General features: G+C 40.8%; 11 protein-coding genes across 13 annotated transcripts; 6 read left to right on the plus strand and 5 right to left on the minus strand.

Moving 5' to 3' along the window:
• Positions 1-9,744: 9,744 nt before the first annotated feature.
• camk2n1 (calcium/calmodulin dependent protein kinase II inhibitor 1) lies at positions 9,745-12,893 on the minus strand. Its single transcript, XM_041034177.1, has 2 exons — positions 12,235-12,893; positions 9,745-11,400 (listed from the first exon to the last, which is right to left on the minus strand). The coding sequence occupies exons 1-2, from the start codon at positions 12,401-12,403 to the stop codon at positions 11,327-11,329; spliced, it is 243 nt and encodes an 80-aa protein (XP_040890111.1). The 5' UTR covers positions 12,404-12,893; the 3' UTR covers positions 9,745-11,326.
• Positions 12,894-15,668: 2,775 nt separating this feature from the next.
• On the minus strand, positions 15,669-21,043 carry LOC121179585 (trypsin-like). Its single transcript, XM_041034499.1, has 5 exons — positions 20,986-21,043; positions 19,312-19,471; positions 18,121-18,262; positions 17,219-17,485; positions 15,669-15,839 (listed from the first exon to the last, which is right to left on the minus strand). The coding sequence occupies exons 1-5, from the start codon at positions 21,041-21,043 to the stop codon at positions 15,669-15,671; spliced, it is 798 nt and encodes a 265-aa protein (XP_040890433.1).
• A 3,083-nt stretch (positions 21,044-24,126) lies between these two features.
• LOC121179387 (anionic trypsin-1-like) lies at positions 24,127-27,653 on the plus strand. Its single transcript, XM_041034208.1, has 5 exons — positions 24,127-24,187; positions 24,314-24,464; positions 24,700-24,841; positions 26,342-26,599; positions 27,504-27,653. The coding sequence occupies exons 1-5, from the start codon at positions 24,127-24,129 to the stop codon at positions 27,651-27,653; spliced, it is 762 nt and encodes a 253-aa protein (XP_040890142.1).
• Positions 27,654-28,361: 708 nt separating this feature from the next.
• Positions 28,362-31,440, plus strand: cdab (cytidine deaminase b). Its single transcript, XM_041034254.1, has 4 exons — positions 28,362-28,611; positions 29,154-29,265; positions 29,774-29,831; positions 30,103-31,440. Exons 1-4 carry the CDS (start codon positions 28,425-28,427, stop codon positions 30,241-30,243), a joined length of 498 nt encoding a protein of 165 aa, XP_040890188.1. The 5' UTR covers positions 28,362-28,424; the 3' UTR covers positions 30,244-31,440.
• Positions 31,441-31,598: 158 nt separating this feature from the next.
• On the minus strand, positions 31,599-40,153 carry LOC121179414 (dnaJ homolog subfamily C member 16-like). The gene is made up of 15 exons (XM_041034253.1): positions 39,742-40,153; positions 39,539-39,605; positions 39,232-39,377; positions 38,453-38,628; positions 37,028-37,212; positions 36,604-36,708; positions 35,926-36,084; positions 35,537-35,667; positions 35,237-35,414; positions 34,823-35,005; positions 34,604-34,680; positions 34,196-34,276; positions 33,882-33,971; positions 32,711-32,881; positions 31,599-32,588 (listed from the first exon to the last, which is right to left on the minus strand). Exons 1-15 carry the CDS (start codon positions 39,927-39,929, stop codon positions 32,102-32,104), a joined length of 2,424 nt encoding a protein of 807 aa, XP_040890187.1. The 5' UTR covers positions 39,930-40,153; the 3' UTR covers positions 31,599-32,101.
• A 1,303-nt stretch (positions 40,154-41,456) lies between these two features.
• b3galt6 (UDP-Gal:betaGal beta 1,3-galactosyltransferase polypeptide 6) lies at positions 41,457-45,502 on the plus strand. Its single transcript, XM_041034040.1, has 2 exons — positions 41,457-41,776; positions 42,385-45,502. The coding sequence occupies exon 2, from the start codon at positions 42,395-42,397 to the stop codon at positions 43,412-43,414; it is 1,020 nt and encodes a 339-aa protein (XP_040889974.1). The 5' UTR covers positions 41,457-41,776; positions 42,385-42,394; the 3' UTR covers positions 43,415-45,502.
• Positions 45,503-45,903: 401 nt separating this feature from the next.
• LOC121178944 (protein FAM107B) lies at positions 45,904-48,590 on the minus strand. The gene is made up of 5 exons (XM_041033453.1): positions 48,513-48,590; positions 47,590-47,623; positions 47,269-47,425; positions 46,155-46,299; positions 45,904-46,005 (listed from the first exon to the last, which is right to left on the minus strand). Exons 1-5 carry the CDS (start codon positions 48,534-48,536, stop codon positions 45,904-45,906), a joined length of 462 nt encoding a protein of 153 aa, XP_040889387.1. The 5' UTR covers positions 48,537-48,590.
• Positions 48,591-50,635: 2,045 nt separating this feature from the next.
• Positions 50,636-54,288, plus strand: tmem167b (transmembrane protein 167B). The gene is made up of 3 exons (XM_041034041.1): positions 50,636-50,778; positions 51,745-51,876; positions 53,181-54,288. Exons 1-3 carry the CDS (start codon positions 50,769-50,771, stop codon positions 53,261-53,263), a joined length of 225 nt encoding a protein of 74 aa, XP_040889975.1. The 5' UTR covers positions 50,636-50,768; the 3' UTR covers positions 53,264-54,288.
• A 1,836-nt stretch (positions 54,289-56,124) lies between these two features.
• mapk14b (mitogen-activated protein kinase 14b) lies at positions 56,125-77,292 on the plus strand. 2 transcript variants are annotated; one of them, XM_041034038.1, is made up of 12 exons: positions 56,125-56,541; positions 63,746-63,875; positions 67,460-67,518; positions 68,662-68,773; positions 69,330-69,359; positions 69,569-69,616; positions 69,710-69,824; positions 70,779-70,850; positions 72,909-72,988; positions 74,089-74,167; positions 74,835-75,008; positions 75,140-77,292. In XM_041034038.1, the coding sequence occupies exons 1-12, from the start codon at positions 56,423-56,425 to the stop codon at positions 75,205-75,207; spliced, it is 1,086 nt and encodes a 361-aa protein (XP_040889972.1). In that variant the 5' UTR covers positions 56,125-56,422; the 3' UTR covers positions 75,208-77,292. The 2 variants fall into 2 exon arrangements, with proteins under 2 accessions (XP_040889972.1, XP_040889973.1); XM_041034039.1 differs by lacking the exon at positions 72,909-72,988 and adding an exon at positions 73,482-73,561.
• A 1,113-nt stretch (positions 77,293-78,405) lies between these two features.
• srpk1b (SRSF protein kinase 1b) lies at positions 78,406-98,729 on the plus strand. Of its 2 annotated transcripts, none has more exons than XM_041034658.1 (16): positions 78,406-78,447; positions 79,107-79,161; positions 90,289-90,416; positions 90,578-90,686; positions 91,008-91,095; positions 91,195-91,282; positions 92,563-92,669; positions 92,871-93,036; positions 93,682-93,707; positions 93,816-94,044; positions 94,205-94,642; positions 95,388-95,482; positions 95,709-95,816; positions 96,396-96,465; positions 96,763-96,855; positions 97,172-98,729. In XM_041034658.1, exons 1-16 carry the CDS (start codon positions 78,435-78,437, stop codon positions 97,354-97,356), a joined length of 1,998 nt encoding a protein of 665 aa, XP_040890592.1. In that variant the 5' UTR covers positions 78,406-78,434; the 3' UTR covers positions 97,357-98,729. The 2 variants fall into 2 exon arrangements, with proteins under 2 accessions (XP_040890592.1, XP_040890593.1); XM_041034659.1 differs by having other exon boundaries at positions 78,409-78,447; positions 79,107-79,165.
• Positions 98,730-99,057: 328 nt separating this feature from the next.
• lhfpl5a (LHFPL tetraspan subfamily member 5a) lies at positions 99,058-102,949 on the minus strand. Its single transcript, XM_041034304.1, has 3 exons — positions 102,544-102,949; positions 99,947-100,183; positions 99,058-99,416 (listed from the first exon to the last, which is right to left on the minus strand). Exons 1-3 carry the CDS (start codon positions 102,944-102,946, stop codon positions 99,406-99,408), a joined length of 651 nt encoding a protein of 216 aa, XP_040890238.1. The 5' UTR covers positions 102,947-102,949; the 3' UTR covers positions 99,058-99,405.
• Between the last annotated feature and the right edge of the window lie 2,134 nt (positions 102,950-105,083).

A 105,083-nucleotide genomic window follows, 5' to 3' on the forward strand; every position in this document is an offset into this window, starting at 1 on the left:
GAAGGCAAAACATGTACAGACAGGCAGAAATGAACAAAAGGTGGGAGGCTTAGACAACACAGAAACAGACAAACTGCAAGAATATGAGCCTCAGCTGTCCTCTGTGCATACTGGTACTGAGGAGCAGTTGTGCAGATGAGTGACTGGAACAAGTGAGTTGGGGATTCTGTGGTGACTAGTGGGCAGGGCCTTTCACGTTACACATGGTCATTTGACCCACTGTTCATATAAAAATATTGATTAGTGCAGCTTTAATACGGTTCAGGTATTAATCTGATTAACTACACTTGATAGAGGACAGGAGGATGAAGGAATAGTTGCCATGACAATATAAATATGTTGGTTTAGATATTGTGTGATGGATAACTTAAGACGTAGATTTATTGTAGTCATAGTTTGGGTAAACTAAGGGTTGACAATATACAACAACTGAGTGGACACCCAAACAAAACATTTAGACACCTGAACATTACACCCATATGTGACTGTTGTGATAATAGACTAATCATTTCAGTCTTTTTAAGACACCCATTTCCTGGTTCCAGCTTCTTGAATGTGAGGATTTGATGGTTTTTTGTGATACATGACAGTAAACTGAAAAGACATGTGAAGATGTCACCTGGAGTTGTGGGGAATTAAAACCAGCATGTTTCACTGTTTTCTGACATTTTATAGGCAAAATGACTCATCAAAGAAATCATCTGCAGATTAATCTATAATGAAAACAATTATATTCCAAAACCACGGGCATAAATACGTTACTATCACAGCCTCCACTCCTCTGACAAGGCTTCCTACAAGATTTTGGAACCTGGCTGCAGGAATTTGTTGCCATTCAGCCTCAAGAACATTTGTAAGGTCCACTGATATTGGGTGATGAGGCCTGGCTCCCAGCTGGCACAGGCCAGTTAAGTTCTGCTACACCATACTAGGAAAACTACTGTTTTACCTGGCTCTATGGATTGAGGTATTGACATTTTGAAACAGGAAAGGACCTTCATCACAATGATGCCAGGTTGGACGCTGACGAGTATCTAAATTATCATTGCTTGGTCTGATTCCCATTAATCTGAGCTGTCTGAATAATGAAATTCAATGGTCTAATTGTCAGACAAGGTAATCAGTACATATATCTTTCTCAAAGTGGCTACCAATATGGTTCCATCATCATCTGGCTTGGGTGCTACTACTATGTAAGGTTGGCAAACCCGCGTGTAACACTGTGCAGTAATAGGAGTCTGTCTCCTCTGTCTTGTTCTCTCTGTCTTGAACATGGCAGCATTCAGGTCCTTGGTTGTCCATCGTCAGCTAATTAATCAGAATCAAAGGGAGACAAATCCTGTAAACACAGACAAGCTGTGTGCATGGGTCCAAGGGAGAGAGAGAGACAAGAAGACGGGGAAAGAGGGAGATTAAGGGCAGATTCTCCCCAGACCTCCCTACTTTCTTCTGGTAGAAGTCATTAAGATTCATACCCCTGATCCTTTGCTCTGTGTCAACTCCTCACTGCTTGCTGCATCTCTAGCAAGACAAAAAAAAAAACCCAAAAAAACAGAACCTGCACACCCACGCCAGAATTAAAATGGTGATGCAGCACTTGTTTTCTGTCAACAAGAGAGTGCATACAGAGGGAGAGAGAGAAAGTGAGATAGTAAGAGAGAGAGCAAGAAGGAGAGAGAGAGAGAGAGAGAGAGAGAGAGAGAGAGAGAGAGAGAGAGAGAGTAAGGGGCTGATAACTGGTTGGTATTCCTGAGGCTTAGCCAGAGAGGCTGATGGTGCAGAGTGGACATCACCAAGGAATTTCAATGTGGATAGCGCGGCTTGGTGTTGTCAGAGTCAGAACTCTAACCTTTATATTACAGGCCTGACTGTTTTACAAACTACTGTGTGTTTAATAAAGAAAAAGCTTTTCACATCAGTAATATTAATCAGCACGTGGACATTTATACGTTCATGCATGGGTTCAGATTTTACAGACGTTTTTACAGAAATTACTTTTATTACTTTTATTTGCTTTAGCACATCATTGCATCTTACACATCTACACATTACACTTACACATTAACTTTTTGTAAACAGTGTTTTTCTGTTTATTATATGTTTTATAAGACATTAAGACTACTTACTTACAATATTGGAAATTTAGAACCATTGGTTTTACTATGTCTATTTATGTTTCTTATTTATTTTAATTCCAGTGGAGAATCCAAAGTAGGCTGAATTTTGGGGAAATGTGTCTAAAATTATGCACACAAGACTTGCAAAACTTTTCCATTTGTTGAAACCCAGCAGTCATGAAAAACCATGTAGTGTGAATATATCACCTTGTTAACTACATATAGCTTCAGTGATGAGCTGGAAAAACATGATATACAACACATGATACTGTCTGACAGAGTGGAATTTGATGTCTTAATAAACCTTAAAGCTAAGAGGAAAATAAAAGGGGAAAATTGGAAGTTAAGGGATTAATGGAAGGATAGGTTCAGGAATTCAAGAAATCTATCCAGTACATTCCATTCAACTTCACCTGTTCTACCCTCAGTATTTTAAAAGTAGAAAAAGAGTATAAACAAAGATTTTAACATGAATTTCTGGAAGAAAATGTTCCCTGGTTATAGTTTTAACATGTCACTACTAGGACATGAAAACTTTAAAGACTCAAACCAACATCTGCTTATACCTTCAGTCCTGAAGAAGTAAGGTTAGATACAGATCACAGAGATACTGTTCGTTCACAATGTCCTACTGAGAAGATAAAAGAATCCTTTTCAACTAGCGAGTTCTTCATTTTACCATAGTTAGTGAATAAGTTGATCGCTATTTCTTTGATGGGTTATAACTGCTCTGCACCCATTGGTGTTAACTCGGCCTATGAGTGTCAAATGTGAGGGTTACACATTGCAACGTGAATCATTAGACCATTGCAATAAATATTTACTCAGTAGAAATTTACCAATAATCCATCAGATATCCAATATTTCACCAGTAAGAACCTCATAATGTTTCAAGTGACTGATACCAAAGATTTGTTCATTTGGTTGGATTCCTCGCTGAAGTGTGGGAAAGGTAAGATGGAAGAATCAGTATGTCGGGCTGAGCCTCCAGGATCCAACATGGTGTCAGTCCCCAGGCTGGCCAAGCAACCACAAGCATCTGGATCCAGCCTCTCTCCCTTCTCCAAGGAAAGACCCAGCTCTCACTAAACCCATCCGATCCACTCAGTAAACAGCTGGATCATTACATAATACATGGTGGGAACTAAATAGCCTGGAGTCCTTTGAAAAACCCGAAAAAAAGATTAAGCAGACTTTTTCGTTCACTTGCGCAGTTTGGAGTTCAACAGTCATTGACAATCATTCGCCCGCATTCATTCATCTACCAGGGCCAAAGAGCTTCAAGGCTGTCAAGCCCCGGCTCAACAATTTTCAATTCCTTAATAATTTATTAATGGCGGGCAGTCAAATTGCATATCAATAATGTAGAAGGGCTCAGTACAGTGTTGATACAAAACACCCTTTCAGTCAGGCTCATTCATGCTCACAAACCTGCAGACATATGTACTATGTTTAGTCCCACGTGGTCCGGAGCTGGCACATTGCATGAATCCAGTCTGCATCAGTGAACTGTGTAATGTTAGTTGATGATGGAGCAACTAAAAATCCTTCTCATGTTTTCTTTTATGATTCTGTCTTTGAAGATATATGCAGGATAAAGCCCCAGAGGTGAAAAAAACTGGGCTTTTTATAGGGTGGCTGGGAGAGAAAAACATATACACTACAAAGACACTGATATGAAGAGCAAGGACAAACTGCTTCCCTGGTAAATTGATGCAAGTGTGATACATTAACAAAATATAAATGTATTTTCAAACACCTCAAAAATGTTCATTTAAAATGCATTATTTTAATCTTTTTCAGCTTCTATCTACTTCTATGCAAACCCGTGAATAAAAGCTATTTATTTCATTATTAGCATCATTTTCCTCACATACATGACTACCTCCGCTCTCTGTCGATTGGACAGCTATAATGTATGTTTGGGCATGAGCCAATCACACATGTAGGACAAATTAAGTGACCAATGGCGGATTTCCATCTAGGTCAGCATCTTTTATTCAGGAGGCACGCGTACACAGTTACATGCCATCCCGCCCCGGGGGCCCTACGGAGACCCACTCTGCCACCGAGACATGGCCCACCATTTTGTTCTGTTTTGAAAATTAGCTCCATGCATGAGATTAGCTGGGGGGCCCACGAGTTCTTCCCTTTGTGGTGTATCCCAGTTTGGATATTTCCCGGCTGGTGTCTGTGTGTGTGAGTGTGTGCTGGGTGTGCATGCATGATGCCAGGCAGCATTTGCGAGCGTGCATATGCTTGTGTGTGTGTTTTAATGGGGGTTTTGTTCGTTGCAGGGGCGAAAATGATCTCGATGGAGACATCTGATGCCCCTTCTGTGTATGAAACGGTGCTGCGCTGCTGTTGAGCTTAAGGAGAACGTTTGTAGCATCTCAATCTGTCTGCGGTGTTTAGAGCACTGCACACTTCACTCTACACACCCTATACATTTGTACATATAGTAGATGCTTGAATGTTGGTGAGCAAGACAGAGTCAAAGGTAAAAAAAAAAATAAGCTATTTATTGTGGTCACAAGAGACTCTTCCTTGAACTGCTCATGACCCCGCACTTGTGCACTGCGCTGTAACGCATGGCTAATCATTCCCTACACTGAAACATACATAAGCTTTCGTAGGGAACTGTTTCATGGGAGCAAATAGAAAACTGCATCAGCTGTCAAATACACAGACAGCAAGCAATGAATAACATCAAACTGAATGTACACAAGTAGGAATACGAGTATGTAAAGTTGGTTATGAGGCTTTACGAAGCCACTGCACCAAAATGTAAAAAGCTGTCTCTCTCAGCCGTTGGTTTCCCTCCACAGACTTAAAGCAGCAACAAAGCAACTAGGTAGAGAGCGAGAGACAGAGAGTGAGAGAGAGAGAGAGAGAGAGAGAGAGAGAGAGAGAGAGAGAGAGAGAGAGAGAGAGGGAAAGAGAGAGAGAGAGAGAGAGAGAGAGAGAGAGGGAAAGAGAGAGAGAGAGACTGGGGATGTGGTTGCTATAGTAACCATCTGGTGGGTCTGAACTGTTTCTCCCTGGCATTCATTTCATCATATTGAGCCTCTGTCTCTCTTCCTCTCTCTTCCTCTACTCTCACTTTTGTTTATCCCTCTCTTTCCCTCCTTCTCTCCTGGCTCTCCATGTCTCTTATCTCCTCATCTACCTCTCGTGCCTCTCTCCTACTCTCTTCCGATCTGCCTGCCTGCCCGCCACCCTTCCTCTTCCCCCCTCCCTTCTCCAGCTCTCCTCACTTTCCTTGAAAAACAGTGAGAGAGAGTGCGTTTAATGTCAATGCAGAATGGTCTTTCCATCACTCTGTCTTTTTTGGCTGTTTGTCCATTTTTATCACTCTGTCCTGACACTCCCATCTGTCGAACCTGGACTCCTAGTCCTTTTTCAGACAAGAGCAACACGAGGACGCAGAGCCAGAATCTGGGTGGGATTCAGGGTTTTTGGAGATGAGTAAAAAGCTGGATTGATATCTGAGAGGGAACTCACTTGAAAGATTGACGTCATCTCGTGATTTAGCTGCAACCAAAGTGGGTTTTACCATCATATCATAGGCAGGGTTGTTTTTTGGTCAAATGCTCTGATTCAGCTCTGCCCAAAAAAACTTGACATAAAACCCCACTGAGGAGCATACAGAATGTTCTGGTGTGGTATCTAAAGAGATATTTATTTATTTTTTCCAACCAGGACTGCGTTTTCCTTTTCCCCTCTTATCAGCAGTCGTCCTTATGAATTCCCAGCAGGATCTCAATCAGCAAGAGAATACCTGATCCCAATGCCAATTGAGCTTTGCCACCACACACATACACACACACACACACACACACACACACACACACACACACACACACACACACACACACACACACACACACACACACACACTTGCGGACACCAAAATAGCAAAGATCTGAACAAATGCACCAACATATGCACATGTGCACACAAGCAGTGGAATGAAATGCAAATGTTGCTTCATCCATTTGCATGCCACACATATTCTATGACTGCGTCATATAGAGCCCATTGATTCACGGCAAGAAAAAGAGGAGGTGATTTTCCCAGAGAGTGGATCAGCATGTGAGGTCACAGCGGGTATTTCCCAGCGACGACACAAAGGTCAGATTCAGTGGAGTCCAGTGGAGAGAGAAGCACTGGGTTTTCTTGGGGACAACTGCGAAAATCAGTCAGGCCAGTGTGTGTGCGCGTGTGTGTGTACACTGTGTGTTATTTTGTGTGTGTGTGTGTTAATGTGTGTGTGTGTGTGTGTGTGTGTGTGTGTGTGTGTGTGTGTGTGTGTGTGTGTGTGTGTGTGTGTGTGTGCAGCTTACAAGGAGCTTGGAGGGTGCGGTTTTCCTCCTGGTGTCTGTGACCTATGAATGCTCTCTTCCCTCTCTTTCTCACATGAATGTTTTTTTCTCCTTTATACCTCCATCCTGCTCCTCTTGTTTTTCTTTCCTCCTCTTCTTCTACACCTGTCAAAGCTTATGTAACCTAACAGCTGTCCAGATCTTGACTTCTTTCAGCCCCCTTTCACAGCACTAGTGATTAGCATCTCATCAGGTCTCACCACAAAACCCATTTGCCACAATATCATCCAAATAGGGCCCGAGTTAGTTGATAAAAAGCTTCCCATCACATTAATGACAATAATGGAGGCTCCATTCATTGTAAAGTGTACAACTTTGAGCCTCTTCCAGGCAGCGATGGCCATCCAGCCCAAGTGTGTGCTTGAATTTGAACTTATCTGGTCAGCCTGAGGTGAGCAGCATCTGCTGCATCTCAGTGATAACAGCATTAGGACTACAATCTGAGGATGTAGCTTTGAGGGTGTGTGTGATAAACTAATAACCTGCATTTGAAACAAATAAATGTGTTATGTAAGCTGGATATAATAAGCTATATTATCTTAATTAGCTGATAAATACCCGGATATGTATTGTGATAACAGGCACAGTGCTGCTGTCAGTTGCGAGGGAGATAAGTAAGAACGTAGATCTTCATTATGTCTACTTATTCATTTTTGACATAGCCGTATGTCAAATGCATCTGTGAGGGACCAACGTTTGAGAGAAATTTAAATAGATGAAAATCAAGCAGAATGTGTCAGAGGAAACTTTTTGACTCACAGATTGTGGCTGAGTGAAGCTTCCTTTGTTGCATTGTTGTGGGATTTTAAAGGATTTTTAGTTTTAGTCCATCAGAAATAAAGAAGCATACAGTGACCATACACAATATCATGTTAAACTTAGAGTCAGGTTTGAGCTCCTCCCCAAGAGATCTGGTAAACAATGTCAAGAATGTCCCAGCACTGTTGATCAGGAAATTGCATGGAAGTCACTAACTCCTGTGTATGTTTTTGATAATGTGCATCATTTAAGGAGTGACTTTACTGCTTATTCTTATTTCTAAAACCTTCCATCAAATACTCAAATACTGGTGGTCACAATCACAGCTGCTGCATGTTTTACCGTTTCATTTCCCTCTACATCTGATATTTCTACATCTATTGTAACTTCCCAATGAGGTTTTGAAGAAGAAACCACAAACAGAACTACTGTTTGTCACTGTAAGAAAATGTTTCACAGGCTGTCACTAATACAGAACCTTTTCTTTTCAGCTTAAAGCTGTAAAGTGACAGGATTTTGTTTTGATATTAAAGATTTTTTCTACAGCATTTTCACAACCTTTCCACAGAAGCCAATTACCAACTCCACCACCACCATTATCATCATCACTGTAGTGGATACTTATTTGTTATCTAAATGTTGCAGTTCAATAAATATTTAAAGATCTTCCTATATGTCTTTACAGTGATATATTGTTCAGTATATCAGTTCTTCAGTAATTAAAATGCATAATTTCTATTTATCTGTTTTTGTTGAAACAAAACAAAAACTGAATGGGAGATTACTACGAACAAACTGATAAATCAGTAAAATCATTCAGACTGTCCGATGAAAAGCTTGATGTTTTCACATCAAGTCTGCACTTTGGTGAAACTCATAACCTTTGACATTTGTCAGAGTCAGAGGTGTTGATTTAACATAGTGGCCATTTTTTAGGTTGCTTGTGAAGAAATTATCCCAATTAGTGTCTGTCAGTGTCAACGTGACACCTGTTCCTCTTTGCTAATGCACTTTTTCTGCGCTCGGCACTTGTCATGATTATTAGTATGCAGAGTAATTTTGCAGTGTTTGCAACTGATGCACCTGCAGTTCAGCAATTCAGATGGTGACTCTTTGGCCTCTTTGTCATGCCGTCGGTCGCCTTATGCTACCAAGAAAATCCACACTTCATTTCAAACCTCTGCTAAAGCAAACACATGCTGGCAGTCACTATTTTACTTACTATGAGTCACATGTGTAGCAGCATTTAGAGTTGTGATTTATAGCTACTCACCGCCTGGATTGCTGCTGTGTCTGTTGCAATCACTGCAAAATTATGTAATGTGGGAAGGAGAAAAGTTTCAGAAATCATGAGGATGTAATGTCAAATACCGGAAAACAGGCACAGCAAAGAACGTGGCACCTTCGAAAGACACTTAATGAGCAGTGTTCGAAGGCAGGAAACAGCCTAAAAAAAGGATGCCTGACAGTCTCAGTAAAACCTGGACATTAAGAGCTTCACCAAATTGATATTTGTAATGTGGTTCTGTTTTTACTCTTCAACTCGTGTGATTTTCAGCTGCATGTTGCTGGTAAAGTCCTACAGGTTTGACTGTATATAGTACGTACGACCTTGTGTTAAAACTGATCATAGCCAAGCTTGGTTCAATGGTATCAGAGCTTTCACTGCAACTTTTTGGATGAAAGGATCCACCACACAGACAATCATAAAGCATTAGTCCCTAAATGTAACATCCTCTCATCCTGTGCGAGGGGATAGGCTGTTACTGCAGTAGGCGCCATCGTCATGGTTGACTGCCGTCTTGGAAGAGGGGACTATTTTGGCAGGATAATGCGGTCATGCCACTGAGTGAATAGGGGGTCTTGAGAGAAGAGGGCAGAGATAAGAGAATGGAGAACATTCCATTAAAGATAGCGATGGTATCAAGCCGAGGCTCGGGGAAGACTATTCTGCACCGAAAACCCACCGCAGCACCCATCGAGTGCAAGGTGCATCTGTTACCATGGTACCCGGCCCAGGCAGCCCCTTTCATGTCTGTCAAGACTGGGGAGGGAGAGACTAGCAATATGTTAGTCTCGCCTGCAGTTGGAGCTGAAACAGACACGTGTGTGCCTATGTGTTTGTGCACATATGTGCTCCCAGTGCACATCCTGATGGTGTGGGGTTTAAAATGCTGTACACTGACAGAGGCTCGTCACATAACATGAATCATTTAGTCACCACAGCAGAGTTGGAAATGTCACGTCTCATCAGTGTTCCTCATGCCTCGGTGCCCCTGCACCATTTACATCTCTGGCAATGGAGTTAAAGGGAGGACTTGATTAAAGAGAGGAGCTGAGATTTTAGAAGCAAACAAACATTTATTGCATTGGGAAGCAGTGGTGTACATTTTCCCCACAGAATCATTTTCAATACTGTAGCACTTCATGAGATCGTGTGGTGTGTTGCGCAGTAGTCTGAGCCGAGCGCCTCAACTCTTCTTTAAACAAATCACGACAAAGTTACTGATTTTAAATTCTTGACGAGATTATTTGCTCATCTTTCTTTCCATTTCCGTGTCCTTACATGTCAGAGCTTTCCAAGGAATGGGATGCTACTTTCTCACAGTGGAAAATGCTGACTTGACCTTCAGTGGCAGCCAGATAGGCAATCCAATAACAACAGGGGAAACTGTACAAGGAACATATCCAAAAGTCAGCCAAGCTATTTGCTATTGTCTTTTATCTTTCTGATACAAAACTATATTTTTGTGTTTTTGCTACAGTTTTAAAACAGTTCAAAAAACAAAAAGCAACACTGAGTACATCTTTCCTTATTGTAAATCACAATCAACACTAAACAGTAAATAGTACTTCGTCATAATCTTTATTACAAGATATTAGGCCACTGTACAAATCAGTGAGAATCGTACAGTACAACGCAGAATTAAGACTGTTTCTCGAGGTTTGTCATTCAAAGCTGTATACGAGGTGCTTCAAGAATACACAAGAGTTTCAGAACTTCTGCCGTGCATGCATGATTTCATATTTGCCATGCATGAGTTGGTACTTCAGTGTTTTAAGAAAGAGCCCTAAAAAATGGCAACCCAACAAAACAACTGAACTGTATGAGTAAATGTATAAAGCACAAAAAAGAACAAGTTATCCAGTACAGTATATCCCTCATGAGAGTTGGCACACACGATAATGCACAATGCAATATAAATAGTTTATCAATAGGGTGTGTACAGTCAAGTTACAGTATCAACCAATCCAGGTGAAAGCCTGGGAAGCTTACAAACAGGTGGGAGGTACACTGTATATAAATGACTCATTAGCTGCAAAATATGGTAACAAAAAACACTCAGGCAACATCGAGAATTTGTTAAGTGAAAAAAAACATCACTCTCATTCGCTCAAAGTTCTCTTGACATACAAAAAACACTCCCTCGGGCCTTAAGTCACTGCAAAAGACATATTCCAAAGGATCAATAAATAAAGTCTTCAACACAGAGAACAAACCAGTTTACCGATTCCCACTTTGTGCAAGAAAATATGGGCTACCCTTTCCATATTTACAAACTCTGTTATTCATTTGCCCTTGATCAAAATGAAGAAATAATGGTATCATAGGTTTGATTAATAAGATATAGGAGAAGTGTGTGCTTTAGTTTTTATATTAGATTTATTTCTGTATCCAGTCCCTGATTTCTGCATTCCGACAGCGTCGCCTCCTTCCTCCACCTCGTTCCCCCCCTCTTGTTGTCTTCTCCGCTTTTAGATTTATGGCGAAACCCTGTAATCGAGGGCATTTGTTTGTGTTAGTGTGTGTTTGTGTGTGTGTGTGTGTGTGTTGGGGGGGGGGGGGGGGGGGTCCACCTGGGGGTCTCCTTCGCTGCCATCTCCCGCCCCTGCCAGTGTGTGTCACCCGGATGGCCATGACTGACAGGGAGAGGAGGGTGTGGAAGTGCTGCTTGCTGCCACATGAGAGAAAGTGCTTATATACAGTGTCTTTGGATTAAAACTAGTAAATATCGCCATAAAAAATTTCAAGAGTGTCTTTTGGGGGTTGCTGAGCCGAGCGCTCTAAGCCTCTGCTGGGGTCTTCTCTGTTCCATTTTTCAGTGCTTCGTCGTCGCCATTCTCATCCTCGATCACAACTGTGGATGACAGGGGAGAGAGTTAATGAGGGGGGCTCATCTTGGTGTGGCGTCTTGAAAATTCACCACTGACTGACAGGAGGGCACTGAAGCCCAGGACCATTAGGACTGCGCTTGCATGAGCAGAAGTGGTGTGTGCATGCATGAAAGAGTAAGAGCGTGCAAAAACAGAGAGATAACCATAGGAATGATTGTGTGTGTGTGTGTCTGTGTGTGATGCATATTTGTGAGCGTGCATGTCTGAATTTCTGAACATCTTCTTGCTGTGCACCAACAGATGCATTTCTTACAAGTCTGCATCTTTGCCATGTCTATCCATGTTGAGTCTTTGCACTACTGTACGTGCAACTGTGTGCCGTCTGTGCATGTATGTGCCAACACAAGACAGCCTCAGTATTCAAAGACCATCTCCATGGGTTTCATCAGGAATGCAGGAGACACAAAAGCAAAAACACACTAACAGCCAGAATTTATCATGCAAGCACAAAAATCACAATTACACAGCGTTTAAATCTCAATTATACCAAACATTCATTGGGGAGGGGGCATTCAACACAACTCTGAGCGGGATTCAGAAGGCATTGAACAGCACGCACTGCGCATCCAACTTGTGTTGCAATGCGAATAGAATATTTAAAAACCCATACATCCCACACGCATGCAAACAATACGCTATTCCTCTGATCTTACACTCTATTGAAGACCATGTCTCAAGCCTACAGTGTTGCCTATCTGGCTTCACACGGTGACATCCTTAATTATGGTCCACCAGTAACCTATGTGCGCATTCAACACATGACCATACAAACGAAAACGCCTTAATTATATAATTACCCCGTTTGCTCCTGCCTATTTGTCCGAGTTTCGGCGGACGTTTATTCTGTGAGCCACTGAAGAAGTTGTTGGTGTCTTGAAGACGACAGGTGAAGGAAAGGTGTCCCTCGTCGCCCTCATTTCCATAATGACTCATTTTTTCTTCGTTGAAAGGCAGCACTTCCGACATCTCCAAATGCGTCTTTATCACCAAGGCGCACAAACTGAAATGTATAGCTCGTCGCCAAGCTTGAACTCGGTCGTCTACAACAAACAAAAGGGGGGAGGAAAAAAACAATGCAATCTGCTGACACGATCTAGCCCTTTCTGTTTACCCCGAAGACACGTGTCTGTCTTCGTAGGTACGCAACAGAAATAACACTAAATCAAAAACGTCCTCAATTTCCTCGCTCGTGGAGCTTCGGCAACATTATTCAAAATTTCCAGAGGTTTTTTTTTTCTCTGTGCGTATTGCTTGGAAATGGAGGCGCACGTACAATAGAGCCGTGGAGCGCCCGCTGGTTTCGAGCGGCTGAACCCGTCGCACGGAAAATCTGAGGAAGAAATGCAAATTGAGGAGCGATGCAAAACACGGATCCCGGGGAGACCTGGCGAGGGAGCTGTACGGGGGTTTTCTGGCGCAGCCCAGAGAAGCTTCCAGTTGGAGTCGTGGTGTACAAATGCTCCACTCTCCGGGATCTAGATGCAATCAAACAAATGGCGATTGTGTATTCAAAGATGGCAACACAAATGTGAGCCAATTTCAGATCTTTGGGCAATGTCGTTTACGCGCCACCACTCGACGAGTTTGAGAAGTCAAATCCTCCTACCTGTGTATTTTTTTCCTCTACGAATTTTACAGACTCTACAAATTTTGTTTAATTTTATCATGAGGGATTTTGAACAGTTCACCAAGTCAGACCTCACCAGAGGATGGCAGTATTTTCATAGACTGGGATGTGACTTTTGGCCTCATGGCGCACTTCCAGTTTAATCCCGAAGGCCTGCGCTGTTTTCACCAGAAATTCTAGAGAAGTATAATAGAAGTATGGACGGGTTGGATGAGGGTTAAAGATGTCACACCAGTGGATCAAGGATCTGCACTAGGAAGCACTTGTATGAAATTTTCTTCTTCTTTTTACAACCAACCATGTTCCAACAAAACAAAACAAAACAAAACAAAACAAAACAAAACAAAACAAAACACAGTCTGATCCTTAATCAGATTCCCTAATATGATAGAATACAAATTAATTGAAAACAGATTATATAAATTCCGCTTTTCTTAAATGATCTTTGAACTCTCATGAATAAGATTATGATTCATGAAAAAGAGATCTAATAACATCCTCAAACCTAATAGGATCCAGTTTGAGAACAATTTGGTGTTTTGTTATCACATGATGTGCTACATTACAAGATCAGAGGTTGGTATGAAAACGAAGACCTGCATCATCTTTAGGCTGCAACAAATTCTCATTGGGTTTACCACCCACTGCTGTCTGTACTGTTTATATAAATCTGTCTTTTATAGGATTCAAGTCAGGAACAGCAACACAAAGGGGTGGTCTTACAAAACAGATGTAAAGAGTAAAGGACACGGAGCAGTGGACAGTTACTAAATCTTGACATCTTGACTGTCCTTTCTCCGAGGGACTTAATCAAATATCATTACACAGACAATGAAATGAAAAGTGATATCCAAACCTGCAGCAGAACTAACTTTAATATGCCGTCAGCTATTCATAAAGAAGGTGCAGTCGGGACACACCTACTCCCTATGGACTAACAGAAGCTGTGATTTTATCAGAGGCTCCCCTTTCACATCAGAATGCCTCAATAACAGCTCTCTCAGTTTCCCAAATATTGTTTCAACTACATGTTCTTTATTTCAATCAGAAGTAATTTCTGTCTTGTTTTTTTCCTCTTTTTTTAAATGATCATGCTTTTTTAAAGGCAGGACTATGCAACTTTTACATACTGGCCACTGCAGCTACAAGTGACAGTTACTGGACAATGCTAAAACCTAAAAAGGACGTGCTTGCATCTTGCTGTGTTTTGGTTTAGTCCCTGATTTAAAAAGACAAGATCACTGGTGACCAGCCCATTTTAGAACTGAGTGTAAGATTTTACTCATCAAAGCATTTTATGGCCTGACTCCCTGCTATGTATTGTTGCTCTCTTATGAACCAGTGTGCAGCCTCAGATCAACAAGGAGAGCTCTTCTGGGTGTTTTTAAGGTTGTGCTCACACCAAAACAGCCCTGGTTTTAAAGAGCACAGGGAAGAGTGTTTGTAGGTGTGTGTGGTTGCATGTGCCGGTGACAATGAAAAACAATCCTGGAAGCCCACTTGAAGCAACTGTGGGCGTATTATTGGAACTGCACACTGGACTCAAAGATGGCATCCAATTATATGAGTACAAATTGCTCACCTGGTGCATGAGTTAAAAAAGTTTTATAGCATCCAGGTTTACTTCCAAGTCGTGCGGCCTGTTACACATACTCATGAGTGTTTGCAGAGTGACTTCTGGGTCTGCACCCATCTACTTGATCTGCCATCTAGCGCTGCCATCCCTGCACACTACAGTACAGATTTCAGATGTCAGATGTCCTGTCAACATTTTTATTGACATCTCTTTTACAGTGGTGTTCTATGGAGAAAATACTTTTGGGTCTGCAGCAAGGGAATTTTTTCATTGCAATTTTGCAAGTAGCCACTGGGACAAATAGGCAGCAAGGCTGTGTGGCGGTGCCACATCCAGTTCTTTTAACAAAGACAAACACATGGGTGGAATGCATTCATATGTTTAACAGCTTTTTAGATTCCAAAACACGGCACAGTGGTTTGGAATACACAGACAGGGTTTTACAGTTCTAGATGTATGACCCCCACTGCTCAAAGTAGTAAGCTGATGGGGGAAAATAGATTGTTGGGGCCTTTGTAATGCACAATTACACAAATTCAAAATATGTGTGGAAAAAATAATTTCTCTGACTTTTTTTCAGCTGAAGAAATGTACGCAAGCTCAGAAATCAATTTGAGATATTCACCATTTAATCTTGACACAACTCATTTCACACATTCTTTTAATTTGAATGTTTATTGGCATAAAGGGTATTCTTTACAACTTGACATCACAGGCATTACATGTACTTTAGGTTTATAAAGTGCCCTGTGTGGTGGATCCCACAGTTAAGGCAGAGACCAATGTTCACAGCTAGATAATCTGAGAATATGAGATGGATCCCCATTATTCAAAACATTATCAGAATAATCAGAGCAGTACTGACTGTGAAAACAAATCTGCCTCTGGGACAACAAAGACTATCTGTCTATGTCAGCTGATGAGAGGAAGCTCAGCGTATTTTCCACAAAACCCCCTTTGTTCTGTGCCAGCTCAAACGTTTTTAGACATAAATGGTTACTTTCATCATCTCAATTTCATCATTTTCTTCAGTATTTGGTGCAACGCAAGTACGACCCATAGATGGTTTGGTCTATCCACCGGCGGAATTTGGACACTGCCGTGTAGACTCCTGGAAACTTAGCATCTCCGCAGCCGTTGCCCCAGGACACCACACCATAGACACGCCCCCCACACACCAGCGGCCCGCCTGAGTCACCCTGCAAGGACAAGACCACACCCTCCATCAGTTACCATGTCACAATGTGCCACATGGAAAACCTTTTCAGATTCACACGAGTGGTGCTGTAAAGCTGCTTTAATGGCCTTGATTGGTGTTACAGGATACACTAAATTATACAAAGAATCTGAGCAGTGGGACCTTGAAAGCAACCATTTTAAGAAACATTCACTTCTCCAGTGGCTCAGATGTCTCAGCCATGTCAGGTTACTTTGTGGTGGATCAGGTAGGTCAACACTGAAGAATACTACAGTCAGTTTTAACATAAAGCAGAATAATATTCAGTCCCCAAATTTCAAAATAAAATCATAGTGTTTGCCCAAAATTAATGTATTGGTAGAGAAAACTTCCTTACAACAAATAATATTTTACACATAAAATATGCCCATTATATGTTGAAATGCCACATTCACATATAAAACAAATTGTGCCTTTATCATGAGAATTCAGCATGTGAGAAATGTGTTTTATATGTATTAAATTCAAGTGTGATTTTTTTTTTTTCATAAGGGATAAGGGCAGATCTTTATGGCACATCTGAAGAGACTACGAGATTTGAAGCTGACAAAATGTGGCTACAATACATTCCCGTCAGAGAAGCCCCAATTTACTGATGTCAACAGTATTTTCAGGATCGCTGTAGAAAGAAGTACTTTAAATCTTCATGATTTCATACGGGAATTTCTTGCTGCTACTTGGAAATGCCAGCACACAAAGTTTCCTACTGTAGCGTTAAATATAGCACTTTTTAATTAGTCATTCAGCTCCTTACCTAAGGCAAAATATAGTCTACCGGTATATCACACGTTGAATTTCATGTAATTTTCCGCTCACACCAAAGGCTGGGACAGAAATTCTTATATGACACAAATAACTAAACACAGCATGTCGTTGTCTGTGACTTCAAATGATTGTACCTCAAAATTGCAGCAAGGTTTTTTTATCCTGATGCTATTTCAGGATATGCTATTGTTTTTCTACTTCTTCTGCAACTATCATAACTAATACAATTCCAGAGGGTGGACTGCCACGTCTGCTTAATAAAAACATCTAGCTGAACCAACACCTACACGATGAACTGTATCTTCATACTGTCATGGGGATGAACTTCCCAAAAGTGTTATTGTTTCCCTCTAATGCGAACTGATGAAAAGCGGATGCCCTTGTGCTATTTGATATACACTGGGAACCAAGGCCAGTGCCTTGGAGAATTTATTATTTCAAAAACAGATTTGATAGCTTTTCAAAGATCAGATGATTATGTTTGTCACCATGGGCCAGATTGGACAGCCATTAACACGCAACACCCACTTTCCTCGAAACTGTTTAAAATAATTGCTTGACATTAATGAATTGTACCTTGCATGCATCTTTTCCTCCAGTCCTGTAGCCAGCACAGATCATGTTTGTTGTGATGTTTCCATTAAAGGACTCACTGCTGTTACATCTTGCAGTTGAAACAATGGGCACTGTGACCGTCCTCAAGGTGAAACGGGCTTGGCCCCCACCCAGACTGTTGTAGCCCCACCCAGACACTCGACACACCCGGCCCTCGACTACACCTGTCCCTTGCCTGGGAAGAGGAGCCAGCGACACGTATTTGTTCAGCACCATGGGGGCCCGCAACTGGACAGAAAATCAGAGGAGAGTTTTCATTTGAGCATGTGGCAGTATGAAAACCGTAGTATGATTATTTTGTTCAGCATTATCAAAATGATCCTGACAGTTATTAAAACTGCATCAGTAATATCTCTGTATTGACAATGGGTCAAATGACCATGTGCAATGTGGCCCATTCATTGTTTGTCACAAGTTGGTAGAGACCAACACAGATCTAAAAAAAAGGAGTGGACTTACATTGGACAGATCACCAGAAACACAATCACAAATGAGTGCTAATGTTTCTGCATGTCTGCTGGATGGGTAAATAGACAGGTGTTTACCATGTCAAAGCTTGTTCCGCTGCCATAAGAGGCCAGAAAAATCAGTTAATGCTACAGTCAAAATAAAGATGCCGTTCTCAATTGATTTAGAGAAACAAATTTAGGAAATGAAAAATGTCTTTTTAGACCATAAAATATATTTAACGTGGATTTTATTATGTTGCTTTGCCTACTGAGTAGCAGGGACTACTGGGAGACCACTTTTTGGTTGAATGTTAAGGACATCAAATAAAGCACAGAAAGATAAACACAAGGTAGACAGTGATAATGTTGGTAACATTGTTGTATGTTTAAGTGTTTGCTCTGTCTCTGCAGTACCTTAATGAGCATGATGTCAGCATTGTTGGTGCTCCCGTTGTAGAGGGGATGAGTGACCAGCCTGTGTGGTTTAGCATACTGCTCAGTACCCTCAAAGGTGTTTACTATGTAGTCTCCCGCCACAATCATCATGTGCTCTGCCCTAAAAGACAAAGCATTTCAATTTTACATCACATTCATATACAAATATAACACAAAATAGACCATGGTCTTGAGATTTGATCATTGTTCATTTTCAATGCCACAAATTGGAGCAATAATGATTATGATCATGATATTTTAGCTTCTCATTGTCTCATCTTTTTTGTAGTAATTTTATTGAATCAGAGAATCAGGTATCATTTGTCAGGGAAGCTGGGAATGATGCTAAATGACGTACATTAAAAATCATGACCAGTATACAAAGTCAGAGTGTGCATACAGGTTGACAGTGACCACTGTGAAGCCAGAAGTGTGTCTGCCAGGGAACAATGGCTTACTGTGTGCAGACAGAGCTGGGACAGAATAACAGAAATACAGCCAATTTCCTGGATCCAGACAAGATCACACTTCACTCTCTATGTCTCTCACTCTGTCACATACACGCACAAACACACACAGCGATGATGTGCCAAGGTCAGCTGACTCAACCGCATCTGTGTGCTGTTTGACTTCCCAGTGGCCTGTATACAGGTTTACTTTGCGTCATGATCAAGCGACATCGTTTTGACGTTACCTACCCGTAGCAGAATGGATGTTTGCTTTTAGGCATCTGTTGGGACCATCTGCTCACAATATAAAATCCTGCCAAATTAGCTACTGCACAGTTATTTCTACAGAGTCTATTGAAAGAATGCCAGAAGAATGTCATTCCCTGTGCAAGTGTCTCAGAAACAGTTTGATCTTTACCTTGGGGGGCAGCCTTGAATCTTGTCTGATGATAGTTCCTTTAACCACTAGTTTTGGGTTAATATAAGCAAAGATTGTAGAACAAGACTAAGGACTCTCCAGTCATGCTGGCAACTACAGCCGTACTTTTGCCTAAATGTTAAGGGAGGTCAAGGATAAGGTTTAGGTTAAGGGATCACACAAGTCATTATGACTTTAAAACACAGAGAAACATGTAACCTTCCCAACACTGTAATCGTGAAAATATATTTTAGTGAATTTTCTCACAACAGCTTATGTATGACAGCTATTGAACCTTCTTACCCGATGTTACAGTGCGCTGCAGTCAGCACCCAGTACCTGTGAACCAGTGATCCACCGCAGAAGTGTTGGCCCCTGGTGCTCTGCAGTGACACAATGTATTTGATGGAGTTTGGTGCAGCGGTGTAACCACCTACTATACGACCCTGCATGCGCACATGGCCTGTATGGAAACACAAACCTTGTCAAGAAAAGGAGGAAGAAGGAGCTGCAAATTCATTTACTATTGTTGAATAGGTCATCCACTTCTAGATATCCACAGGATATCTAGAAGTACTATATCCAAAGGTTGTATATCAAAGGCAACCCGACGTGCTATATATTCTTACCTCTCATCTGAAAAGCCTATTCAATTCTGCCTGACTGGTGGGGACTAACAGTTGCTGAAGTTGTTTTAAGTTAGTGCTCTCAAAGCTGATGGACAGTGGACATTAAAACCACTTTCCCATAAAACGTGCTTTCCCCTTTCTTTAGTAGAAACGTGATACAGATAGCATGTCATTTTTATATCAGAAACTGACACTGTTCCTTCATGTTGTCATCTAAACTGCTATATATCCAAAACATCCTTCATACTGTATAAAGAAACCGCTCCTCAGATATGGGTTTCAGTCACACTTAAAAAAGTTCATCTTATAAAACATGGAGAGGCTTCACTGAACAAAAGAGAAACATAAAGAGTGACTCCCTGCTAATCCCTCCCCTCCTTTAAGCCCATTGACCTGGCCTAACAATTAGTGGGTTTTTTTGTCACCTGGGAGGCCAATGCGTAATGAATGTAATCCAATATAACCTGACCTTCTAGAATCACCACCTCACTTTGGGCTCTGAAACATTAGAGTGGGGGATCTCCCTGCCTGCCTTACGTAACATCTCGACTACGGTACATAGGCTTTAGGCTATACAGTGGCAGGCATGATGGGAACAGTTGGGACTACTTACTACTTCCTGTGGCCATCAGTGGTTTTAATTTTTGATTGTTTCTTTTAATAATTTAAAATAATTGCAGTTAGAAGCTGGTTAGCTTAGCTTAGCACAAAGACTCAGAACCACAGGCAAACAGCTAGCCTGTGTGAAGGTAACAGTCTACCATCACTTCTAAAGTCAGCTAATTACAACATTATATCTCATTTGTTTAATCCTTACAAACAATCAAGTATTAAAACAAAAGTTTCGCTGTTTTATGGGGAGTTATTGACTATTTCTTGGCTGGAACCAGTTGCCAGGAAAGCAGAAGAGACTCAGGAGGTTCCTGCTCCCAGCCAAGAGACAGTCTGATAAATAACCCTCTGTAAAACAGTGATTTCTTTTTACTGTCACCATTTTGTTTTTGTACAAATTAAACAGAGATATAACGTTAATTAGTTTCCAGTTTTTATGCTAAGCTAAGCTAACCAGGTGCTTGACAATTTCCTTATCTAACTCTAAGTAAGAACATTTAAAAAAAAAACGTGGAACTATTCCCTTAAAAGATCCATTTTCCTTTCAAGTTAGGGAATATACAAGTTTAAATTAAAAGAGATGCATGAGAAAAAGTAACAAAAAATCCCACTGGTTGCCACGAGACTGGCCACCTTCTTAACATTGCTGGATGAAAAACTAGGACCTTTAAAATGCAACAGAATCCAACATTTAAAACTGATCAATGCATCACAAAACTGAAAAACATGTACTCACTGTGGACGGTCTTGAGGTCAAGCAGCACGACACATAAACACATGAGCAGGTTCATCATAGCTGTAGAGGTTTTGGGATGTTATGCTGTATCATACCAACCGTTAAACCACTGCAGCCAGACAACCAGTGTCCTCTGCTCCTGTCTGCCCAGCCCAGCCTGAGCATCCACTACTTTCTGAAAACAGTAGGAGTCAGTTTCTTCCAGAGAAAAAAAAAAGTTTTTAATTTCATCGTTCATCATGTAGCACCAGGACCTAACACTGCTGCATTGATTGAAAAGGAAAGAGACAAGAGAGAGCAACAAAGTTCACCTTCAAAAACTGTCCAGGCCCCCCCACCCATCCCAGCACTATCACAACTCTTTCCCCTGACCTTCCTGACTTGTCGAAAGGCTTTACATTGCTGCCATGGCAACACAGCGTACTGTGCCAGGCAGGTTCATCTATACTGTATCAGCACGCTCTGTCTGTGTCATCATCCGGGCTCATCCATGTTGAAATGTTTCAATGGCCTACTGTGTGCGTGTGTGTGTGCATGTGTGTGTGTGTGTGTGTATGTGTGTGTCTGTCTGTGTGTGTGTCTGTCTGTGTGTGTGTGTGTGTGTGTGTGTGAGAGAGAGAGAGAGAGAGAGAATGGCTTTATTTTGTAGTTGTGGGGAGATTCACGCCTGAGTCAAGACAGCACAGAGGTATTCTACGCAGCATTGACACTTAAGTATGAATCATCAGTCAACCTCGAATCCATGTCGGCAACGGTAATAACTCATTATCATCAGCCCGATCATCATCATCATTATCATTATCTTCATCCTCATCATCAGCCTTCTGGCAAGTCAGCATCCTCCACAGCATGGGAGGAGAATCTCGCCTGACCTCCTCTTGTCCCACATTTAGAGCGAGCTGAATAATTGATGCTTCACCCAGTAGAATGGGAGAGACGGCTTTGTGTGGCCTCCCACTGTCCGGTGTTTCCTGGACCAACACTAACCTGACTTCACAGACACTCACCTTCAAACATAAGGTTGTTTCTTTTATTTCGTGAGCAGACAAAGCAAAGATGACTCAAGCAAACATTTTGGAAAAAAAACTGCAAGCATTTAACCTGTTGGTCTTCACAATATAGAGACATTTTTAAAGCGTCAGATCAGTCAAGTTCCTAAAAAATATATTTTCATGCTTACTTTATTTATGCTGTGAGGTGGGGTTTTGTATGATATGACATATATGTAAAGTACACCATGAGACAATATCTATTCAACAAGAGTATATATATAAATTGTTATATAAAGGCATCTATATCTCTCAACTGATTTCCCACTAAATGTACTTCATTGTGATATTTATCAAGGTAATGATATAAATATTGCTCACTGCTACTTTGAGAGCCACAAATTATTTTCCATTCACCTCTTAAAAAACCAAGACGATCTGCACTGCTATACACAACTATAGGTACATGAGAGACTATACTACATAACCATGAAATAAAAAGTTTAAAAAAAGAGTAAACTGACACTTTAAATACACAGTTGGAACAAGACTGCCATCTGTTTTATTAACATGCAACAATAATTTCATGTGGTTTGGTCAATGAAAATTGTCAGTATAATTTGAGAAGATTAAATCAGTGGACAAATACAGATTTATTCAGTCTTTTTATATCAGCACAAAAGTCTGCATGGGGCAAAACAAGCCTTTGTGTTCTGACTACAGTTCAGTGACACGTGCTCCTCTCAGACTCACCACTGATATGTATATATTGCACATGCAGTTTTGTGCAAGCTGGTTTCTCCCACACATGCACGCACTCTCTCTCTCCCGCACACACACAAGCACATAAAGGATAACCTGTTCGCCGCCTCAGCTTTGCACCTCATGAGAGAGGAGCACGCTATTGCCTTTCACCCTCACAGTTGGAATGACACCTTAGGGAGTGTAGACTGTATGGAGGCTATGAGTTACAAACCAAACGCCCCCGTGTGTGGGGGAAAAAAACCTGCTGGGAACCTAAATGAGAGCGACACCTGGGGAGATGGAAAAGGCTGGGAGAGGAGAGGACGGACACTGAAGACATGAGTGACAACACAGTGGCTCTCTGCTGGATAAGACATATCAACATGAACACAAGGCATGCAGGCTGTAGCACTGATTTAACACTTCTTACCTTAAAAATGAATCTTTTATGTTGAAAGCAGTGGTGCAAAAGATGTAAAGACACATGAGTACATGACATGGTCAGTCACAATTCAATTAATGACAGTTTCTAAAAAAAACTTCCTTGTTTAAGTAAAGAATAAATGCTGTTATGTCTTGCTAGGTCTCATGTTGATATCATATTCAGATATAATACCATCTTTTGTCCTGCCCTCTGTAACATCACTAGATAACATGTCTGGCAAGTATATTCACTTCTCTGGCTTGTTGGGTTTCATCTCTGTTAAGCTTCACTTTGTCTCCACTACTGGACAATGGGCTGAATCTGTGAGAACAAAAGCCTTAGAGAGACGGGCGTAATGAAAGCGAGGGCTGCGGTTTTGTTTTTGTTGGGTTTTTTTCCTGTACTAGGTCAGACTCTCTGCTTTCTGTGTGTGTGAGAGAGAGACACTTAGATATTTGGTGGACAATGGCAGGGAACAATGAGAGTGACAGGCATGGTTACAGTATAAAAGAAGCCTGAGAGCTCTCAAGCTTTACTGTATGTCCCGGCATGAGAGGAGTGTGTGAGTGTGTGCGTGCCAGTGTGTGGATGCTGGACTTGGACTGTTTTCTTACTTGACTCTCGATAAGGTGAGGAAACTTTGTGTAGAATGGATTATTATTATTATTAGTGTTTTTGATCAGCTGCTGGACTGTGGATTAAGCGCTGTCAAGAGGAGAATACAGAGCAGGAATTTCAAAATAAAATAGCACTTGCCACTAAACAAATATGAGCTTAGTCATAGCAGCTTAAGTTTCACCAAACACCAAATTTCTTTAATACTGCATGAAATACGAGAGTTTTCTGGACTTTCTATATTCATTGCACAGACTTGCATAAAGCACACAATGGAATGAATGAATGTGAATGTGAGACAAGCAACGCTCTTTTCTAATTTGATCCAAGTTTTTCTTTCATCCATCTTTTTTTTTTGTAGCCATTAAGATGAACCTGGCTCCTTCCTGTCACTTCTCACTGCTCCTTCTGCTTGTTATAAACCTAACAGGTGAGAAACAGTGGCATCTGAGACTACAGTTATATGCTCTCTTTTAAACAACTGACTTCATATACTAGTAAAAACTAAAAGCTATTTTTGTGTTATTCAACGGAGACATGTTTCCTTGGTTTTTAGGTGTGTATGGGAACAGAATCATCGGGGGTGCAGAGGTCTACCCCTACTCCATCAAGTATCAAGCCTCCCTCCTGTTCATGAACTACCACTTTTGTGGAGGGACCCTCATCCACCCACAGTGGGTGGTGTCTGCTGCCCACTGCTGGAGGCCGTAAGTCACTGCAGTTTCACACCTGTGGTGCTCACACTGAGGGCCACATTTACTGAATTCTCATGGAACTGAGTGTAAACGCTGTGTTAGAAAGAATATTAGACCAGTCTGGAAAAACTTTTATGTGACTTTCCCAGAAGTGATGGACTGTCTGATCAATCAGTCAGTGAAACTGCACCTTAAACCTGAAGCACATTAAAAATCTTGACCTTTGCCTTCTATTGTTTGTTTATAGGAGCCACCTGATCCAAGTGGTCCTGAGTGAGCACAGCATCACCAGCGTGGAGGGCTTTGAGCAGATTTTCAATGTCTCCTTAGTCATCAGGCACTACCAGTACCAACACTGGACGTTTGACAACGACATCATGCTGCTTAAGGTAAGCGGTGGCTGAGGAATATGAGGTAGGGTTGTGTGTTGATGCAGGGTTGAAATCAGTTTCAGATATGGATTAAGGTACTGATTCCAGACACTGATGAGTCAGTGACCTGCAACAAAATTGTGTAGCAGGCTTTAGTGAATTAATATATACGTGTAGCGTTGTAATATTTGGTCTGTTGTGTTCCACATTTGCACTGCTCCTCAAGGGATGTTTCATACAGATGTGCCATGTTATGCTAAACATGGATGCAGTTCATAAAATTTGTGTGTAGGCAAATGATTATTATATTTATATTTTTCATTATATTTATCATTATATTTTTAATAATTAACAAAATTAAACTTCAACGGTTACTCCAACAATTTAGTATTGCATTTCCACATTTGAAATGCATGCTATCTGTTACAAACTTGTAGAACTCTGATCCTTTACTTCAGTAAAAGCATCAATTCAACCAGGTAATAATACTCAAGTAAAAGTATTATATGTAAAATATACTTAAAGTATACTTAAAGATTCAAATTAGTTTATACTGTAAACTGTTGGGCCGTTAAATCTGCAAAAACCTCAATCATATAAAGACATTTTGATCTATAACTGAGTTCTAAAAACCTTATTTTGCCGTGAGAGTCGTGAAAATATTTTAGCCATTAATTTAAATCAATTTATTATAAAATATTCTCGAACACAAGAAAGAATAAGGCAGGCCGCGGTACTTGGTTCATGAAAAAGTTTATTTGATCTAATTCTTTAAAGAGCTAAACTGTACTGAAAACAGCTTGAAGTAGAGGGACACTCAGAGAGAGCAGACCTCTGCCAAGGCCAAGGTCAAACAACATACTAATAATTACCATAATTCTAATTCATTTTTATTGATCTGGATCTGCCCCAAAATTGAATGGGTTCTTTCACGGGTCCATGCCCCTTCCCTCCACCAAGCTCAGTGCGAATCAATTAAGTACTGTTTGTGTAATCCTGCTGACAAATAAACAGATCAACAAACAAACCAACATAAATCCCTGGAGTGAAGTAAATGTATTAAAAAAATGTAAATACTGAGGGAACGTACAAGTACTTCAAGATTGCTCTTCAGTACAGTATTTGAGTAAATGTTCTTAATTTATTTCCACCTCTACTACTGCTTTTTATTGTGAATACAAGAGAGTGTGCACTGTCACAACTAAAACACTAGAAATTATTCTTCCTACCTACTGAATTAGAGTCCTATTTGAGACACAGTTACATTCAACAGCTTTATTGAGTACTATGCTTCACATTCAGTTCTTATGTATCCTTTCTGCCTCCATCAGAGTTTTTTTAATGAGTCATCAACCAGTTGCACCACCAGCAGAGCAGGTCATTTTGAGGAGGAAAAAAAACTTTACTCACTCTGTGGAAACTTCTTTTGTAATGTGAATAGAAAATGTACAATGCTACCTCCAGAATTAGCATACTGTGTTGACTGACTGAATGAGTGTTCTGTTCTCTGTGGGTCAGTTGGACCGGCCAGCTGTCATCAATGCCAGGGTTGAGCCGGCCACTCTGCCAGATCCGGATTCACCCCCGTTGGCTGACCTTACCCGGTGCACAGTGAGTGGCTGGGGTGTGACCTGGCTCAACAGCTACAGCCTGTCACCTGTACTGAGGTCTGTGGATGTGGATATCTTTGCTAACTGCTGGTACTACTACTACTTCAGGATCACAGACAATATGATCTGTGCTGGCTCAATCTTTGGTGGGAAAGATTCCTGTCAGGTGAGCCACAAAGTTGTGTTTGTGCGTGTGTGTGTGTGAGAGAGAGAGATTATAATATGATGTAATTAAGCAATGCTGAAAATTACGAAATAGCCTAATGTAACATTATTGGTCACTATGTTAATGTTAACACTGAAGGTAATTTTTATCATGTACTGTTATGATGAGATATCACATTGGGGAGGAAGTTGCCACAGTATTATTCTTATTTGTTTAGAGACCACCAGCTCCACCAGCAAAATTCAAAACACAGGACTCAAACTTGTTATTAATCTTAAACTGATTGACAGCAAAAACATTGCATTTCAGTTATTCTTTTTTTTTTTTTTTTGAAAGCTGCATTTGGGGGCAGTGGAACAAGCTGTGATCACAGTACTGACATATTATCACCTTACAAAGTTGGCAAACGTTGGAAAACTGTAGAAACGTGATATTTTTGGAGTCATGTTTCTGGCCACCTGACAAATTTAAATGAAATCTGGGCCCTTTAGCTGTCAAATGCTCCACTATGATCACCAGCTCCTCGCTAATTTTGTTTGTGAGCTGTTTTGTGCTTTACAGTAGGATTTTTTTGCTGAAAACAGCTGCCTGCTGTTGTTAGAAACACGGTTGATAAGAGCAAAGAAAACCAAAACAATGATCCAAAAGAAATAAAATGCTCAGTATGCCTGTGGGAAACTGCAGTCAGGGGACAATTCTCTCTTGCTTCTTCCCTTGATCCACTGCAAATATGAAAATATTGGTTAACGCAGCTTTGGGGATGTTTTTCACCAACTATTTAGCAAGAAAATAAGCACGTTTTCAGTTATGATCACACAAAATTCTGATTTTCCGTCTGTCAAGTTTTTGTTTTACATTAAAATGTGTCAGAAACTTTTCAACCGTTTACGTTTGTTTTCCTCAGGGTGACTCAGGAGGACCTCTTGTCTGTAATGGTAAATTTGAGGGTGTTGTATCTTGGGGCATTGGCTGCGCCTATGCTTACTACCCTGGCGTCTACACCAAGGTCAGAAACTACCTCGGATGGATCAACTGGGTCACCCAGAACAGCTGATGAGACTCTACTGTGAGGAAGATTTGAATGGATCCTCATGACCCCAAAGGCATTAATGAATATTTTTTTTGTTGTCTTTTATACACTACTTTTATATAAGCATGAATATATTTACTAAAATGAAATTAACTGTAACATACATGGCATTAGTGTGAACTTGTTAAAGCACACACAGATAAAAAATACACATTTTTTCCCACTTAGAGAAAATCACCTGAGAGAGACGATTCAGGTTATTATAAAAAAATATATATACGTATAATTCACATTTTCTACATATATAAAACTAAATGCACTTTGTATTTTATAGTTATTCTGTTGTGTTTTTAGTGTTTCCCTGAAGTGATTTTGGACCACAGTCATTTCAGGGATCATTCTGGTCTTTAAAGCCTCTATATCACCACTGACTTAGAGCTCAAAGAGAAACTGGACTGAACAATAAAGATTCATATTTTCACAAACTGTCTCCTGTGTTCTTGGTCAACTATCACACCCACATATCTGAATAAATCAATCAGAAAAATCTGAGACAGCAATGCAGCTTTCCCAGACCTCACCTTTGTTATTACAACAGCTCAAAAATGTACATGAGTAATGGCAGCAACACAACCACCTCCCATTGCCTCGTGACAGCATGTTGACATCCCAGCCAGTGATTGGCTGTGACTGCACCCTCTCCCCCTTCCCTCTGTCCCATTCACATTTAAAGCTGAGCAACAATGCACTCATCCACTGACTCAAAAAACAGCCATACAAACCCCAAGAGCGAGAATGGACAAAGTGAAGATCAGCAAGGAAATGATGCCCACGAAGGATCAGGGCTCCAGGCACCTGTCCCAAGAAACAGTCAATAAGCTGATCCTTCAGTCTCAGGAGGCAAAGAAGCAAGCCTACAGTCCTTACAGCAAATTCAGAGTGGGTGCTGCTATCCTCACCTTTGACAACAGAGTGTTTACAGGTAAAGTACACGTGAGCCCTCTGGATTGTTTGATCTGGTATAAGCTTTGTAATTTAGGTTTAGGATGAAAAGGAATCGAACACGTACATTTTATTAGATAGTCATTAAAAGTCATTAATACTGAATTGTTCAAATTCTTAGTAAATGTTTTACTAAAATGTATAAATCAGGTTCTTTCTTTGCTGTTCTCAGAACTACAGTATTATGCAACTTGTGTTTGATTGATGTCTGTTCTTGCTGCCCTGATGTTGTTTGAGATCATCTGACATGAGGGAGAAGTGGCAGACCCCCCCCCCCCAAATTTAAAGTACATGGAATCGATCATTTACTTGATAGGAGTTTCATTTTGCTACACAATGTTAATGATTACCAGTGCGTCAGTGCCATTGAGTAACTGTTTGACTAGTACAGAAGAAGTAAATAGACAGCCCCTTTGAAGGTGAAAGACCCCTCTTTTTTTTTTTGCAACTCCAGGTCTTAACTATTTTTCCTAATGTGACAGCCTTAAAAACAGCTGATGACTGCATTTGTGTTCCCGCTAGGCTGCAATGTGGAGAACGCGTGCTACAACCTGGGTCTGTGTGCTGAAAGGAACGCTATCTCAAAGGCAGTGTCGGAAGGCTACAGAACTTTCAAGGCTATTGCAATTGCCAGGTAACATCCACGTCTGCGTGACACAGACTGTTTCCTGGAACATTCTCTGCATTTCCTGTGAGACCAGCATACTTCTTCCTTTTGCATGATCATCGTTTCGATTCGGCCAAACAATGACTCACTCACTTTACTGTAGTAACCCTGCCAGTCTGAGTCATTTACGTCTCAGAAGCCTGTCTTGCATAATGTGAAAAACCAGTTGGCCAACTGGTGAAGCAACAGCGTGACGGATGAGTCTTTGTCAAGCAGCAGGCAAACGTGCTACATCTCAGGGAGCACAAGGAAATAAACAGCACAGGTGAACTAATCATTAAGAGGCAGCGGGGAATGTTTGAAAGAACTAGGAAACCTACAATGTGACGAGATTAATTATTAAATCAACACCGTCCTGCACAACATCAGACGCTACAGCAAATTAATACAGTTCAAATGCTGCTTGTTCGCCTGTTTGAAAATACTTTTTTTGTTTGTTTCTCAACTCCATTTTTTTCTATCAAATACTTTGCAGTGACCTGAATGACCAGTTCATCTCCCCATGTGGTGGCTGCAGGCAGTTCATGAGAGAGGTATTATCCCTGCTCGTCTTGGTTCAGTGCATTTTTCTAAGGAGCTTTTAGTTTCCAGTCAGCGATGTTGCACAGTATCAAGCTCTCCTTTCAGGACAGCGTAAATGTCTTTCTCTTTAGAGTTTTTGTTTCAGAGAGACGCGCAATGTCTACACTGCTTTGTAGTAGCAAGGGTAACACATAAGAGGTGCAGTGTTTTTGGACATCCCGTCTCGAGCTTTGTGCGTGGATTTAGCTACAAGCAATTCTTTCTTCTTTCCTTACTTTATAGTTTGGATCAAATTGGGATGTGTACCTGTCAAAGCCTGACGGCTCGTGCCTGAAGATGACTGTGGACGAGCTGCTGCCAGCCTCCTTCGGCCCTGAGGACCTGTCCATGAAGAAAGTATTTGACATTCCTAATGAGTACTGAACCTGTTTTAGTACAAAAAAAAAAAAAAAAGAAAAAAAAGCACACGTTGGTTCTTTGAACCACGACATGTACTGTGTTTCACGGACATTATATTTATGGTTAATATTTGTTCTTGTAATATCTGTTAATTGTAAACACATATGTCATATTTAAATTTACTCTACGTATACTGTAGTTAGACAATTGACTGGGCCTTAATTAGTCATTAATTTACCTACATTGACATACTGAGAGCTGTGTTGTTGTAGATAAAAAATATTTATTAGTTTAAAGAAGCATGAAGGAAAATATAAAAGCAGGTCAAACTCATTCACACATTTTAATAAATAAACTGTTTTAAAAGTTAATTTTAATAAGTTACACTTCATCTCTTACAGCTGGATATGGACATAAATGAAATTTAAAAAATATGATTTTGGGTTACAGTGTACTGCAAGTATTAGTTACAGTTACAGAGTAAAGGGAGGACACAGAGGAGGTGAAACATTTAAATTGCCAGTGCAAAGTCACTAAACATTTATTGGTGATTTTTAGGTCTATTTATTCCATGCATGAACATTTACAGTGGTTTGAGGACACAGACTTAAAAAGGGCAGGAATAATACAGTAGAATTTATCATTTCTCCCTGATTCAGACAACTGACAGGAACTTCAAAAAAATATGCGAAATCAGTCGCAAATTAACGGCAACTGTAAAGACAACAACGCTGATTTCATCATTCTGGGTACCGCTCAACAGAAACGACATTTAACATCATGAGAATTCAAACTTGGCTTTTTAGCATATTTAATGTTAAATCTCTAAACAAAACAGCAGCAAAACATGGCAACGTGGTCTAAGCAGAAACACATCAGGATGCATCCTGTTCAATCATCGGTCCTCCTTTAAAAAATATACTGAAATGTGAACAGTGTTACATGAATAAGTTGATTATTGCTGTTTACTATGCTGTAAAATGGTATTAGTTTTTATACCTGGGATCAAAAGTGTTGCGTCAGATCTAAAATAGCAAACAGGTCAGTTAAAAATAATAAAAGTTCACAAAAACAGTTTACTAATCTATAAATTCAGCGCAACAGGCTCAGTTTGCAAGCCCTTATTCTTATTAACCTACTTCAAAAAAAAAAGAAGCCCATGTGGAGATCTGATCACATGCAGAAATCTCCATCAGAAGGACGTAATGCCAAAGGTCAAACTCGTGACAGAGGGCCGTCAATAGAGATGTGTTCAGGCTTGAAGCACATTTTAGAGGCTCTAAGTGGTTCAAAGTACTTAAGCAAAAAAAAATTGCACTTATCCCCTGGTGTGAGTTCAACTTCTAAATGTATAGAGACAAAACTAAAGGAGAGGAAAATACCACAAAGACCTTTAGCTAAGTAACAACATACACCATCTGTGTGTGTGTGTGGAGCTTGACTGTGTATGTCTGTGCAACAACTCTGACTCATTTCAGATGTTTTCAGGACCACAACAGAGAAAATTCCATGTGTTTATGTTGTTGTTTTTTTCATATAGATTTTCTCCTTTTTTGACATGAAGTGGTGTCACACAGCTCAGACTTTGCCTCTGCTTCAATATGCGTTTGCCTCGTGCCTTAAAGATGCACACAGGTGCAGATTTGTTGTTGCACACTAATCTAAGCCACTGTTTCCAACAGCATTGTAACTATAACAGATGAAATAAGACATTCTGTAAACCGGTTGCAACTGTTCAGTGTAGCAACTTAACTCTGCAAAAGAGAACTTAAATAATAATTTGAAAACTGCGACACCCTGCAGCTTTCTTGCTAAAGAACTTAATCAGGAGGCAAGACCATAAAGTGAATCTGCTACCATTCGTACCAACCTTATTTTTACCTCAGCTGTCTGTGTGGGAAGCAGTTTCATCAAGAGAGGGCCATCCAGGGACATGTAATCTGGGCAGGGTGCCCTCCATTAGCCTTTCCATCCATAGTCCCAGTCTGTCAAGCTTATGGTGGACTTCTATGCTGGTGGCCCTACTGGAGCCTCTCTTGGGGACGGCCCCGTCCTCCCTAGAATGGGAGCGGGATCGAGAGTGGGAACTGGACCTGGACCTGGACCGGGACTTTCTCCTGCTGTCAGAAGAGAATGAGGTCTCAGATGAGGAGTCGTGGGGATCCTCCCCTGTGAAGACGGGCCTAAAGAGGCAAAAGTACTTCTTGTAGCCGTTGAGGGCCAGGACGTATCCGGCGTAGTCCGTAGGCTCCTCATCTTCATCTGAACGGCCCTTGCTCTCTGCAGCGTCAGAGGCAGAGAGAAGGAGTGACGGCATCCAGTTGGAGTGCTTGTCCGCGTTGAGGAATGAGAAGTGGAGGGTCTGAGTCCTTGAGTGGCAGAGTGGTTTGGGTTTAACAGGTGGAACAAGAAATGAAAAAAAAAAACATTACAATAACAAAAAGTAACTAAAGGAACTAAAACCTCAACAATAGTGAATGCTGAGACTTACCCAGAGAAAGAAAAAACCTCTTTGGCAAATTTCCGGAGCAAGGCATTCTTGGAGGCGTTAGTGAGCACCAGTACAACATTGATTTGGCCAGGCCTCAGCTTGACCAAGTTACTAGTGTACGTGATGTCTGTCAGCTCTGTCACTTCCACAAAGTCCTTCTTAGGAGGGCGGCTGAAAGGACCAATGACAAAAAATAGAGAGATGTTAAGTTAACAGGGAGGGGAAGAAAAGTGGGATTATGGATTTTGTCCCCTTTTTTTTAGAGTTGTTCTTAGGTTGAAGCCCTTCAAAGACTCTGTCAATGTACATGCAGCATTTGAGTATTGTGCTTAGACAGGCTAGATGAGAAAAAAGGAGAAACTGCAGGAGTTTAAGCTTAAGATATGGTGTTGCAAGTTCCTCCTCTTGATGGGTTTGGAACCATCGTGCCTCTTCAGCAGCTATCACACGTTAGCCTGTAAGCTTCACTTGGCTGGGGCAGCAAAGAACAAGTTAGCCTTCACCTGCAGCAGGATTCCAACTATGGGCTCTTGTCAACCACAACCCTCTCAAACTAGTTTGCTATGGTAATCTCCCCAGTGGACTATTTTAGCTATTTGGGTTGCAAAGCCATCTTCTGTAAGAAAGAGTGCACTGACATTGCTGGGGAACAGACTTCAGTGGGGAATAAGGCTGCATGCCCTCGGAGTATGCACATAGCTGCCAAATTTAAGCTTAATCGCCCCACTCATTCTGTAAAATCCTAGCTACATGGCCATGAACAACAATATGTAAAAGGGACAGTGATTTTATTGATTTGTTGGCTCCAAATTGACCCTGGAAGAGGGTCCAGGTGAAAGAGTGAAATTCTGGTAGTGTGTGCCATGTAGTGTGTGGCACATGGGGAGTAAAACGCTAAGTCCGGCAGAGCAGCAGCTGGACCGAGCATCAGCTAGTTGTAGATTAACGAGGACAGTTTACTACTAAACAGTTTCTGTTAAAATTTCACGTTTCTTTATGACAGGTGGATACACAGTTTTCAAATACTAAGTCAATTTCAAAAGCATCTCTCAGAGTCTATGAGCGCAGTATGTGGTTGATGTGAAACAGGCATTTGGTTGTGGATCTGCTGTGAGCTTTGCTCAAAAGGATTCTGTGTCCATCTTGTGTTTGCTTAATGTCACTACATTACCTTGAGGTACTTGCTCTACTTGATGCATTGTCCTCAGCTTGTGGTTGCTCCCTTGGCATTGGTTTCCGGGGTTTGTTCTCACCTGGCTCACTGCAAATAGACCACAGAAAGGAAGTCATCAATATGCAGACCAAAACCTCTGACTGCTGCCCCTGAACAAAACCCTGAACCCTGAATAAAACCAGGAATAACAATGTAGAATTAAAAGAAAAGATTTCTACAGCAGAGCTAATGAGTATCATTGAGTTTAAGGAATTCTCTATTCAAGCCATTTCAGGTCCTAAAAAAGTCTCAGATGGAAACATGTCTCTCACCTGAAGGCCTGGATGATGACGGTGCCAAAAAGAATGAAGAGAGCTGAGAAGATCAAGGACAGGATGGGCATCATCTCTCGCCTTGAGGAGAGACACATTATGACTAAAACATGTAGGAGAAAATACAAAGCAGCCCATTTCAACCAGTGACAGCCCTCCTTGTCTTCATTTGGTCTGTTTAGCTTCTACATATGGTTACATTTGTGAGGAGGTGCATCACAGATATGATGGGACACAATAAATTCCTACCTACAGAGCCCCCATCAGGTAGTATCACTACATCTCAATGCAGAACTGTGATTCAGCTTCTGATACATTTCAAAAATATCAGCAAAAGTGCAACACGCTGTGTGTCCTTCTCTTTTTAGCACTAAATGCTGCAGACTTCCTGGGTGAGTGTCGTCTTACCAGTTTGAGTAGAGAAGGTCATCATATACTTGAAGGATGTAATCATAGGCAGCGTTCATCCACTGAACAATAAAAATCTAAAAAGGGATCAAAAATAAAAGAGGAAACAGTGACAGCTATCAAAAATTAACATATCATGTCAGATTTGATTTGTACATGTCTGCAAAGAACCAGTCTGGTGGTCTCACAACTGCAGTGTGTGTGTCTGCTGCGACTTACGGGGGCCATCTCGTTGTTGAGCTCTGGCAGGGTGGCGTCTGAGCTCAGATAGGTGGGGTCCTTCTGAAGGAGCTCCAGCTGCTCTTGGAGGCGGGACTTGTCTTCTTCGCTGCCGTTCCAGCCACCACTCACAGAGCGGTACAGGACTTTACCAGCCTGGCTCCGCCTCTCGAGAATCACCACCTGTCAGCGGTGTTAAAGAGCAACACATCCGTAACCTGACACATATCAAATTCTGAGCATTTAGTATTCATCTGATACAACCTGCATTTTCATGCGTTCATGAGTGCACATTGTCCTCGATGTTTGTAGACGCAAAGAAAATTGCCATTTAAAAAATGAGGTTTGCTTTGCTATACAAATGTAGAGAATGACTGATTGCAAATGTGCTGTGTGTGTGTTTCTGCCACTGACCTGAGGTGAGAGTGAGACCTGATTGTGGAGCAGTGCCTGACAGAGTGGCTGCTGCTGACGCTGGTAGACGTATGCGAAGCGCAGCACCTCTTTTTTGTTAGCTGAGGCAAAGTCCAGGAAAGCCTTATTGCCAGGAAGAAAGGCTTGGTCCTCCCCTGTGATCAGCAGCACACAGTACCTGCAAAACATTCACTTAAATCAATCCTGTTGAATTATATTGTAGAAGTCAAATTTCACTCCCGGTCATTTTAAGTCAGGGATTGAATGCAGGAACATCATCAGACTAATAAAATATCTTACTTCCTCCGTCGGTGGAACTGCTTGACAGGACACAGCTCATCAAAAAGTTGCTGATTGACGAGCCGTGGCACCTGCAGGAACTTGTTGTTGGAGACAAACTCATCCATGATCTGTCGCTTCATCCCTCTGGCCTGTGAGAGAGAAAGATCAAGGGGTCTGAACGATGTAAAGCCAGAAAAAGAGCAGAATGGCTGTGCAACATATTTGCAGAATGACTAAAATTTGCAAAAACAAGCAAATTCATTCATTCAACTAAGCTTCAAGCTTCACCTTGCAAGTTACAAAACCCCAAACTTATATCTAGCCAGAATGTTCAGATGTAGCAGGGGAGAATGTTTTAGTAAGGTTAAACTAAGGGAGCAGGGTTGGGTCTTGGGTGCAGGGTTTACCTGGATAATGTCAACAGGCTTCTCTGTGTCCTCCTTAAACAGCAGCATGGTGGGGGCGTATGTGTTTATGTTGAACTGGCGTAGGAGCCGATTGCAGTGTGTGTCGCCCTGGTCCACATAGCCGAACCGCACATAGTCTCTGAAGGTGAATGCTGTTAACTGGAGAACGAGCGGAACAGATTAGAGGGCCGTAAATAATCACATTAAAAAGGAGAGAACAGGATGTGAACGAGGAGAATTCAAGGCAGTTATAACTGATAAATGTTATTAGTTGAAACTGTGCCCCCCCCCCCCAACGGTCCCGAGCTGACACATTTATTAGCATTAAGTTATGAAAACATATATATTACCAATGCTTTAGATGATAATTTAAAAGGGTATAACAACGGAGGAACAATTAAATCATTAGTGAAAAGAAAAATTATCTCAAGAAGAAACAGCTGCTTAGGCAGATGCCTCTATAGCTGCTGTCGGGGTCTAATTTATTTGCTCTCTTGTGCATTTGAGCAAACAACTCCTCAGCACCAGATCCCCGAAAATTAACCAGCTTGAAGAAGCAGACTGAACAGTTTTACACAATAATATTTCATCTAATTACTGTTCCAGTAGAAGTACAAGTTTGTGTGTTTGTGTGTGTGTGAGAGAGAGAGAGCACATGTGTGTAAATACATTGCTTACTTTGTAGAGCAGGGGAACAACTGGGACTTGGTCAAACAAGAGAACACTGGGTTTATTTTCCACATGCCAGTTGTCCAGGAAAGACAGGTAGTTGTTATCTGTGATCTGGAGAAACAATGGAAATGAGTTCAAAAATGTGTCCCTGCTAAATTAACAGTCTACTGTAGTTTCACTGAAAACCAGTATTATTTAAACCAGTATTGCTTACCACCACAACCCCCTTTGTGAACTTGATAAGTTGTACTTACAAATACATGTGAACTTAATCAGGCCCATGTTTTCAATTATAAAAGACTGAGAAACAAATTTCCTATTATTCATCTATGTAAAAAAAAAATCATATGCTCTATTAGCAATTACTGACTGGGTCGACAAATTCCACAGAAAGTAGCAGTAGCGGCATATTCATCTTAGTTGCAGTTACCTTTTCTACCAGTTTGTTGGGCAGCAGGTCTTCAATGAACTGTCGCAGGTGTTCCCGTACTACAGCTTGATGGAAGAAGGTCACCCTGCCATTCACCAGCCCGATGATGGAGGGAGCACGGTGAGCTCCCAGCTGGCTGGCCAGGCGACGCTCATAACCCAGGTCCACAATGCCGATGCCCACACCTGGTGTAAAAGCAAAAACAGACTGTGGTTGAACCTCATATAGTAGAGCAAAACACAAACTCTCTGTTAATGAAGGAAAAATAAGATAAGATAAATCTTTATTGTCATTGCACAATCATACTTTGTACAAATAACACTTTTAAAAAAATTATATTATATCAGCAATTTTTTTGTACAATAAAACCAGCCCATGCAAAGACACAGAGCTGCCTTCCTACTGACACTCGCTGATATTGAATTGCTGACGTAACTGTGGGAACTGAGGGAATTCTCTTTCAGCAAACAACCACTGTGCAGCTCAAAGAGACTCTAAGAAGAACCAAGTTTTTGAAATTAGTGAAGGGACTGCCTAATAATCACAGTTCATTAAAGATGCAAGCATCTGTTTTTAATGTCTCACTTTAAGGGGGTGGTTTTAGTAGGCAACGCTGCATCTGAGAAAGGCAAGATATTACACTTAAGGCTGTACAATGTTTTTATTTGAACAGTGGGTCCAATTACAACAGTATACCTAACGTGAAGGTGACGTTCAGAGTGATGAACCCACAGAGAATTACAGTATCACCCTAATCTGTGGTTCCCTTTCGGTTTAGCTTTTTAGCATCTTTTAGCTTACTGTTCTGGTTTTATGGCCCACGACTTTATTGTTTTGGTTCATTTTCAGCAACCACTTTTTCAGCCACTGCAGGCCACTGCTGTCAGCATAAAAGCTCTAAACGTGGCTACACCCAGTTAAAATCTTGCAACATACATGTTTATCCATACTGAATGCAGATTCCACGGTTTGTAACTGCTGTCTTTAGCACAGGAAATTGAAACAGGTTACATTAACATGCAAGATATAGTGTATTTCCAGGACAGGCTACTGTATAACACTTACAGACTAAGCATCAGACTTAGTCTACAGGGCAGTGGGAACGCTGCACTTCTAATTGGCAGAATTAACACGGCAACTTTTAAACTCATCTCCAGTGCCAGACAATTGTAACATAGAGTTGAATTTCTCCCTCGGCTTTACACTCTGTACCAGGAAACCAAGAAGAACAAATAAACCCTAATGAATAATTTAAGAAATGGCCAGCTCTCTGTAAAGCATCATAACACACAAATTACATTTGTCCTAATGGTCTGCAACTGAGCGAACATCAGCCTTATGTTACAATGCTTTTAGGAAAACCAAACCCAATCCTGAGGGCGTGCTGGGGGCAGGCTGATGGGAGTCTAGTGACAGCAGACTTACCCAATGGCTCCAGTTCCTGCACCGTCTCCTTCCACACAGGCTCAATGTGGATGCAAGCAAAGCACCACTCAGAGGTCACTTTGATTAGGTAGGGCCTCTTTTGGCTATCTGGAAGGACTTCACTGTTAAACTGCGCATGGTGAAGCAGGTACTTGCTGTCTGCAAAGTCCCTGGACCTGGAGGAGGGTTGGAAGCAAGACAGTCAGGTCTTTTTTCAGACTTAGCCTTCAGGGTGCCATCAATTTTCCACTGATTTACTAACTTGACAGTTAACTTAATGGGTCTGCACAACAGGACTTGATCATACAAGTTTGCAAAACATGACCAAAACCTAGGAACAGGACAATAACTACTGGCTTCCGGATTAGAACAGCTCTGGTTATTTATTATTACCGTAATAAATAACCAGAGACAAACGGGAAGAGGGAAGAGCCCAACCAACACCACTCGCTATACTGGCTACAGCTGCTTGGTGGAAGATAAATATTTATGAACTCATTTATTGGAATGTGGAGAAAGAAATGTTTTGTCAGAGGAGGCAGAAGAAGAGACATGTTCCCATATCAAACAAGATTTGATCCAAATGCTGGTACTCTGATTGTGAAAAAAAATAAAGGTACTGACAGTATCCTAAGAAAACCTTTGACATTAAACACTGGACACATTTAAACTAGAGAATCTGAATAAAATATTTCTATCAGTGTTTTCTGATTCCCAGAGTTGCCTACTTTGACAAGTAAATAAGTGATAGGCAACATAAAAACCGAACACTGGAGTACCTGGGGAAATGGAAAAAAGACTCATCAAAGTAGAAGCTGTTGTGGAAGCTTCGGAAACCGTGATGTTGTGACTGGCCAAAGGGCTGGTTTTCATCCATCTGCCCATAACGGTCAAAGTTGGACCTTCGCTCTTCATTAGACAAAATCTGCGTGCATGAGAGGTGTTATTATAAATGGGAGAAAACCCCTAATACAGAAAGTGAAACAGACTGAGTGATGTGGAAAACATAAGGCCTGACAGAGGTGTCATCTGTAGCTTATATGAAATATTGCACAGGACAGGTTGTCGTGAAGAATTTTCACCCACCTCATACGACTTAGAAATCTTTATGAACATGTCCTCAGCATTTGGGTCCTTATTCTTGTCTGGATGCCTACAAAAAAAAAGGCCAGACATGACACCATAAATTACTGACAGGTTTATACAGCGTTAGAAGAAGGGTTCACTGAATACACTGTATAGGGCTGATCTACTACAGCCACAGTGTGATGGTGGTGTCAGCCGCTCACCATTCTCTGGCCAGGTTCTTGTACGCCCTTTTGATTTCTGCTTGACTGGCACTCCTGCTGACACCCAGGATTTTGTAAGGGTCATAATCAGAGGCCGCTTTCACCGACTGTACACTCAAAATTAGCAGAAAGATGGCGAGTAAGACCGGATATGTCCCGGGATTTCGGCTGGTTCCCCTGACCGTCATCGCTTGTCACTGTCCTCGTCCAACGCTAACGTCAGTTGACTAGCTACCGAGCTGTGAACCCAGTGAAGTAATGTTTCAAAGCTACTCTGCAACGGACAAATATATCAAGCTAAGCGCTTACATGGTCGGGTCTGCTGACCTCCTGGACGTTAAGTTTATGTACAGACGACATACTAATACCTTGCTACCATGAGGATTTTTTTTCCTAGCTAAAGATGGACATTTGCAAATCGTCAGTGTCATTCCCGTAATGAAAATTTTAGCTTCTGGTTACAAATTTCAAAATAAAATCCCTCCGAACCCGTGATAAATCCTGAACAGTGAAAATGGTGTTTTTAAGAAAAATGTGCGAATAATCAAAACGAACTTGCCATAACATATCGGAATATGTAAGAAAACATGCACACTTCTGAAAGACCTACAATATGGAGCTATGGTTTGTCACACATGGTAGATTTGCATACAATTTCTGATGTGCCCCACCATTTGAATTATTTTAGTCTATGTTGAGCTCATTTGTTGTAAAGTGTTTTAATCAAATTGCTTCCATTTTTTATGTGCTGAGTAATAACACTCAGAAAACCTCAGGCACTGTAGTATTATGTAATCATAGAAGTACATAGTTCAGAAACTCAGTATGAAGATTCTGGGTTCAAATCTGGCCAGGGCTTTTCTGTGTGGAGTTAGGCAGAAGTGTGTGAAGTTTGCCTGTTCCCTCTGACTACCTTCCAAAGACATGCATATTAAGTTAATTGGAAACTCTAAATTGGTGTCTATAGGTGTGAAGAGTTGTATAGTGACCTGTTCAGGTCGTACCCTGTCTCAGTGTACATATGACGCCTTATAGAAAATGGATGGATGGACATCTGATAAATATCAGCTTTGTTCAATATATAAATATCAGAAGTCACAAAAAAATTCCTTCATTATTTTCTGAAGCCCAGGTATAGTTAAGGAGCTGCTGGGTCCCCTAGGAAATTCTCCCTTTTGCCAACTGTACAAAAAACCATAACCACAACCCCACTTATGAAACACAACAGGGTTCTGATTTTCCGCTGGAAGTCTTTTTTTAATCCATTACAGCCTAAGAATTGCAAACGTCCAAGCATACGCTATTATTTTGAAGCAAATAGATACAACATCCGGTCTTGAAATCTCTAAACTTGATCCTTCAACGCTTGACGCTGGAGATTGACTAATGCGCATGCGCCTGTCAGCAGCTGTCCTAAAACTGCTTCCCTTTAATTTTACTGTCCTTTTTCAAATGCGTTTTCTGGTCACATATGCGATATTTAACAACAAAAAAAAGTTTTTACAGCTGTTATTTTTTATAAAACTGTAATTATGGCGTCGTATCAGTTCTTGACAAACTTGAATTGGAGTTAGACCATCACCTCTTGTTTAGGTTATATGTACTTTTCTAATAATAATAATAATAATAACAGCTATACTAAGAAAACAAAATGTTTGTCAACACGAGTGTTTATTTGGTGTTATTTTATCCTCCCGTTTCAGGGGCTTCACTTCCGTTTCCTTTTCGTCACGGCCACACAGAACCGATTGGGTTTACACAACGAGACAAGAAATGAGTACAGCGATACCTGGCTCAGCTCAGCTCACCCAGCCTGCCATTTAACCAACTTACAGTAACCTGTCCGACCGAGTCCGCTAAACTTAGTGGTTTGGATCAATATGAGCAGCCTGCGTGTGTTCACAGTCAGTGGAGTGAGCTCTCAAAGTGCGCAGAGGGTCTTATCTTGGTAGCTAACGTTAGCTCCGCAGAGCTGCTATCTGTGGCCCGCTCTGGCTGTGTTATCCACGGGACAGGTACTTTTCACTCAGCTAAGGTAACTAACAAATCCTCTTTAATTTATCACTACTTACAGCATTGATGCGACACGTACAGGCAGCGTACAGTTCAACTACTAAGCTTAGCAAGAAGGAGGTGCTACAAAATCATGGGTGCGCATCTGAGGCGAGGTTCTTTGCTAAGTTGCTCGGCAGCTGCTGTTATCAAAGGAAAAATAACTATGATCCACATGCAGAAATGATAACTTTAATGTCAAAATTTATAACAGAAGTGCTGACGATGTTGCTACCAATTTCATTCCATGTGATGCTAGTCTGACATAGTTTCTACTGATGCTCATAAGTGTTTGTTTACATCTGTACTGCCTGTAAAGCAGCAGTAAAATAAGCTGCAGCAAATATGCAGTGCTGTGCGATTCCTAACCACACCTTCCTTCAGGCATGTATTCCATTTTTTACGAGATGAGAAACAAAAATATTGTCTTTTATAACTGGAACTCTTTGCTCATTTTCTTTCAGCCACCTAATGCAAGTTTTCCTATAATGTCTACATAACTGTTTGGGTGCAAAGTCTAATTTAGGTGTTTTTGATTAATTGATACTTTTTTGCATTAATACTAATAATCTTTTGTATTTTTTGCCTCAGACTCAGCACCATGAATCTGTTACGTCTGGTGTGCCGCCACAAGACGGCCTTGGTCATTGGCACTGTTTGCAGCTTTGCTGTCGTTCTTGTCTTCTTGGCCAAATGTACCTCAGAAACCCTGAAACAGGGTCACCCGGATCCTCCAGGCCTAGCCCCCCATGCCAGTGCTTTGCAATCCCGTCCAGAGCAGCATAATCCTCCCTCAGCATCCAAAGACTTGTCAGCATTCCTCGTGGTCCTCATCACAACTGGACCTAAGTACACAGAGAGGAGGAGTATCATCCGCAGTACCTGGCTTGCCAAGCGGGACACCGATGTTCTGGCCATGTTTGTGGTAGGAACTCAGGGGCTTTCCAACGATGACCTTCAGAACCTTAACACAGAGCAAGGGCGGCACAAAGACCTGCTCTTACTGCCTGACTTACGAGATTCTTATGAGAACTTGACAGTCAAGCTGCTCCACATGTACTCGTGGCTTGACCAGAATGTGAAGTTCAAGTTTGTCCTCAAGGCAGACGATGATACATTTGCTCGCTTGGACCTCCTTAAAGAGGAGCTGAAGGGGAAAGAACCCAACCGTTTGTACTGGGGCTTCTTCTCAGGGAGAGGCCGAGTGAAAACGGCGGGAAAGTGGCGGGAAAGCTCTTGGGAGCTCTGCGACTACTACCTGCCCTATGCACTGGGTGGGGGCTACATCCTCTCCGCTGATCTGGTACATTACGTGCATATGAATGCAGGTTATTTCAAGACGTGGCAGAGTGAGGATGTGTCTCTGGGTGCCTGGCTGGCGCCAGTGGATGTTCGGCGGACGCATGACCCACGCTTTGACACGGAGTATAAGTCGCGTGGTTGCAACAACAAATATTTGGTCACACACAAGCAGAGCTTGGAGGACATGTTGGAAAAACACCAGACTCTGCAGCGTGACGGCAGGCTGTGCAAGGAGGAAGTTAAGCTGAGGTTGTCCTATGTGTATGACTGGAGTGTGCCACCTTCACAGTGCTGCCAAAGAAAGGATGGCATTCCTTAGTTTTTGTCCATTTTACACGGTTGAAGTTGGTTTTTGATTCATATCGGGATGATGTTTTTTGACCAATTCTCTGTTGTGACATGATTTAAAGTTTCGTAACAGGTGCTAGACATCGCAGTGAAAGCCTTATGCTGTTAGAAACCCCATTTCAGGTTTATAAAACCTGTCAAAAACAAAAAAGGGCACTCTCTCAGAATTTTTATTACAAACTTGAAACTGGGTTTAAAAGGATAGCAGACTGGTTTTGAGCTAGATTTGCTCATTGTTGTTTGGATTTAGAAAAAGCCATTAAATAACCTTCTTTATCTGTTTTCATAAAAAGAAAAGGGTTTCATAAATCTTAAACAGTGTTTAGAGTTAATCTAATTCCAGTTTGACAAGTCCAAATATAATAATAGTGTAAATTTGTATTTTTATCTACACCTGCTTTAATGTGGTCTAATGAAGTAATCGGTTCACTATTTTTTTTCTGTTTTCACCAATAGAATATGGTTTTAAACAGTGCCACAGCTTATATTCTGAAGTCAAGTACAAATTTTACAACTTAAAATGGTTCCATTACCAACAGAGAACTGGCCGAGAAATATTATCCTTTAACCCTCGAATCGGAAGCCAACTTTCGCCTTATGTCCTTTTTGACCCACAAACTCCTTTGGCCTTGTTCTTTGGACCCATGATAATGTCAGTGCTCTCCTTACCGCCAGTTTACCACGTTGGTGGCCTACTTCTCTCCTCTGTCTGTGCTTCTTCTGCTGTACCTCTTGCTAAATATTTACAAACACTACAAGATGTTTTAAGTGTAGTAGATAGCACAAGGAAACACAGACCGGAGATTCTTACCCTGCCATGATGTCTACATTTTCTTGTATTTGCAATTTTTTTGTGTTTTATTTATTGATAATTTATTTTGCAGCAAACAGAACACTGAGTTACGACAGAAGCACAGTAAATGTGGTTGCTGCTTGTGAGTAGAGTTTGTATTTATAATAACGTTGGGAAGTCACATGGAATTCACAGAATTAATAGACAAGAAATGTTCATTTTAAATGTAAAACTTTTGTTTACAGTCAATGGTACACAAGGTTTAAGGTGTTGCAGGAGTTGCACAGAATGCGTAAGAGAAAATGGTTGAATGTGTTTTATTCAGCAGGCCTTCTTAATCATTATACTGGAGCCTATGTGAGGAGTCTCTGATGATATTTACATTTCCGAGGCAACAGTCACACTTTAAAGTTAGGTCAGTGCGTTTATCCTGCAGAAATATCAAATTCTGTGTGAATGTTTGTTTGCAGCGCACCACAGATTCAGACTGAGAAACTTGATAATAGACTACCAGCGGGCACTTGGTCACTTTTTTTTAAAAAACAAGAAACCTGAATCCAGAAATCATTATTCAATGATTGCTTTTTTCTTTCTGATGTTAGGCTCTCCAACCTTAACTCGCCCTGTAATGTCAATAGCTGAGTCCCAGCACTTGTGAAATGTGTACAGCAGCTATGATTAAAGTGCAAACGGTTGAGGAATCCTGCAAAAAGAGCTGAATCCATTTAAGTTTATTCCTATGACTGCTGTTACATTTATGTGAATAATGACATGACTTTGTGAAGATTCTCAGTAATTCAGGTCATGGTTATGTACAAGAATGGTTGGATAGAAGGGGCAGCTGGACTTGGTCATATATACTTTATACTTCTCATCCAAGAGGCTTCTTCAGTTCAGGGGGAGTATTTAACCTCTGTGAGGTTGTTATCAAGGCCGTTGATGTCACTTTGTTTGTTAGGGCCCCTGGCTGTTGTACTAACACTGGCACGAAAACAAGTGACATTAATGGCCTTGATAACAACCCCATAGAGGTTAAATACCCGGACAGCCCACCGGTTCGTCAGAACTGGAGAAGCCTCTCGGATGAGGCTTCAAGTATCTACAGTCAAGTGCCATTGCCCTCGATTCAACCTCTCCTGAATGACATGACATATTTTCTCACTGCTGTAACAAGCGGATTCTGATTCAATCCAACTTACGTTTCAGTGTTTATTTTTACGTACATTGTCAACCTCCCTGGATGTTTTATTAAAATTTTTAAATGTATTCCTGTCTCATTCTATATGTTTATAGTCTGAAATATTTTTAAAGGAGACTCTAAACATTGCACTGTATATACATAGTCAAATACATAAATATAAAATGCATGTCCGTTGAAAAAGTTAAGTCTCTCTTAACAGTACGTTAAAAAGAGCATTTTAAGATTTCAAACCCACTCCTATTTGAATTTACACGATCCATCATTCTTGCTTGGTGGTGTTGTAAATTACACTCAAAATAGGGCTGAGAATTTCAGATTTTTCCCATCTGCAATATAATTTTTTTTTTTTTTTACATAGATTTGGTAATATGTCAGTACGTGTCAACTGTCATGTAGCAGCTGTCAACTGAAGACGATCCTCCTGATAACTAACAACAGCATAAGAACCTGTGTTCAGTAACTTTTGTCACAACGAAAAAATTTGGACATGCTTCAAGGTTCCTCTGACACGGATGAACTCTGGTACGTTCTGTAGGCTCTCGTTCCTTTTCTTCTCCTCCAGCTCACACTGCAAGACAGGAAATATCTGTCCGTTTGATTTTTTTATCCACAAATACCTGCAGGCATGCTCACACATTCCCAAAAAGTAAATAATTACAAATATTTTCCCACTGTTTGCGTGGCTTTCTATCTTTGCTCTTTTAGCAACATACTTACAACTTGTAGTCTCTGCTGCCTTGTGCGTAGCTTCGCCTCCAAATCGGAGGGAAGATGGAGGGCCAGCTCCCTCTTCTTGAGCTCTTCTCTCTGTTTGTGTTCCAGCACACGCTGCAGCTCCGGCTTTCTTCTCGGCAGGAGACCTCTGAGGACACATGAAGAAAAATAATAATAGAAGGGTGGATCTCTAAATTAAGGAAAGCAAAGAAAAATACCATAAAAACTTCTATTCTATTGATCTTTCAATGCAGGTAATCGAAAATGATGCTGTTGCTCATTATAATTCCCAAACTTTCATGTAAACAGTTTCCATCTGTACAAAGATACACAGTAGTAGGGTGTATATCAATAGAAAGTAGTCAGTGAAACTTAATAATGTAGTCTGGGGATCATCTTGAGAAACCAAATCTCCACATTTGGACATTTTGTTTAGGGGTTGTTTACTGCCTGGAGCAACACAAACCAAATTCTGTTGATTTAATTGTAGTTGCATGCATTGTTTTTGCTGTCTCGGATAGAAGCGTGAGAACACTTGACCCCTGTTGAGAGATTAGCAGTGATCTCTGGCGAGGTGTTTTACACTGTACTTGATCAGTGTTAAACACCACCTAAGCATGTTGCTTATCCCCAGCTACAGCCCTGGCCACAGCTCTGGCCACAGCTCTGGCCACAATCCTGGCCACAGCCCCGGTCACCACCCTGGTCACAACCTCGATCAGCTGGACCAGGGAATCCAAAGAGGATTCTCTGATTGAGGCAGGAGACAAATAAAATCCTGATCTGGAGAACTGTCTTTGCTTTTTGATGCCAGTTCCAGCTTGTCTTTACTACACATCAGTCCTAAATATATCACATGGAAAAACCAAAAACTTGGAAATCCCAGATTACTAAAACTGGGCCTCTTAGGGCTGACATGGGGATGCAGAAAAAAAAAAAGTCTACTTGAAAACAAAAACACTGGAAAACAAAATCCTCTGCACAGAGTCAAAGGTATTAAACCTGTTTTACAGTAGATGCTCCTCGACTGATATTTACATTTTTGTGTACCAGCCTGTAGCTGCTTCCTGTGTGACCCAATCACACGCAGCAGGTACAGAGCCCAGTGTTTTCTCACCGTCTGTGGCAGAAAAGCAGCTCCTGGTGAAGGGCTCTGTGCTGGTGAGAAGCCAGGATGGGATTTGGCAGCTTCCTGGGCTTGATGAGGTCACCATCCTCCTGTTGTTGACTCTCAGTCACCTGGTGGGGTTTAACCATCCAGCAGTGATGTCTCTCTGACACACATAAACAAAGGCCAGCACACACAGTCACATATCATAGTCATCATTGGCTTTTAAAGTGACAAACTAAAGACTTCTGATCAAAATGTGAACATCATTTGTATCTTTAGATTCACTAAAACAATCTAAACTCGGCTGTTATTTGATTTTTATCTTACCTCTTTTATTTCGAAGACCAATTTTTTGTGATGCCTGAATGAACAGAAGGGAATTAAGTCAAATCTATTTGCAAAATGCACAAAACTGAAATGGTGTAAAGACCTTTTATATGCTTTTAGAGCTTAAAACACACAATTCCACAAGGACCATTCTGCCTGCCCACCTACAATCAAATTAAACTCTTTGTCAGAAAAAAATCTCAGCCGGGAATCTTGATAAATTCACACCCACACAAAAAAAGAACAACAAAAAATCATTGCTGTCTTTAAAATAACTCAGCATTCTTTATTTTGTAGCTGATATTATACTGATAAATCTTTTTTTCTAAAACCTACAGAGTCAGAACTTTCCATGGATAAAATTTGTTGATTGTATTTCTTTTAGCCTCATCCATGCAATGAAATTGCAAAATAAAACTCACCATGTGGCGTTTTCTTCAATCCCACAAATAAAAGCTTACTACACTTCCTGTTTTTGAAAATAAAAATCTAAATTTACCATGGTTTTTGAAACCTTCAATGATGTGTCATTGGTCTGTCTTTTGGCCCAGTGAGAAACTGCTTCAGTTTAGTTAGTTTCTCTGAAATAATCCGTGAGGTTGTCCCAAGCACTTATGGTAACAGGAATTACTCAGAAAGTCTGAGTCAAAAAGATTGTTTGAACTTTGTGTGAGATTTCCAGCTCACTAGCAGGAACCAATATCATTATTAAAAGCAACTTTTAATGAATGGAACATGAGGTGTTTTTAAATGAGGTCCACAGTGGATCTCCTGAGCCCAGAACAAACTCTATGCACTGTCCAAACAGAGGCAGAGACAATACGAACATGGTTATTAATAAAAAGGTCTTTGCCTCTTTATTTATAATTAAACAAATATTACATTTATCAATTCACACATAAAAGTGATAAAGCCAATCTTACCTGCGTGCAATGGTAGAGACGCATTGTTGACAGGAGAGATGCGCTGAGGTCTGTTTTTGCAGATACAAGTGCAGTAGAGGAAGAAGAAGAAGCTCACTGCTGTTGTCAGGATGCACAGCAAGCTGCAGTTACAGTGAGGCTGATCCGAACAGGTGCACCACACTGTCCTGTGATCCAATCTTGTTAACTGTCTTACGACCCTTTGTTCCACCCTTGTTCCCTTCAGGAGAGAAACTTCTGTTGTCATAGAGGCAGGAACAACATATGGACGGATTAGGATAAGGTAATGTAAAGATTAGGATGATGCATTGTGGGAAGAAATAACAAATGTGAGTTTTGTGTCTCTGCTTTGTGAATCCATTTATTATCACAGACACAGAGGGGAGAAAAGTGTAGCCCAACATCACATCCAAGTCTGCTTTTATGTGAAATCTATCAACACTTGAGTTTCACTGTGCAGATTAAATGAATCCTGTATTTGAATGTATTTTCATCAGTGTAGTTACACACATCTGTCTTGTTGTCTTCAAATTATATTTGAAAACAGCAAGTAGGTGCATTCAACAATTCAGTGATTGTATGTACCAGAATTTTCTTCAATTAAACAAAGATAAAATTGAACTATTGTTTTTGGAGACAATGAAGAACGACTAAAGGTGAAGTTAAAAACTAAAAATGGCAATGACAATGCTAAGAGGATGCTTTAAATATCAGCAGTCAATTGTGATCGCAAACGTGTGCAGCACTGAAAATGATCATTTGGGAGTCATTAATACATAAGTGATATGAAGTGTAACAGATATAGACAGGTTAAAAAAAAAAGTAAATGTTCTTATGAGCAGAATGTGTTGGTTTAGACAGTGTGTGCATGCAGGAAACATCTTGTCATAGAAACCTGACAAGGTGTGAGTCAAAGTCTAACCAGTGGGTTTGAAGCACTTTAGAAGAGGTGCTACCTTTTTTCATCCCACAAAAGAGCACAGATACTGTAACCTAAAGTTCAAACATGTTGAAAGAGTTTTCTCTCCTTTAATAACTACAGCACATACAGGCAGTTTAGCATATTTACTGAAACCTACTGAAACATAGTATACACCGTATAAGCTCATCTTTTAGGGGTTAGTCTGGAGCAAATTGTACAGAAGCAAAATGTGGTTTGCATGGGTCTTATATGCAGTGCAGATACCCTGACTCAGCATCCACTTGACTGGCTGAGACTGGGGTTGTTTGGACAGACAGCACTCTGGAATGGAGGGCGACTGTCCACACAAATTGCTCCATGATGCACCTCAGGGAATGGGGTGGAGGTGGCTGTTTAGTGGTGTCAGCTCATGGTAGTGTGGGTGGAAGCTCAGTTTAATCCTCTTCCCTCCCTCTGCTGTACTGCCTTAGGTGTGTCCAGGTTCAGAGCTGCAGCAGAGCCAGCATTTTTCACCAGATTGTTAATCCTGCCTTTGTCTTCCTTCAACTGTAGATGCTGTCTCTACCATACTGCAGAGAAAAGTGTGTCAGCCATATCCTGTAAAAGTTGTTGTGAGCAATGACAGATTTGACAGCTATAGATATTATTTCTGCCTTGTTGTGTGAACTACATCTATATTTCCAGACCTATCTGTTTGTTATTGACACATTATCCCAAAAATACAACTGCATTTTTTTATTTCCTCACTACAGATGGTGAGCATTGTCATGGATTACCTAGAGAAATATAACACACAAGCATTCTACAGGGTGCAGAGCATACTGTGTAGGCATGTATGGATTACTGAACAGGCCCCTGGGCCAGAGCTTCTTCTGTATGAAGTGACTATAAACATGAATTGAAGTCATAGAGCTCAGTAAAAAAGACACACAATGACAACACAGAGATGCAAAACAAACGCCTAGAGAGGCAAAACAACTACAAAGGGATGCAGAACAACTACACAGACATGGAAAATGACCACGAAGAGACAAAAATCAACCAGGAAGACACAAAATGACCAACAAAGTCACAAAGTAATTATATGAATAAAATAAAAATTTGAGTGTGAGGTGGAAGGAGCTGTAAACAGACATTCCAGTAGGTGGCAGTAACACTGTCTGAACAACAACAGTTTGCAAAATGTAAAAGAAGACTGTGAGCCAGAGAAACCGGAAACGTCAACCGAGTGACTGCGAAGTAGACTACGTTATATCTTCACTTTATAACATGATGGATTGCTGATTTAAAGGAGGAAGCAGTCTTATAACGTCGTCAAAGAGCAAACTGCGAATATGACAAATGGTAGGTCTGCTGTGTCGTGAAACTAGCAAAGAAGAGTCAGCAGCGGAACAGGTCATGTAAGTTAGGCTACTTCTGGGGAAGAAGGCTAAAGCTAGGTTAGCTGTAGACGTGGCCCTGGGCAGTACTGACAGTCTGTTAGCACCAAAACTGACACCTCTTTACTTATTTTAGCTGTTTTGCATCGTGTCTTTGTTACAGTTGCAGACTCATGGCACAGTTAGTCATCCTTAGCGAAAAGCTCTGGTCTTCAAACCACCCAGTGCAGGAAACATAGTATTTTTGTCTAGCTACAAAGCAGCTTGCTAACTAGCATTGATTCAGGTATCTGGCTAATGCTTAAAAACCCACATCGTTAGCTGGACCACAGTAATAGTCGAACAAGACCAGAAACAAAACGGTAAACATTTAACTCATCTTAGTTCTTGACTTGGGGACACGAACGACTCTGCAACTACAACTTAGCAGAGTCAACAACACAGCTTGTGCATGTAGGGTAAAGGGAAAATCCAGATCAAGACAAAGTGTATGTGTTACTGTTTGAATGGTTTTAAGTAGAAGATCTTACGATGATCTGTAACCACATCCTTGTACATTCACCACGTGTTGTTATAGTTTCTTGTAGTAGTTGCTCTATTTTCACAGGTTATACAGCAGTGTTTGTTTCTACATGATAAAATTGACAAATTAAAACTAGCATGTGTCGTACCACTTAAAGAGTGACTGAATGCTGTATTTTTCACCGCTGACATTTGGCAGGATGGTTTTAGACTCACAGATCCTTGGATTGTGTGGACCAGTGCATGCAAACTCTTCCATATTTACATAATCAAGAGAAATCTGTTTTTGTGAATATAACTCAGCGAATATGTTTTGTTGTGTACTGCATAAATAAGTTGAGTAAACAAGTCAATCAGCTAACTGGCATGTAAGGCAGACTGTGTGATATTATCCTCCCCTCTTCCACAGTGTACTCTTTCGATGGCATCCTGGTGTTTGGGCTGCTGTTCATCTGCACTTGTGCATACCTAAAAAAGGTGCCTCGCCTCAACAGTTGGCTGCTGTCAGAGAAGAAAGGGGTGTGGGGGGTCTTCTACAAAGGTATAATGTATAATGAATTAACAATATGCTGATTCACCAAACACCTATACAAAATGTCCCTGTAGAGTAGATGTCACAAATCCAAGAATTAAATTTGGTGTTGGCAGAATATAATGTAATTACACTTTGCAGCCACTTCAAAAGTTAATCCTTACAGTTGTATGTGGACGTTTGAGCAAATTAGACTACATGGATCAGGAAAATGATATATTGTATTTTTGAAGTGAAAATACACTCCCTGCAGCAAACAGGCATTGAAAATGAGCCTTTTTGCCAAATGAACTGTTTCTTGTTATTTAATGAGCTTAAAAAATAATAATAAACTGTGATTGTGGCACCCTACTGGGCCAGCACTTTATAGCCCCCCCCAAAACCCCAGCACATTACATAATATGCCCAGGGGTGCCCCAATGTTTGCATGCAACTGTAATATTAGCAGCTTGGAGCTTTGTGCCATGCTAACACATTTTGGTGTTGTTGACTCTGTACTCAAGCACATTGGAAATTTAAATGAAACAGTGACTACAAGTGGGGTTGGGAGAAATAAACCATAAGACAACTGGATTTGTCACCTATCAAATATCTTATTATACAGTTCATACTGTGGATGTTATTAAACATTTCTGGTTGTCTAATGCCATTTTAGACAATTTTGCAAATCAGTGACAAGGACAGCTTTATTGTACCATTAAACTAGCAGACTCTTCTAACACTGTAATGAAGTTCCTTTGTTTTTCAGCTATTCAATTTACTGGTTTCATAATTGAATTTCCAGAAAATGTACTACTGTCACAATGGCTATATTGATATTTCAGTATAATTGTATTTACATATATCACCCCCAGTATGAGCATGTGCATACACTTTGGGTGAAGAGTGTTGAACTCGTAGCCAACCATAAATGATTTAACATAAGCCTAAATGAAGTTATTCTATTCAGTTGGCAGTCAGCGACCAGTGATCGTCCTGCTGGCCCTGTCCTGCAACTGTCCTCACTTCTTGCTTGTTCAGAGGACTTTTGTCTTTAGTCTGTGTTCAGCAAGTTAAACACCATCTCAGCTGAGTTCATGTCAGGTGACTTTGATTGTGAAGAACATTTGACACAGTTTGTCCATGAAAAAAAACACCTGGGTTGTTTGGGCTGTATATTTGTGTACACCTAAACCTTGGGTTGGGGTGTGGGAGAGTACCTCAATGATACACATCCGTTTACAATGTTTGCTGTGCTTTCCTTGTTCTGTATGTTTGTAATTTACCTGCAGTTTTTTTCAGTCATCCTCTTGATCCTCTGTTTCTTCTCTTAGCTGCAGTAATTGGGACGCGGCTCCACATTGCTGTGGCGATTTCCTGTCTGGCCATGGCCTTCTACATTGTCTTCTTGAAATGATAGAGTCAGACTGGACTGGAAAGGACTGGACAGGTGCAGGATGGGGATGGACTCATCTCTGTGGTCACGTGCTAATCCTTGTTGCGGGACACTTCTAGGATTAAGTGACCAATGAAACCCCATTGCCCCGTGGACCCATGTGAAAAATATAGATGGGTGTGCCACCTTCTGATGACTGGGTACATACCTCCTCCTTGAATAATGTGTGTGCACTACAGACCTGAAGGACATCCTGAATCAACTCCACGGTTAATTACAGAAGAGAGAGCCTGTTTGGTCACATGGTATCGTCCTGTTGTTGGATAACGTTGTTGTTGTCTCCATCCACACCCCATAATTATTTATATTGAAGGATGCAGGATCAAATGGCAGTGTGTGCATTATACCTTATACCTGTACACAACCTGAATTTAGCCTAGCTGTATATATTTAGAAAAAATATGACCAGTAGAGATTTTGCCAGAGGTAATGATCAATTCCGCTTGTTCCCAGCTATGCTGTTTTTGTTCTGTATCACTTCTTCTGTCAAGGGTGGAGGGGAAGATAAACAAAGATAATATATAAAGATGTTCTTGTATACACTATATTTGACTTTTTTTGGATATCTTAACTTTTCTTAACAGTGCTATTTGGCATCTCCTACTTTCTCTGTTTGAAATACACATTTTACACTGGTGTATGTTGTATTTACGTTGACATCTTATACTAGATAACATGTTTTGAATGTTATAAATAGTTACAACATGGACTTTAAGTCTTTTAGGATTCAAAGTTCTGTCACAGTTGTAGAGTGTCGCAGAGACAATAGTAACTAAAAAGGCATATCTCAACATGTGAAAATTGGATAGCTATATTAGACTTGCCTGAAGATTTAAATGCAGTGCTAAATAGGGACGGTGCTTCTCATGCCACCAACTGCATACTGTTACTCTGAGTTTAATTTTGCCACCTTATTTTTTATTACTGAAAGAATAAATTGTTTTGGGAGGGGATGCAATGCAATTTTGAGTAAAACCTTGATCTGACAATTTCTGTGTTTGTTGTCTTTATAAAACAAATGTTACTTTTCAAGTGACATACAGTGCCTATACAATACATTCACCCATATCATTATCCTTATCCTTTTTACTTTTTTCATCTTTTGTTGATTCACAACTTTGAAGTTGATTTAATTTCTTTTTTTTAGCACCAATCAAAAGAATACACAAAAAAGAAAAGCATCCTCCAAATGAAGAACAAATCTGAAATCATTTTCTTCTTTGTAAACCTGCTGAAGCTCTGTCAGCTCACAGTAGACCTGAGTGAGCAACAGTTTTTGAGTTTGCCACAAACTGAATTGAATTGAGGTCTTGACTTTGACCTCTGACCTCAGACATTAACATAGTTCTTATTATAGACACCCATGTGCAGCTCTGACTTCATGTCTGCCATTGTTATCTTGTAAAATAAAGCATCTCGTCAGGTTTTCCTCCTAGATGTGTCTATATTTTTTCTGCAGTCATTCTCCCCTCACAAGCCCTTCAGGGCCTGCATCAGAAAAATCCCAGAGAAAGCCCCACAGCATGATGCTCCCCCCCCCCACCATGCATCAAGGTGGGCATTATGTATTTCTGCTGATGTGTTGGACTTCCCCCAAACACAGCATTTGGCATAAAGGTCAAAAATATTATTCTGTTCCCATCAGGCCATGAAACTTTCTTCTCTGTTTTTTTTTTCAGTCCCCCACCTGCTTTCTATCGAAGAGACCAGATGCCATCCATGTTATTTTCCATCACACTGTGACTGGTGAAGTCAAGGCATCAGTATTCATACACAAGTCTCCCATCTCACCCAGTGAACCCTGTGCCTCCTTCACACATGTTGTAAACCTTTTGGTTGCTTCTGCCACTAGTGCTCTTCTTAGAAACATTCTCAGTTTTGGAAAACAACCTACTCTCAGCAGATTTACAACAATGCCATATTTCCATTGTTGTGACTACTTACAATTCAGAACTTTATTGCCTTTATTGTCAGTACAAAATTCAGATTCAGAAAACTTTATTTGTCTGCAGGGAGCAATTTAAGATTGTCTTGTATCCACTTCCAGACTGGTTTCTTTCAGTGTCAGTGTCAGTGTTTAGGGCAGGCCTTTTTTTAATGCAGACATTTTGACTTGTCATAGTAGGAAAAGCGCAGGTGTTTTTAACAGTTTCTCCATTCTATTTAAATGCACCAATCGACCATGGCAGTATGACAGCATGCACAACACCAGGATCCTGAAACTGAAGCAGCTAAGTGGAACTGAGCCATCATTGTTATTAATTACACCATAGCTTTTCCTACTGTGATATGTCAAAACTTCTTCCATGAAAAAAAAATGGCTATTTGAAATGTTTTATTTTTCTCATTTTGTTATTTTACAAATTGAGTAATTAGCTATTGGACCTTCCAGTGTAATGAGCTTACAGTAACTTGTCACACCTTGATTACTCACAGGTGATTTCCATGCAACTAATAATGCATCTGATATGAACAAGAATTGGCACTAGCGACGTTTAGGTGTGTGCCATAACAAATGGGCGAGCACTGCTCTTGAGCAATCGGTTATAATTATTACTGTACGTTTTAAAGAAAATTTTTAGACTTTGACATTAAAAAGTCTCATCTGTTGGTCATTATGAAAAAAAAAATCGTGATTACATAGTTGTACCTGGGGTACACGTGCAGGTAAAAGGTGATTCCCACTCCCGTCCGCATTAGGGACGGGGCATCCCCAAGTGTCCCAACAACAGTGACTCAACTCTCGCGAGAGTGCCCAGAGCGCGCAGGGACGTGCGCGTTCACGTTTCCTCGCGCCAGGCACAGCGAGAACAGAACAGGGCGAAAAATCCAGCGAAAGCTAGTCCAGACAGAGCTTCCTGACCCGAGCGCGTTTTGTGGAGGAAGTTGCCTCCAAACGCCCCGACGTGCACGGATAGGTCGGGAATTTTTTGTTTTGCACAACTGCACCGAATTTGCACGACTAGGCGGCCGAAGTTTTGTGTAATTCGGGACCGTCTCCGTTTAGAGTTGCAGTGGGGAGCAGCAGTAAGCGCACCTCGTCGTGCCACACGGGGAGGAGAGAGGGCAGAAGTTTCCGCTGGCTTGTTTTGTCACTGCGGGGCTGGTAAATCCGCAGGAATGTCGCAGAAGGAGAGACCCACATTCTACCGACAGGAGCTCAACAAAACCCTGTGGGAGGTCCCGGAGCGGTACCAGAACTTATCTCCCGTCGGCTCCGGCGCTTACGGATCCGTATGGTAAGCAGTTGTTGCAGAGTACTACCGAGAGCACAAGCAGCCCGATTGCACAACAGTGAAACGGGTTCCCACCACCCACAGAGGCCCGTCAGGAGCTGCCTCCCCACGGGCTGCTTATCCGACCGTAAGGGGTGCCGGTGATTAAGGGGAAAATATTACTTGTGCCTTATTTGTTTACGTTTTCATACTTTGGCTGTCACGAATCGAGGGCACACTGTGCACGCTTCGGGGTGGCTCGCATTTCTTCGGCGGGCGGGTAGGGATTATTTTTGTTTTTGTGCACATTTTTTTTTCGGCTTTGCTGTCTTACTCTTGTCCTGTAAACACTTGTATGCACCGCCAGTTTCCAGGAAACACGCTGACACCTCCCGAAGCAAGTTTAACTCCATCCCCAGAGTTAAATGTGCAGAACAACAGATTTTATTTATCAGTTTCTCTTTTGAGGAAGACTGATGAGTGGCATGTCCATGCCTGCATCATCAGCCAAAGTGGTGCCTCCTCACGAGATATGATCAGTGCTCGTGACACACAGAGGGCTCACTAACACCAGGTGAAACAATCGCCTTCCACTGGAATAGTATTGTAGTCCTGCACGTACAACCTGGCACTTTACACATCCGCACATTGCATGCATTATGCATTTTCCATTTGGGTGCAGCCTTGCAGAGTACCAGAAGGTCACGTGGTTTTCAGAAAGTAGGCCCCCCTCGTGCATAGTGAGAGCTTTCTATAGGAGCCTGTCCACCGACGACGATGATGACTCTAGAATGATGTCACCCTTTCTCCCGTTGTGGTACACCCATGACTCACTGTCCCGAGGTTAGGAAGTGGCCTCAGCTGAGGCTCCTTTTAGTCATCACAAAGTCACGGATGGCATCGTACCGTAATTATAACTTCACTGTTAATTTTGGCCCCTACTTCCACACCTTCAGCTGCTGTGCATGTGTGGCTTATTTTGCACTTACTAGTGGTGAATAAAGGGTAAAGCATGGCTTCGTTTGGTACTTACGACAATCACTGGAAAAGCAGATAAATACAGTCTCTTCATAATAGGAAATGTATCCTGTGTCCTGTTCTAATAATGTGTGCGAGGCCCAGAAGTGTGCTTCAGAATCAAAACGGTGTGTTTATCTTCTCTTAAATAAGTTGTCTCTCATTATTAACTCTATGCCTGGCCTTGATGCTCCAGAGGTTGCAGAACAAAGGCTGGCTGCGTTGTTCTTTCTCTGCTCTGAAGTTTCCTTTGAGGAAATTCCTCTGTGTTTTCCTTTGTATTTGACTATATCCCCAACCAGCTTATCTCCTGGAAACATGGTCACAAAGCGTTGTGGATGCTGTAGCTTACGATATATTCTGGTGGGAACCAAACAGAAGGGTGTCATTAAAACCCTTCAGAAGCTATCTGTAAAGTATAAATAACCATGCAGCACCTACTCCAGCATATCACGGCTGTTGGTCAGCTGGGCGCACGCTCTCGGCTGCTCAGCTGGCTGAGTCTTTGTTGTTGCTGCTGCCACGATGCTCCTCAGATTCTCAGCTTAAATTCTTCCCAGTGTTTAAATATGGAAAGCATGTACTATGTGAATTTTTTAAAGATTTTCCTCAGATAGAGGACGAAAAATATGCTACAACTCTCTTATTTTTGACCTTTGTTCTGTTTTTTAAATGTCAGACTTGGAGGAGATCCAGCATTAGTGTGTGGAAAGAAAGAGTTTACAGTGGATGCTGCTGGTGGGGATTACAGTATGGACTGTGTGCTGAGTAACCAGCGGCAACAGCATGGGTAGTATTGTTTTCATCTTGTGAGTCTGTGGGTGCATGTGTTTGTGAGTGTCTGTCATAGGCCACTTTTTGGGGACAAATTTCAGACTAAAGACCAGTTAACTGGAGGACAGCTTGTTCAACTGGAAGCACAAGCTGTGCCCCCAATTAGTGCAAAGCTGATTTGTGGGCCAGTGGTTAAGGGTTGGGGTCAGGCTAGTAGTGGTTAAGGTTACAGTAAGTCTCCAAGAAATTAGTTCAAGTCTAAATAATGTCCCTGAAAGTGACCTCAATCAACAAATGTGTGTGTGTCATCAAGGCAAAATGTGGTCCTAGAGACGCCTACTGTAGCAGGGAACTCCCCCAGAGGTGGTTTTGAGTACTTTGGAAGGTGTTTATATGTCTTTCTGTCTGTGGACAGATTTTGACACTGCAGCCGTGCAAGATCCAGTCAGAAAACTTTACGGGTGTGTAGCTGAGATCAAAATGAAGGCAAACTTGAGGATTGGAAGTAGGTGAGTGGCCACTGCCCTCCCCCATGCCCCTATCCCACATTGATTTTAAATCACAGATCATTGTATGCCCGTTTGAATCTTTCCTGTCCACTCATTTTTAAGACACGAGGTTAAACTCCAGACCACCCCGCGATGGTGTTGCACAGTTAGACATATTGAATAAATCTTGCGCAGTTCAGTTGTTTTGCCAAACTCATTTCTCACATGTTCCATTGCACCACACACAGTGATTTAGTGTCTCTGCTGGTGTGATCCCACACCAAGATGGGCTTTAGTTTAGTTGAGATTTCTCAAGTGAGCAAAAGCAAGCGTGAAACCCATGTAGGCCCACATGACATGTATGTGTATTAAATCAATAGTTCAGTTTAAACTTGATGCAGGAAAATGATAGAACCATAGCCATATGGCTAAAAAAAGCTCTATCTAAATATTTTAGGCTTTGATGAAATCTTAACAAGGAATCACCAGCCTTTGATGAGATAGACACAGACCAGTTAAAACATTTGTTGCCAAACATTGTGAAGCTTTTTAATATACATTTTAAAGCAGGTTTTAGATAAGATTATAGTTATAAAACAAATTTTGCGTGAACGTCATGGTTGCATTGCACTACAACAACATACCTTTCTTTATAGACAACATAGAAATCATCAAAAGCAGTTATTGATTTGAACACAGAACTCATGTAGGGACATGATATGTTCCTGCTTTCTCTCCTACACTCATGTAATTTCTTGTGTTTCGTGTGTTCCCTCATTCTCTAGATACAATGACGTTTAAAACTGCTATTGATTTTTTTAGGCAGCAGTTTTTTTGCAAATTTAGAACACATAAAGTTCTCTGTGCACAGCCCCAGCTTAAGGCACTGTGGTAAAAACAGGTGCTGTGCTTATCTGCTTTGTTTACTTAACTTTCTCTTACTTGAATATGAGTTTTTTTTGGTGTTCCTCAAGTTTTTATTTTGCAAACTTTCCTTTTTTTAGAGCTAGGTCTGAGGTCTCCTTCAGTGGTTTCAGCACCCAGCATCGTGAGCATTTCCTCACCAGTTAGTCTCAGCTTTGAAGCTTTGTTCTTAGCCTTGTGCCTACATGTCCTGTAGCCTTTTTATATGTTGTCTTTAGAAACCATATGCAGGTTTACATATTTTGCTGATTAAGGAACAATTGCACAATGTCTCTGATCTGGTGAGAAGGTGCAATATTGTGGCAGGCTCTGACTGACGCAGTTGGTTTTAACCTCAGAGAAATGTGCACTGACTTGTCAGCTCTCCAAACAAACAGGTGGCTTAAGCTTGAAACCATCAATTTTACATGACTTAAGCTCCAGTATTCAGTCATGTGAAGTACATGACTCTGATGCATCTGTGATGTCAGAAGAGTAAAACCATTCATTTTGGTATAAAGTTATACCAAAATGTCTTGGCACGCAGACATAGTGGTCACTGTGGTACTTAAAAAGAGAGAACTTTTGGTTTTGGTGACCAAAACATGACTTTTCTCTTGGGATCCTGCTTTTTGACATGAAACATAGAACTCGGCTGATTTTATTGGCCGATTTAAGGTAAGGTATTTGGACGTGGCCAAGCTGAACAATCAGGGGAGAACTGTATTGGTAAGGGGGGTGACCAAGAACCTGATGGTCATACAAAAGTTTATGGTTTTGTTAAGTTAGAAAAGTCAGAGCGTACGTAACTTTTTGTCACTTAATTTCAAAGATCAAGTGGACACTGCATTAAAAGACTTACCAGACCTGATTGTCAAACTGCTGAGCATTACTGCCAAGACCACATGGTCCTGGGAACCAGTTTATCATGGAGATGGAGGCGGGATGGCTGAGAGGTTTACTTTAAACAGTCGCTCTGACAGCAGAGCAGATGGGAAAATCAGTGTGTTTATATTCCCTGTAATAATTATGATTACAGATAGAGTATGAAAATACTGAGATTATTGCTTCTACCATGTAAACACTTCAACCAGGTTATCTTACTTGCACTGGGGTCATAATCATAGTAAGCATGGTTGTTTCATCAGAGCTCGATTATTAAATCAATATGCCTGCAATATGTATGCTGAAAAGACCCATTTACCATCTAACATTAATGAGTGAGTGGCACAGATGAAATGAGATCATGCCAGAAGCATCACTGTGCTTGAGGACATTGTGTGCAAAGCAAAATGTTTACTGTTGAAGATTTAGATCTCACAGAGTGCATCATCATGAAGTGTGACCAGCTACAGGAAAGCGAGACAATGACAGGGAATGTGGAACTGATCACTGCCTCGTCTCACCATTAATCATTTTAACACGCATGCAGATATTGGCTTGTATTCTCTCCCTGTAGTGCTGCTCTGCAACATCTGTTGGGTGTATGCTCGTAGTATCGTGCTGACTTTGACATCAAATTTAATAGTGACGAGAACAACGATGACTAAATGGATTTTTAAAAAAATGGTGGTCACTGAGTTGTTTCGAAAGTTACTCATCAGTTTGCAGATAAGTTAGAGGCTCATGTTAACGCTTCTGTAACTTACATTTACTCAGAATGAATCCACAGGAGTTGCAGTGTGTGTGTGTGTGTGTGTTTTATATATGTTCATCAGTGTAAATGTACCCACATGTCAGAGTCTGATGATGAATTTTATGCATGTCGTATGTGCAGATATGACATTTATGCACCTGTTAATCTCAACTAAAAGCTGCACAAGAAGTTCATCACAGCTTTGGTGACTCTGATTATTTATCAAAGATTGGCTAGTTGATGACAATTTTATGCAATAGCCTTTTTTCCAATCCGCTCTTTAACATCTCGTGAACCTTGTTTCTGAATTAAAGTGAATTGATGGCCAGAGGAAGGAGATGACACTACATTACTACTGCTGCTGCTACTACTACACTACATGCATCTCAACAAGTCATTTACAGTACACATTTGCCTGTGCTCGCACTGTCTGTTTGGCAACATACTGCTGATGATCACTACTTCCCCATCATGCCAGCCTCAAAATGCTGCTCCTTTTACAGCCCACATTTTTTATGGCCGTTTGTTATTGCACTTCCATTTATTACAGACTAATTAGGTGGTGTATGCTTAGAGCCGTCTTGTTTGTCCTGTAGATTACCAGCAGCTTTAAAGACAGTGTGCATGTGTCTTTGTTTTGTCATTTAGTTTTGGTTATAGTCTGTGTGTACTGAGTCTGGGTTTTCCCTCACAAGTGTATAAAAGTTGTTCTGCAAGCCAGGAACACTGGCAGTACACTGGGTGTGGGAGATTATCTCTTACTTACTGGAAAAAAAACTCTCTGCTTATCTCAGTGTTCTTATTATTGGATGTGTGGCACTCAGGACCATGACTTTATCGCAAACACAGCATTATTTTTAAAGCTGCTGTTGGTGGAATTGTGCACTAAAACACTGGAACTCCAAGTCGTACGTTGAAAAGGTCAACAGTTCGTATCTCTCAATCAGTTTGTGAAATATGTCCAGAGGAAATGGTTCTCATCTCCTCCCGTAACAAGTAGTGTTGACATAGCCTTGGACTAAACTCAGACTGGGTCAGTAGTTCAGGTAGCTTTTCGTGGCTTGCTTCTTTGCATAAAGAACTGCTCCCTGCTGTTCCTGCTTTGGATTTGTTTTGTGAATGACTCAGTTTGTAAAAGAAGTTTGATGAAAAAGAAACAAAACCCCTCATTTCAAAGTTTACACCACCCCTCACTCTTCACCCACCCACCCACAAGGTTAGACCACAGTGAGAGGAAATAATACTCTTCTGCACAAAACTGAGCACAGATCACATATAGTTGTTTTTTCTTTTTTAAGAGTGATTTTGCAATCATCCATTTGCGATGCGGCTTAAGTGATTGACCTGGAAGGAATGTGGTTTATTGTAAATGGGTTGTGTTCCCTCGCAGCACAGGAAATGCAGCAATGTCACACTTCTTGGGGAGGCAAGGCCCATCTGCCTCTCTATCTTTCTCTGCCGCCCTCTCAGTGTCTTTGTGTCTGTTGGTGTCTTGATTTTTTTTTTTTGTGTGACTGTGTGTGTCCTGGAAAAAGCATGTTTGTTTTCTATCCTTAGACCATGTTCTGCAGTTTTTAGTAACCCTGTTCCCTTGAGGCTTATTTTACAGCAATACAACAGGAGCTCAGCTTTTATGTTACTCTTTCTTTGGCTATGTTCTTTTTGCCACACCTATTTTTTTCTTCTTTTACACTGGCTCTATAGTTACAGGTATTCTGCTCCACTGTTATGAAGAAATGAGTAAAATAAAGAATGAAGGGATGAATGAGAATCAAAGCAAACACAGCCATGCACATTCATGTGGACAACTCTCTCAAATCACGGGGCAGGGGCTGGTTTTGATTGAGGTTAACTTGAATATGGTGCACATGCATTTTTTTCATGTGTTTGTTCCTGTTTCAGTATGTTGTAATACCTCAGTTGTTATGTCTTCATTGTTCATAAAAACACTAACACTAATGTTTTGATGGATTGCTTCTACGTCGTGTACTAAGCCAGACGGTTAAGGTTGAGGTTGTGTTACAGCCAGGAACACGTAAACAACATTATTATATAATTATATATATGAACTCTGCTTTGTGTAAGCAAATGTTCACTGACCATTTTGTTCTGTTAATTCATTTTTTTCCAGTAAACTACAGGTGGATTTTCACACTCTTGTGCTGTACATAGCCTTAAGCTGCAGAGTATAATAAGAAATGAAACCCAGAACTCAGTGTTATGCAGTTATTTGCTTTGTTTACTACATTATGGCCACCTACACAGTCTAGTGAAATAACCTCACTATCATTTAAATCAAGGCAAATGTGTCATGTTCTGATATGAGAGTTGTTACTACACTAATGTAATGAGTTTACTTTTTACAGTTAAGCTGTTTCACATGCTTTTTTTTTTTTTTTTTTTCTTTCAGTTCAGCGTATGATGTGAAGACAGGCCTGAAGGTAGCAGTGAAGAAGTTGTCCAGACCCTTCCAGTCCATCATCCACGCAAAGAGAACCTACAGAGAGCTGCGGCTGCTCAAACACATGAAGCATGAGAATGTAAGTCACCTGCGATCAACCTACCCCAACCTACACTACCTAGCAGTCACTACTCCCAACTGCGTTGGGTGTATCCCTGTTGACTTGCAGCATGTAATGATTGTTGAAGTTTGTTTAGCTCTGCTCTCAGGAATGTGGCTTTGTGTATGGACACCCCAATGTGACATAACCATTGACAGAGAACTAGAAACTGAAACCAGTACCGTATAATTGCAGACCTCTGTCAGTTTGATGTAAAATGTCTGCAAGCAAATGTCCAAATTCTAAGAGTAAAACTCGACTTGAAGCTATGATAAAAGTCCCATTTTCCATTCACACAGACTCTTGTGACTTTTGTGAAGAAGGTTAACAAAGTCCCATCTGAAGACACCCTCATGTAATGTATATATGTTTCACCAAGGACTAGAGCAGACAGGTAAACTAAAGAGCAGCGACAGGTGTGCGACCCAGCGCCTCACTTTCCCTTTGACTGAAAAAACGGTCTTGCCCACTCCACAACAACAGGAGCAGAGCAGTATAGTTGGAGTTGTGAAATAGAAACAACCCATTTAGAAGCATTGTACATTTCTTGTGTTAGTCATGTGTGACAGCGTAAACACACACATAATGACACTGGCCTCAAGCAAAAAGGGAGGGGGCTGTGGTTGGTGTGATGTCCTGTCAGCGGTTTTCCCCTTAAGTGATCAAAGCATGATACTCGGCACTACTCGGTGAGTAATGAGTCACCAAACAGGTTAGGAACTGCAGTCCCATCTCCTTCTGTGGTTTCAGCTCATTTTTATTTATTTATTTTTTGTTGCTGCAGAAATTTTGAGTCATGCTATATTTTAATTTTAATTTTTTGTGGGCATTGACTGCAGGTACCCTCCTTCAGTCGCTGCTTTCGGTGCGGTGTGTGCATGTGCAGGTACCGTGTAGACACTTGCCTACATACTAAACACAACCACAGTTCCCAGTTCATATGTGCAATTGCTGCATCCAGCCAGCATTTTAACAGAGGATCCTCAAGTGTTATGTAATGACAGTGGTTATGATTCCCCAATCTGAGGTGCAGGGGATGGGTCTCTGTATTCTGCGTGGGAGCAAGTCAGCTGGTGAATGGTGTGTATTAGTGTGTGAGTAAGATTAGAAGTTTCTGTTGGGTGCTGAGGTCTTTTTAGGAGGGGAAGAAAAGAGGGGGAGATTTGTATTGTAAAGTTTGCTCAGTAGTTCGCTGCTGGCTGTTGTGAAAGGCAGAAGTGTCTTGTTATGAGAGCTGACTGTTGAGTGACAGGCTTTCTCTAGTATCATGAACCTGCAGGCACAGTGAAGTGAAGCAGTTTTAGATGACGCACTGACAGAGGAAAAAAGAAACTGCAGCTTGAAGAATTATGGAAACTCTCAAAGGGGAAAACCCACCAGCAGCAGTAAAGCAGATCTCACAGTGAAGTGAAAGCTCATATCTAGACAGTTAATTTAATTTTGTATGAACATTATTTTACATCACTTAATTGCCTTGAAGAACCTATTACACATACCCACCCTGGAATTCATGCATCCACTATTCACCGACTCTAGAGGCCATCACAACATGTGCTGACGTCAGCCTAATAAATGACTTGAGATGAAGTTATTACCAAAAGATCTGATTATTGATAATAATAGCATGCAGAAGTAACTTTAAAAATACTCTGCATGCCCTGATGTCATTTACAACATGTCACAAAAACATTACAGTTTTGGCTTGCTTGCGTTTAGATGAATGGCCAAGAGGAAGGCATTTACATAAAGAACATTACAGCTTGCCAAACCGTACTGAAAGAAATCCAGGCCTCCTTATGTTTGGAAATTGTTCCATATGAGGCTTAATGTCTCTTGCCAAAACATAATTTAAACTAGCTGTGATTCAGTCCCTGCATGCTCAGCTTAACACTCACACAAACATTACTGTTCCTAGATCCTGTTTTCTGTGCACGCCCTTATTTCACTACTAGAACAGCTTACACACTCTTGTTTAACAGTAGTTTGGAAATTTGTGTTGTATGGTGCACTGGTGATACTGGTCAAATACCTCAGTGCATTCGTTTGACAAATGGGTTTTACATGGGACAAGGATTATTCAGGATTATACGGTATCAGTGCCTGTATTGTTGTGTTCAGTGCAAGATGTCAGCGTCTGGAAAAACTCACTTGTGTTGCAAAATTGGAATATAATCTGCTTTGTTTGTGATGTAGTGGTCCAGGCAGCTTATTTAAAAGGTTATTTTATCATTTGTGATCATTAATGAGCATGTTGTTGTCAGGTTCTCTTTCATCAGAACAGAAAAAAATTGCGTAAAGCTGTGCTTTTTTTGTTCCGAAATCATCAAAGTGTTTTAATACCTACCTATGCTTTACATAGAGAGGGATTCTGTGTTTTGCTCACGCTGTTGCCAGGAGACTCCCCGGGTTTGGATTTTTGGAAAGCTTGAGTGGACCAATCAGCTGTTTGTTGTGGCTCCAGTCAACCAATCGGCTGTGGGTTTGTGCCCTGTGTAGGCGGGCTTCTCCTGTGTTTTTACCATACCTTTCCATCTCAGTCTCTCTCTCTTTCTCTCTCCAGGGGGTGGGGGCAGGGTTGGCATGCTCTGCTCTCTGCCAGTGTGCTTGCATGTATATGTACATGCATGAGTGTTTGCATATACAGTTGCCGTAGATAAACACACACAAACACATGATTTTCCTCTGGTGTGTTTTCTCTTTGTTCTTTCTCTTTCCTCCACTTTGTTCAAGCCGGGATGTTACATAAAGCAGTCTTTTTCTGTGTGTGTTATTTAAATGCAGCCCATCATATTTTGTTGCTTTCACACATTATATTTGGTTTTCCTGTCACGCAGTCACAAACTCTCATATCTTGCAAATGCCATGTACAGCAGTTGAAAGACATGCCAATGCGTATAATCTCCAAAGCTTTTGTGACGTCTGTGAATAAAAACACGTACAGCACATGCAGAATTTCAGTGACGTTAGAAACTACTCTTCTTTTGTTGGAACAAGCACGTGAAACCAGTTAGATGTAACTCAATCTATGATACATTCCTTTTGTACAAGCCTCTCAAGTTTATATTCTCTTTTGTTCACACTTACTGATGCCTGTTCTCTCAGCTTGATGCACAGACTTTATCAGACAATGTCTGCTGCTTCCTCTGAAATCATATCTGTTGTGGGTTTTATCAGCGCCATTTATATGATTCAGCCCCTTGGTAACTAAAACAATGTGCAAGGATAACCTACTTTACGTCACTCAATATAAAAGCTACTATGAGTCCTTGAAACTTGAGTAGTGTAACATGCTGGGAATTAAAATAAACTTTAAATTCTGCAGAACAGGATAACATCAAGCCCTTTAATTCCATAGAAGTGGCAGAAATGTCACATGCTTGTTGACTGTCAGTTTATTGTCCCCATCAACAAACGACAGCTGTGGTGAGTGTGATATCTAAAAGGAAACAAGACATTTTTACACTAAAGGCATGCTGATATTCCAAGCGATCAAATGGTTGTTTATCAAACACTAAATGAAAACTGCAGAGTTTTGTTAATGTTTTTTCTACCTCTCTTTTTAGGTGATCGGTCTATTAGATGTTTTCACACCAGGGACAAGCTTAGAGGAGTTCAATGATGTGTAAGTCACCTTTTCTCTGCCCTTCAACCGCTGTCTTGTAGATTCTGACTCCTTGGTGTTCGTTCTTTAAGTCTGTTTCTCTGCCTCAGCTGCTATGGCCTCAGTTTCCCTTGTTCTAACACAATGAAACCTTTCACATCAGCAGATGATTGCAAGATTAACACAGTACTGAAACTAGAGTTACAAACAGTACGATCCTGCAGCTCATAACTTCATGTGAGTCCAGCATGTGGCTGGCTGTACCAAGGTGAATGTAGGGTGAACATGTGCACTGTGCACATCACAGCTAGTCTCCATGGTAACAGCCATCTGGCAGTCTCTGGGGCTACTGTGTGTCTGCGTGTGTATGTGTGTATACAGAATACTCAACCAGTTTCCTTGAATTCTCTGTATGGTGTGGCGTCATCATCATGTTACACACACACACACACAAACACCCAGCACTGTAAAGATTGACATCTCTATTTCATGTGACTAGTAATACAGACAGAAACATTCTGAAATGAATCCCTACAGTGAACTTCAAGAGAGGCAGATTCATGCACAATGCTCACAGACAAATCTGTTGTTGTGGAATGCAGTCAGATAGAGCATGCACAAATATAAATAAATTAAAAAAAAAAAAAAAAAAAAAAAAAAAAAAAAAATATATATATATATATATATATATATATATATATATATATATATATATATATATATATATATATATATGCTCTATCTGACCTCATATACACACACACACAAACCATGTACACACTTCAGATATACACTTCCAGTGCAGCTTTCCTTCCTTAGCTGCTCTGTTGGCTGTATAAACAATCCACTACTATCAAAAAAAAGATAAGTGAAACAGTTCTGCTTGCTCCCACCCTTTTTTATATTCGCTTCTTCCCCGTTTTTTTGCTTTCTTGTACATGAATAATGTGTGAACCACCAACTTTTAATATAGGCACAGTTACACTCAATGAAACAAGTAATAATAGTCAGTAAAAGGGAGAATGAAAGCAGCAACCATGATTTAAAGGAAGTTGCAGGGGGCGGAGACAGACATAGATAGATCTTTATTGTCACTTGCACAAAAGTACAGGCAAAATTTCGTGGCTTTTGGAGAAGACATCTGATTGGTTGTATGATTTACAGGTACTTGGTGACCCACCTAATGGGGGCAGACCTCAACAACATTGTCAAGTGTCAGAAGCTGACTGATGACCATGTCCAGTTTCTCATCTACCAGATTCTCAGAGGCTTAAAGGTCAGTGAAGTTCTCAGTGTAACACTATTTTTCAGCTCGACACTGGCCCCTCAGATGGCTCCCTTACATCCTTACTGTTGTTCTTCTAGACTGATTCTGAAACTGAGGTTAAGACACTAACTTCTCCTTTGTTAGTGTATTGAAAATATAAAGTACTCTGCTTTTTTTTTCAGATTTGATAGAGTAGGTGTGGAAACATACTGGAGATTCAGAAAGAAACTGTTGTCTGTTAGTCTAACCGATGGCCTACTTAACCTTAACACAGATTTTATTTACTACGCAAGTTTATTTGTAACCTCAGCTTTTGGCATGTGACACAGTAACCCCAAAATGAGAAGGACCACTGTCAAGGTATCTGAGACAAAAGTTAATATAGATCATTATTTCTGATGGGACACGATACTTGGTTCTTGTTACTGTGATGGCTTGATTCGCTGAAGCACATTTTACAGTTTTGGTTAAGTCATGTAACTGAGTCACATGGTTGCACGCTTTGCGTTGTGTTTAAGTTAATTTAAGTTATAAGTCATCATTATCATCTTCTTCTCTCCCACAGTACATCCATTCTGCAGATATCATCCACAGAGTAAGTGAGGACCCTGCTGCATGTGCTTGAAGTTAAATTTTATGTTTCTTTTGCCCAAAGAATACACATTCGATATTGGTCAAACATCTAAAATTTGGATCAGTTATAAGGTGTTTGGCAAACATAGACAGTTGGAAAGCATTGTGCATTATAAAGTCAGCAGGATGCCCCTTATGCTAACTGCTCTGTCTTGCCTTTCTTCTCCTCAGGACCTGAAGCCCAGCAATCTCGCTGTGAATGAAGACTGTGAGCTCAAGGTGAGAAATAGTCAACTTACTTCACTATGTACTGTTCACTATGTATGATTTAGCTCATGATCATGGAGTGACAAACATCTCTTCATCCATCAGATCCTGGACTTTGGTTTAGCGCGGCACACAGATGATGAAATGACGGGCTACGTAGCCACCCGGTGGTACCGAGCCCCAGAGATCATGCTCAACTGGATGCACTACAACATGACAGGTACACACACAAACATTCAGTCGTAATTATTTTGGGCTGCTGCTGAATGGAACATTACATCAAATGTGATTTCCCATAATTTAAATTATGTAGAAATAGCTCACTTACATCTGTGTTTAGGGCTGTTGGTTAAATTTGCCGTTCGATTTGACAAAAGCCTTTGAACAATAATGGAAAAAAAATAACATTGAGCTTTTTTGTTTTCAGTACACACTGCTGAAATAAAAAGAAACAATTTCAGCAGATATATTTAGCTTTTTCTTGTCTGGCGTCACTTGTTATATATTTATTACACAAGAAATGATGAGGGTGATTTTAGAGGAAGTGGGGCAGCTTTTCAATTTTCTGGTTGATTCGACATGGCCCTAAGGTGCAGCAATAACGAAAACATCCACAGCAGACGTTTGGCTTGCTGGATGCCATTTTTTTCTGCTCTGCACTTGTCTTTTGTGGTGCTACAGTGTTGACATAAATAGTCAAATGAAGTCGTTATATTGCCTTTTGCTGTGCTAGCAGCTGTAAGACGCTGTTGACAGTGTACATGCTTTAACTCCACTTGATAATTTTAAGAATACAATATTTCCAGTGTAGAATGTGTTGGCAAGTGTAGCATTTTTTAAAACAGAGTTCTGCTTTATCCATAAAGTGGTTTCGTGGCCGATGAACAGCATGTAAAAACATTAAGAATTAAATTTTTTACATTAACTCAGCAACACTGAATGTTTAACAGATTCTGCAAAAAATGCATGTAATTTGCCACAAGTATTAAAGAGCCTTGTACTGAACATTGCAAACTGTGATCCCAAACTTGTGTCCCATGTGCAGCTTTATTGGTCCTGAACTTGGTAAATCTAATAAGTGTAATGTAACTGATACTGAAGATAAAGCTGCCAAGTTGCATCTTGTTCTGACATATTCAACATGCTGCATTCATATTTTTTTTTATTTTAATAGTGGATATCTGGTCAGTGGGCTGCATCATGGCTGAACTACTCACTGGACGGACGCTCTTCCCTGGTACAGACTGTATCCTTCCACCGATGTCACTGCCAATCCAAAAATAAAATGGCTTTTTGGAGTCAGCCTGTAGGTATTGGGTATTGAGGAGGTAGTAGATGGGTGCAGCCTGCTCTCTTTGGTATATACTTGAGATTAGATTTGCAGAAGTTGCTTTAGAATAATTAGCTTCTGCACTGCCAGGCTCTCACACAGGCTGTTGCCTTTGTTGCGAACACCACAGGGTTTCAAAGACACCCTTACTTACTTCAAGCTGACTCAAAAGCATTGCTGAGTACAGAATTTTGTGAGCTGCATGCCAGAATAGTGAAGGAAGCGTGTGTGTTGGTGTGGGTCTGTGTGTGCGTTGGTGTGTGTATGTAATAGAAGTTAGTCCCCCGTGGACTATGATTCAGTGCTGCCCACTGTTGTCTCCGCTGTTTCTCCACAATACAGTACACCTTCCTGTTTCCCTCCCACGAAGCTTCCCATGCACAGCGGCAAAGCATTCAGATGTTTTAATACAAAAAACACACAGGAAGACACAGTGGAATTAGAACACACACACACACAAACTTGTACTGCTATCTTTGTGAGGACACTCACTGACATAACCCCAACTTAAACCTAATTTTAACCTGAACCCTAAAACCAAGTCTTAACCGTCAAACAGCCCTTTAGAGGTGTGTCAGCCAAAATGTCCTCACTCCGTTAGGATTATAACTCAAACTGGTCCTCACAAAGAGAGAACTACAAGTACACACACACCTTCAAAATACAGAAGCTGGCACTTACACTGCCGTGATCATGTTCCTGTTAAAGATGAAAAGCATGAGCTGACTGTTGCATAATGTGTTTGTGATTCCTGCTCTAAATGATCAATCAAACCATCCACTCCTTCACTGCATGCCCTGTGGGTGGATGTGTGTGTGTGTGCACATGTGTTTTAAATGTGTGCCCTCTCACCAAACCTAAATTTCCGAGAGAGGTGGTGGAACTACCCACCTAAAATGCAGTAGTCTTTCTGTCTCATTTTACCCGTCTCAGTGAAATATGAGCTTGGCACTTGAGGCTACAGGTGCGTATGAGGAAATCTGATGATGAGCTCTGGCATCCCACACAATATAATTACAGGTGCAGTGTGCAGGAGCTGTGCCTTTTTGGATTTTTTAAAGATATATTTAAAGATACCATGGGTGAAAAACACATTAATTTGCTAATGATTACTGACACTTTAAGATTTCAGTAATAGCTCAGCTACATATATGTTGAACCTGGTTTGGTTTGGTGAGAAGCAGACACACTAGTTTGACCAGATCACACACACAGATCAACTGTCAGTGAGCAGTTCACTGACTGTATTAAAAGGCAGTTTAGCATGCTGATTGCTTACACTTCTGGTATATCTTACTTGTAAAACTTCGCCGATTAAGTGATAATTCAATGCAAGTTGAGTTGCATAAAACTAATAGGAAACTATTTTGATAATCCATCTATAGTTTCAGTTTTTTTTTCCCCAATCAAAACACTGAACAGTCATTGGTTTTAGCTTCTCTAATGTAAGGCCTTGCTGCTTTTCACAGTTTTATATAGTTGTAATTAAAATATTTTTTTATTTTTTAAATATTTTTAGCACCATTTTCTTTTGTTGACATTTAAATAGTCTCGGTACTGAAAATTACAATCGGCAATTAGTAATGAAACCCATTAATCATTAGTTGCACCCTTTGTTTCCATTTTGCCATTTTATTCCCTTGAAAACATGCAAAATGACCTAACATTGCATGCCACGATACAGTTCTTCTGAATGTGGGAGTTTGGGATATTTGTTCTTTCACTCTTTTTTCAGAATTCACCATTGTAATCACAGTGTGTGACAAAGTGCACATTTGAGTTGTCAGTACTATGGCTAAGATTTTTATTTTATGTACTGTTTGTTTAATTTTTTTATTATTATAATTTTTTTGTTGTATGAATGAAAAAGTTGAATCCAACACAGATGACAGCTTTGACTGTTGTACCTCTCACTCCTCTGTCCTTATCCAACACCATCCATTCCTCCTGTTTTCCTTCATGTGAGCGTGGTAGACATTGATCAGTTGAAGCTTATAATGATGCTCGTCGGAACCCCAGGGCCCGAACTCTTGATGAAAATCTCTTCGGAGTCAGTGAGTGTCAAGCCACCCAGTTTTGTCGCACTGCCCCTCCTGCCTATCTGTGTGTTGCCTCGATGTTGCCCTGGCAAGAGATCCACAGTCTACTATTTTATATAGATGCTACCACCTCTAAGCTGCACTCTCAAAGTGTGTGTTTTCTTAATGGCTTCATTTGCACTTTAGCACAATGCTTTGATTCCCACTTGTATCTAGCATGTACTATGACTTCTTGCAGTCTACTAATCTCTTTAAATGACAGATTAAGACGCCTCTGGTGCAGCACTGGGTTACAGTGTCCATAAATCTTATTAAAGGTTATAATCAGGCAAGGGTTGCTGTATATCAAAGCTGAGAAACTGTCTTCCTCCCTCTTCCATCCTCTTCATCCTCACCCCTTGTGTGCCCTCCCCATTCCTACCCCACCATACACAAACTACCCTAACTGCCCATGCTGTTTGACATGCTGACCTCCATGTTATGATGCCCCTTGACTCAGAAGCCGTAGATATAAACCAGCTTCAGCAGATAATGCGCCTGACGGGGACACCCCCAGCCTCCCTCATAAGCAGGATGCCCAGCCATGAGGTGAGACACGTGCCCTCTGCCTTCCCATGCGCCCCGGCTCGTCCCAAGCTGAAATCAGGGCCAAGCAGCAGCCGTCCATCACCCGATACTCACTTTCCTGTCCATAGACAGATACCGTTAGAATCGATGTATATTAAATATTTCCTGCTGGTCCTTTTCCGCATTTTAGCCTCTGCTCTCACTCAACTTATTCCCTGTTTCCTCTCTGACTCACCGTGCTTGTCACAGCAAGGCTTCCCAGAGTGCTTTGCCAAGTGCAGCCAGTGTATTTTGATGAGCTGTGTGTTGCATTGGTAACACATCTCGATTCTGAAAATTAGAGCACAATGTTTGTGAATGCATGTGAATTGGGTGTTAATTAAAGAGCTGGAAGCATGGAAGGATGTACAGTAGAAGCAATTTTTGCATCTGGTAAATTTAGTAAATCAATGTTGGTAAAAGATTTCAGATTTTCGTGTAGCATGATAAAGGCCTTTGATTTACTATTTTTCTTTAAGATCTTTCATAGTTTTGTTCATTTCTCACAGGCGAGGAACTACATTCATTCACTTCCCCAGATGCCCAAGAGGAACTTTGCTGACGTATTTATTGGTGCCAACCCTCTTGGTAAGTTCCCTCCTCACCATCAGGCTGCACTTGCACTCATGGCTCACCAAGTCCCTCTAGTGGTGTCACAAACACACAGTTCTTTTTGTGAGGGTTAATCACCAATTACTGTCCATGTTAAATCATACAGTATGAGAAATTCTGTACATAGGTTCGATATTACAGTTTAACACTTACACTTTTTTTTTTTTAACAAACAAACCAAGAGGAGTAAACATGAAGTCACGAATAACTAATAACTCACTAATAGGATGGTCTCTTTCTTGTCATCCTGCATCATCAGGACCCATGTGGGGAAACCGATTTGATTCAGATTCAGAACTTCAAAGCTTCTGGTGTATATGTTTATGTTCTCAGGAGTCACAAAGAGGTCACAAACAAAAAAACTAATTATAAGTGTCATTAGTGTCATCAGGCTGCAAACTGGCTGAATCATGATCAACAATAAGAGACAGGATGAAAAAGAAGCGTCTTGGACAGCAGTAGCAAATAAACTTCCAAATGCCAACTGCCCAAATAAATGCCTGTTATTAACTCTCTCTGCCACTGACTTTCTTAGTAAAGAACTTATTTTGTTTGCTCTTTGCCTATTTTCTCTGTTTCTGTCTTTCGTTTTGCACGTTCTCTCATGCTCACCATTGTTCCTCTCATTGCTGCTGTGTTTAAGCGGTGGACTTGCTGGAGAAAATGCTGGTGTTGGACACAGACAAGCGGATCACAGCGTCGGAGGCTCTCGCCCACCCGTACTTTGCCCAGTACCACGATCCAGACGATGAGCCTGAAGCAGAGCCTTATGACCAGAGCTTTGAGAGTCGCGAGCTGGAAATTGAGGAATGGAAGAGTAAGTTGGCACATTGCATATGCCTAGGCTACAATTTGTAACCTTATCTGTTTGGTAGAAAATAGGGTTGTGTGTTCAGTATATTTGTAAATATCAATATATTTGTATAAATCCCTGTTTATTTTTCCCAGAGTTAACCTACGAGGAGGTACTTAGCTTTGTGCCGCCATCATTTGATGGAGATGAGATGGAATCCTGAGGAGGATGCACCTTTTCTTCCATCTTTTGTTTTCCAAGAGACTCTCTTAAAGGACTATCAGTCTCATGTGACTATCCACCACTATCCTCACACACGCGCACAACCATGACATTCAAGTGCCTGCCGTCATTCATCTCTGTGGGAAGTTGCGATATCAGGGATAAAACTCTACATCCTGTTCATCCCACCCCCCACTTTGTTGTTTTTGTTACCTTGCATCCCAGTGTGCTGAGGCGGACTTTAACGCTCCTAATATTTGTAGTCAGTTTTGGCCTCAGACATTTATTGTTTATATTGTATTCCCTCTTTGATTCACAAAATTAGAAATTACATGTCCGTATCTTAAAGCAAATCGGAGAAATTGAACTGCTGATATGTATTTTATGAAGTTGTACTTCCTAGCGGTAATGAATACTATAGGAAATGTTTGATACCATGATGTTTCTGAAGTTCATCTTTTCTCCACACATTAAATTAAATGTTATTTCTATCAGTTCATAGAACGGTGTAAATATGACAGCAAGCAGTATTTGTACAGAAGTACTTCAGATGAAACAGTTACCATATGTGTGTAATAGTCATTATTTGCTGAGACGCACCTCAGCTGACCCCTTTGACAGTATGAATTTTATTACTAGAGTTTAGCTTCAAATGACATATAAAACGATACAGTGTGTAATTTATTACAAATATGTACAGAATAGGCTACAAAAAAAGTCAAATATTCACCTCTAAAATGAAAATTCAAGGCTTCATATTTCTTATTGTTGGATTTGAAGGTTGACAGTGTCCCATTTTTAACAAAAACATAAGTTTTGGAGAGTATGGCTTATGTGTCACCCATTTAACGTTTTGTTTGATGTCCACTCCTTTAGCACTTCACTTTTCTTGTCTCAGAAGAATGTTTTAGCAAATAGTCATCTACAGGACCACTTCAGCATGATAGAGCCAGACTCAGAGGCTTCCTAGTTTATTGAAATTTGATGTTTTCCATTTCATCATCAACTGGCAATGTAATTTAAACATATTTCATTTATAAAACACAATACTATTAATGTGTATTGAATGTTGGGGGCATCTGTTTGCCCTGTATTTATGATCTTTTGTTATGTTGTTTGTATATCAATGTAAAAGAGAATATTATTTGTCAGAATTTAAGGTTCTTTTTATTATTTATAGAGAGCTTACTGTAATGGAAACCAAATGTATCATCATCAATCTCATATGTCAGTCGAGCCATGATGACTGCAGCTACAGCTTGTGTATCAGAGTCAACAATGTTCTTAACTTGTTGCAGACAACCATATCAGTTTAAATCCATTTGTTTAAAGAGTTGCTGAAAATGTATTTATCTTATTGTGTTCCCTGAGGTACTGCCACCCAAAATCAGAAAACATATCCAGAAATCGTAATAAGTATTACAAGAGAGTCAACATTAACATTGACCAACAAACCACTAAACTCCTCGTTTTGAAGTTTGAAAACATTTACTAACAAAATGTTGTTGTTTTTTTCTTTCTTTTTTTCCCCTGTGTTAGAAATCAAACACTCACATGTGACATACAAGCTATATCCACAGTTGCTCTGGCTAATGTCAATCAGACAATATCAGTGTCTTCACAAGTTCATTTGCAACTGCTTTCATGTAACTGTGTTTTCATGTAGTTCTTTTTTGTTCTAATGTATTATTTTATTCTTTCTGTGTTAAATCAAGATTTGATGTTACTCTGTAATTCTGTAATATTGATTGTTTTTATGAGCAGTGCTAGAACCGTATTTGTCATTTGAGTAATTTAGTAGGGCACATGTTTGTGAAAAAGAGTGTACGTTTACTCACTGGATGCTGAAGGGCAATGCCGAAGCCTCATACTTGGTCATTTTAAAACAACTGCATTGATTAAATAGGATATTTATCTTGTCCATTTCCCATTGTCTGCAGTTAATTTAGTTTTTGGTTATGCTTTCTTTGCCTGAGATGTGTTCATATGTTTTTACTATGTTCTTTATTACATGCACCAAGACAGCAGGCCACGCCACCTGTAAATACCACCATTAGAGAATAAAGACTACTATTTTTCAAATGTGTAACAGTGTGCAGTTTCTTGTGGTGAGTTTTTAGCTGTGAGAATGTTGCCACTGGGTGGCAGTGCAGCACAATTAGAGGGAAAAGGTGAGGATGACCAAAACAGTGGGGAAAGAAGGTGAAGCAAAACCAAATTAAAGAGCTTATTAATCCATTTTATACTGCAAAACCACCCAGTTAGTTTCTGCACACTGTGCAGAGGAAATGAGAACACCAGGCACACACACAAGCAGAATTGCAGTCCTCAATGTTAACAATATATTAGTAAATCTATGTTACTAGTTATAAGGTCGTAGTTAGTTGAATGCTTAACCAGTCAGTATAAGTGAAAATAGATAAATGACAAAAAGTATGAAGAAATCAACTTATGTTTTCTGTGTCTCTCACCACCTTTATGTGAAACTTGTAATTTCTGACTCCAGCACCACAAAGAACAGATTTCTGACACGCCACAACTCACAGGAAGATGGCTGCTTTGATGCTTTCCTCTGGTGGAGGAAAAATATGGCATACTAAATTGAAATTATAGTTTAAAGTGAGACTGTTGAAAGGTTAATTAACACAGTCCTCATCTTGAATGAAAAAGTTTAATTCACAATCAACAAAATGCACCCTTACTCAACTCAGTACATGCAGAACTTTGTAACTGCAGTCTTCCTTGATCTGGTATGACCAGTAAATTATGCTCTGTATGTTTATTTGTGGGACAGGGCTCTCTTCCATTTTAATTTCACCTGCACGACAACAGATTCTGACAACGGGGCAGAGTTGGCAAGTGTTTTGGGTTTACAAGAGTCTTTAGTGATGGAAACTGGGGAACTTCCCGGCAGAGTCCCCAACATCAGGTGTCTGGTTATGACAGTTCCTAGATCCTGTTTTTGGTCTTGAATGTCTCACAGGCTTGGTGTGCTGCAGATACAAAATCACAAATGAGAAAAAAGGCTATATTCATTTAATAAATATTTTAATTTATTCCTCAAAGACACCTTACATGTCACAAATGCCATTAACCTTTGAGGGTTTCTGTACACTCCGCCTCCTACAGCTCAAACCACTCTGTTGGTTTGTTCAATTTCGCGCATTTTTGAATTGCGACATTTCCAACAGTCCCTGAACGCAGCTTATCTCTTGACTGGTAACCAGCATGGAAAGAAAAGGTAACGTCGCTAACTTAACCAAAAAACGCTTTTTACATCCAGCACTTGTAACTCACACGCTTTTCTTTTTGCCATTTATCTGACCAGTTCATTGTCATAAGGATTTTAACAAATAACGTTATAACAAGCCACGTAACAGTTGATGAAAAGTAAAGGTGGACCATGCGCTCTGCTGTGTGTGTATGGGTGTTATCAGTATGCTAACTGTAGCCAGTGGATTAGCATCTGGTTTGTGGGCAAGAATGCGCCAAAACTTTGATCCAAATTAGAGTAAAAAGTAAGCCACAGAGTCCGCAAAGCTACTGACAGATTTGCCAGGGGCCCCGCATGTTACACGGGCAAAACACCAGTGATATTCGCAGCGAAAAGCACCAAGTTACTGTTAGCCGCTAACTTAAAAAGCCTCTTACACGGGGCAACACACCGCCGAGGCCGGTGTACTTAGCTATTTACTTCAGCTCAGAGACCTGCTAACGTTAGCCATTCGGAGCTTTTAATATAACATGCAACTGTGTTACATGTTATGTTATATGTTATATTATATGTTATATTACACGGACACAGACTTTAACAGCAGCACAGTGCCGTGTTAGAAACGTAGCTACGAGGTTTGGAGTTGAGTTTCTGTGTTACACCTCAAACTGTTTTCTCTCTTTCAGTACTCGCAATGCAGGCAAGGAAGAAGAGGACAAAGCCCAGGAAACCTGGCAAAAAGTAAGTTTAAAATCTTCCCACACTGTTCCCTTTCTTTCTCTCTCTCTCGCTGGTTCAGAAATCTTAAGCAGGAGGTCCATTATGAGATCCGGTAAGCTGAATTTTCTCAGTGGGACATAAAACTTTGCTGTTATTAATTATTTTCCAAAATGAAATGATGTGATATGAGGTTGTCCCACTTAACAGCTAACTGTCAGTGTGTAAGTCAGAGCTATTGGCGGATGCAGCATCACTGTACCTGCAACTGTGACTGATTTAAGTGATGATAAAAATAACACAAATGTATAGGAAGGGCTTGGACATTTAAGCTCTTAAGCAGTGTTTTATGGATAGTAATGCATTGCTTCATAGAAAAGCTTGTTCAAAAGCAATAATTCTCTCAAGTAATTTGAGTGCTTGATTTGCCATAATAGGAGATATTTTGAAAATTGTTCACGATGGACCTCTAGTCCAGACACCAGGGACGGCTGTCTGTTGCATGGAAATTAAAGGAAAAGATGATGCATATAATGCAAATGACTTCAAAGGATCCACACAACAACAACAACACATTCATGTGGCTAAACGTGTTGTGGCACTAGGAATATGAACCAAATCAATTCAACACTACAATAACCATCTCTAAAAGCAGTTAAATGTTATACTTTAAAGCTGCAGTTATAACAGTATTATTATAACAGCTGCATCAAGCGCTAATTCTTACTTACCCAGGCCGGGGTGTTTTGTTTACCTGGCTGAAATTTTAGGTACACAGAACACCCTGTGCTGTGTTCAAGAACTGTAGGAAATCAAAAATGGCTTTCTTCTTCTTTAGTATAGTTAGCTAACTTAATACGTTTCCAGAGTGACAGTCATTTCATTGCTTAGGTAAAAAAAAAAATGCCGTTCTCTTGACTCTGCTTTGCTAATTAGGATAAACATGCATTGGTTACACATCACAGGTGACCGTGCTGGTGCATTGGCTCATGAAAGAGCAGCAGTACACATTTTTGGCACGGCCAATGTTGGTAATGAAACAGTTCACTACTGTTCAAAAATAAATGCTGTCAGCAAAGACTTATGGATGATTCAGTCACAGGAGAAAACAACATGGAATAAATTATGGATGACATTTCTATGAGCTGGTGGTTCGGACACATGTTGAGTGAGAAATGTATTTATTTTATTTAATTATCTTTGGATTCCTGTGGTGTTTTTACTCATTATTGTGGCAGTGTTACCCGAGGCTAAATGTGGTCATTAATATCAAAGTACCAGGTAAATGAAATTCACCAGCCTAACACGAACCCAGTGCGGTCCTGAAGTCACTTACATGTTCTACCTGCAGATATTAGATTGATGACCTGCAGATTATGATGTGATTTTGTTTAGTGAGATTACAGTTTCTCTTTCATTTCATTAGTCCTCTTCCCTTATTTCACCCGTCTTTCTCCATCACCTCTCCTTCATCTCCTCAACTCTCCTTCAGTCTTGTCACCACGGCTCCTACTTTGTTATTCATTCGTAGTTGAAGAGCAAATAAAGTCATCTTAACAAGAAGTTAAATGTTATATCAATGTTGATGAGTATTACCATGTTATACAAAAGCCTTAGAGAGTACTTGGGTTGGCAGGAGGTTTTGCTTTCAAAAGAGGAAAAAAAAAAGCAGCTGCATTAAGTCCTAAATTAATACTCGTATCTGAAAGGCTAATTTTTCCAGCTGTTACTAGGCAACAGTTTGTACCACCTTGTTTCAGTAAAGTCATTTACAGTTTATTCCAGGGTTTCACGGAGTGACCTTTAATTTGAACCCAAAGACTCAACCTGACACATGGTGCGCTCTCAACCATGTGAGCTACAGTGTCACAGCCACTGCTGCCACTCCAACTGCTGACCCTGTTGATAATCAGGCCAAATCATTGGGTCAAACTATTATAACAAACTTTGCATTGTTTTTAGGACACCTGTATGAACCTGTCCCTTTCCTCTCATGTAATTTCTTTGCCTCACGTCCCTCCGGCTGTGGGCCTTTGCAGCTCTCCTGCCTCACAGTTTTAAAACTCTTGACTTAGAGCATCAACACAGCTGAGTTTTGACACAACATACTAAGCTAAAATATACATTTTCTATAACACTATGGCCCCCTTTTGGATTGTCCTCCTACTCAGCAAACATTCCTGTGCCACAGTCAGTGACATTTTACAAAATTTTATGTGTTTAACACCAGCGACAGTGGTGCAGTGCAACAGCTTTCGGTTGAAAATGCATCATTTCTGTCCGTAACCATCAAGCAAGTACCGAGCATTCAAGCATAACTCAACTCCTCAACTCTCTCTCTCTCTCTCTTGCCCTTGCACCCATCACGCTCCTTCCCTCCCACTCTCTTGTGTCAGTCGCTCTGTTGTGGCTGCTCTTCTGAGAGGGCGCAGCAGCCACTGTTCAGCTGAAGAGCCAGGGGAGAGGAGAGCAGACCTGGCTGCAGGTCACAGCAATCTTAGGTTAGCTTTAAAGTGCTGCTCGTCTTTGCCAGGTGAAGCTCAGTACACACTGGTGTAGCATAGGCTCAGCTTAGCGTCTTCTGGGTCATGTGGCTCCTGGACTGGATCTTCTCCATCAATACAGCTGTGGTGAAGCTAGCCAGCGGCCTCACATGCAAGTGAGTAGTGCAGCAATTCTTCTGTGTGTGTTTGAGACAAAGATTAAGGAAAAGAGACGCAAAAGTCATTTGCTCATGTCTGTACTGTTTGTTGAATGTGTGATGATGGGAGTCAGGGTAGTGTGTGTGTGTGTGTGTGTCTGTCAGATGCCAGTTTACACAGAGCTTGGCTGACTTATTGATGGGGTGATCCATTTTTCATTAAGAAGCAGATGCTGACTACTAGGTGCTTGACTACCTGCTTATGTGCTTTGCTTTGCCTGTGTGCAAGCGAGCGAGAACAGAACTGATGATGTCCCTGGTGGGTTTTTGCTGCCAGCTTTTGAAAGAGCTCATTGCCCACCCCCCCTTTTTTCTTCAGTTTATTTCTGCAACACAATATCACATTTTTTTGCATCACTTCAGACATGAGACCACTTGTTTCTGTAACTTTCTGTGCCGCAGATGGAATAGAAGGACTATATGTGCACTCAGGAGACTGAGCTGCAGAGTATTTACCAGCACCACTGCTGTCTGTTATGTTTTCCTTTCATCTCTCCCTCTTCTCTCACAGCCATAGCTGCAGTTCATTACATAACCCATCAAATCTTTTATCATCTGCAGCCTACTACAGCTCCATATCCCTCTGTTTCTGTCTCTTGCTCTTTGTCCTCATCCTGCAGGTTAACCACTACCCTGTTTTTTTCCCCATCCCGTCAGTGGCAGAATTATATAAATACTGTTTGTGTGTGTGTGTGTTTATTGTGAAGGGGAGGCAAGTCGCTTCGGGCCAAATGTTGGGTTTTCAGCTTTTTGTGCAGAAAGATTTGACGCTGTGAACTAAGAAAAACCTGCAATGGCTTAACTGGTGCTGTAGTATACAAAGCTGTGGTGCCCTCTTTCTGTATGTGTCATCCCCTCATGCAGTTTTTGCTTGGTGGCCGACTCTATACATTAAACTGTGATCCTAACATGAAACTCTCCCTATAACAACCTCACTAATGGAATATGTTAAGGACATTATCTAATGTGTAAATAAAACATCCTTCACACATTTGAATGCACACATAGAGACTGCTGAAGAGAAAGCGCTGCAGCACACTCATTTACACTTTGTGTGCATTGGTTACCTTGTGCTGCTGTTTCATTCTGCTGCCGAGGCACTTTGCATTGATTTTTATCTGGAGGGAGAGGAGGACGTAAACTTTTTGGCCATACTCCATCCCCAAGAGCTCTTTCTTCCTCTTTGCCCTTGTTTATTTTGCTCTAGAGATGTGATAGGGCTGGATGGGTGGAAACAACACAGCCAAGAGAAACACGGATACACTGACACACTCTGTCATGTCAGATGTGTGCAAAGGAGTGATCGAGATGTCAAGCGGTGGTGGTTCTGTACTACATTTCAGCCCTCATTGGCACAGTTACTCTGGCCTGTAGGGAAATGTGGTCCAGGCCTCACGTAGACTGTCCATTTATTAAGCTCTTTGTGTACAAGACAGTTTAAGCATCAGCTAATGAAAAAAGGTTTAAAGAGGTGTGAATGTTTTACCAGTTTTGGTAAAACAAGGGGCTACGTTAAACTTTGGCTATGGAGTCATTTTTAGACTTGGTTAGGCTGCAGTTTATGTACAAGTGCAACATAAAAATACAAAAATTCTGATTATTTTCTATTAATTGTGTCTCAGTTGTCTGATGAAAACTCTTAACACTTGATGAGGAATTAGCTTGTGATCCTGTGGAAAAGGCAAATGCAGCCATTTGCTGACATTTGCTACCAATTCGATCTTTTTTCACAGCAGACACTTTGATTTGTCATAGCAGGAAAAGCACTCGTGTAAAATTAAATCCACTACTTCGTGGGAATGAAATTAAAAAATAAGGACACCAGGACCATGAAACTGATTCAGCTAAGAGAAGTAAAACATCATTAATTTTATTATTTGCGCCTCTGCTTTTCCTACTGTGACATATCAAAAAATCCACTGTGAAAAATGCCTGTGGTCTGAATTAGTGAAATACTGTAGTTCCCAGAGTGTGCCAAGTCATGTTTGCACCTGCGCCCAGGGTGATTTGGTGCACAGGTGATGCTTATCTGCAGGGTTGTGGACACATTGTAATCATAAAAATTAAATCTGATGAGGAATGGCTGCACTGATTTATTATTTCATAGGTGTATCTAATTTGCTGTGTTAGATATATCCTTGATAACACCAGAGTTAATTAGATGCCTTCCTGTAGAGTCTACAGTGTGGACTCAGATAAACCGCCACTGATCAGCAGACCAACATGACCATGAGGCTCCACTTCTAGTATCACAGATAACACAGACATGCTAATAATAATCATTTACTGACAAAGTCATGGATGACGAACAAGAACTCAGATTTGACATAACTCTTTCTCAACACAGACCCAAAAACAGAGTGTCATTCATCATTGAAAAATTAAGCTTTGTATAATCATCAAGAGTAGAAGGATTAGACTGCTAAACCACTGATGGGAAAAACAAAATAAGGGTAAGTCCAGGTCACTGCCAGAGATGAAAGTCACATGCAGTCACATCACAAACTCTTCCCAGATTTTTAAAGGCCAACCGATATATTTCCGAACGAAAATTAATATTTTGCTTAATAAATCACTATGTAATTGAAGTGATATCAGAGTGATTCACTGGGGAGGGTAGTCAGACGTTTGGGCACAGGCCTCTGGTGGTGGAGGGGGGTCGGCACATAAAGCTTCTCCAATGCTCAGCTTTTCAGATTGAAAATACAAAACACATCTGACACGTTTGTTAGAAAATCACTGGAGGTTTGTTTTTCAGAGTTTCAGTAGTTTTTGATTCATGTTCAGCCTCATTCGTTTTGATAGTTTTGAGCAGCAAATACGATACAGTATCATCAAGGAACCATCTCTGGTTGTGGGCGTCCTGCTGCTTTCTCACCTACGTTTAAGGGTTTATAACATGGGGCCATCCAGCAGTTTGAAGAACAAACCATGCAGAGGCTGGGGCATCATGAGCGCACAGCAAACAGCCTCAGTTGTAGGGCTGTTTTAGTGCAGAAAATGATGAGTGAAACATTGTTGGAATGGCAAACGTATTAGATGGGGGTGGTGATGAAGATGATGATGATGATGATGGATAGATGGAGAGGGGAAAGAGGAATGGTGTTGTTGTGGTCAGACGAGGAGGAGGAGGAGGAGGACTGATGTCGTTCCTCACCTGCAATGCAGTGCTGGGCTGCATCACCCAATCATGTCCCAGCTGTCAGTGAAGGGGGCAGGGCCAGAGGCTGACGACAGCCAAGGAGAGTTCTCGGTCAGACAGAGGGAGAAAGAGAGAGAGTGGGAGAGAGAAAAAGTGAGCGAGAGAGTCGGCGAGTGTGCAGTGGTGCCCTGAGCTCCGGGACTCAGCCTCAGTGCTCAGCCTGCAGGAGAGACTCTACATTTCTCCTCTTCTTCCTCTTCTTCCTCTCCTCTCTGCGCTCTGCACTCATCTTCCCCTGCTCTGCTCCTTTTCCTCCTTGCTCTCGTCTTCTCCTCTGTTTGCCACCCCCTTCCTCTCTAATCTCTGCTTTTCAGTTCCCAAAACTGATCACTCTCTCCTCCTCCACTCTACTTTTCACTCTGCAGCCCTCTCCCTCTCCCTCTCCCTCCTTTTTGTCCTCTAATCCATCTTTTCTCCTCCTGGCCGATGGAGTGAGGGAGTCTTTTAACACCTGCACTCTCTCCTCTCCTGTCCTGTCCTTCTCCTTGCATCACATCCCATGGGCATCCGTGCTTCTTGCAGGTAAGGGCAGGATGTGTGTGTTTTTGTGCGTGTGGGTAGTCGTGACAGCCATAGGCAGTTGGAGGTTATCTTGAGACAGGTGTTTCGAGTGTCGGCAGAAGTCCTTGAAGTATCCTGAGTGTTGTCCATGTTTGTGTCTGGCAATCGGAGGGCATTGAACTCTCTCGATGTACTGCAGTGAGGAAAAAAAAACTTGCATGTACAATCTCGAAAGACATAACCATCTGCTGTCTTTTGGCATCAAATGTGGAAATGCTCTTGTTGTGTTCAAAATGTCATTTTTGTGTCATCCATATTTGCTAAATATCTCTGTATTTCTCCATTTTTCTTTCATGTAGACATTTGTCCCTCTAACCTGCACCATTCTGTCTCTCTGTCTCGTTTCCTGCTCTCCACTTACTCAACTTCGTTTAATTTTGGCAACTATATTTAGATCTAGTCCTTGTTCTGGGATCGAAGGTCCATGTGTTCGTTTTTGATCCTCACCCTTGATATTGTGTAATGAATTTTAGCTGACAGTAACTGGGCGTTTTATTCTGAGTCATCGAGAAGCATGAAAATTCAGTCTGTTTTCAGTGACGTAGTTTCAGTTCTGTTTTGGTTATCCATAAATTTGACAAGAAAAACTTTGTCAACATTTTGGTCTAGTTTTATTCAAGACAAAGTTTGGCTGTCCCTATTCATGTATTTTCACAACACTTTCACTAGCTAGACCATAAAAGCCATATAGTGTCAGCAGTGCAGGTTTTACAGAAAAAAGCTCAGACACAAAGTGGAGTGTGGGGAAAAATCAATCAACATTCAGTTACAAGAATTCAAAGATGAACATGATTGTTTGCAAAAAAAAAAAACATGTCAGTGGTCTCATCTTTTTCTACAGTAATGTTAAGAAATTTTGTCAGTATTTTTCTTAACATACAAATAAACATAAAGAGACAAACATTTTCTGGTTGAAAACAGTTTGAGCACATAGAGCAGAATGAAAAAGTGTCATTATCCCCACTCCAGTGGTACCTTTTCACAGCAGATGGGTGAAAATGTAGAAGCATAATCACAGAATGAATAATAATTCAAAATCTTTTCATCTCAGCCTTTTCTCATAGGAGGATTCCTCCTACACAGAGTCAGACAGCTATATTAACAGGCCAATATTACAAGCTGATGTTTGGATTGTTGCAGATATTCAAAACAGAAGTTGCAGTACTGTGTTATATGTGTTGATATTGGTCTCCTCATCAAAACCCCTGTTTCAGTCAGACGTACTTGAATTTGATGGTAATTTGAAAACTCCCAGGCCTTTGTTGTCACAGAAGCAAAGGATCTAATTTATTAATTAATCTCTGCACCTCTGACTTCAGCCGAACATTGTAATTGCCCTTTCCCCCCAAGGGACAGTAACAAACAGCTGAGTTCATCAGGCGGCTAAATATGACACAGCTTTGTAAGCATGGTGTGCTAAGATGCACCCAGTGTGGTCCTTCTCTTCAGACTTAAGCCAATGGACTGATTAGCTCTGCATGCTAATCCTAGTGACTTTAACATTGTTTGCAAGCAGATCATAACAAAATACCATTAACCAAAGCAGGCAAAATCAGTTTAATTTGTTTGTCTGTTTTGGGTTTTTGTTTTTTGTTTTGTTTTTTTTGCCTCCATCAAATTATAATTATAGAAACCGTGATCGTTCTGAGTAAACAGTTTTTCTTAGAGGGCATGTGGCTGCTGAGAACCTCTCATAGCTTAGGAGATGATGTCTGACTTGCTTTAATTAGCTGCAAATCCTTCCTGCAACTCCATCACCCGTGTTTTCTGTTTGACTCGGTACCTTAAGCTGAAACACCAAGGCCGAATGCATAGCACACTGGGCTGCTGTGGCTTTGTATGCAAGACCACTTTGTGTTTGGTGGTGTAAGGAAAAACAATGTTGCTGGTGAGGGAAGCATCTGTCTGCACTGCATGCACAGAACAGGATTTCTTGCTGGAAGCTGTTTGCTGTTACCTTGTTTACCTCCACAGTGAACCATGATCAGCTCTCTGCAGCATCACAGTAACACACTATAAGAACCCATGATCTTTGGTTCATGAAAAATTACAATGATTAGATAATAATGCTCTCTGTTTTCACAGGAATGCCTGCTCAGATTCCTACTCTTGGTTACTTGTTTTTTTGTTTTTTGTTTTAATCTTCCCTGAGTTTGTATTTTATTTAAGCTTTATGTTTGTACAGCTTTTTCTGTTCAGACATTGCAAAGCAAGCAACAAGCTAAAAGATATGTGACCTATTTCGATAAAAAGAAGCTAGTTTTTTTTCCCTGTGCATCCAGTAATTAAAAACTGAAGCTCACATTATGATGCTTTGTGAAATGATTTTACTTTGGGTCTTATCCAGCAACACATAAATGACTATATTAGAGGAGTTTCTTCAGCTGTCAGTGATAGGTTGAAGGGTGTTGACGGTGTTTATTGGTGATGTGTGTTTGTAACTGGGTGGTGTGAATTTGGTGAGAGACGGTGACTGTGCTGTCACTTCTTTCAGCAACAAGCAGCCAAGAGCAGGCAGCACCAAGAGATGCTCTCCTCTGGAGGCGCTAGGGGTGTGTCCGACTCATCGATTCATAGATTAATCGTGATGCAACACTTGACAATTCAGCATTGATTCATAAATGTTCAAAAATTGATTCTGTTAATAACGTAACGAAAGTGCAGCGGTCAAAACGGGAACATACGGGACATATTCTGAGATGGACTTCAGTCCAAGCGATGGTGGCGTGTAATGTGTCACAGCGTGCAGTTCACTCGTCAGGTTTAAAAGCGGCAGTGTGAAGACATTTTGTTTAAAAGAAGTTTTATATTTTCTAAATGCTGGGAAATTGTTTAAATTTAAATTGCACCTTCTATGTTTTCATTTAAAAATAAAGAAAAGATAGAGATAAACGGGTTTTACTTCAATGAACGGATATTTTAAAAAATACATTATTTTACAAGTGAGAAAAGAAACATTCTATGTGTGAAAAAAAGATTAATCGAGATGACACTGAATCGTAATCGAATCGTGAGGTGACTTAGATGGCACACCCCTAGGAGGCGCTGGTTGTAGTTACATGCTGCACGTTCACCGGCCGTTTGTTGAACTTGAGTTTGAGTTAAAACTTAAATCCTGTGTGCAGCTTTTACATGGAAACCAGCCTGGTCTCTTTATACTCTCCAGTGAGCCGTCCTCTACGAGCAACTGGAGGATTGGTTTTAATAATTTATTCCACCATGTTCAGATTCACACAACACAACCTGCTCATTTAAGCACTGTGGAATCAGTTATTCAGTAATACAATTAATGTTTCATGATATAAGGTTCTGGTCGAAGGACTTTCACTGTTTAATACTGTTTGGTTTTGTGGTGATGCTCCAGCCTCAGTAGGTGGGTTTGAAGAAAAACAAGTCGCTCATCTCTTCCTTTTCTTACCAGCCACTGGTGCTTGTTGTGTAGCTGATTGACAACATAGACTCATGAGCCTCAAAATTTAATTTATTTTATAGGCACTATCCTACTAAGTTGTGCTGTTTCAGCTAAATTCAGTGTTTTTACATATAGTTTCATAAATATGGATTTCAAGTTTGGAGCTGCGGAAGAGGTCAGAGTGATTTATGAGTTGCAAATGTCTTGCTCTGCAGCAGCCCTTCTAACCAGGCCAGTTGGCTGCTCTGTTCTACTTTTGTACTCCTGTGTTTCTGTGTCCTTCACAGGCGACCGACGTCTCTGTATGAGGCTTTATCAGCCCTGTGCACCTGCAGTGTATAATCTCTGTGTTTTCCACAAATGCAGGCAAAGAGAATGTGGTTACATTAATGTATTTCTTTCTTCCACACGTTGACGCTTTAATTCAGTTTTTAATAAACACATCTAAACAATAAGTAGTTGTGATGGGTTTACCCCAAATGCTCATTACTTTTTAAGAGCGGCTGAGTGATTCTCCGGTCAGGCTTCTTAGGGCTGATACTATCACCAAATGTTTCCGGTATTTAGAAAACTTCAAAATAAACAGCCTCGAGGCCACCGCTTTGACTCCTGTGATACTGTGTGTTGTTTTCACTACCAAATATCTACCAAGTCATTTTTCAGATATTGTCTAAAAATTCTAGATATTTTAAATAAAAAGTTTTCTGCAGTTGTACTCACAAAGTTTCTTGAAAGATCTTAACACAATATGAAAAAATAGTGTCACTTTAAATTAATAGTTATATTTTTTCTGCCTAGGCACAGCCACTGTGATTACTGCTAAATAGTCTGACAGATACTAATTGATCTTCAGGATTAATGTCCTGGTGTAGCTGCCCTGATCTCTGGTGTCAGTGTTAGCATTTGTACATCAGTTCATCAGTGTCACCCAAGCCTTTAAAGCATCCTCTGTTCTTTTTTTTTTTTTTCTCCCCACCCTTTTTACACAACTTACACAACTGTTCTGTCATTACAGAAATATCAGACAGGCTCCTGACCTTAGCTCACTTGTACTTTTGGTGAAATTGATTAAAACATACTGTAAGCTCTTTGATAAACCGTCTTCCCTGTGGAAGTGAGTTATTATAGAAACCACATTTTCGAACATTAACTCCTTGGTTTCACTGTCTTTACAGTTCTTCCTTTCTCATTGTCTTTTATCTTCCTGTCCTGCCATTTCAATTTTGTCTCTCTCTTACTGTCCCTGTCTCTCTGTTTCTCTTCCCCACTCTTCAGACCAGAGCCTCATGGTCGTGGAGGCGGCTCTCAGCCGGGTCAGATGGACTCTCCCCTCCCAGAGCAGGATGAAGAGATCCTGGGCTCTGATGACGACGAGCAGGAGGACCCCAATGACTACTGCAAGGGTAGGACCACTACCTCTCTTGCTCGCTCTTCAGATATCAGACATTTATATATCTAATAAAATCATAGGTGTTAGGGCACAGACATAGATAGTTTATTTTCATCAGTATTGGCACTGATGATAATGGTTTATCTGCAACCATACACGTCTGTCTTTGGATAGGTGGATATCACCACGTGAAAATTGGAGATCTGTTCAACGGGAGATACCATGTGATCCGTAAGCTGGGCTGGGGCCACTTTTCCACTGTGTGGTTGGCCTGGGACATCCAGTAAGTTGGCTCTTCACCCTTACTATGTGAAACTGAGGCAGTCATGCACAGATTTGTAGAGGTCATGTGTCATGAGTGGATTTTACCAAGCCACAGCTGCTGCTATGTTGCAGTGAAGTGTGGTTTCATAATACTATAATACTCTAAAATAGTGTCTGCATCTATAACAGTAGCCAAGAAGACACATACTGAGTAACGTATATGACATAATATATTTTAGGTAAATAATGTTTGATGGATATATACGCTGATAGGGTTGATGTTACAGCAAGTTCACGTGTTATGCTGAGTTAAATTACGGCTTTTGTGCGTGTTTTTCAGGGAGAAACGCTTTGTGGCCATGAAGGTTGTAAAAAGTGCTGAGCATTACACAGAGACGGCTCTGGATGAGATCAAGCTGCTCAAATCTGTAAGGCACACAGTCATCGACACATAAATATTTTCACCCTGGCTCATACTCCAGTTATTACAAAGCCTGTAACTTCTACTGCTGTGTGTGTGTTTACAGGTGAGAAACACGGATCCCAGTGACCCCAGCAGAGAGAAAGTGGTGCAGCTTTTAGATGACTTCAAAATTTCCGGCATGAATGGCACTCGTATCCTTTGTTGAGCAAGAAACTTCTTCATAAGTCGCAGTTCATGTGTTTCTAAAAAGCAGAAATCTGTTTTTAAATTTCACTACATCTGTTCTACATCTAACCAGACTGGCTGAGTCTGCACGATGGATAGAGTGATTACACTATTTTTGTCCACTTTTGGTCAAGTTGCAGGTTTTACAAATCATTGTCTTGTTTACAAACTTGACAAAAAAAAAACACATTTTGCAGTGTTTAAAAAAATATATATACAAAATTGAGTGTTCTTAAAATGGCCAGTTTTCTGACTATGCCAGCTGTTTCCTGTGCTGTCATTCTGTGAAAGGAGGGAACAGAGCAACAACCGCAACTTAATTGCTTGGCATCCTTCCGTTTTCTCCTCCCCACTGTTGCTGTCTCAGTTTGATGGCTTGGACGTGCTAATTAAACACTAATTCCAGGCCAAATCGCTACTCTAGTGTTGAACATCCAAGGGTAACACTGCATCACCTCAGGCTACACATTAATTTAGCTCATCTGCGTTATTGTGCTTGAAAGGTCACATTCGTCTGCATCATTTTTTAAAGATGAACACGTCTCAGCCTGAGTTCCTGTTTGAATGCAAACAGTGGTGACAAGATACAATTTTAATGCCAGTCATCTGGCCGTTTAAATTCTCCAGCAGTTTTATTACACCCCCAGATTCACACTATGCGCTGCTTTTTACATGGTTCACAGATGCTAATCTGACACTGGGCTAGCTGTGTGCTTTGGCCCATCTTTAAGTGTCAGTCTCTGAATGCGGTGGCGCTCGCTCCATCCCTTTCTCTCCCACGCCATCCAGTCTACAGCTGTGTGTTCAGGCAGCATGCCCAGACATCCTCTGGCGACTGAAGTTAACTTTTGTGGTGTATGTGGAGAGCATGTTGATAGTCATAGAAAAACATTGAAGGGTCATGTAAGTCAAAGTGTGTGCCCAGACAAGGTATAGCCGGTGATATGTGTCCATAAAGACTCAGTGAGGTTAATTCCTCATTTTTATCAATTAGTCTTAACTGTCAGTGTCAGACATGGTTGCTGGGAAATGTAGTAATTCAAATACAGGATTGTGTCCCTTTTTAAATGGACCGTCCCACAGTAAATAGAAATTATTTGGCTCCTGAAAATCGTGGAGTTCTGTGTATGCTTGTGTGTATGTGCATCATCAGTTTTACTGGATTATGTCTACTGTGTGTGTAGATTAAACTCAGATTAAAAGTCATTTGAGAATTTTATTAGTCCTTGACCATACATCTCTTCAGATGTGTGCATGGTATTTGAGGTACTGGGATATCACCTACTAAAGTGGATCATCAAATCAAATTATCAAGGTCTGCCCCTGCCCTGTGTGAAAAGCATCATCCGACAGGTACTGTACAGTAACACAAAAACAAGTTATCTTTAAAACATTGCTTAATTTTCCTGTTTTGGGAATAACCCTTTTTTAATATTTTGATTTGGATGCACTGGACTGTTCAGAATCTGACGCTGCATCTATGGGAGACAAAGTTACCTGTTATATTTAGTTTATTCAGGTGTGAGCTGATGATGTGTCCGTGCTGTACTGCAGGTCCTGCAGGGTTTGGACTACCTCCACACCAAATGTAAGATCATCCACACAGACATCAAACCGGAGAACATCCTGCTGACTGTCAACGAGCCCTACGTCAAGAAAATGGCTGCCGAAGCTACGCAGTGGCAGAAGACCGGTGCTGCGCCTCCCTCGGGTTCTGCAGGTCACAACCTTTCTTTTCCTCAGCTCTCCACTAAGCAACTTTTGGGGGTTTGATCGGCATGTTGCTGACAACCAAGAGGTTTGCTCTTTAGATTTCTCAGCAGGTTCAGTGCTCTTTGGTATTTGATTGATGTGTTATTTATTTGGTGTGCCAGTACAAAAGCAAGTTGTTATCATTAATAAGAAGCATTGATTTATCTAAATGTGACACTATCTAAACAGGTCGTTTGATTATTAAATTCTCATTTAATTGGACTTGATTTCATTTCCCCACTGTGTTGTAAGAGGCATAAAATGGCCATAAATTGGGAGTAAGATGATTTTTCACCACTGTGCGTGTGTGATGCATGTGTTCAGAAATTTGAGGATTTTGACTTTAAAGCGTGTGGAAGTTTCTAATAAAAGAGGAACGCTTAGCTGCGTGTCAGTATGAATCACCACTGGATTGGTTATGGAAATTACCAGCTTGCTCAGAGGAGTGTGTGACTCCTGCTGAGCTGGGTGCCGCTGCAGAGACAGTCTATTAGTACAGCTTGGTGTGAATCAACTCAGCCACCCGAACAGAATATTAATTATAGAGAGGCGAAGGATATGCCACATATGTCGTTCACCAGTGTAATCCTCTGATTTTTCCTTTTTCCTACAGTGAGCACAGCTCCACCACCCAAACCAGTGAGTCATGTTTTTAAACCTGATTTTGTAACATGAGGCTTGGTTCAGAATACATTTTGAGTCAAGTCATAGTAGTAAAATAAGTCTCCTCGTACGGTCTTTCCCCAGTTGGCCAAAATGTCAAAGAACAAAAAGAAAAAGATGAAGAAGAAGCAAAAGAAGCAGGCAGAGCTGCTGGAGAAGAGGATCCAGGAGATGGAGGGAGGAGCAACACCTGAAGGAGGTGAGGACGAAGATGATGAAGAGACGACGACAGAGACCACTGAGGATACGACTTCCTCAGCCACCCTTTCCATGTCTGCCACACTACAAGACATCGCTAGCCATACTATCACAGGTGAACAACCAGATCCTATTCCCCATTCAGGCAGAGAACAGTGGATGTCTTTTTTTAGTTAAAATGTTCTTATTGAATTTATGGTTTAAAAAAATTGGATAGTACGCTGTGGTATCAGTTAAACTAATACACAAATTATCTACACTCCTTTTTGTCACAGACACGACTCCTGACGAGCAGCCACAACAGATGCCAGAAGGAAATGAACGAAGGCAGGATGGAGCCGAAGAGGAGAACAGGATGGAAGTGAACTACAACGGCCACACTTCCACACCGGAGAGCGAGGCCAGCCCGGAGAGCCAGGTACATGGGACCAAGCAGTCAACCAAGGAGCAGGAGGACCAACAGAACGCAAACCAGCCAGAGAACAACACAGGGAACCACGACACATTAAGTAAAGAAAAGAAAGAAGAGGATCAGACCTGTAATGGTTCACCTGGGGACCCGGACACCGACGTGCAGCAGCTCCCTGCTTCCCTCAGCCCAGACTCTGTCACTGTAGAGCTAAAGGAGGGAGACAGGGAGGAGAAGAAGGAGGATGAGATGGACACTCACGGCGAGACCAAAAGAGGGAATGAAGAAGACGATAGCCAAAATGGTTAGTTGAAAAAGAAACCCAGATTTTCCCTTTCGTTTCTAACTGTATGTAGGTACAGTATATGAAAAACTAACTTACTTTGAAAATGCTTTAGTTTGTTCCATATTATGACAGTTGTCATAGCATGTATATTCCCAGACGTAGGCAAGAATCTGATATCACATTAAACAGCATGAGATTATCAAGAGCATGTTGGTGCACATTCAGGCCTGTGTCAGTGAAAATGTGCTTTAATATGCACATTCGTCCAACATGCATTACAGCAAGGAAAGGGAAAAACTTCAGCGTAGCTTTAGCTGGAGTGGCTCAGTGAGCGTGGGCTGCACAGTTAGTGAGAGCTGGAGTCGAGCTGTATCAGAAGAGAGGTCACGATTATTCTGTTAATACATATGGATGTTTTTTTTTTTGTTTTTTTTTTTAATCCCAGCACATCAATAACAACTTCTGCTAACCAGTTACCTGGGGGAGGCCCTGTAATGTAACATATAGTTAACCCACCATAACTCTCATACCTTCTAAAGTAGCAGCCTCCTCTCGAGTTTGAATTTACCAACCAAAAAATGCAAACCCACAGGTCATGTTGAAAAGGCTTTTCATGGGATTCTGGTAGTTTTATTCCAAGTTATTAGACTGGCACCCTGTACCATTGGAACCAGTCTGCCAAATGTGTCAATTTTTTATTTATTTTTTTTTCTTCCTCATCCTCCTCTGTCCCGGGCTCTGTCCTCTTTCCTCTCTTCAACAGGGGCATCAGGCAATATGTTGGTGAACCCCCTGGATCCTCTCAATGCTGACAAGTTGCAGGTTAAGATCGCTGACCTCGGCAACGCCTGCTGGGTGGTAAGTGAAAATATGCATTAACACAACTCTGTTTTCGCAGTGAAGGACTCTTATTGGGAACTTCAATGGTTTGTCCTCTGTAAAGTTTCCCTGTGCTTTACATCTGACTTTTTGAGTGTCAAAAGAACACACTGGATAATTTTCTTTTAAAATAGCACTTTATAAAAAACCAGCTCAGTTTTTATTTTGTGTCACAATAGTCACTGTTTCTCTCTTCATCTCACAGCATAAACATTTCACAGATGACATCCAGACAAGGCAGTATCGTTCACTTGAGGTGCTGATAGGAGCCGGCTACAGCACGCCAGCAGACATCTGGAGTACAGCCTGCATGGTAAGACAAGACACACACACTCAAGACACCTGTAGAACTATAAATAAAGTCATGCCATAAACATTGACTGGAAAAGAAAACTGTAAAGCTATTTGAACTCTTTAAGGTACCCTGTGGAGTTTTATTATAACCAAATACAGTTTTGCTACCTTCAGTTGTCATCAAACCTCATGTATCCTTAAAGGATCAGAGACATGTTATATGCATGTCCTACACCATAAAACACTGGCAAATTTCTTTTTTTTGTAACCTGTACTGTTGTTCACATCAACTGTTAGGCTTCTCCTCTTCTTTTACTGGCTCATTGCCACCACAAGGTACCTTTAAAATCTTTCTGTTCATTAGCATAACTATGGTTGGAGAGAAATACACCAACACAAAGGAGAAGCCAGTGTTACTTGAACAAATGTTTGTTGACCCACAGAATGAGTGAAAGACAAATACATGGAAACACGCATATTAAACAAATAAAATAAGCAAAGGAGGGTTCACAGGTCTTTGTGTTTAAATAAACCCATCAGTCTACTTGTATTTGACTCATTGTGTGTGTGTGTGTGTGTGTGTTTTTTTCCCCCTTAGGCCTTTGAACTTGCAACTGGAGATTATCTCTTTGAACCCCACTCTGGAGAAGACTACTCCAGAGATGAAGGTTAGTATCCGCTTCCCGTGAGACTTCTGATACCAAGGTTCGGTTCCATTGCTCGCGACAGGCTGAAGTAAGTGTGAATGCCAGAGCCACCTGAGGAAACGTAGACTGTGAAATCGACAGAGGGGAAACCAGCTATTTATAACTGTGATGACTGATTGCAATTCCTCCTGGTAATGCAGTGAAGTGTAATTTTATTCAAACAACATTCCAGCCAAAGAAAATCTAGTCCAATCTGATCATTGTGTTTACCTTGGTGTTTCATCATCTGTGTTTGTGTGTTTCTCTGCGTCCCTGTAGATCACATAGCCCTGATCATCGAGCTGCTAGGTAAAGTTCCTCGGAAGCTGATCTTGGCAGGCAAATACTCCAAGGAGTTTTTCTCCAAGAAAGGTAAACACGCGTGCCGTGCCACCAGCTGCCTGCTGTAGCTAAATCCATCCTCAGAATATGCTCAGGTATTTGGTGCGAAAGTTACTGTTTCAGACAAGAGCACGTGACGGCTCAAGGGAACAGCCATCTGCTCTGTCTGAAGGCAGAACTTGCGATTTAAATTTAAAGTAGCTATTTCAAGTTCATAGGAAAGATTCAGTTTTCAGTTTATACCAACCAAAAACACTATTACACACACTATAATTTTACATTCTATATAATGCCTCTAACTATAGCCTTCAGCTGCAGTGTTTAAGCTTGAGTATTTTTTCCCCAGGCGACCTGCGTCACATCACAAAGCTGAAGCCGTGGGGTCTCTTTGACGTCTTGGTGGAGAAGTACGAGTGGTCCAAAGAGGAGGCCCACTCCTTCAGCAGCTTCCTCCTGCCCATGCTGGACCTGGTGCCTGAAAGGAGGGCCACAGCGGCCCAATGCCTCTCCCATCCATGGCTCACGTCCTAGAGGCCACCCGTGCACATGACCACCCCTCACATTGTGAAAGGGATAAATTGGGTTTGAAGATCCTGGGCTTGAAAAGATACAGTAAACAAACACATTCATGTCTGCAAGAGCCTGTGACTGCATCGTGCCTGCATCCACCTGTCATGGCTGTCTGAGGCTACCTACACACACTTGCAAACATCTTAACAATGAAAAGAGAGACTGCTGCTGAGTCTTTGTCCTGTTATGGACTACACTGGCTATAGAAGGAACTCGAAGTCTTATCCTTATATTTCTGGCTCTTTTTTTTCTTTTTGTTGCTACTTGCCGCATAGGGCCTATTGACTTTGCTTTCCCTTTTTTTTCTTCTGAGTCCAGCTATTTATCTGCAGCACATTATTCTCCATACTTCTATCTATAGTTAATGGACTCTGTATGATTTAAAAGGAAATTGCACTTGTCTACAAATCCAGAAGAAGGCAGGATTTTAACAGAAACATAAAGATTGCCATCGAAATTACATGCTGTTGTCCTTTCAGGCAGTGATTATCATTCGATCCGTTTGCCAGTCATCTTGTTAGCCGTGCCAACTTTTATGCCTTTGGCTGTCAACTGTGTGCAAAGTGCTTAATAAATGCATAATGCTACCAGGCATGGAGAGCAACTAGTAACCTTTATAGCACTGTTAAGTTAGCTTTATTCTTAAAAACTTTTGTACATTTGTATACAGACAGCACTAAAGGATTAGGGAGCATATATTTCATACATCTTAGCTTTGTGCGCCAAGTTTGGAGAGAGACTCATCCAAAATCACACCCTGTTGTCTTTTTGGGCTTTTTTTTTCAGTAGAACCAAACAAACTTTTTTTTTTGGTAGTTTGGAAAAAAAAACTGGTACAGTATGATGTGAATAAAATTTCAGAATCCTTTACTTCATGCAGTAGTTGGGAAAAGTATATGCGAATCCACATTGTGTGTGTACAGTACAGTGTACCAAAGAGCTCTCTCCCTCTCTGCAGCATTAGCTTTGCACAGTTTCTGGAAGAGACTGTCAGCAGTGAAGACTGAAGGCAGAAGCTGTAAGATTTAAGTTTTGGGGTTTTTTTTTTTTTGGTTTGTTTGTTGTTTTACACATTTTAGAAATGTCTTGAAGAATGTTCAGGTGATTTCCAGCTGTGTGAAAGTTTAGTTTCAAGTGTTTCCACCACACATGGAGGTCTTGGATTTGAAAATAATAGATTGTACTAAATATAGATGCTGTTATAATGTTATGAATCCTCTCGAAACCATTTTGCTTATTTTTCTACAAAATCTCTTCTGTCCACGTCTCTGCTCTTCATTTGGTTGTCAGTTTTTTTTCCTGTAGGAATAAGAATAAACATTTTTCAAAATTTATGTGGATTGCTTGTGCCTCATGCGTCACCACTGTTGTGTAAGCAGATACCATTCATTGATTTCATATTATGTCACAAAGAGGTCCATGTAAACGTGTCTCTTAGGACATCCAGAAGCAAGATATGTGTTGTACTGCAGTATCAGATCAACACAAACATTTTATTTACAGTACCATTAGATTTATCAGGTTATTAGTGAGACAGGACAATAAGTAACTAATACCACCACTACTGGTGGTCTGACCTGTAGGGTCTGACCACTATTTGTGATTTGCCATTCGAAAAATGAACAGAAGCCCAGATGAATAGTCAGAAATGGCAATAAACATGTTTTTTTAACATTTCATTAATATTGTAGCTCAGCAAAGTAAGCACTTAAGAGAATTCACTCCGAAGTTATGAGCAGCTTTACATTTATCTGTAGTTTGAAAATCCTGAAAGCACAGTCACCATATTCAGTGATGTGATTTTTGCCAAAATAGCACTGTGGACAGAGACTCTTGCCATGGTTTTTAAATGCCTGGTGATAGCTATTTCAGTTTTGAGGACAAGGTGGACTCCTCCTTAGTTAATGTTTTATGTTAATTTACTCCTGAAGCTTTTGAATGCATCTGGGACATCAGTAGTACTCGTCTTCAGTTCCTGTCGATCTCTGGTCCCTGTTGTCCTCAGGGCGTCTATGCATTATCTGTAATTGACAGAAAAGCAGCATTACTTAAAGTCAAATCATGAGATCAGACAATGACAAAACATTATCAATATGTGAGTAGCTCAGCCGGGTTTTCAACATACAGTGTAGAAACAGCTTCTGTGCATAAAACTAGACAATCAGTCTACAAATACAAACAAAAACTTTGACATGGCGGTAGACGAAAGGACTGGGTTTTTACAGTTTACAAATATTTATCATAAAATAGCCTGTACCCTCACCCACTGAGCCCTCACACTCAGGACTCACACAGAGGTCCTTGAAATTTCAAGGCTGCCCAGCCTCTGCCTCACCTCTTTCCATTTTCTCTCCAGGCAAAGCAGTACACACTTTAAACCACCTTCTTTGAAACTTTAAACTCTCCCTGGAGTCCAATCTTTTCCTTCTTTCCCTCTCATGTGAATCTCTATCTCCTCCTCTTCTTCTTCTCTCCTGCTAAATATCTTCATCCGTCCTGTGTCCTTCTCCCTCACCCCAGTGTTTCCCCACGCTCCCTTCAACCACAATACCTTTCTCCTCCACCTGGAAGTCCTCGGGCAGCAGCTTGTCCTGCCGGCTCCCCAGACTGAAGGCCAGGAAGGAGAGGATGAGCGAGTCCATGATGCTGATGATGGCAAGGATGTAGGCCCAGCGCACTGTGCAGTTGCCCAGGGTGTATTTGTCGGTCCGCTGGCCACACATGCGCTTCACCTCATCTGAATCCCAGCCATCAGGATAGATCATGCAGCCAATCACCATGCATGTACCTGAGAGGGAGGCAGGCACAGGATGTTAGCGGTGTTGAAATTTAGTTTAAAATCACATTCTTCCATCAACAGCCATTCATTCTGACAACACTTCTTAGTTGTTAACTGATTCGAATACACAAACTTTTAACGAATTTAATGTGGGAAACCAGTGGACAGTATGTATTTTTACTGTGACTGAGAAAAGAACATCTTGCTGCTGTTGATGGGCAATATCACAAACCACCCTCTCCACCCCCTGAAACAATAAACAAAACAGAGAAGCCACCAGTGAAATTAAATATATACACTCTTTCAGGCTCACACACACACACACACACATGCAGGTGAGTTTCCTAGCAACTCCAGAGCATCTCAGCTCCAAAAAGATGAACGTGTTCATCCATTATTGACTTTGCAGCTGGCCTCGTGTCGTCCCGCCTCCGCATGTAGAGCCATGTGAAATATCAGGTGACGAGGTGAAACATTAGCGCACACACTGGCATGTACGTCTCACTTTCACTTTCTGAGCCTCACACACCCTTTCATCTTCACTGACTCTCACACTCACTTTCTCAAATCTATTCTTAATGTCAAGAATTTTAAACTGCAACTTCTCATCAGCTTACTAACACATCAGGAGGTTCAGTGTTTGACACCACCTAAAATTATTAGTACTCTGCTGTTTTACTGCACAGATGAATTATTAAACATGCTTAATGAAGAAGGTCACCACTCTAAACAACCTTTCTGAATTTAGTATCTACTATTCAAAGCCAACACAGGGTCCTATTTACACAACATCCTAAAGAAACTGAAAACGTATCTTACCCTCAGCCAATATACTTTAAATCTAAATCGTGGTCTGTAGTTCCTTATAATATATTGTTGATCCTAATAATAATCCTCTCTGAATAATTTAAGGGCTTGAATGAATTCTAAATTACAGCTGAATTGTGTATTGGTGCATTATACAGTGATGGCCCTCATTTACATAATGCATTCCCTTGCCCCTTACCCTAACCTAAACAATCCCAACTAAATGTCTAACCTTAAAACGAACCTAGACCTAATTCTAACCTAAACTCTAAAACCAAGTCCCAAGTGGGGAGCTCAGTTTGTGTCACGAGTCCCCCATGGGTTAGTGTGCATTCAGGATTAAGTCCCCACAAAGGTATGAAAACAAGGCAACACACACATGCGCGCACACACACACACACACACACACACACACACACACACACAGAAGAGAGAGTGAGAGAACTAACAGCAGGTGTGCTGGGTATGAAGAGGGAGAGGAGAAAGTGTAACAACACACCTCCAGGTTAATCTCATTATTTGTTTCATCATCTGTTCACAAGCTGCTTCATGTTTCAAAAACAGAATCATGTTTCGCCTCTGTCTGTGTGTTGAAGGGGAAAAGGGAATCCACTGCAATGATGCTGTACGATGTACAGAAATGACCAGCTTCAGATTTTAATGTAGACATTCATAGATATCCTGGTCTGCCCTCAAATTTTAGACAAAGCCAACATTGTGCCTCTGCAGAATCGTGTTACTGCTGTGTTTTCTTCTAGTTCTATATTGGGCCCAAACGTGCTAGTCCTTTTTCAATAGGCAACCAAATGTGCTGCCAGCTGTCCCAAGATCAGCTTTTTTTTTTTTTTAACTATTGTGGAACCGAGTACATTCTTTCAAACACTAATTAAATATAATTCTTATTTCTATTTTACTTTTCTTATTTCCAGTTTATGCTTATTTGTACTTTAACTACATTTCAAAGGGAAATACTACACATTTTTATTAGTGACTTATACACAGAAAACCAACAAGACTTATACACTGTGGTCTTTTTCAATAAGTAAAAGACCCAAATACTTCCACCTGTGTTTCTATCATATTGCATTTACACATTGATTTAACATGTTTTTTTCTTTTTATTAAAAATCCCTAACCCTTTTTCTTCAAACTGTTATGTGTCAGAAACCATTCAAGTCTTAAATGATATGAGCTGAATAAATCAGTCAGTTTGAACTCAGCTTTTTGGAGTAAAATTGGTCAAAATGGCAAATGTGACATAAATTAATGCTCTGTAATATGGTAAAACGTGTAAGTGAGCACTTGATACCAATCCACTGTTTTTGAGCACACAAAATTTGTGTATATGGCTTTTTTAAATAAACTTTTTGAGCTGCGTTTTCTTATGTATATAAAATACCTTATGTGGGTTACATATTCAATAGGCCTATAGGACTATTAGGCTGACAATGTATTTATAATGTAATTTAAGAGGCCATGATGTACTGCATGATTTTTTTTATGTGAATCATATAAACTCTTCATAGTAACTTCTGGTGAAAAACTCAAACTCTGGTGCTCACTGGAGGCCAGCTGCATCCAGGCGCAGATCTTGTACACGCTGCCCGCGTTGCAGAAGAAGAAGAGGCTGAAGCAGACGATGCTGCCCACCACCAGCAGCATGGAGATCCCCACGAAGAACATGGCCGTCTTGAAGGCGCCGGAAGGGATGGAGCCGAAGTCCAGCGCGCTCCCTTTGCAGGTGAGCTCCGAGGTGAGCGCGTTCCCGATGCAGTAGTGGAAGAGGCCGAAGTATCCGGCCTGCGGCGTGTTGACGCTGTCCCCGATCCAGTATGGCTGGATAAACACCACCACGGTGATTACGGCGAAGGTGATGGTGAAAACCGTCCACAGCACGCCCACGGCCCGGGCGTTACGCACGTAGTTGGTGTGGTAGATTCTGGCTGCCTCCTGAGCAGGGAGCATGGCGACAACACGAGGCCTTCTCAACTGCTTCCCCTTGGATTGTATCAAAAGTTTGGATTGTCTTTCTTCTGTGCAGCTGTTAAAGCGTGAACAAGTGAAAGCCTTTACTTTCCTGTTTTAAAAGATCTCCCGACAAAGTACACATTTTCTTTAAAAAAAAATATCCTCTTTACCGAGTGCTGGATCAAATGTGACTGATCGCGCTGAAGAAGTTTCTCTGAAGTCTTGTTGCTGCCCGATACCGATTCAAAACCATGCACAGCTTCCACTGCTGGAAACACACCTGTGAGGAAGATGCACACACACCTGTCACTGCCCCACAGAAGTGACTCTATCGTCTCTATAATACTGGATCCCACAGCAGTACCGTGCTTTTCTCCCCAGAGTGTTTGATGTGTGGATGGTTATTTCTCCCCTGTTTCCTCTCCAGGGGAGGCTGAGGTCTCCAGATAATGAATAATTAATGGATAAAAGATCCGCAGAGTAACAGTGCGGCGCTTTCTAGAGGGTAAGTAAGTCTATCCCCCTTTCACTTTTAAGGTCATGGGTTACTTAATCACTTTCTTTTATGTTATTTCAGATTTTTCTTTTTTTTTTTTCTTTAAATTTTGAAAATATTGTCAATGGGATAAAAGAATGCACAGTAAACTGAGCCACATGTTTGGGTCAAACATTCATAATGCAGAATGCATTTTTTTGCACTGGATAAAAGGGTTTGGATTTTGTCCCCCCATCATTTACACTAGAATCCTGGAAGGAAGGGATCTCTGTCACAGCCAGTATGAACTTGGAACAATTACAGCAACCACTAACTCCTTTTTTACATGCACATATGAGCATGTAAGAACTATTGATTTGAGAAAAAAAAGTGAACCTATTCTCCAAGTCATTTTGAATATGATTATTCAGATCTAGATCTGTATAGAGTCCCAGTTTAGAAAATTAGATCTGTTTCTAAACATTAAATTCTTGTTCGTGCCAAAGTTCAACGAGGGATGTGGTCATTTTGAGAGGCTTCTCAGCCAGTGATGTTCAGAATATTTTACTTGTATGTTCATTACCTCACAATTAAACACTAGATGGAGCCACAGAGCTTCAATCTAACTACACTACAGTATCACAGGCGTTCACTCCACTGTTTCACATCTTTCCCTCAAATCTCTCAAACAGATCCCAAGCTATCCGAGTCTCTTCTTATGTTTTTACTAACACATGAGAAAAAGTAAAAAGAGCAAAGGGTATGAAGAAAAGTGGCAGGAACTGAACCTTGTACTTCTACAAACGTGAAGAGTTTTGTGTGATTGTTTGTGGTGGCAAAACATTCAGATCATTATGTATAAGTTGTAATAGACTGTAAAAGTAAATAATGAATTACAAACTAAAGCCCTGCATGAAGAAGGGTATTTGGAGTTTAATTTATAACAAGGAATTATATTTTATAAACAAATCATAGGATTTGTATGTAAAATCTTAATCTGCTAACTGGCTATAGTAACTACAGCTGTTTCATGAGTGTAGTAGAGTAAACAGTATAATATCACCCTCTGAAATTTAGTGGCTGACAATATAACCCTGTAGTGTGAGAGGATGGTACATTTTCTTTTTATTTTTTCTAATGCTGTTCACTTATTTGTATAAAATGAATTTTTTTCATCATCTTCAACATCATGGTTGTCATCATCAGTCATAAAAAAATACACAATATTTCATATCTGCAGTATTTATTTAAACAGCGTTAAATGATTGTGTCAGACAAAGCAGCGCAAGTCATGTTTATGGCTTTCTGCAACACATGTGGTACATTATTTCCACAATGTATCTCTACAACAAAAGTTAAGTTGTGTTATCTGTAATGTAACACCTCCCTTCATCACTTATAGTGTTTCTCCACACCCGTTCTATGGGTTTGTTCTCAGCACTGGTCCAAACATTGATGTGCTGTGACAGTACATGAATGTACTGACTTGAAGAAGGCCTTTCACACGCCTAATGCCAACATATTTGACCTTTTGGTAGCTTTCAACAACCAAATGCACAAAGGACTTGGCTGAATGAACGATGGGTTTTATGAGCCTGATTTTTGACCTATAATCCGAGTCTGTGATGTTTGCTCACTCTTCAGTTCCAGTTAATAATT

The sequence above is a fragment of the Toxotes jaculatrix genome, chromosome 3 (assembly GCF_017976425.1).
Source record: "Toxotes jaculatrix isolate fToxJac2 chromosome 3, fToxJac2.pri, whole genome shotgun sequence".
Classification (NCBI taxonomy): Eukaryota; Metazoa; Chordata; class Actinopteri; family Toxotidae; genus Toxotes; species Toxotes jaculatrix.

Bases quoted from the DNA above. Each gene is read 5' to 3' on its own strand.
- camk2n1 (XM_041034177.1), bottom strand. From the start codon at position 12,403: ATGTCGGAAGTGCTGCCTTTCAACGAAGAAAAAATGAGTCATTATGGA. The intron at 11,401-12,234 runs GTAATTATATAA...TGTCATCCACAG, and splicing joins AATAGGCAGGAGCAAACGGG to TTGTGATCGAGGATGAGAAT.
- LOC121179585 (XM_041034499.1), bottom strand. From the start codon at position 21,043: ATGATGAACCTGCTCATGTGTTTATGTGTCGTGCTGCTTGACCTCAAG. The intron at 19,472-20,985 runs GTGAGTACATGT...GTTTCCATACAG, and splicing joins TGACCTCAAGACCGTCCACA to GCCATGTGCGCATGCAGGGT. The intron at 18,263-19,311 runs GTAAGAAGGTTC...TTTGTCTTTTAG, and splicing joins GCAGCGCACTGTAACATCGG to GGCAGAGCACATGATGATTG.
- LOC121179387 (XM_041034208.1), top strand. From the start codon at position 24,127: ATGAACCTGGCTCCTTCCTGTCACTTCTCACTGCTCCTTCTGCTTGTT. The intron at 24,188-24,313 runs GTGAGAAACAGT...CTTGGTTTTTAG, and splicing joins GCTTGTTATAAACCTAACAG to GTGTGTATGGGAACAGAATC. The intron at 26,600-27,503 runs GTGAGCCACAAA...TGTTTTCCTCAG, and splicing joins GTGGGAAAGATTCCTGTCAG to GGTGACTCAGGAGGACCTCT.
- cdab (XM_041034254.1), top strand. From the start codon at position 28,425: ATGGACAAAGTGAAGATCAGCAAGGAAATGATGCCCACGAAGGATCAG. The intron at 28,612-29,153 runs GTAAAGTACACG...TGTTCCCGCTAG, and splicing joins TGACAACAGAGTGTTTACAG to GCTGCAATGTGGAGAACGCG. The intron at 29,832-30,102 runs GTATTATCCCTG...CTTACTTTATAG, and splicing joins GCAGGCAGTTCATGAGAGAG to TTTGGATCAAATTGGGATGT.
- LOC121179414 (XM_041034253.1), bottom strand. From the start codon at position 39,929: ATGACGGTCAGGGGAACCAGCCGAAATCCCGGGACATATCCGGTCTTA. The intron at 35,415-35,536 runs GTAAGATATTTT...AATGTTTTGCAG, and splicing joins CAGTTCCACCGACGGAGGAA to GTACTGTGTGCTGCTGATCA. The intron at 32,589-32,710 runs GTAAGTCTCAGC...CTGCCACTCAAG, and splicing joins GAGGTTTTTTCTTTCTCTGG to GACTCAGACCCTCCACTTCT.
- b3galt6 (XM_041034040.1), top strand. From the start codon at position 42,395: ATGAATCTGTTACGTCTGGTGTGCCGCCACAAGACGGCCTTGGTCATT.
- LOC121178944 (XM_041033453.1), bottom strand. From the start codon at position 48,536: ATGCGTCTCTACCATTGCACGCAG. The intron at 47,624-48,512 runs GTAAGATTGGCT...CTGTTCATTCAG, and splicing joins GTCTCTACCATTGCACGCAG to GCATCACAAAAAATTGGTCT. The intron at 46,006-46,154 runs GTAAGTATGTTG...CCTGTCTTGCAG, and splicing joins GGCAGCAGAGACTACAAGTT to TGTGAGCTGGAGGAGAAGAA.
- tmem167b (XM_041034041.1), top strand. The intron at 51,877-53,180 runs GTATAATGTATA...TTCTTCTCTTAG, and splicing joins GTGGGGGGTCTTCTACAAAG to CTGCAGTAATTGGGACGCGG.
- mapk14b (XM_041034038.1), top strand. From the start codon at position 56,423: ATGTCGCAGAAGGAGAGACCCACATTCTACCGACAGGAGCTCAACAAA. The intron at 56,542-63,745 runs GTAAGCAGTTGT...TTTTTCTTTCAG, and splicing joins GGCGCTTACGGATCCGTATG to TTCAGCGTATGATGTGAAGA. The intron at 69,825-70,778 runs GTACACACACAA...TTATTTTAATAG, and splicing joins GATGCACTACAACATGACAG to TGGATATCTGGTCAGTGGGC.
- srpk1b (XM_041034658.1), top strand. The intron at 92,670-92,870 runs GTACTGTACAGT...GCTGTACTGCAG, and splicing joins TGAAAAGCATCATCCGACAG to GTCCTGCAGGGTTTGGACTA. The intron at 96,856-97,171 runs GTAAACACGCGT...TTTTTTCCCCAG, and splicing joins GGAGTTTTTCTCCAAGAAAG to GCGACCTGCGTCACATCACA.
- lhfpl5a (XM_041034304.1), bottom strand. From the start codon at position 102,946: ATGCTCCCTGCTCAGGAGGCAGCCAGAATCTACCACACCAACTACGTG. The intron at 100,184-102,543 runs GTGAGCACCAGA...CCTCCCTCTCAG, and splicing joins CTGGATGCAGCTGGCCTCCA to GTACATGCATGGTGATTGGC.